The sequence below is a fragment of the Salmo salar genome, chromosome 25 (genome assembly GCF_965601325.2).
Source record: "Salmo salar chromosome 25, fSalSal1, whole genome shotgun sequence".
Classification (NCBI taxonomy): domain Eukaryota; kingdom Metazoa; phylum Chordata; class Actinopteri; order Salmoniformes; family Salmonidae; genus Salmo; species Salmo salar.
Genome location: NC_138315.1, coordinates 45,877,465 through 46,019,580, shown reverse-complemented (window position 1 = coordinate 46,019,580; position 142,116 = coordinate 45,877,465). Strand labels below are relative to the sequence as shown.

General features: G+C 50.3%; 1 pseudogene; it reads right to left on the bottom strand.

Annotated features, from left to right (window-relative positions):
• Positions 1–78,057: 78,057 nt before the first annotated feature.
• Positions 78,058–141,086, bottom strand: LOC106586799 (conserved oligomeric Golgi complex subunit 3-like; annotated as a pseudogene).
• Between the last annotated feature and the right edge of the window lie 1,030 nt (positions 141,087–142,116).

Below are 142,116 nucleotides of genomic sequence, written 5' to 3'. Positions count from 1 at the left end.
GATCAGGTCAGGGCTGGAGTAACACTACTGTCAGGTCAGGTCAGGGCTGGAGTAACACTACTGTCTGGTCAGGTCAGGGCTGCAGTGGCACTACTGTCTGGTCAGGTCAGGGCTGGAGTAACACTGCTGTCTGGTCAGGTCAGAGCTGGAGTAACACTGCTGTCTGGTCAGGTCAGGGCTGGAGGAAGACTACTGTCTAGTCAGGTCAGGGATGGAGTAACACTACTGTCTGGTCAGGTTAGGGCTGGAGTAACACTACTGTCTGGTCAGGTCAGGGCTGGAGTAACACTACTGTCTGGTCAGGTCAGGGCTGGAGTAACACTACTGTCTGGTCAGGTCAGGGCTGGAGTAACACTACTGTCTGGTCGGGTCAGGGCTGCAGTAACACTACTGTCTGGTCAGGTCAGGGCTGGAGTAACTCTACTGTCAGGTCAGGTCAGGGCTGGAGTAACACTACTGTCTGGTCAGGTCAGGGCTGGAGTAACACTACTGTCTGGTCAGGTCAGGGCTGGAGTAACACTACTGTCTGCTCAGGTCAGGGCTGGAATAACACTACTGTCTGGTCAGGTCAAGGCTGGAGTAACACTACTGCTTTCAGGTCAGGTCAGGGCTGGAGTAACACTACTGTCTGGTCAGGTCAGGTCAGGTCAGGGCTGGAGTAACACTGCTGTCTGGTCAGGTCAGGGCTGGAGTAACACTACTGTCTGGTCAGGTCAGGTCAGGTCAGGGCTGGAGTAACACTGCTGTCTGGTCAGGTCAGGGCTGGAGTAACACTGCTGTCTGGTCAGGTCAGGGCTGGAGTAACACTACTGTCAGGTCAGGTCAGGGCTGGAGTAACACTGCTGTCTGGTCAGGTCAGGGCTGGAGTAGCACTGCTGTCAGGTCAGGTCAGGGCTGAAGTAACACTACTGTCAGGTCAGGTCAGGGCTGGAGTAACACTACTGTCTGGTCGGGTCAGGGCTGCAGTAACACTACTGTCTGGTCAGGTCAGGGCTGGAGTAACTCTACTGTCAGGTCAGGTCAGGGCTGGAGTAACACTACTGTCTGGTCAGGTCAGGGCTGGAGTAACACTACTGTCTGGTCAGGTCAGGGCTGGAGTAACACTACTGTCTGGTCAGGTCAGGGCTGGAGTAACACTGCTGTCTGGTCAGGTCAGGTCAGAGCTGGAGTAACACTACTGTCTGGTCAGGTCAGGGCTGGAGTAACACTGCTGTCTGGTCAGGTCAGGGCTGGAGTAACACTACTGTCAGGTCAGGTCAGGGCTGGAGTAACACTACCGTCTGGTCAGGTCAGGGCTGGAGTAACACTACTGATGTGGTCAGGTCAGGTCAGGTCAGGGATGGAGTAACACTACTGTCTGGTCAGGTCAGGGCTGGAGTAACACTGCTGTCAGGTCTGGTCAGGGCTGGAGTAACACTACTGTCAGGTCAGGTCAGGGCTGGAGTAACACTACTGTCTGATCAGGTCAGGGCTGGAGTAACACTACTGTCAGGTCAGGTCAGGGCTGGAGTAACACTACTGTCTGGTCAGGTCAGGGCTGCAGTGGCACTACTGTCTGGTCAGGTCAGGGCTGGAGTAACACTACTGTCTGGTCAGGTCAGAGCTGGAGTAACACTGCTGTCTGGTCAGGTCAGGGCTGGAGGAAGACTACTGTCTAGTCAGGTCAGGGATGGAGTAACACTACTGTCTGGTCAGGTCAGGGCTGGAGTAACACTACTGTCTGGTCTGGTCAGGTCAGGGCTGGAGTAACACTGCTGTCAGGTCAGGTCAGGTCAGGGCTGGAGTAACACTACTGTCTGGTCAGGTCAGGTCAGGGCTGGAGTAACACTAGTGTCAGGTCAAGTCAGGGCTGGAGTAACACTACTGTCTGGTCACGTCAGGTCAGGGCTGGAGTAACACTAGTGTCAGGTCAGGTCAGGGCTGGAGTAACACTACTGTCTGGTCAGGTCAGGGCTGGAGTAACACTACTGTCTGGTCAGGTCAGGGCTGGAGTAACACTACTGCTTTCAGGTCAGGTCAGGGCTGGAGTAACACTACTGTCTGGTCAGGTCAGGTCAGGTCAGCGCTGGAGTAACACTGCTGTCTGGTCAGGTCAGGGCTGGAGTAACACTACTGTCTGGTCAGGTCAGGTCAGGTCAGGGCTGGAGTAACACTGCTGTCTGGTCAGGTCAGGGCTGGAGTAACACTGCTGTCTGGTCAGGTCAGGGCTGGAGTAACACTACTGTCAGGTCAGGTCAGGGCTGAAGTAACACTGCTGTCTGGTCAGGTCAGGGCTGGAGTAGCACTGCTGTCAGGTCAGGTCAGGGCTGGAGTAACACTACTGTCAGGTCAGGTCAGGGCTGGAGTAACACTACTGTCTGGTCGGGTCAGGGCTGCAGTAACACTACTGTCTGGTCAGGTCAGGGCTGGAGTAACTCTACTGTCAGGTCAGGTCAGGGCTGGAGTAACACTACTGTCTGGTCAGGTCAGGGCTGGAGTAACACTACTGTCTGGTCAGGTCAGGGCTGGAGTAACACTACTGTCTGGTCAGGTCAGGGTTGGAGTAACACTGCTGTCTGGTCTGGTCAGGTCATTTCAGGGCTGGAGTAACACTACTGTCTGGTCAGGTCAGGGCTGGAGTAACACTGCTGTCTGGTCAGGTCAGGGCTGGAGTAACACTACTGTCAGGTCAGGTCAGGGCTGGAGTAACACTACCGTCTGGTCAGGTCAGGGCTGGAGTAACACTACTGTCTGTTCAGGTCAGGTCAGGGCTGGAGTAACACTGCTGTCTGGTCAGGTCAGGGCTGGAGTAACACTGCTGTCAGGTCAGGTCAGGGCTGGAGTAACACTACTGTCAGGTCAGGTCAGGGCTGGAGTAACACTACTGTCTGATCAGGTCAGGGCTGGAGTAACACTACTGTCAGGTCAGGTCAGGGCTGGAGTAAAACTACTGTCTGGTCAGGTCAGGGCTGCAGTGGCACTACTGTCTGGTCAGGTCAGGGCTGGAGTAACACTACTGTCTGGTCAGGTCAGAGCTGGAGTAACACTGCTGTCTGGTCAGGTCAGGGCTGGAGGAAGACTACTGTCTGGTCAAGTCAGGGATGGAGTAACACTACTGTCTGGTCAGGTTAGGGCTGGAGTAACACTACTGTCTGGTCAGGTCAGGGCTGGAGTAACACTACTGTCTGGTCAGGTCAGGGCTGGAGTAACACTACTGTCTGGTCAGGTCAGGGCTGGAGTAACACTACTGTCTGGTCTGGTCAGGTCAGCGCTGGAGTAACACTGCTGTCAGGTCAGGTCAGGTCAGGGCTGGAGTAACACTACTGTCTGGTCACCTCAGGGCTGGAGTAAAACTACTGTCTGGTCAGGTCAGGGCTGGAGTAACACTACTGTCTGGTCAGGTCAGGTCAGGGCTGGAGTAACACTACTGTCTGGTCAGGTCAGGTCAGGGCTGGAGTAACACTACTGTCTGGTCATGTCAGGTCAGGGCTGGAGTAACACTAGTGTCAGGCCAGGTCAGGGCTGGAGTAACACTACTGTCTGGTCAGGTCAGGGCTGGAGTAACACTACTGTCAGGTCAGGTCAGGGCTGGAGTAAAACTACTGTCTGGTCAGGTCAGGACTGGAGTAACACTACTGTCTGGTCACGTCAGGGCTGGAGTAACACTACTGTCAGGTCAGGTCAGGGCTGGAGTAATACTACTGTCTGATCAGGTCAGGGCTGGAGTAACACTACTGTCTGGCCAGGTCAGGTCAGGGCTGGAGTAACACTACTGTCTGGTCAGGTCAGGGCTGGAGTAACACTACTGTCTGGTCAGGTCAGGGCTGGAGTAACACTGCTGTCTGGTCTGGTCAGGTCAGGGCTGGAGTAACACTACTGTCTGGTCAGGTCAGGGCTGGAGTAACACTACTGTCTGGTCAGGTGTCAGGTCAGGGCTGGAGTAACACTACTGTCTTGTCAGGTCAGGCCTGGAGAAACACTACTGTCTGGTCAGGTGTCAGGTCAGGGCTGGAGTAACACTACTGTCTTGTCATGTCAGGTCAGGGCTGGAGTAACACTGCTGTCTGGTCAGGTCAGGTCAGGGCTGGAGTAACACTACTGTCTGGTCAGGTCAGGGCTGGAGTAACACTTCTGTCTGGTCAGGTCAGGTCAGGGCTGGAATAACACTGCTGTCTGGTCAGGTCGGGGCTGGAGTAACACTACTGTCTGGTCATGTCAGGTCAGGGCTGGAGTAACACAACTGTCTGCTCAGGTCAGGGCTGGAGTAACACTACTGTCTGGTCAGGTCAGGGCTGGAGTAACACTACTGCTTTCAGGTCAGGTCAGGGCTGGAGTAACACTACTGTCTGGTCATGTCAGGTCAGGGCTGGAGTAACACTGCTGTCTGGTCAGGTCAGGGCTGGAGTAACACTGCTGTCTGGTCAGGTCAGGGCTGGAGTAACACTACTGTCAGGTCAGGTCAGGGCTGGAGTAACACTACTGTCTAGTCAGGTCAGGGCTGGAGTAACACTACTCTCTGGTCAGGTCAGGTCAGGGCTGGAGTAACACTGCTGTCTGGTCAGGTCAGGGCTGGAGTAGCACTGCTGTCAGGTCAGGTCAGGGCTGGAGTAACACTACCGTCAGGTCAGGTCAGGTCAGGGCTGGAGTAACACTACTGTCTGGTCAGGTCAGGGCTGCAGTAACACTACTGTCTGGTCAGGTCAGGGCTGGAGTAACACTACTCTCTGGTCAGGTCAGGGCTGGAGTAACACTACTGTTTGGTCTGGTCAGGTCAGGGCTGGAATAACACTGCTGTCTAGTCAGTTCAGGGCTGGAGTAACACTACTGTCTGGTCAGGTCAGGGCTGGAGTAACACTACTGTCTGGTCAGGTCAGGTCAGGGCTGGAGTAACACTAATGTCTGGTCAGGTCAGGGCTGGAGTAACACCACTGTCTGGTCAGGTCAGGTCAGGGCTGGAGTAACACTACTGTCTGGTCAGGTCAGGGCTGGAGTAACACTACTGTCTGGTCAGGTCAGGTCAGGGCTGGAGTAAAACTACTGTCAGGTCAGGTCAGGGCTGGAGTAACACTACTGTCAGGTCAGGTCAGGGCTGGAGTAATACTACTGTCTGGTCAGGTCAGGTCAGGGCTGGAGTAAAACTACTGTCTGGTCAGGTCAGGTCAGGGCTGGAGTAACACTACTGTCTGGTCACGTCAGGTCAGGGCTGGAGTAACTCTACTGTCAGGTCAGGTCAGGGCTGGAGTAACACTACTGTCTGGTCAGGTCAGGGCTGGAGTAACACTACTGTCTGGTCAGGTCAGGGCTGGAGTAACACTACTGTCAGGTCAGGTCAGGGCTGGAGTAACACGACTGTCTGGTCAGGTCAGGGCAGGAGTAACACTATTGTCAGGTCAGGTCAGGGCTGGAGTAACACTACTGCCTGGTCAGGTCAGGGCTGGAGTAACACTACTGTCTGGTCAGGTCAGGGCTGGAGTAACACTACTGTCTGGTCAGGTCAGGTCAGGGCTGGAGTAACACTACTGGCTGGTCAGGTCAGGTCAGGGCTGGAGTAACACTACTGTCTGCTCAGGTCAGGGCTGGAGTAACACTACTGCTTTCAGGTCAGGTCAGGGCTGGAGTAACACTACTGTCTGGTCAGGTCAGGTCAGGGCTGGAGTAACACTACTGTCTGCTCAGGTCAGGGCTGGAGTAACACTACTGTCTGGTCAGGTCAGGTCAGGTCAGGGCTGGAGTAACACTGCTGTCTGGTCAGGTCAGGGCTGGAGTAACACTGCTGTCTGGTCAGGTCAGGGCTGGAGTAGCACTGCTGTCAGGTCAGGTCAGGGCTGGAGTAACACTACTGTCAGGTCAGGTCAGGGCTGGAGTAACACTACTCTCAGGTCAGGTCATGGCTGGAGTAACACTACTGTCTGGTCAGGTCAGGGCTGCAGTGGCACTACTGTCTGGTCAGGTCAGGGCTGGAGTAACACTACTGTCTGGTCAGGTCAGAGCTGGAGTAACACTGCTGTCTGGTCAGGTCAGGGCTGGAGTAAGACTACTGTCTGGTCAGGTCAGGGCTGGAGTAACACTGCTGTCTGGTCAGGTCAGGGCTGGAGTAACACTACTGTCAGGTCAGGTCAGGGCTGGAGTAACACTACTGTGTGGTCTGGTCAGGGCTGGAGTAACACTACTGTCTGGTCAGGTCAGGTCAGGTCAGGGCTGGAGTAACACTGCTGTCTGGTCAGGTCAGGGCTGGAGTAACACTGCTGTAAGGTCAGGTCAGGGCTGGAGTAACACTACTGTCTGATCAGGTCAGGGCTGGAGTAACACTACTGTCAGGTCAGGTCAGGGCTGGAGTAACACTGCTGTAAGGTCAGGTCAGGGCTGGAGTAACACTACTGTCTGATCAGGTCAGGGCTGGAGTAACACTACTGTCAGGTCAGGTCAGGGCTGGAGTAATACTACTGTCTGGTCAGGTCAGGGCTGGAGTAACACTACTGTCTTGCCAGGTCAGGTCAGGGCTGGAGTAACACTACTGTCTGGTCAGGTCAGGGCTGGAGTAACACTACTGTCTGGTCAGGTCAGGGCTGGAGTAACACTGCTGTCTGGTCTGGTCAGGTCAGGGCTGGAGTAACACTACTGTCTGGTCAGGTCAGGGCTGGAGTAACACTACTGTCTGGTCAGGTGTCAGGTCAGGGCTGGAGTAACACTACTGTCTGGTCAGGTCAGGCCTGGAGAAACACTACTGTCTGGTCAGGTGTCAGGTCAGGGCTGGAGTAACACTACTGTCTGGTCAGGTCAGGTCAGGGCTGGAGTAACACTGCTGTCTGGTCAGGTCAGGTCAGGGCTGGAGTAACACTACTGTCTGGTCAGGTCAGGGCTGGAGTAACACTTCTGTCTGGTCAGGTCAGGTCAGGGCTGGAGTAACACTGCTGTCTGGTCAGGTCGGGGCTGGAGTAACACTACTGTCTGGTCATGTCAGGTCAGGGCTGGAGTAACACAACTGTCTGCTCAGGTCAGGGCTGGAGTAACACTACTGTCTGGTCAGGGCTGGAGTAACACTACTGCTTTTAGGTCAGGTCAGGGCTGGAGTAACACTACTGTCTGGTCATGTCAGGTCAGGGCTGGAGTAACACTGCTGTCTGGTCAGGTCAGGGCTGGAGTAACACTGCTGTCTGGTCAGGTCAGGGCTGGAGTAACACTACTGTCAGGTCAGGTCAGGGCTGGAGTAACACTACTGTCTGGTCAGGTCAGGGCTGGAGTAACACTACTCTCTGGTCAGGTCAGGTCAGGGCTGGAGTAACACTGCTGTCTGGTCAGGTCAGGGCTGGAGTAACACTGCTGTCTGGTCAGGTCAGGGCTGGAGTAGCACTGCTGTCAGGTCAGGTCAGGGCTGGAGTAACACTACCGTCAGGTCAGGTCAGGTCAGGGCTGGAGTAACACTATTGTCTGGTCAGGTCAGGGCTGCAGTAACACTACTGTCTGGTCAGGTCAGGGCTGGAGTAACACTACTCTCTGGTCAGGTCAGGGCTGGAGTAACACTACTGTCTGGTCTGGTCAGGTCAGGGCTGGAATAACACTGCTGTCTAGTCAGTTCAGGGCTGGAGTAACACTACTGTCTGGTCAGGTCAGGGCTGGAGTAACACTACTGTCTGGTCAGGTCAGGTCAGGGCTGGAGTAACACTAATGTCTGGTCAGGTCAGGGCTGGAGTAACACCACTGTCTGGTCAGGTCAGGTCAGGGCTGGAGTAACACTACTGTCTGGTCAGGTCAGGGCTGGAGTAACACTACTGTCTGGTCAGGTCAGGTCAGGGCTGGAGTAAAACTACTGTCAGGTCAGGTCAGGGCTGGAGTAACACTACTGTCAGGTCAGGTCAGGGCTGGATTAATACTACTGTCTGGTCAGGTCAGGTCAGGGCTGGAGTAAAACTACTGTCTGGTCAGGTCAGGTCAGGGCTGGAGTAACACTACTGTCTGGTCACGTCAGGTCAGGGCTGGAGTAACTCTACTGTCAGGTCAGGTCAGGGCTGGAGTAACACTACTGTCTGGTCAGGTCAGGGCTGGAGTAACACTACTGTCTGGTCAGGTCAGGGCTGGAGTAACACTACTGTCAGGTCAGGTAAAGGCTGGAGTAACACGACTGTCTGGTCAGGTCAGGGCAGGAGTAACACTACTGTCAGGTCAGGTCAGGGCTGGAGTAACACTACTGCCTGGTCAGGTCAGGGCTGGAGTAACACTACTGTCTGGTAAGGTCAGGCCTAGAGTAACACTACTGTCTGGTCAGGTCAGGTCAGGGCTGGAGTAACACTACTGTCTGGTCAGGTCAGGTCAGGGTTGGAGTAACACTACTGTCTGCTCAGGTCAGGGCTGGAGTAACACTACTGCTTTCAGGTCAGGTCAGGGCTGGAGTAACACTACTGTCTGGTCAGGTCAGGTCAGGGCTGGAGTAACACTACTGTCTGCTCAGGTCAGGGCTGGAGTAACACTACTGTCTGGTCAGGTCAGGTCAGGTCAGGGCTGGAGTAACACTGCTGTCTGGTCAGGTCAGGGCTGGAGTAACACTGCTGTCTGGTCAGGTCAGGGCTGGAGTAGCACTGCTGTCAGGTCAGGTCAGGGCTGGAGTAACACTACTGTCTGGTCAGGTCAGGGCTGGAGTAACACTACTGTCTGGTCAGGTCAGGGCTGGAGAAACACTACTGTCTGGTCAGGTCAGGGCTGGAGTAACACTACTGTCTGGTCAGGTCAGGGATGGAGTAACACTGCTGTCTGGCCAGGTCAGGTCAGGGCTGGAGTAACACTACTGTCTGGTCAGGTCAGGTCAGGGCTGGAGTAACACTACTGTCTGGTCACGTCAGGTCAGGGCTGGAGTAACACTAGTGTCAGGTCAGGTCAGGGCTGGAGTAACACTACTGTCTGGTCAGGTCAGGGCTGGAGTAACACTACTGTCTGGTCAGGTGTCAGGTCAGGGCTGGAGTAACACTACTGTCTGGTCAGGTCAGGGCTGGAGTAACACTACTGTCAGGTCAGGTCAGGGCTGGAGTAACACTACTGTCTGGTCAGGTCAGGGCTAGAGTAACACTACTGTCTGGTCAGGTCAGGTCAGGGCTGGAGTAACACTACTGTCTGGTCAGGTCAGGTCAGGGCTGGAGTAACACTACTGTCTGCTCAGGTCAGGGCTGGAGTAACACTACTGCTTTCAGGTCAGGTCAGGGCTGGAGTAACACTACTGTCTGGTCAGGTCAGGTCAGGGCTGGAGTAACACTACTGTCTGCTCAGGTCAGGGCTGGAGTAACACTACTGTCTGGTCAGGTCAGGTCAGGTCAGGGCTGGAGTAACACTGCTGTCTGGTCAGGTCAGGGCTGGAGTAACACTGCTGTCTGGTCAGGTCAGGGCTGGAGTAGCACTGCTGTCAGGTCAGGTCAGGGCTGGAGTAACACTACTGTCTGGTCAGGTCAGGGCTGGAGTAACACTACTGTCTGGTCAGGTCAGGGCTGGAGAAACACTACTGTCTGGTCAGGTCAGGGCTGGAGTAACACTACTGTCTGGTCAGGTCAGGGCTGGAGTAACACTGCTGTCTGGCCAGGTCAGGTCAGGGCTGGAGTAACACTACTGTCTGGTCAGGTCAGGTCAGGGCTGGAGTAACACTACTGTCTGGTCACGTCAGGTCAGGGCTGGAGTAACACTAGTGTCAGGTCAGGTCAGGGCTGGAGTAACACTACTGTCTGGTCAGGTCAGGGCTGGAGTAACACTACTGTCTGGTCAGGTGTCAGGTCAGGGCTGGAGTAACACTACTGTCTGGTCAGGTCAGGGCTGGAGTAACACTACTGTCAGGTCAGGTCAGGGCTGGAGTAACACTACTGTCTGGTCAGGTCAGGGCTGGAGTAACACTACTGTCTGGTCACGTCAGGGCTGGAGTAACACTACTGTCAGGTCAGGTCAGGGCTGGAGTAATACTACTGTCTGGTCAGGTCAGGGCTGGAGTAACACTACTGTCTGGCCAGGTCAGGTCAGGGCTGGAGTAACACTACTGTCTAGTCAGGTCAGGGCTGGAGTAACACTACTGTCTGGTCAGGTCAGGGCTGGAGTAACACTGCTGTCTGGTCTGGTCAGGTCAGGGCTGGAGTAACACTACTGTCTGGTCAGGTCAGGGCTGGAGTAACACTACTGTCTGGTCAGGTGTCAGGTCAGGGCTGGAGTAACACTACTGTCTGGTCAGGTCAGGGCTGGAGTAACACTACTGTCTGGTCAGGTGTCAGGTCAGGGCTGGAGTAACACTACTGTCTGGTCATGTCAGGTCAGGGCTGGAGTAACACTGCTGTCTGGTCAGGTCAGGTCAGGGCTGGAGTAACACTACTGTCTGGTCAGGTCAGGGCTGGAGTAACACTTCTGTCTGGTCAGGTCAGGTCAGGGCTGGAGTAACACTGCTGTCTGGTCAGGTCAGGGCTGGAGTAACACTGCTGTCTGGTCAGGTCAGGTCAGGGCTGGAGTAATACTACTGTCTGGTCAGGTCAGGGCTGGAGTAACACTACTGTCTGGTCATGTCAGGTCAGGGCTGGAGTAACACTGCTGTCTGGTCAGGTCAGGGCTGGAGTAACACTGCAGTCTGGTCAGGTCAGGGCTGGAGTAACACTACTGTCAGGTCAGGTCAGGGCTGGAGTAACACTACCGTCTGGTCAGGTCAGGGCTGGAGTAACACTACTGTCTGGTCAGGTCAGGTCAGGTCAGGGCTGGAGTAACACTGCTGTCTGGTCAGGTCAGGGCTGGAGTAACACTGCTGTCAGGTCTGGTCAGGGCTGGAGTAACACTACTGTCAGGTCAGGTCAGGGCTGGAGTAACACTGCTGTCTGATCAGGTCAGGGCTGGAGTAACACTACTGTCAGGTCAGGTCAGGGCTGGAGTAACACTACTGTCTGGTCAGGTCAGGGCTGCAGTGGCACTACTGTCTGGTCAGGTCAGGGCTGGAGTAACACTACTGCTTTCAGGTCAGGTCAGGGCTGGAGTAATACTACTGTCTGGTCAGGTCAGGTCAGGGCTGGAGTAACACTGCTGTCTGGTCAGGTCAGGGCTGGAGTAACACTACTGTCTGGTCAGGTCAGGTCAGGTCAGGGCTGGAGTAACACTGCAGTCTGGTCAGGTCAGGGCTGGAGTAACACTGCTGTCTGGTCAGGTCAGGGCTGGAGTAGCACTGCTGTCAGGTCAGGTCAGGGCTGGAGTAACTCTACTGTCAGGTCAGGTCAGGGCTGGAGTAACACTGCTGTCTGGTCAGGTCAGGGCTGGAGTAACACTACTGTCTGGTCAGGTCAGGGCTGGAGTAACACTACTGTCTGGTCAGGTCAGGGCTGGAGTAACACTGCTGTCTGGTCAGGTCAGGTCAGGGCTGGAGTAACACTACTGTCTGGTCAGGTCAGGGCTGGAGTAACACTGCTGTCTGGTCAGGTCAGGGCTGGAGTAACACTACTGTCAGGTCAGGTCAGGGCTGGAGTAACACTACCGTCTGGTCAGGTCAGGGCTGGAGTAACACTACTGTCTGGTCAGGTCAGGTCAGGTCAGGGCTGGAGTAACACTGCTGTCTGGTCAGGTCAGGGCTGGAGTAACACTGCTGTCAGGTCTGGTCAGGGCTGGAGTAACACTACTGTCAGGTCAGGTCAGGGCTGGAGTAACACTACTGTCTGATCAGGTCAGGGCTGGAGTAACACTACTGTCAGGTCAGGTCAGGGCTGGAGTAACACTACTGTCTGGTCAGGTCAGGGCTGCAGTGGCACTACTGTCTGGTCAGGTCAGGGCTGGAGTAACACTACTGTCTGGTCAGGTCAGATCTGGAGTAACACTGCTGTCTGGTCAGGTCAGGGCTGGAGGAAGACTACTGTCTGGTCAGGTCAGGGATGGAGTAACACTACTGTCTGGTCAGGTTAGGGCTGGAGTAACACTGCTGTCTGGTCAGGTCAGGGCTGGAGTAACACTACTGTCTGGTCAGGTCAGGGTTGGAGTAACACTACTGTCTGGTCAGGTCAGGGCTGGAGTAACACTACTGTCTGGTCTGGTCAGGTCAGGGCTGGAGTAACACTACTGTCTAGTCAGGTCAGGGCTGGAGTAACACTACTGTCTGGTCAGGTCAGGGCTGGAGTAACACTGCTGTCTGGTCTGGTCAGGTCAGGGCTGGAGTAACACTACTGTCTGGTCAGGTCAGGGCTGGAGTAACACTTCTGTCTGGTCAGGTCAGGTCAGGGCTGGAGTAACACTGCTGTCTGGTCAGGTCAGGGCTGGAGTAACACTGTTGTCTGGTCAGGTCAGGTCAGGGCTGGAGTAATACTACTGTCAGGTCAGGGCTGGAGTAACACTACTGTCTGGTCAGGTCAGGGCTGGAGTAACACTGCTGTCTGGTCAGGTCAGGGCTGGAGTAACACTGCTGTCTGGTCAGGTCAGGTCAGGGCTGGAGTAACACTACTGTCTGGTCAGGTCAGGGCTGGAGTAACACTGCTGTCTGGTCAGGTCAGGGCTGGAGTAACACTACTGTCAGGTCAGGTCAGGGCTGGAGTAACACTACCGTCTGGTCAGGTCAGGGCTGGAGTAACACTACTGTCTGGTCAGGTCAGGTCAGGTCAGGGCTGGAGTAACACTGCTGTCTGGTCAGGTCAGGGCTGGAGTAACACTGCTGTCAGGTCTGGTCAGGGCTGGAGTAACACTACTGTCAGGTCAGGTCAGGGCTGGAGTAACACTACTGTCTGATCAGGTCAGGGCTGGAGTAACACTACTGTCAGGTCAGGTCAGGGCTGGAGTAACACTACTGTCTGGTCAGGTCAGGGCTGCAGTGGCACTACTGTCTGGTCAGGTCAGGGCTGGAGTAACACTACTGTCTGGTCAGGTCAGATCTGGAGTAACACTGCTGTCTGGTCAGGTCAGGGCTGGAGGAAGACTACTGTCTGGTCAGGTCAGGGATGGAGTAACACTGCTGTCTGGTCAGGTCAGGGCTGGAGTAACACTACTGTCTGGTCAGGTCAGGGTTGGAGTAACACTACTGTCTGGTCAGGTCAGGGCTGGAGTAACACTACTGTCTGGTCTGGTCAGGTCAGGGCTGGAGTAACACTACTGTCTAGTCAGGTCAGGGCTGGAGTAACACTACTGTCTGGTCAGGTCAGGGCTGGAGTAACACTGCTGTCTGGTCTGGTCAGGTCAGGGCTGGAGTAACACTACTGTCTGGTCAGGTCAGGGCTGGAGTAACACTTCTGTCTGGTCAGGTCAGGTCAGGGCTGGAGTAACACTGCTGTCTGGTCAGGTCAGGGCTGGAGTAACACTGTTGTCTGGTCAGGTCAGGTCAGGGCTGGAGTAATACTACTGTCAGGTCAGGGCTGGAGTAACACTACTGTCTGGTCAGGTCAGGGCTGGAGTAACACTGCTGTCTGGTCAGGTCAGGGCTGGAGTAACACTGCTGTCTGGTCAGGTCAGGGCTGGAGTAACACTACTGTCAGGTCAGGTCAGGGCTGGAGTAACACTACCGTCTGGTCAGGTCAGGGCTGGAGTAACACTACCGTCTGGTCAGGTCAGGTCAGGTCAGGGCTGGAGTAACACTGCTGTCTGGTCAGGTCAGGGCTGGAGTAACACTGCTGTCAGGTCAGGTCAGGGCTGGAGTAACACTACTGTCAGGTCAGGTCAGGGCTGGAGTAACACTACTGTCTGATCAGGTCAGGGCTGGAGTAACACTACTGTCAGGTCAGGTCAGGGCTGGAGTAACACTACTGTCTGGTCAGGTCAGAGCTGGAGTAACACTGCTGTCTGGTCAGGTCAGGGCTGGAGTAAGACTACTGTCTGGTCAGGTCAGGGCTGGAGTAACACTGCTGTCTGGTCAGGTCAGGGCTGGAGTAACACTACTGTCAGGTCAGGTCAGGGCTGGAGTAACACTACTGTCTGGTCTGGTCAGGGCTGGAGTAACACTACTGTCTGGTCTGGTCAGGGCTGGAGTAACACTACTGTCTGGTCAGGTCAGGTCAGGTCAGGGCTGGAGTAACACTGCTGTCTGGTCAGGTCAGGGCTGGAGTAACACTGCTGTAAGGTCAGGTCAGGGCTGGAGTAACACTACTGTCTGATCAGGTCAGGGCTGGAGTAACACTACTGTCAGGTCAGGTCAGGGCTGGAGTAACACTACTGTCTGGTCAGGTCAGGGCTGCAGTGGCACTACTGTCTGGTCAGGTCAGGGCTGGAGTAACACTAGTGTCAGGTCAGGTCAGGGCTGGAGTAACACTACTGTCTGGTCAGGTCAGGGCTGGAGTAACACTACTGTCAGGTCAGGTCAGGGCTGGAGTAACACTACTGTCTGGTCAGGTCAGGACTGGAGTAACACTACTGTCTGGTCACGTCAGGGCTGGAGTAACACTACTGTCAGGTCAGGTCAGGGCTGGAGTAATACTACTGTCTGGTCAGGTCAGGGCTGGAGTAACACTACTGTCTGGCCAGGTCAGGTCAGGGCTGGAGTAACACTACTGTCTGGTCAGGTCAGGGCTGGAGTAACACTACTGTCTGGTCAGGTCAGGGCTGGAGTAACACTGCTGTCTGGTCTGGTCAGGTCAGGGCTGGAGTAACACTACTGTCTGGTCAGGTCAGGGCTGGAGTAACACTACTGTCTGGTCAGGTGTCAGGTCAGGGCTGGAGTAACACTACTGTCTGGTCAGGTCAGGGCTGGAGAAACACTACTGTCTGGTCAGGTGTCAGGTCAGGGCTGGAGTAACACTACTGTCTGGTCATGTCAGGTCAGGGCTGGAGTAACACTACTGTCTGGTCAGGTCAGGGCTGGAGTAACACTTCTGTCTGGTCAGGTCAGGTCAGGGCTGGAGTAACACTGCTGTCTGGTCAGGTCAGGGCTGGAGTAACACTACTGTCTGGTCATGTCAGGTCAGGGCTGGAGTAACACAACTGTCTGCTCAGGTCAGGGCTGGAGTAACACTACTGTCTGGTCAGGTCAGGGCTGGAGTAACACTACTGCTTTCAGGTCAGGTCAGGGCTGGAGTAACACTACTGTCTGGTCATGTCAGGTCAGGGCTGGAGTAACACTGCTGTCTGGTCAGGTCAGGGCTGGAGTAACACTGCTGTCTGGTCAGGTCAGGGCTGGAGTAACACTACTGTCAGGTCAGGTCAGGGCTGGAGTAACACTACTGTCTGGTCAGGTCAGGGCTGGAGTAACACTACTCTCTGGTCAGGTCAGGTCAGGGCTGGAGTAACACTGCTGTCTGGTCAGGTCAGGGCTGGAGTAGCACTGCTGTCAGGTCAGGTCAGGGCTGGAGTAACACTACCGTCAGGTCAGGTCAGGGCTGGAGTAACACTACTGTCTGGTCAGGTCAGGGCTGCAGTAACACTACTGTCTGGTCAGGTCAGGGCTGGAGTAACACTACTCTCTGGTCAGGTCAGGGCTGGAGTAACACTACTGTCTGGTCTGGTCAGGTCAGGGCTGGAATAACACTGCTGTCTAGTCAGTTCAGGGCTGGAGTAACACTACTGTCTGGTCAGGTCAGGGCTGGAGTAACACTACTGTCTGGTCAGGTCAGGTCAGGGCTGGAGTAACACTACTGTCTGGTCAGGTCAGGGCTGGAGTAACACTACTGTCTGGTCAGGTCAGGTCAGGGCTGGAGTAACACTACTGTCTGGTCAGGTCAGGGCTGGAGTAACACTACTGTCTGGTCAGGTCAGGTTGGGGCTGGAGTAAAACTACTGTCAGGTCAGGTCAGGTCAGGGCTGGAGTAACACTACTGTCAGGTCAGGTCAGGGCTGGAGTAATACTACTGTCTGGTCAGGTCAGGTCAGGGCTGGAGTAAAACTACTGTCTGGTCAGGTCAGGTCAGGGCTGGAGTAACACTACTGTCTGGTCACGTCAGGTCAGGGCTGGAGTAACTCTACTGTCAGGTCAGGTCAGGGCTGGAGTAACACTACTGTCTGGTCAGGTCAGGGCTGGAGTAACACTACTGTCTGGTCAGGTCAGGGCTGGAGTAACACGACTGTCTGGTCAGGTCAGGGCAGGAGTAACACTACCGTCTGGCCAGGTCAGGTCAGGGCTGGAGTAACACTACTGCCTGGTCAGGTCAGGGCTGGAGTAACACTACTGTCTGGTCAGGTCAGGGCTGGAGTAACACTACTCTCTGGTCAGGTCAGGTCAGGGCTGGAGTAACACTGCTGTCTGGTCAGGTCAGGGCTGGAGTAACACTGCTGTCTGGTCAGGTCAGGGCTGGAGTAACACTACTGTCAGGTCAGGTCAGGGCTGGAGTAACACTACTGTCTGGTCAGGTCAGGGCTGGAGTAACACTACTCTCTGGTCAGGTCAGGTCAGGGCTGGAGTAACACTGCTGTCTGGTCAGGTCAGGGCTGGAGTAGCACTGCTGTCAGGTCAGGTCAGGGCTGGAGTAACACTACCGTCAGGTCAGGTCAGGGCTGGAGTAACACTACTGTCTGGTCAGGTCAGGGCTGCAGTAACACTACTGTCTGGTCAGGTCAGGGCTGGAGTAACACTACTCTCTGGTCAGGTCAGGGCTGGAGTAACACTACTGTCTGGTCTGGTCAGGTCAGGGCTGGAATAACACTGCTGTCTAGTCAGTTCAGGGCTGGAGTAACACTACTGTCTGGTCAGGTCAGGGCTGGAGTAACACTACTGTCTGGTCAGGTCAGGTCAGGGCTGGAGTAACACTACTGTCTGGTCAGGTCAGGGCTGGAGTAACACTACTGTCTGGTCAGGTCAGGTCAGGGCTGGAGTAACACTACTGTCTGGTCAGGTCAGGGCTGGAGTAACACTACTGTCTGGTCAGGTCAGGTTGGGGCTGGAGTAAAACTACTGTCAGGTCAGGTCAGGTCAGGGCTGGAGTAACACTACTGTCAGGTCAGGTCAGGGCTGGAGTAATACTACTGTCTGGTCAGGTCAGGTCAGGGCTGGAGTAAAACTACTGTCTGGTCAGGTCAGGTCAGGGCTGGAGTAACACTACTGTCTGGTCACGTCAGGTCAGGGCTGGAGTAACTCTACTGTCAGGTCAGGTCAGGGCTGGAGTAACACTACTGTCTGGTCAGGTCAGGGCTGGAGTAACACTACTGTCTGGTCAGGTCAGGGCTGGAGTAACACGACTGTCTGGTCAGGTCAGGGCAGGAGTAACACTACCGTCTGGCCAGGTCAGGTCAGGGCTGGAGTAACACTACTGCCTGGTCAGGTCAGGGCTGGAGTAACACTACTGTCTGGTCAGGTCAGGGCTGGAGAAACACTGCTGTCTGGTCTGGTCAGGTCAGGGCTGGAGTAACACTACTGTCTGGTCAGGTCAAGTCAGGGCTGGAGTAACACTACTGTCTGGTCAGGTCAGGTCAGGGCTGGAGTAACACTACTGTCTGCTCAGGTCAGGGCTGGAGTAACACTACTGCTTTCAGGTCAGGTCAGGGCTGGAGTAAAACTACTGTCTGGTCAGGTCAGGTCAGGTCAGGGCTGGAGTAACACTGCTGTCTGGTCAGGTCAGGGCTGGAGTAACACTACTGTCTGGTCAGGTCAGGTCAGGTCAGGGCTGGAGTAACACTGCTGTCTGGTCAGGTCAGGGCTGGAGTAACACTGCTGTCTGGTCAGGTCAGGGCTGGAGTAGCACTGCTGTCAGGTCAGGTCAGGGCTGGAGTAACTCTACTGTCAGGTCAGGTCAGGGCTGGAGTAACACTACTGTCTGGTCAGGTCAGGGCTGGAGTAACACTACTGTCTGGTCAGGTCAGGGCTGGAGTAACACTAATGTCTGGTCAGGTCAGGGCTGGAGTAACACTGCTGTCTGGTCAGGTCAGGTCAGGGCTGGAGTAACACTACTGTCTGGTCAGGTCAGGGCTGGAGTAACACTGCTGTCTGGTCAGGTCAGGGCTGGAGTAACACTACTGTCAGGTCAGGTCAGGGCTGGAGTAACACTACCGTCTGGTCAGGTCAGGGCTGGAGTAACACTACTGTCTGGTCAGGTCAGGTCAGGTCAGGGCTGGAGTAACACTACTGTCTGGTCTGGTTAGGGCTGGAGTAACACTACTGTCAGGTCAGGTCAGGGCTGGAGTAACACTACTGTCTGATCAGGTCAGGGCTGGAGTAACACTACTGTCAGGTCAGGTCAGGGCTGGAGTAACACTACTGTCTGGTCAGGTCAGGGTTGCAGTGGCACTACTGTCTGGTCAGGTCAGGGCTGGAGTAACACTACTGTCTGGTCAGGGCAGAGCTGGAGTAACACTACTGTCTGGTCAGGTCAGGACTGGAGGAAGACTACTGTCTGGTCAGGTCAGGGATGGAGTAACACTACTGTCTGGTCAGGTTAGGGCTGGAGTAACACTACTGTCTGGTCAGGTCAGGGAGGGAGTAACACTACTGTCTGGTCAGGTCATGGCTGGAGTAACACTACTGTCTGGTCAGGTCAGGGCTGGAGTAACACTACTGTCTGGTCTCGTCAGGTCAGGGCTGGAGTAACACTGCTGTGAGGTCAGGTCAGGTCAGGGCTGGAGTAACACTACTGTCTGGTCACCTCGGGGCTGGAGTAAAACTACTGTCTGGTCAGGTCAGGGCTGGAGTAACACTGCTGTCTGGCCAGGTCAGGTCAGGGCTGGAGTAACACTACTGTCTGGTCAGGTCAGGTCAGGGCTGGAGTAACACTACTGTCTGGTCAAGTCAGGTCAGGGCTGGAGTAACACTAGTGTCAGGTCAGGTCGGTGCTGGAGTAACACTACTGTCTGGTCAGGTCAGGGCTGGAGTAACACTACTGTCAGGTCAGGTCAGGGCTGGAGTAACACTACTGTCTGGTCAGGTGTCAGGTCAGGGCTGGAGTAACACTACTGTCTGGTCAGGTCAGGGCTGGAGTAACACTGCTGTCTGGTCTGGTCAGGTCAGGGCTGGAGTAACACTACTGTCTGGTCAGGTCAGGGCTGGAGTAACACTACTGTCTGGTCAGGTGTCAGGTCAGGGCTGGAGTAACACTACTGTCTGGTCAGGTCAGGGCTGGAGTAACACTACTGTCTGGTCAGGTGTCAGGTCAGGGTTGGAGTAACACTACTGTATGGTCAGGTCAGGGCTGGAGTAACACTGCTGTCTGGTCAGGTCAGGTCAGGGCTGGAGTAACACTACTGTCTGGTCAGGTCAGGGCTGGAGTAACACTTCTGTCTGGTCAGGTCAGGTCAGGGCTAGAGTAACACTGCTGTCTGGTCAGGGCTGGAGTAACACTGCTGTCTGGTCAGGTCAGGTCAGGGCTGGAGTAATACTACTGTCTGGTCAGGTCAGGGCTGGAGTAACACTACTGTCTGGTCAGGTCAGGGCTGGAGTAACACTGCTGTCTGGTCAGGTCAGGGCTGGAGTAACACTGCTGTCTGGTCAGGTCAGGGCTGGAGTAACACTACTGTCAGGTAAGGTCAGGGCTGGAGTAACACTACCGTCTGGTCAGGTCAGGGCTGGAGTAACACTACTGTCTGGTCAGGTCAGGTCAGGTCAGGGCTGGAGTAACACTGCTGTCTGGTCAGGTCAGGGCTGGAGTAACACTGCTGTCAGGTCAGGTCAGGGCTGGAGTAACACTACTGTCAGGTCAGGTCAGGGCTGGAGTAACACTACTGTCTGATCAGGTCAGGGCTGGAGTAACACTACTGTCTGGTCAGGTCAGGGCTGGAGTAACACTACTGTCTGGTCAGGTCAGGGCTGCAGTGGCACTACTGTCTGGTCAGGTCAGGGCTGGAGTAACACTACTGTCTGGTCAGGTCAGAGCTGGAGTAACACTGCTGTCTGGTCAGGTCAGGGCTGGAGTAAGACTACTGTCTGGTCAGGTCAGGGCTGGAGTAACACTGCTGTCTGGTCAGGTCAGGGCTGGAGTAACACTACTGTCAGGTCAGGTCAGGGCTGGAGTAACACTACTGTCTGGTCAGGTCAGGGCTGGAGTAACACTACTGTCTGGTCTGGTCAGGGCTGGAGTAACACTACTGTCTGGTCAGGTCAGGTCAGGTCAGGGCTGGAGTAACACTGCTGTCTGGTCAGGTCAGGGCTGGAGTAACACTGCTGTAAGGTCAGGTCAGGGCTGGAGTAACACTACTGTCTGATCAGGTCAGGGCTGGAGTAACACTACTGTCAGGTCAGGTCAGGGCTGGAGTAACACTACTGTCTGGTCTGGTCAGGTCAGGGCTGGAGTAACACTGCTGTCAGGTCAGGTCAGGTCAGGGCTGGAGTAACACTACTGTCTGGTCAGGTCAGGGCTGGAGTAAAACTACTGTCTGGTCAGGTCAGGGCTGGAGTAACACTGCTGTCTGGCCAGGTCAGGTCAGGGCTGGAGTAACACTACTGTCTGGTCAGGTCAGGTCAGGGCTGGAGTAACACTACTCTCTGGTCACGTCAGGTCAGTGCTGGAGTAACACTAGTGTCAGGTCAGGTCAGGGCTGGAGTAACACTACTGTCTGGTCAGGTCAGGGCTGGAGTAACACTTCTGTCTGGTCAGGTCAGGTCAGGGCTAGAGTAACACTGCTGTCTGGTCAGGGCTGGAGTAACACTGCTGTCTGGTCAGGTCAGGTCAGGGCTGGAGTAATACTACTGTCTGGTCAGGTCAGGGCTGGAGTAACACTACTGTCTGGTCAGGTCAGGGCTGGAGTAACACTGCTGTCTGGTCAGGTCAGGGCTGGAGTAACACTGCTGTCTGGTCAGGTCAGGGCTGGAGTAACACTACTGTCAGGTAAGGTCAGGGCTGGAGTAACACTACCGTCTGGTCAGGTCAGGGCTGGAGTAACACTACTGTCTGGTCAGGTCAGGTCAGGTCAGGGCTGGAGTAACACTGCTGTCTGGTCAGGTCAGGGCTGGAGTAACACTGCTGTCAGGTCAGGTCAGGGCTGGAGTAACACTACTGTCAGGTCAGGTCAGGGCTGGAGTAACACTACTGTCTGATCAGGTCAGGGCTGGAGTAACACTACTGTCTGGTCAGGTCAGGGCTGGAGTAACACTACTGTCTGGTCAGGTCAGGGCTGCAGTGGCACTACTGTCTGGTCAGGTCAGGGCTGGAGTAACACTACGGTCTGGTCAGGTCAGAGCTGGAGTAACACTGCTGTCTGGTCAGGTCAGGGCTGGAGTAAGACTACTGTCTGGTCAGGTCAGGGCTGGAGTAACACTGCTGTCTGGTCAGGTCAGGGCTGGAGTAACACTACTGTCAGGTCAGGTCAGGGCTGGAGTAACACTACTGTCTGGTCAGGTCAGGGCTGGAGTAACACTACTGTCTGGTCTGGTCAGGGCTGGAGTAACACTACTGTCTGGTCAGGTCAGGTCAGGTCAGGGCTGGAGTAACACTGCTGTCTGGTCAGGTCAGGGCTGGAGTAACACTGCTGTAAGGTCAGGTCAGGGCTGGAGTAACACTACTGTCTGATCAGGTCAGGGCTGGAGTAACACTACTGTCAGGTCAGGTCAGGGCTGGAGAAACACTACTGTCTGGTCTGGTCAGGTCAGGGCTGGAGTAACACTGCTGTCAGGTCAGGTCAGGTCAGGGCTGGAGTAACACTACTGTCTGGTCAGGTCAGGGCTGGAGTAAAACTACTGTCTGGTCAGGTCAGGGCTGGAGTAACACTGCTGTCTGGCCAGGTCAGGTCAGGGCTGGAGTAACACTACTGTCTGGTCAGGTCAGGTCAGGGCTGGAGTAACACTACTCTCTGGTCACGTCAGGTCAGTGCTGGAGTAACACTAGTGTCAGGTCAGGTCAGGGCTGGAGTAACACTACTGTCTGGTCAGGTAAGGGCTGGAGTAACACTGCTGTCAGGTCTGGTCAGGGCTGGAGTAACACTACTGTCAGGTCAGGTCAGGGCTGGAGTAACACTACTGTCTGATCAGGTCAGGGCTGGAGTAACACTACTGTCAGGTCAGGTCAGGGCTGGAGTAACACTACTGTCTGGTCAGGTCAGGGCTGCAGTGGCACTACTGTCTGGTCAGGTCAGGGCTGGAGTAACACTACTGCTTTCAGGTCAGGTCAGGGCTGGAGTAATACTACTGTCTGGTCAGGTCAGGTCAGGTCAGGGCTGGAGTAACACTGCTGTCTGGTAAGGTCAGGGCTGGAGTAACACTACTGTCTGGTCAGGTCAGGTCAGGGCTGGAGTAACACTGCTGTCTGGTCAGGTCAGGGCTGGAGTAACACTGCTGTCTGGTCAGGTCAGGGCTGGAGTAGCACTGCTGTCAGGTCAGGTCAGGGCTGGAGTAACTCTACTGTCAGGGTCAGGTCAGGGCTGGAGTAACACTACTGTCTGGTCAGGTCAGGGCTGGAGTAACACTACTGTCTGGTCAGGTCAGGGCTGGAGTAACACTGCTGTCTGGTCAGGTCAGGTCAGGGCTGGAGTAACACTACTGTCTGGTCAGGTCAGGGCTGGAGTAACACTGCTGTCTGGTCAGGTCAGGGCTGGAGTAACACTACTGTCAGGTCCGGTCAGGGCTGGAGTAACACTACCGTTTGGTCAGGTCAGGGCTGGAGTAAAACTACTGTCTGGTCAGGTCAGGTCAGGTCAGGGCTGGAGTAACACTGCTGTCTGGTCAGGTCAGGGCTGGAGTAACACTGCTGTCAGGTCTGGTCAGGGCTGGAGTAACACTACTGTCAGGTCAGGTCAGGGCTGGAGTAACACTACTGTCTGGTCAGGTCAGGGCTGGAGTAACACTACTGTCTGGTCAGGTCAGGTCAGGGCTGGAGTAACACTACTGTCTGGTCAGGTCAGGGCTGGAGTAACACTACTGTCTGGTCAGGTCAGGTCAGGGCTGGAGTAACACTACTGTCTGGTCAGGTCAGGGCTGGAGTAACACTACTGTCTGGTCAGGTCAGGGCTGGAGTAACACTACTGTCTGGTCAGGTCAGGGCTGGAGTAAAACTACTGTCAGGTCAGGTCAGGGCTGGAGTAACACTACTGTCAGGTCAGGGCTGGAGTAATACTACTGTCTGGTCAGGTCAGGTCAGGGCTGGAGTAAAACTACTGTCTGGTCAGGTCAGGTCAGGGCTGGAGTAACACTACTGTCTGGTCTCGTCAGGTCAGGGCTGGAGTAACTCTACTGTCAGGTCAGGTCAGGGCTGGAGTAACACTACTGTCTGGTCAGGTCAGGGCTGCAGTGGCACTACTGTCTGGTCAGGTCAGGGCTGGAGTAACACTACGGTCTGGTCAGGTCAGAGCTGGAGTAACACTGCTGTCTGGTCAGGTCAGGGCTGGAGTAAGACTACTGTCTGGTCAGGTCAGGGCTGGAGTAACACTGCTGTCTGGTCAGGTCAGGGCTGGAGTAACACTACTGTCAGGTCAGGTCAGGGCTGGAGTAACACTACTGTCTGGTCAGGTCAGGGCTGGAGTAACACTACTGTCTGGTCTGGTCAGGGCTGGAGTAACACTACTGTCTGGTCAGGTCAGGTCAGGTCAGGGCTGGAGTAACACTGCTGTCTGGTCAGGTCAGGGCTGGAGTAACACTGCTGTAAGGTCAGGTCAGGGCTGGAGTAACACTACTGTCTGATCAGGTCAGGGCTGGAGTAACACTACTGTCAGGTCAGGTCAGGGCTGGAGTAACACTACTGTCTGGTCTGGTCAGGTCAGGGCTGGAGTAACACTGCTGTCAGGTCAGGTCAGGTCAGGGCTGGAGTAACACTACTGTCTGGTCAGGTCAGGGCTGGAGTAAAACTACTGTCTGGTCAGGTCAGGGCTGGAGTAACACTGCTGTCTGGCCAGGTCAGGTCAGGGCTGGAGTAACACTGCTGTCTGGTCAGGTCAGGTCAGGGCTGGAGTAACACTACTGTCTGGTCACGTCAGGTCAGGGCTGGAGTAACACTACTGTCTGGTCAGGTCAGGGCTGGAGTAACACTACTGTCTGGTCAGGTCAGGGCTGGAGTAACACTGCTGTCAGGTCAGGTCAGGGCTGGAGTAACACTACTGTCAGGTCAGGTCAGGGCTGGAGTAACACTACTGTCTGGTCAGGTCAGGGCTGGAGTAACACTACTGTCTGGTCAGGTCAGGGCTGGAGTAACACTACTGTCTGGTCAGGTCAGGGCTGGAGTAACACTACTGTCAGGTCAGGTCAGGGCTGGAGTAACACTACTGTCTGGTCAGGTCAGGGCTGGAGTAACACTACTGTCTGGCCAGGTCAGGTCAGGGCTGGAGTAACACTGCTGTCTGGTCAGGTCAGGGCTGGAGTAACACTACTGTCTGGTCAGGTCAGGGCTGGAGTAACACTGCTGTCTGGTCAGGTCAGGGCTGGAGTAACACTGCTGTCTGGTCAGGTCAGGGCTGGAGTAACACTACTGTCAGGTCAGGTCAGGGCTGGAGTAACACTACTGTCTGGTCAGGTCAGGGCTGGAGTAACACTACTGTCTGGTCAGGTCAGGGCTGGAGTAACACTACTGTCTGGTCAGGTCAGGGCTGGAGTAACACTGCTGTCTGGTCAGGTCAGGTCAGGGCTGGAGTAACACTACTGTCTGGTCAGGTCAGGGCTGGAGTAACACTGCTGTCTGGTCAGGTCAGGGCTGGAGTAACACTACTGTCTGGTCAGGTCAGGTCAGGGCTGGAGTAATACTGCTTTCAGGTCAGGTCAGGGCTGGAGTAATACTGCTTTCAGGTCAGGTCAGGGCTGGAGTAACACTGCTGTCTGGTCAGGTCAGGGCTGGAGTAACACTGCTGTCAGGTCTGGTCAGGGCTGGAGTAACACTACTGTCTGGTCAGGTGGTCAGGTCAGGGCTGGAGTAACACTACTGTCTGGTCAGGTCAGGTCAGGGCTGGAGTAACACTACTGTCTGGTCAGGTCAGGGCTGGAGTAACACTACTGTCTGGTCAGGTCAGGTCAGGGCTGGAGTAACACTACTGTCTGGTCAGGTCAGGGCTGGAGTAACACTACTGTCTGGTCAGGTCAGGGCTGGAGTAACACTACTGTCTGGTCAGGTCTCAGGGCTGGAGTAACACTACTGTCAGGTCAGGTCAGGGCTGGAGTAACACTACTGTCGGTCAGGTCAGGGCTGGAGTAACACTACTGTCTGGTCAGGTCAGGGCTGGAGTAACACTACTGTCTGGTCAGGTCAGGTCAGGGCTGGAGTAACACTACTGTCTGGTCAGGTCAGGGCTGGAGTAACACTACTGTCAGGTCAGGTCAGGGCTGGAGTAACACTACTGTCAGGTCAGGTCAGGGCTGGAGTAACACTACTGTCTGGTCAGGTCAGGGCTGGAGTAACACTACTGTCAGGTCAGGTCAGGGCTGGAGTAACACTACTGTCTGGTCAGGTCAGGGCTGGAGTAACACTACTGTCTGGTCAGGTCAGGGCTGGAGTAACACTACTGTCTGGTCAGGTCAGGGCTGGAGTAACACTGCTGTCTGGTCAGGTCAGGGCTGGAGTAACACTACTGTCTGGTCAGGTCAGGGCTGGAGTAACACTACTGTCTGGTCAGGTCAGGGCTGGAGTAACACTACTGTCTGGTCAGGTCAGGTCAGGCTGGAGTAACACTACTGTCTGGTCAGGTCAGGGCTGGAGTAACACTACTGTCTGGTCATGGTCAGGGCTGGAGTAACACTACTGTCTGGTCAGGTCAGGTCAGGGCTGGAGTAACACTACTGTCTGGTCAGGTCAGGTCAGGCCTGGAGTAACACTACTGTCTGGTCAGGTCAGGTCAGGGCTGGAGTAACACTGCTGTCTGGTCAGGTCAGGGCTGGAGTAACACTGCTGTCAGGTCAGGTCAGGGCTGGAGTAACACTAGCTGTCTGGTCAGGTCAGGGCTGGAGTAACACTGCTGTCTGGTCAGGTCAGGGCTGGAGTAACACTACTGTCTGGTCAGGTGTCAGGTCAGGGCTGGAGTAACACTACTGTCTGGTCATGTCAGGTCAGGGCTGGAGTAACACTACTGTCTGGTCAGGTCAGGGCTGGAGTAACACTACTGTCTGGTCAGGTCAGGTCAGGGCTGGAGTAACACTACTGTCTGGTCAGGTCAGGGCTGGAGTAACACTACTGTCTGGTCAGGTCAGGGCTGGAGTAACACTACTGTCTGGTCAGGTCAGGTCAGGGCTGGAGTAACACTACTGTCTGGTCAGGTCAGGGCTGGAGTAACACTACTGTCAGGTCAGGTCAGGGCTGGAGTAACACTACTGTCTGGTCAGGTCAGGGCTGGAGTAACACTACTGTCTGGTCAGGTCAGGTCAGGGCTGGAGTAACACTACTGTCTGGTCAGGTCAGGGCTGGAGTAACACTACTGTCTGGTCAGGTCAGGGCTGGAGAAACACTACTGTCAGGTCAGGTCAGGTCAGGGCTGGAGTAACACTGCTGTCTGGCCAGGTCAGGGCTGGAGTAACACTACTGTCAGGTCAGGTCAGGGCTGGAGTAACACTGCTGTCTGGTCAGGTCAGGGCTGGAGTAACACTACTGTCTGGTCAGGTCAGGGCTGGAGTAACACTGCTGTCGGTCAGGTCAGGGCTGGAGTAACACTGCTGTCTGGTCAGGTCAGGGCTGGAGTAACACTACTGTCAGGTCAGGTCAGGGCTGGAGTAACACTACTGTCTGGTCAGGTCAGGGCTGGAGTAACACTACTGTCTGGTCAGGTCAGGTCAGGGCTGGAGTAACACTACTGTCTGGTCAGGTCAGGGCTGGAGTAACACTGCTGTCTGGTCAGGTCAGGTCAGGGCTGGAGTAACACTACTGTCTGGTCAGGTCAGGTCAGGGCTGGAGTAACACTACTGTCTGGTCAGGTCAGGGCTGGAGTAACTACTGCTTGTCAGGTCAGGTCAGGGCTGGAGTAACACTGCTGTCTGGTCAGGTCAGGGCTGGAGTAACACTACTGTCTGGTCTGGGCTGGAGTAACACTGCTGTCTGGTCAGGTCAGGTCAGGGCTGGAGTAACCTGCTGTCTGGTCAGGTCAGGTCAGGGCTGGAGTAACACTACTGTCTGGTCAGGTCAGGGCTGGAGTAACACTACTGTCTGGTCAGGTCAGGTCAGGGCTGGAGTAACACTACTGTCTGGTCAGGTCAGGTCAGGGCTGGAGTAACACTACTGTCTGGTCAGGTCAGGTCAGGGCTGGAGTAACACTACTGTCTGGTCAGGTCAGGTCAGGGCTGGAGTAACACTACTGTCTGGTCAGGTCAGGTCAGGGCTGGAGTAACACTGCTGTCTGGTCTGGTCAGGGCTGGAGTAACACTACTGTCAGGTCAGGTCAGGGCTGGAGTAACACTGCTGTCAGGTCAGGTCAGGGCTGGAGTAACACTACTGTCTGGTCAGGTCAGGTCAGGGCTGGAGTAACACTACTGTCTGGTCACGTCAGTGCTGGAGTAACACTACTGTCTGGTCAGGTCAGGGCTGGAGTAACACTACTGTCTGGTCAGGTCAGGTCAGGTCAGGGCTGGAGTAACACTACTGTCTGGTCAGGTCAGGGCTGGAGTAACACTACTGTCTGGTCACGTCAGGGCTGGAGTAACACTACTGTCAGGTCAGGTCAGGGCTGCAGTAACACTACTGTCTGGTCAGGTCAGGGCTGGAGTAACACTACTGTCTGGCCAGGTCAGGGCTGGAGTAACACTACTGTCTGGTCAGGTCAGGGCTGGAGTAACACTACTGTCTGGTCAGGTGTCAGGTCAGGGCTGGAGTAACACTACTGTCTGGTCAGGTCAGGTCAGGGCTGGAGTAACACTACTGTCTGGTCAGGTCAGGGCTGGAGTAACACTGCTGTCAGGTCAGGTCATGTCAGGGCTGGAGTAACACTACTGTCTGGTCAGGTCAGGTCTGGGCTGGAGTAACACTGCTGTCTGGTCAGGTCAGGGCTGGAGTAACACTACTGTCAGGTCAGGTCAGGTCAGGGCTGGAGTAACACTACCGTCTGGTCAGGTCAGGGCTGGAGTAACACTACTGTCTGGTCAGGTCAGGGCTGCAGTAACACTACTGTCTGGTCAGGTCAGGGCTGGAGTAACACTACTCTCTGGTCAGGTCAGGGCTGGAGTAACACTACTGTCTGGTCTGTTCAGGTCAGGGCTGGAATAACACTGCTGTCTAGTCAGTTCAGGGCTGGAGTAACACTACTGTCTGGTCAGGTCAGGGCTGGAGTAACACTACTGTCTGGTCAGATCAGGTCAGGGCTGGAGTAACACTACTGTCTGGTCAGGTCAGGGCTGGAGTAACACTACTGTCTGGTCAGGTCAGGTCAGGGCTGGAGTAACACTACTGTCTGGTCAGGTCAGGGCTGGAGTAACACTACTGTCTGGTCAGGTCAGGTTGGGGCTGGAGTAAAACTACTGTCAGGTCAGGTCAGGTCAGGGCTGGAGTAACACTACTGTCAGGTCAGGTCAGGGCTGGAGTAATACTACTGTCTGGTCAGGTCAGGTCAGGGCTGGAGTAAAACTACTGTCTGGTCAGGTCAGGTCAGGGCTGGAGTAACACTACTGTCTGGTCACGTCAGGTCAGGGCTGGAGTAACTCTACTGTCAGGTCAGGTCAGGGCTGGAGTAACACTACTGTCTGGTCAGGTCAGGGCTGGAGTAACACTACTGTCTGGTCAGGTCAGGGCTGGAGTAACACGACTGTCTGGTCAGGTCAGGGCAGGAGTAACACTACCGTCTGGCCAGGTCAGGTCAGGGCTGGAGTAACACTACTGCCTGGTCAGGTCAGGGCTGGAGTAACACTACTGTCTGGTCAGGTCAGGGCTGGAGAAACACTGCTGTCTGGTCTGGTCAGGTCAGGGCTGGAGTAACACTACTGTCTGGTCAGGTCAAGTCAGGGCTGGAGTAACACTACTGTCTGGTCAGGTCAGGTCAGGGCTGGAGTAACACTACTGTCTGCTCAGGTCAGGGCTGGAGTAACACTACTGCTTTCAGGTCAGGTCAGGGCTGGAGTAAAACTACTGTCTGGTCAGGTCAGGTCAGGTCAGGGCTGGAGTAACACTGCTGTCTGGTCAGGTCAGGGCTGGAGTAACACTACTGTCTGGTCAGGTCAGGTCAGGTCAGGGCTGGAGTAACACTGCTGTCTGGTCAGGTCAGGGCTGGAGTAACACTGCTGTCTGGTCAGGTCAGGGCTGGAGTAGCACTGCTGTCAGGTCAGGTCAGGGCTGGAGTAACTCTACTGTCAGGTCAGGTCAGGGCTGGAGTAACACTACTGTCTGGTCAGGTCAGGGCTGGAGTAACACTACTGTCTGGTCAGGTCAGGGCTGGAGTAACACTAATGTCTGGTCAGGTCAGGGCTGGAGTAACACTGCTGTCTGGTCAGGTCAGGTCAGGGCTGGAGTAACACTACTGTCTGGTCAGGTCAGGGCTGGAGTAACACTGCTGTCTGGTCAGGTCAGGGCTGGAGTAACACTACTGTCAGGTCAGGTCAGGGCTGGAGTAACACTACCGTCTGGTCAGGTCAGGGCTGGAGTAACACTACTGTCTGGTCAGGTCAGGTCAGGGCTGGAGTAACACTACTGTCTGGTCTGGTTAGGGCTGGAGTAACACTACTGTCAGGTCAGGTCAGGGCTGGAGTAACACTACTGTCTGATCAGGTCAGGGCTGGAGTAACACTACTGTCAGGTCAGGTCAGGGCTGGAGTAACACTACTGTCTGGTCAGGTCAGGGTTGCAGTGGCACTACTGTCTGGTCAGGTCAGGGCTGGAGTAACACTACTGTCTGGTCAGGTCAGAGCTGGAGTAACACTACTGTCTGGTCAGGTCAGGACTGGAGGAAGACTACTGTCTGGTCAGGTCAGGGATGGAGTAACACTACTGTCTGGTCAGGTTAGGGCTGGAGTAACACTACTGTCTGGTCAGGTCAGGGAGGGAGTAACACTACTGTCTGGTCAGGTCAGGGCTGGAGTAACACTACTGTCTGGTCAGGTCAGGGCTGGAGTAACACTACTGTCTGGTCTGGTCAGGTCAGGGCTGGAGTAACACTGCTGTCAGGTCAGGTCAGGTCAGGGCTGGAGTAACACTACTGTCTGGTCACCTCGGGGCTGGAGTAAAACTACTGTCTGGTCAGGTCAGGGCTGGAGTAACACTGCTGTCTGGCCAGGTCAGGTCAGGGCTGGAGTAACACTACTGTCTGGTCAGGTCAGGTCAGGGCTGGAGTAACACTACTGTCTGGTCACGTCAGGTCAGGGCTAGAGTAACACTAGTGTCAGGTCAGGTCGGTGCTGGAGTAACACTACTGTCTGGTCAGGTCAGGGCTGGAGTAACACTACTGTCAGGTCAGGTCAGGGCTGGAGTAACACTACTGTCTGGTCAGGTCAGGACTGGAGTAACACTACTGTCTGGTCACGTCAGGGCTGGAGTAACACTACTGTCAGGTCAGGTCAGGGCTGGAGTAATACTACTGTCTGGTCAGGTCAGGGCTGGAGTAACACTACTGTCTGGCCAGGTCAGGTCAGGGCTGGAGTAACACTACTGTCTAGTCAGGTCAGGGCTGGAGTAACACTACTGTCTGGTCAGGTCAGGGCTGGAGTAACACTGCTGTCTGGTCTGGTCAGGTCAGGGCTGGAGTAACACTACTGTCTGGTCAGGTCAGGGCTGGAGTAACACTACTGTCTGGTCAGGTGTCAGGTCAGGGCTGGAGTAACACTACTGTCTGGTCAGGTCAGGGCTGGAGTAACACTACTGTCTGGTCAGGTGTCAGGTCAGGGCTGGAGTAACACTACTGTATGGTCAGGTCAGGGCTGGAGTAACACTGCTGTCTGGTCAGGTCAGGTCAGGGCTGGAGTAACACTACTGTCTGGTCAGGTCAGGGCTGGAGTAACACTTCTGTCTGGTCAGGTCAGGTCAGGGCTAGAGTAACACTGCTGTCTGGTCAGGGCTGGAGTAACACTGCTGTCTGGTCAGGTCAGGTCAGGGCTGGAGTAATACTACTGTCTGGTCAGGTCAGGGCTGGAGTAACACTACTGTCTGGTCAGGTCAGGGCTGGAGTAACACTGCTGTCTGGTCAGGTCAGGGCTGGAGTAACACTGCTGTCTGGTCAGGTCAGGGCTGGAGTAACACTACTGTCAGGTCAGGTCAGGGCTGGAGTAACAATACCATCTGGTCAGGTCAGGGCTGGAGTAACACTACTGTCTGGTCAGGTCAGGTCAGGTCAGGGCTGGAGTAACACTGCTGTCTGGTCAGGTCAGGGCTGGAGTAACACTGCTGTCAGGTCAGGTCAGGGCTGGAGTAACACTACTGTCAGGTCAGGTCAGGGCTGGAGTAACACTACTGTCTGGTCAGGTCAGGGCTGGAGTAACACTGCTGTCTGGTCAGGTCAGGGCTGGAGTAACACTACTGTCAGGTCAGGTCAGGGCTGGAGTAACACTACCGTCTGGTCAGGTCAGGGCTGGAGTAACACTACTGTCTGGTCAGGTCAGGTCAGGTCAGGGCTGGAGTAACACTACTGTCTGGTCTGGTTAGGGCTGGAGTAACACTACTGTCAGGTCAGGTCAGGGCTGGAGTAACACTACTGTCTGATCAGGTCAGGGCTGTAGTAACACTACTGTCAGGTCAGGTCAGGGCTGGAGTAACACTACTGTCTGGTCAGGTCAGGGTTGCAGTGGCACTACTGTCTGGTCAGGTCAGGGCTGGAGTAACACTACTGTCTGGTCAGGTCAGAGCTGGAGTAACACTACTGTCTGGTCAGGTCAGGACTGGAGGAAGACTACTGTCTGGTCAGGTCAGGGATGGAGTAACACTACTGTCTGGTCAGGTTAGGGCTGGAGTAACACTACTGTCTGGTCAGGTCAGGGAGGGAGTAACACTACTGTCTGGTCAGGTCAGGGCTGGAGTAACACTACTGTCTGGTCAGGTCAGGGCTGGAGTAACACTACTGTCTGGTCTGGTCAGGTCAGGGCTGGAGTAACACTGCTGTCAGGTCAGGTCAGGTCAGGGCTGGAGTAACACTACTGTCTGGTCACCTCGGGGCTGGAGTAAAACTACTGTCTGGTCAGGTCAGGGCTGGAGTAACACTGCTGTCTGGCCAGGTCAGGTCAGGGCTGGAGTAACACTACTGTCTGGTCAGGTCAGGTCAGGGCTGGAGTAACACTACTGTCTGGTCACGTCAGGTCAGGGCTGGAGTAACAGTAGTGTCAGGTCAGGTCGGTGCTGGAGTAACACTACTGTCTGGTCAGGTCAGGGCTGGAGTAACACTACTGTCAGGTCAGGTCAGGGCTGGAGTAACACTACTGTCTGGTCAGGTCAGGACTGGAGTAACACTACTGTCTGGTCACGTCAGGGCTGGAGTAACACTACTGTCAGGTCAGGTCAGGGCTGGAGTAATACTACTGTCTGGTCAGGTCAGGGCTGGAGTAACACTACTGTCTGGCCAGGTCAGGTCAGGGCTGGAGTAACACTACTGTCTAGTCAGGTCAGGGCTGGAGTAACACTACTGTCTGGTCAGGTCAGGGCTGGAGTAACACTGCTGTCTGGTCTGGTCAGGTCAGGGCTGGAGTAACACTACTGTCTGGTCAGGTCAGGGCTGGAGTAACACTACTGTCTGGTCAGGTGTCAGGTCAGGGCTGGAGTAACACTACTGTCTGGTCAGGTCAGGGCTGGAGTAACACTACTGTCTGGTCAGGTCAGGGCTGGAGTAACACTTCTGTCTGGTCAGGTCAGGTCAGGGCTAGAGTAACACTGCTGTCTGGTCAGGGCTGGAGTAACACTGCTGTCTGGTCAGGTCAGGTCAGGGCTGGAGTAATACTACTGTCTGGTCAGGTCAGGGCTGGAGTAACACTACTGTCTGGTCAGGTCAGGGCTGGAGTAACACTGCTGTCTGGTCAGGTCAGGGCTGGAGTAACACTGCTGTCTGGTCAGGTCAGGGCTGGAGTAACACTACTGTCAGGTCAGGTCAGGGCTGGAGTAACACTACCGTCTGGTCAGGTCAGGGCTGGAGTAACACTACTGTCTGGTCAGGTCAGGTCAGGTCAGGGCTGGAGTAACACTGCTGTCTGGTCAGGTCAGGGCTGGAGTAACACTGCTGTCAGGTCAGGTCAGGGCTGGAGTAACACTACTGTCAGGTCAGGTCAGGTCAGGTCAGGGCTGGAGTAACACTACTGTCTGGTCAGGTCAGGGCTGGAGTAACACTGCTGTCTGGTCAGGTCAGGGCTGGAGTAACACTACTGTCTGGTCAGGTCAGGTCAGGTCAGGGCTGGAGTAACACTACTGTCTGGTCTGGTTAGGGCTGGAGTAACACTACTGTCAGGTCAGGTCAGGGCTGGAGTAACACTACTGTCTGATCAGGTCAGGGCTGGAGTAACACTACTGTCAGGTCAGGTCAGGGCTGGAGTAACACTACTGTCTGGTCAGGTCAGGGTTGCAGTGGCACTACTGTCTGGTCAGGTCAGGGCTGGAGAAACACTACTGTCTGGTCAGGTCAGGTCAGGTCAGGGCTGGAGTAACACTACTGTCTGATCAGGTCAGGGCTGGAGTAACACTACTGTCTGGTGAGGTCAGGGCTGGAGTAACACTACTGTCTGGTCAGGTCAGGGCTGCAGTGGCACTACTGTCTGGTCAGGTCAGGGCTGGAGTAACACTACTGTCTGGTCAGGTCAGAGCTGGAGTAACACTGCTGTCTGGTCAGGTCAGGGCTGGAGTAAGACTACTGTCTGGTCAGGTCAGGGCTGGAGTAACACTGCTGTCTGGTCAGGTCAGGGCTGGAGTAACACTACTGTCAGGTCAGGTCAGGGCTGGAGTAACACTACTATCTGGTCAGGTCAGGGCTGGAGTAACACTACTGTCTGGTCTGGTCAGGGCTGGAGTAACACTACTGTCTGGTCAGGTCAGGTCAGGTCAGGTCAGGGCTGGAGTAACACTGCTGTCTGGTCAGGTCAGGGCTGGAGCAACACTGCTGTAAGGTCAGGTCAGGGCTGGAGTAACACTACTGTCTGATCAGGTCAGGGCTGGAGTAACACTACTGTCAGGTCAGGTCAGGGCTGGAGTAACACTACTGTCTGATCAGGTCAGGGCTGGAGTAACACTACTGTCTGGTCAGGTCAGGGCTGCAGTGGCACTACTGTCTGGTCAGGTCAGGGCTGGAGTAACACTACTGTCTGGTCAGGGCAGAGCTGGAGTAACACTGCTGTCTGGTCAGGTCAGGGCTGGAGTAAGACTACTGTCTGGTCAGGTCAGGGCTGGAGTAACACTGCTGTCTGGTCAGGTCAGGGCTGGAGTAACACTGCTGTCTGGTCAGGTCAGGGCTGGAGTAACACTACTGTCAGGTCAGGTCAGGGCTGGAGTAACACTACCGTCTGGTCAGGTCAGGGCTGGAGTAACACTACTGTCTGGTCAGGTCAGGTCAGGTCAGGGCTGGAGTAACACTGCTGTCTGGTCAGGTCAGGGCTGGAGTAACACTGCTGTCAGGTCAGGTCAGGGCTGGAGTAACACTACTGTCAGGTCAGGTCAGGTCAGGTCAGGGCTGGTGTAACACTACTGTCTGGTCAGGTCAGGGCTGGAGTAACACTGCTGTCTGGTCAGGTCAGGGCTGGAGTAACACTACTGTCTGGTCAGGTCAGGTCAGGTCAGGGCTGGAGTAACACTACTGTCTGGTCTGGTTAGGGCTGGAGTAACACTACTGTCAGGTCAGGTCAGGGCTGGAGTAACACTACTGTCTGATCAGGTCAGGGCTGGAGTAACACTACTGTCAGGTCAGGTCAGGGCTGGAGTAACACTACTGTCTGGTCAGGTCAGGGTTGCAGTGGCACTACTGTCTGGTCAGGTCAGGGCTGGAGAAACACTACTGTCTGGTCAGGTCAGGTCAGGTCAGGGCTGGAGTAACACTACTGTCTGATCAGGTCAGGGCTGGAGTAACACTACTGTCTGGTGAGGTCAGGGCTGGAGTAACACTACTGTCTGGTCAGGTCAGGGCTGCAGTGGCACTACTGTCTGGTCAGGTCAGGGCTGGAGTAACACTACTGTCTGGTCAGGTCAGAGCTGGAGTAACACTGCTGTCTGGTCAGGTCAGGGCTGGAGTAAGACTACTGTCTGGTCAGGTCAGGGCTGGAGTAACACTGCTGTCTGGTCAGGTCAGGGCTGGAGTAACACTACTGTCAGGTCAGGTCAGGGCTGGAGTAACACTACTGTCTGGTCAGGTCAGGGCTGGAGTAACACTACTGTCTGGTCTGGTCAGGGCTGGAGTAACACTACTGTCTGGTCAGGTCAGGTCAGGTCAGGGCTGGAGTAACACTGCTGTCTGGTCAGGTCAGGGCTGGAGCAACACTGCTGTAAGGTCAGGTCAGGGCTGGAGTAACACTACTGTCTGATCAGGTCAGGGCTGGAGTAACACTACTGTCAGGTCAGGTCAGGGCTGGAGTAACACTACTGTCTGATCAGGTCAGGGCTGGAGTAACACTACTGTCTGGTCAGGTCAGGGCTGCAGTGGCACTACTGTCTGGTCAGGTCAGGGCTGGAGTAACACTACTGTCTGGTCAGGGCAGAGCTGGAGTAACACTGCTGTCTGGTCAGGTCAGGGCTGGAGTAAGACTACTGTCTGGTCATGTCAGGGATGGAGTAACACTACTGTCTGGTCAGGTTAGGGCTGGAGTAACACTACTGTCTGGTCAGGTCAGGGCTGGAGTAACACTACTGTCTGGTCAGGTCAGGGCTGGAGTAACACTACTGTCTGGTCAGGTCAGGGCTGGAGTAACACTACTGTCTGGTCTGGTCAGGTCAGGGCTGGAGTAACACTGCTGTCAGGTCAGGTCAGGTCAGGGCTGGAGTAACACTACTGTCTGGTCAAGTCAGGGCTGGACTAAAACTACTGTCTGGTCAGGTCAGGGCTGGAGTAACACTGCTGTCTGGCCAGGTCAGGTCAGGGCTGGAGTAACACTACTGTCTGGTCAGGTCAGGTCAGGGCTGGAGTAACACTACTGTCTGGTCACGTCAGGTCAGTGCTGGAGTAACACTAGTGTCAGGTCAGGTCAGGGCTGGAGTAACACTACTGTCTGGTCAGGTCAGGGCTGGAGTAACACTACTGTCAGGTCAGGTCAGGGCTGGAGTAACACTACTGTCTGATCAGGTCAGGGCTGGAGTAACACTACTGTCTGGTCACGTCAGGGCTGGAGTAACATTACTGTCAGGTCAGGTCAGGGCTGGAGTAATACTACTGTCTGGTCAGGAAAGGGCTGGAGTAACACTACTGTCTGGCCAGGTCAGGTCAGGGCTGGAGTAACACTACTGTCTGGTCAGGTCAGGGCTGGAGTAACACTACTGTCTGGTCAGGTCAGGGCAGGAGTAACACTGCTGTCTGGTCTGGTCAGGTCAGGGCTGGAGTAACACTACTGTCTGGTCAGGTGTCAGGTCAGGGCTGGAGTAACACTACTGTCTGGTCAGGTCAGGGCTGGAGTAACACTACTGTCTGGTCAGGTGTCAGGTCATGGCTGGAGTAACACTACTGTCTGGTCATGTCAGGTCAGGGCTGGAGTAACACTACTGTCTGGTCAGGTCAAGGCTGGAGTAACACTTCTGTCTGGTCAGGTCAGGTCAGGGCTGGAGTAACACTGCTGTCTGGTCAGGTCAGGTCAGGGCTGGAGTAACACTGCTGTCTGGTCAGGTCAGGTCAGGGCTGGAGTAATACTACTGTCTGGTCAGGTCAGGGCTGGAGTAACACTACTGTCTGGTCAGGTCAGGGCTGGAGTAACACTGCTGTCTGGTCAGGTCAGGGCTGGAGTAACACTGCTGTCTGGTCAGGTCAGGTCAGGGCTGGAGTAACACTACTGTCTGGTCAGGTCAGGGCTGGAGTAACACTGCTGTCTGGTCAGGTCAGGGCTGGAGTAACACTACTGTCTGGTCAGGTCAGGGCTGGAGTAACACTACTGTCTGGCAGGTCAGGGCTGGAGTAACACTACTGTCAGGTCAGGTCATGTCAGGGTTGGAGTAACACTGCTGTTTGGTCAGGTCAGGGCAGGAGTAACACTGCTGTAAGGTCAGGTCAGGGCTGGAGTAACACTACTGTCAGGTCAGGTCAGGGCTGGAGTAACACTACTGTCTGATCAGGTCAGGGCTGGAGTAACACTACTGTCAGGTCAGGTAAGGGCTGGAGTAACACTACTGTCTGGTCAGGTCAGGGCTGCAGTGGCACTACTGTCTGGTCAGGTCAGGGCTAGAGTAACACTACTGTCTGGTCAGGTCAGAGCTGGAGTAACACTGCTGTCTGGTCAGGTCAGGGCTGGAGTAAGACTACTGTCTGGTCAGGTCAGGGATGGAGTAACACTACTGTCTGGTCAGGTTAGGGCTGGAGTAACACTACTGTCTGGTCAGGTCAGGGCTGGAGTAACACTACTGTCTGGTCAGGTCAGGGCTGGAGTAACACTACTGTCTGGTCTGGTCAGGTCAGGGCTGGAGTAACACTGCTGTCAGGTCAGGTCAGGTCAGGGCTGGAGTAACACTACTGTCTGGTCAGGTCAGGGCTGGAGTAAAACTACTGTCTGGTCAGGTCAGGGCTGGAGTAACACTGCTGTCTGGCCAGGTTAGGTCAGGGCTGGAGTAACACTACTGTCTGGTCAGGTCAGGTCAGGGCTGGAGTAACACTACTGTCTGGTCACGTCAGGTCAGGGCTGGAGTAACACTAGTGTCAGGTCAGGTCAGGGCTGGAGTAACACTACTGTCTGGTCAGGTCAGGGCTGGAGTAACACTACTGTCAGGTCAGGTCAGGGCTGGAGTAACACTACTGTCTGGTCAGGTCAGGGCTGGAGTAACACTACTGTCTGGTCACGTCAGGGCTGGAGTAACACTATTGTCAGGTCAGGTCAGGGCTGGAGTAATACTACTGTCTGGTCAGGTCAGGGCTGGAGTAACTACTGTCTGGCCAGGTCAGGTCAGGGCTGGAGTAACACTACTGTCTGGTCAGGTCAGGGCTGGAGTAACACTACTGTCTGGTCAGGTCAGGGCTGGAGTAACACTGCTGTCTGGTCTGGTCAGGTCAGGGCTGGAGTAACACTACTGTCTGGTCAGGTCAGGGCTGGAGTAACACTACTGTCTGGTCAGGTGTCAGGTCAGGGCTGGAGTAACACTACTGTCTGGTCAGGTCAGGGCTGGAGTAACACTACTGTCTGGTCAGGTGTCAGGTCAGGGCTGGAGTAACACTACTGTCTGGTCATGTCAGGTCAGGGCTGGAGAAACACTACTGTCTGGTCAGGGCTGGAGTAACACTACTGTCTGGTCAGGTCAGGTCAGGGCTGGAGTAACACTACTGTCTGGTCAGGTCAGGGCTGGAGTAACACTGCTGTCTGGTCAGGTCAGGGCTGGAGTAACACTACTGTCTGGTCAGGTGAGGTCAGGGCTGGAGTAACACTACTGTCAGGTCAGGTCAGGGCTGGAGTAACACTACTGTCTGGTCAGGTCAGGTCAGGGCTGGAGTAACACTACTGTCAGGTCAGGTCAGGGCTGGAGTAACACTACTGTCTGGTCTGGTCAGGTCAGGGCTGGAGTAACACTGCTGTCAGGTCAGGTCAGGTCAGGGCTGGAGTAACACTACTGTCTGGTCAGGTCAGGGCTGGAGTAACACTACCGTCTGGTCAGGTCAGGGCTGGAGTAACACTACTGTCTGGTCAGGTCAGGTCAGGGCTGGAGTAACACTGCTGTCTGGTCAGGTCAGGGCTGGAGTAACACTGCTGTCAGGTCAGGTCAGGGCTGGAGTAACACTACTGTCAGGTCAGGGCTGGAGTAACACTACTGTCTGGTCAGGTCAGGGCTGGAGTAACACTGCTGTCTGGTCAGGTCAGGGCTGGAGTAACACTACTGTCTGGTCAGGTCAGGTCAGGTCAGGGCTGGAGTAACACTACTGTCTGGTCTGGTTAGGGCTGGAGTAACACTACTGTCAGGTCAGGTCAGGGCTGGAGTAACACTACTGTCTGATCAGGTCAGGGCTGGAGTAACACTACTGTCAGGTCAGGTCAGGGCTGGAGTAACACTACTGTCTGGTCAGGTCAGGGTTGCAGTGGCACTACTGTCTGGTCAGGTCAGGGCTGGAGAAACACTACTGTCTGGTCAGGTCAGGTCAGGTCAGGGCTGGAGTAACACTACTGTCTGATCAGGTCAGGGCTGGAGTAACACTACTGTCTGGTGAGGTCAGGGCTGGAGTAACACTACTGTCTGGTCAGGTCAGGGCTGCAGTGGCACTACTGTCTGGTCAGGTCAGGGCTGGAGTAACACTACTGTCTGGTCAGGTCAGAGCTGGAGTAACACTGCTGTCTGGTCAGGTCAGGGCTGGAGTAAGACTACTGTCTGGTCAGGTCAGGGCTGGAGTAACACTGCTGTCTGGTCAGGTCAGGGCTGGAGTAACACTACTGTCAGGTCAGGTCAGGGCTGGAGTAACACTACTGTCTGGTCAGGTCAGGGCTGGAGTAACACTACTGTCTGGTCTGGTCAGGGCTGGAGTAACACTACTGTCTGGTCAGGTCAGGTCAGGTCAGGGCTGGAGTAACACTGCTGTCTGGTCAGGTCAGGGCTGGAGCAACACTGCTGTAAGGTCAGGTCAGGGCTGGAGTAACACTACTGTCTGATCAGGTCAGGGCTGGAGTAACACTACTGTCAGGTCAGGTCAGGCTGGAGTAACACTACTGTCTGGTCAGGTCAGGGCTGCAGTGGCACTACTGTCTGGTCAGGTCAGGGCTGGAGTAACACTACTGTCTGGTCAGGGCAGAGCTGGAGTAACACTGCTGTCTGGTCAGGTCAGGGCTGGAGTAAGACTACTGTCTGGTCATGTCAGGGATGGAGTAACACTACTGTCTGGTCAGGTTAGGGCTGGAGTAACACTACTGTCTGGTCAGGTCAGGGCTGGAGTAACACTACTGTCTGGTCAGGTCAGGGCTGGAGTAACACTACTGTCTGGTCAGGTCAGGGCTGGAGTAACACTACTGTCTGGTCTGGTCAGGTCAGGGCTGGAGTAACACTGCTGTCAGGTCAGGTCAGGTCAGGGCTGGAGTAACACTACTGTCTGGTCAGGTCAGGGCTGGAGTAAAACTACTGTCTGGTCAGGTCAGGGCTGGAGTAACACTGCTGTCTGGCCAGGTCAGGTCAGGGCTGGAGTAACACTACTGTCTGGTCAGGTCAGGTCAGGGCTGGAGTAACACTACTGTCTGGTCACGTCAGGTCAGTGCTGGAGTAACACTAGTGTCAGGTCAGGGCTGGAGTAACACTACTGTCTGGTCAGGTCAGGGCTGGAGTAACACTACTGTCAGGTCAGGTCAGGGCTGGAGTAACACTACTGTCTGATCAGGTCAGGGCTGGAGTAACACTACTGTCTGGTCACGTCAGGGCTGGAGTAACATTACTGTCAGGTCAGGTCAGGGCTGGAGTAATACTACTGTCTGGTCAGGAAAGGGCTGGAGTAACACTACTGTCTGGCCAGGTCAGGTCAGGGCTGGAGTAACACTACTGTCTGGTCAGGTCAGGGCTGGAGTAACACTACTGTCTGGTCAGGTCAGGGCAGGAGTAACACTGCTGTCTGGTCTGGTCAGGTCAGGGCTGGAGTAACACTACTGTCTGGTCAGGTGTCAGGTCAGGGCTGGAGTAACACTACTGTCTGGTCAGGTCAGGGCTGGAGTAACACTACTGTCTGGTCAGGTGTCAGGTCATGGCTGGAGTAACACTACTGTCTGGTCATGTCAGGTCAGGGCTGGAGTAACACTACTGTCTGGTCAGGTCAAGGCTGGAGTAACACTTCTGTCTAGTCAGGTCAGGTCAGGGCTGGAGTAACACTGCTGTCTGGTCAGGTCAGGTCAGGGCTGGAATAACACTGCTGTCTGGTCAGGTCAGGTCAGGGCTGGAGTAATACTACTGTCTGGTCAGGTCAGGGCTGGAGTAACACTACTGTCTGGTCAGGTCAGGGCTGGAGTAACACTGCTGTCTGGTCAGGTCAGGGCTGGAGTAACACTGCTGTCTGGTCAGGTCAGGTCAGGGCTGGAGTAACACTACTGTCTGGTCAGGTCAGGGCTGGAGTAACACTGCTGTCTGGTCAGGTCAGGGCTGGAGTAACACTACTGTCTGGTCAGGTCAGGGCTGGAGTAACACTACTGTCTGGCAGGTCAGGGCTGGAGTAACACTACTGTCTGGTCAGGTCAGGTCATGTCAGGGTTGGAGTAACACTGCTGTTTGGTCAGGTCAGGGCAGGAGTAACACTGCTGTAAGGTCAGGTCAGGGCTGGAGTAACACTACTGTCAGGTCAGGTCAGGGCTGGAGTAACACTACTGTCTGATCAGGTCAGGGCTGGAGTAACACTACTGTCAGGTCAGGTAAGGGCTGGAGTAACACTACTGTCTGGTCAGGTCAGGGCTGCAGTGGCACTACTGTCTGGTCAGGTCAGGGCTGGAGTAACACTACTGTCTGGTCAGGTCAGAGCTGGAGTAACACTGCTGTCTGGTCAGGTCAGGGCTGGAGTAAGACTACTGTCTGGTCAGGTCAGGGATGGAGTAACACTACTGTCTGGTCAGGTTAGGGCTGGAGTAACACTACTGTCTGGTCAGGTCAGGGCTGGAGTAACACTACTGTCTGGTCTGGTCAGGTCAGGGCTGGAGTAACACTGCTGTCAGGTCAGGTCAGGTCAGGGCTGGAGTAACACTACTGTCTGGTCAGGTCAGGGCTGGAGTAAAACTACTGTCTGGTCAGGTCAGGGCTGGAGTAACACTGCTGTCTGGCCAGGTTAGGTCAGGGCTGGAGTAACACTACTGTCTGGTCAGGTCAGGTCAGGGCTGGAGTAACACTACTGTCTGGTCACGTCAGGTCAGGGCTGGAGTAACACTAGTGTCAGGTCAGGTCAGGGCTGGAGTAACACTACTGTCTGGTCAGGTCAGGGCTGGAGTAACACTACTGTCAGGTCAGGTCAGGGCTGGAGTAACACTACTGTCTGGTCAGGTCAGGGCTGGAGTAACACTACTGTCTGGTCACGTCAGGGCTGGAGTAACACTATTGTCAGGTCAGGTCAGGGCTGGAGTAATACTACTGTCTGGTCAGGTCAGGGCTGGAGTAACTACTGTCTGGCCAGGTCAGGTCAGGGCTGGAGTAACACTACTGTCTGGTCAGGTCAGGGCTGGAGTAACACTACTGTCTGGTCAGGTCAGGGCTGGAGTAACACTGCTGTCTGGTCTGGTCAGGTCAGGGCTGGAGTAACACTACTGTCTGGTCAGGTCAGGGCTGGAGTAACACTACTGTCTGGTCAGGTGTCAGGTCAGGGCTGGAGTAACACTACTGTCTGGTCAGGTCAGGGCTGGAGTAACACTACTGTCTGGTCAGGTGTCAGGTCAGGGCTGGAGTAACACTACTGTCTGGTCATGTCAGGTCAGGGCTGGAGAAACACTACTGTCTGGTCAGGGCTGGAGTAACACTACTGTCTGGTCAGGTCAGGTCAGGGCTGGAGTAACACTACTGTCTGGTCAGGTCAGGGCTGGAGTAACACTGCTGTCTGGTCAGGTCAGGGCTGGAGTAACACTACTGTCTGGTCAGGTGAGGTCAGGGCTGGAGTAACACTACTGTCAGGTCAGGTCAGGGCTGGAGTAACACTACTGTCTGGTCAGGTCAGGTCAGGGCTGGAGTAACACTACTGTCAGGTCAGGTCAGGGCTGGAGTAACACTACTGTCTGGTCTGGTCAGGTCAGGGCTGGAGTAACACTGCTGTCAGGTCAGGTCAGGTCAGGGCTGGAGTAACACTACTGTCTGGTCAGGTCAGGGCTGGAGTAACACTACCGTCTGGTCAGGTCAGGGCTGGAGTAACACTACTGTCTGGTCAGGTCAGGTCAGGTCAGGGCTGGAGTAACACTGCTGTCTGGTCAGGTCAGGGCTGGAGTAACACTGCTGTCAGGTCAGGTCAGGGCTGGAGTAACACTACTGTCAGGTCAGGGCTGGAGTAACACTACTGTCTGGTCAGGTCAGGGCTGGAGTAACACTGCTGTCTGGTCAGGTCAGGGCTGGAGTAACACTACTGTCTGGTCAGGTCAGGTCAGGTCAGGGCTGGAGTAACACTACTGTCTGGTCTGGTTAGGGCTGGAGTAACACTACTGTCAGGTCAGGTCAGGGCTGGAGTAACACTACTGTCTGATCAGGTCAGGGCTGGAGTAACACTACTGTCAGGTCAGGTCAGGGCTGGAGTAACACTACTGTCTGGTCAGGTCAGGGTTGCAGTGGCACTACTGTCTGGTCAGGTCAGGGCTGGAGAAACACTACTGTCTGGTCAGTTCAGGTCAGGTCAGGGCTGGAGTAACACTACTGTCTGATCAGGTCAGGGCTGGAGTAACACTACTGTCTGGTGAGGTCAGGGCTGGAGTAACACTACTGTCTGGTCAGGTCAGGGCTGCAGTGGCACTACTGTCTGGTCAGGTCAGGGCTGGAGTAACACTACTGTCTGGTCAGGTCAGAGCTGGAGTAATACTGCTGTCTGGTCAGGTCAGGGCTGGAGTAAGACTACTGTCTGGTCAGGTCAGGGCTGGAGTAACACTGCTGTCTGGTCAGGTCAGGGCTGGAGTAACACTACTGTCAGGTCAGGTCAGGGCTGGAGTAACACTACTGTCTGGTCAGGTCAGGGCTGGAGTAACACTACTGTCTGGTCTGGTCAGGGCTGGAGTAACACTACTGTCTGGTCAGGTCAGGTCAGGTCAGGGCTGGAGTAACACTGCTGTCTGGTCAGGTCAGGGCTGGAGCAACACTGCTGTAAGGTCAGGTCAGGGCTGGAGTAACACTACTGTCTGATCAGGTCAGGGCTGGAGTAACACTACTGTCAGGTCAGGTCAGGCTGGAGTAACACTACTGTCTGGTCAGGTCAGGGCTGCAGTGGCACTACTGTCTGGTCAGGTCAGGGCTGGAGTAACACTACTGTCTGGTCAGGGCAGAGCTGGAGTAACACTGCTGTCTGGTCAGGTCAGGGCTGGAGTAAGACTACTGTCTGGTCATGTCAGGGATGGAGTAACACTACTGTCTGGTCAGGTTAGGGCTGGAGTAACACTACTGTCTGGTCAGGTCAGGGCTGGAGTAACACTACTGTCTGGTCAGGTCAGGGCTGGAGTAACACTACTGTCTGGTCAGGTCAGGGCTGGAGTAACACTACTGTCTGGTCTGGTCAGGTCAGGGCTGGAGTAACACTGCTGTCAGGTCAGGTCAGGTCAGGGCTGGAGTAACACTACTGTCTGGTCAGGTCAGGGCTGGAGTAAAACTACTGTCTGGTCAGGTCAGGGCTGGAGTAACACTGCTGTCTGGCCAGGTCAGGTCAGGGCTGGAGTAACACTACTGTCTGGTCAGGTCAGGTCAGGGCTGGAGTAACACTACTGTCTGGTCACGTCAGGTCAGTGCTGGAGTAACACTAGTGTCAGGTCAGGTCAGGGCTGGAGTAACACTACTGTCTGGTCAGGTCAGGATTGGAGTAACACTACTGTCAGGTCAGGTCAGGGCTGGAGTAACACTACTGTCTGATCAGGTCAGGGCTGGAGTAACACTACTGTCTGGTCACGTCAGGGCTGGAGTAACATTACTGTCAGGTCAGGTCAGGGCTGGAGTAATACTACTGTCTGGTCAGGAAAGGGCTGGAGTAACACTACTGTCTGGCCAGGTCAGGTCAGGGCTGGAGTAACACTACTGTCTGGTCAGGTCAGGGCTGGAGTAACACTACTGTCTGGTCAGGTCAGGGCAGGAGTAACACTGCTGTCTGGTCTGGTCAGGTCAGGGCTGGAGTAACACTACTGTCTGGTCAGGTGTCAGGTCAGGGCTGGAGTAACACTACTGTCTGGTCAGGTCAGGGCTGGAGTAACACTACTGTCTGGTCAGGTGTCAGGTCATGGCTGGAGTAACACTACTGTCTGGTCAGGTCAGGGCTGGAGTAACACTACTGTCTGGTCAGGTCAGGGCTGGAGTAACACTACTGTCTGGTCTGGTCAGGTCAGGGCTGGAGTAACACTGCTGTCAGGTCAGGTCAGGTCAGGGCTGGAGTAACACTACTGTCTGGTCAGGTCAGGGCTGGAGTAAAACTACTGTCTGGTCAGGTCAGGGCTGGAGTAACACTGCTGTCTGGCCAGGTCAGGTCAGGGCTGGAGTAACACTACTGTCTGGTCAGGTCAGGTCAGGGCTGGAGTAACACTACTGTCTGGTCACGTCAGGTCAGTGCTGGAGTAACACTAGTGTCAGGTCAGGTCAGGGCTGGAGTAACACTACTGTCTGGTCAGGTCAGGATTGGAGTAACACTACTGTCAGGTCAGGTCAGGGCTGGAGTAACACTACTGTCTGATCAGGTCAGGGCTGGAGTAACACTACTGTCTGGTCACGTCAGGGCTGGAGTAACATTACTGTCAGGTCAGGTCAGGGCTGGAGTAATACTACTGTCTGGTCAGGAAAGGGCTGGAGTAACACTACTGTCTGGCCAGGTCAGGTCAGGGCTGGAGTAACACTACTGTCTGGTCAGGTCAGGGCTGGAGTAACACTACTGTCTGGTCAGGTCAGGGCAGGAGTAACACTGCTGTCTGGTCTGGTCAGGTCAGGGCTGGAGTAACACTACTGTCTGGTCAGGTGTCAGGTCAGGGCTGGAGTAACACTACTGTCTGGTCAGGTCAGGGCTGGAGTAACACTACTGTCTGGTCAGGTGTCAGGTCATGGCTGGAGTAACACTACTGTCTGGTCATGTCAGGTCAGGGCTGGAGTAACACTACTGTCTGGTCAGGTCAAGGCTGGAGTAACACTTCTGTCTGGTCAGGTCAGGTCAGGGCTGGAGTAACACTGCTGTCTGGTCAGGTCAGGTCAGGGCTGGAGTAACACTGCTGTCTGGTCAGGTCAGGTCAGGGCTGGAGTAATACTACTGTCTGGTCAGGTCAGGGCTGGAGTAACACTACTGTCTGGTCAGGTCAGGGCTGGAGTAACACTGCTGTCTGGTCAGGTCAGGGCTGGAGTAACACTGCTGTCTGGTCAGGTCAGGTCAGGGCTGGAGTAACACTACTGTCTGGTCAGGTCAGGGCTGGAGTAACACTGCTGTCTGGTCAGGTCAGGGCTGGAGTAACACTACTGTCTGGTCAGGTCAGGGCTGGAGTAACACTACTGTCTGGCAGGTCAGGGCTGGAGTAACACTACTGTCTGGTCAGGTCAGGTCATGTCAGGGTTGGAGTAACACTGCTGTTTGGTCAGGTCAGGGCAGGAGTAACACTGCTGTAAGGTCAGGTCAGGGCTGGAGTAACACTACTGTCAGGTCAGGTCAGGGCTGGAGTAACACTACTGTCTGATCAGGTCAGGGCTGGAGTAACACTACTGTCAGGTCAGGTAAGGGCTGGAGTAACACTACTGTCTGGTCAGGTCAGGGCTGCAGTGGCACTACTGTCTGGTCAGGTCAGGGCTGGAGTAACACTACTGTCTGGTCAGGTCAGAGCTGGAGTAACACTGCTGTCTGGTCAGGTCAGGGCTGGAGTAAGACTACTGTCTGGTCAGGTCAGGGATGGAGTAACACTACTGTCTGGTCAGGTTAGGGCTGGAGTAACACTACTGTCTGGTCAGGTCAGGGCTGGAGTAACACTACTGTCTGGTCAGGTCAGGGCTGGAGTAACACTACTGTCTGGTCTGGTCAGGTCAGGGCTGGAGTAACACTGCTGTCAGGTCAGGTCAGGTCAGGGCTGGAGTAACACTACTGTCTGGTCAGGTCAGGGCTGGAGTAAAACTACTGTCTGGTCAGGTCAGGGCTGGAGTAACACTGCTGTCTGGCCAGGTCAGGTCAGGGCTGGAGTAACACTACTGTCTGGTCAGGTCAGGTCAGGGCTGGAGTAACACTACTGTCTGGTCACGTCAGGTCAGGGCTGGAGTAACACTAGTGTCAGGTCAGGTCAGGGCTGGAGTAACACTACTGTCTGGTCAGGTCAGGGCTGGAGTAACACTACTGTCAGGTCAGGTCAGGGCTGGAGTAACACTACTGTCTGGTCAGGTCAGGGCTGGAGTAACACTGCTGTCTGGTCAGGTCAGGGCTGGAGTAACACTACTGTCTGGTCAGGTGAGGTCAGGGCTGGAGTAACACTACTGTCAGGTCAGGTCAGGGCTGGAGTAACACTACTGTCTGGTCAGGTCAGGTCAGGGCTGGAGTAACACTACTGTCAGGTCAGGTCAGGGCTGGAGTAACACTACTGTCTGGTCAGGTCAGGTCAGGGCTGGAGTAACACTACTGTCTGGTCAGGTCAGGGCTGGAGTAACACTGCTGTCTGGTCAGGTCAGGGCTGGAGTAACACTACTGTCTGGTCAGGTCAGGGCTGGAGTAACACTACTGTCTGGCAGGTCAGGGCTGGAGTAACACTACTGTCAGGTCAGGTCATGTCAGGGTTGGAGTAACACTGCTGTTTGGTCAGGTCAGGGCAGGAGTAACACTGCTGTAAGGTCAGGTCAGGGCTGGAGTAACACTACTGTCAGGTCAGGTCAGGGCTGGAGTAACACTACTGTCTGATCAGGTCAGGGCTGGAGTAACACTACTGTCAGGTCAGGTAAGGGCTGGAGTAACACTACTGTCTGGTCAGGTCAGGGCTGCAGTGGCACTACTGTCTGGTCAGGTCAGGGCTGGAGTAACACTACTGTCTGGTCAGGTCAGAGCTGGAGTAACACTGCTGTCTGGTCAGGTCAGGGCTGGAGTAAGACTACTGTCTGGTCAGGTCAGGGATGGAGTAACACTACTGTCTGGTCAGGTTAGGGCTGGAGTAACACTACTGTCTGGTCAGGTCAGGGCTGGAGTAACACTACTGTCTGGTCAGGTCAGGGCTGGAGTAACACTACTGTCTGGTCTGGTCAGGTCAGGGCTGGAGTAACACTGCTGTCAGGTCAGGTCAGGTCAGGGCTGGAGTAACACTACTGTCTGGTCAGGTCAGGGCTGGAGTAAAACTACTGTCTGGTCAGGTCAGGGCTGGAGTAACACTGCTGTCTGGCCAGGTTAGGTCAGGGCTGGAGTAACACTACTGTCTGGTCAGGTCAGGTCAGGGCTGGAGTAACACTACTGTCTGGTCACGTCAGGTCAGGGCTGGAGTAACACTAGTGTCAGGTCAGGTCAGGGCTGGAGTAACACTACTGTCTGGTCAGGTCAGGGCTGGAGTAACACTACTGTCAGGTCAGGTCAGGGCTGGAGTAACACTACTGTCTGGTCAGGTCAGGGCTGGAGTAACACTACTGTCTGGTCACGTCAGGGCTGGAGTAACACTATTGTCAGGTCAGGTCAGGGCTGGAGTAATACTACTGTCTGGTCAGGTCAGGGCTGGAGTAACTACTGTCTGGCCAGGTCAGGTCAGGGCTGGAGTAACACTACTGTCTGGTCAGGTCAGGGCTGGAGTAACACTACTGTCTGGTCAGGTCAGGGCTGGAGTAACACTGCTGTCTGGTCTGGTCAGGTCAGGGCTGGAGTAACACTACTGTCTGGTCAGGTCAGGGCTGGAGTAACACTACTGTCTGGTCAGGTGTCAGGTCAGGGCTGGAGTAACACTACTGTCTGGTCAGGTCAGGGCTGGAGTAACACTACTGTCTGGTCAGGTGTCAGGTCAGGGCTGGAGTAACACTACTGTCTGGTCATGTCAGGTCAGGGCTGGAGAAACACTACTGTCTGGTCAGGGCTGGAGTAACACTACTGTCTGGTCAGGTCAGGTCAGGGCTGGAGTAACACTACTGTCTGGTCAGGTCAGGGCTGGAGTAACACTGCTGTCTGGTCAGGTCAGGGCTGGAGTAACACTACTGTCTGGTCAGGTGAGGTCAGGGCTGGAGTAACACTACTGTCAGGTCAGGTCAGGGCTGGAGTAACACTACTGTCTGGTCAGGTCAGGTCAGGGCTGGAGTAACACTACTGTCAGGTCAGGTCAGGGCTGGAGTAACACTACTGTCTGGTCTGGTCAGGTCAGGGCTGGAGTAACACTGCTGTCAGGTCAGGTCAGGTCAGGGCTGGAGTAACACTACTGTCTGGTCAGGTCAGGGCTGGAGTAACACTACCGTCTGGTCAGGTCAGGGCTGGAGTAACACTACTGTCTGGTCAGGTTAGGTCAGGGCTGGAGTAACACTGCTGTCTGGTCAGGTCAGGGCTGGAGTAACACTGCTGTCAGGTCAGGTCAGGGCTGGAGTAACACTACTGTCAGGTCAGGGCTGGAGTAACACTACTGTCTGGTCAGGTCAGGGCTGGAGTAACACTGCTGTCTGGTCAGGTCAGGGCTGGAGTAACACTACTGTCTGGTCAGGTCAGGTCAGGTCAGGGCTGGAGTAACACTACTGTCTGGTCTGGTTAGGGCTGGAGTAACACTACTGTCAGGTCAGGTCAGGGCTGGAGTAACACTACTGTCTGATCAGGTCAGGGCTGGAGTAACACTACTGTCAGGTCAGGTCAGGGCTGGAGTAACACTACTGTCTGGTCAGGTCAGGGTTGCAGTGGCACTACTGTCTGGTCAGGTCAGGGCTGGAGAAACACTACTGTCTGGTCAGGTCAGGTCAGGTCAGGGCTGGAGTAACACTACTGTCTGATCAGGTCAGGGCTGGAGTAACACTACTGTCTGGTGAGGTCAGGGCTGGAGTAACACTACTGTCTGGTCAGGTCAGGGCTGCAGTGGCACTACTGTCTGGTCAGGTCAGGGCTGGAGTAACACTACTGTCTGGTCAGGTCAGAGCTGGAGTAACACTGCTGTCTGGTCAGGTCAGGGCTGGAGTAAGACTACTGTCTGGTCAGGTCAGGGCTGGAGTAACACTGCTGTCTGGTCAGGTCAGGGCTGGAGTAACACTACTGTCAGGTCAGGTCAGGGCTGGAGTAACACTACTGTCTGGTCAGGTCAGGGCTGGAGTAACACTACTGTCTGGTCTGGTCAGGGCTGGAGTAACACTACTGTCTGGTCAGGTCAGGTCAGGTCAGGGCTGGAGTAACACTGCTGTCTGGTCAGGTCAGGGCTGGAGCAACACTGCTGTAAGGTCAGGTCAGGGCTGGAGTAACACTACTGTCTGATCAGGTCAGGGCTGGAGTAACACTACTGTCAGGTCAGGTCAGGCTGGAGTAACACTACTGTCTGGTCAGGTCAGGGCTGCAGTGGCACTACTGTCTGGTCAGGTCAGGGCTGGAGTAACACTACTGTCTGGTCAGGGCAGAGCTGGAGTAACACTGCTGTCTGGTCAGGTCAGGGCTGGAGTAAGACTACTGTCTGGTCATGTCAGGGATGGAGTAACACTACTGTCTGGTCAGGTTAGGGCTGGAGTAACACTACTGTCTGGTCAGGTCAGGGCTGGAGTAACACTACTGTCTGGTCAGGTCAGGGCTGGAGTAACACTACTGTCTGGTCAGGTCAGGGCTGGAGTAACACTACTGTCTGGTCTGGTCAGGTCAGGGCTGGAGTAACACTGCTGTCAGGTCAGGTCAGGTCAGGGCTGGAGTAACACTACTGTCTGGTCAGGTCAGGGCTGGAGTAAAACTACTGTCTGGTCAGGTCAGGGCTGGAGTAACACTGCTGTCTGGCCAGGTCAGGTCAGGGCTGGAGTAACACTACTGTCTGGTCAGGTCAGGTCAGGGCTGGAGTAACACTACTGTCTGGTCACGTCAGGTCAGTGCTGGAGTAACACTAGTGTCAGGTCAGGTCAGGGCTGGAGTAACACTACTGTCTGGTCAGGTCAGGGCTGGAGTAACACTACTGTCAGGTCAGGTCAGGGCTGGAGTAACACTACTGTCTGATCAGGTCAGGGCTGGAGTAACACTACTGTCTGGTCACGTCAGGGCTGGAGTAACATTACTGTCAGGTCAGGTCAGGGCTGGAGTAATACTACTGTCTGGTCAGGAAAGGGCTGGAGTAACACTACTGTCTGGCCAGGTCAGGTCAGGGCTGGAGTAACACTACTGTCTGGTCAGGTCAGGGCTGGAGTAACACTACTGTCTGGTCAGGTCAGGGCAGGAGTAACACTGCTGTCTGGTCTGGTCAGGTCAGGGCTGGAGTAACACTACTGTCTGGTCAGGTGTCAGGTCAGGGCTGGAGTAACACTACTGTCTGGTCAGGTCAGGGCTGGAGTAACACTACTGTCTGGTCAGGTGTCAGGTCATGGCTGGAGTAACACTACTGTCTGGTCATGTCAGGTCAGGGCTGGAGTAACACTACTGTCTGGTCAGGTCAAGGCTGGAGTAACACTTCTGTCTAGTCAGGTCAGGTCAGGGCTGGAGTAACACTGCTGTCTGGTCAGGTCAGGTCAGGGCTGGAATAACACTGCTGTCTGGTCAGGTCAGGTCAGGGCTGGAGTAATACTACTGTCTGGTCAGGTCAGGGCTGGAGTAACACTACTGTCTGGTCAGGTCAGGGCTGGAGTAACACTGCTGTCTGGTCAGGTCAGGGCTGGAGTAACACTGCTGTCTGGTCAGGTCAGGTCAGGGCTGGAGTAACACTACTGTCTGGTCAGGTCAGGGCTGGAGTAACACTGCTGTCTGGTCAGGTCAGGGCTGGAGTAACACTACTGTCTGGTCAGGTCAGGGCTGGAGTAACACTACTGTCTGGCAGGTCAGGGCTGGAGTAACACTACTGTCTGGTCAGGTCAGGTCATGTCAGGGTTGGAGTAACACTGCTGTTTGGTCAGGTCAGGGCAGGAGTAACACTGCTGTAAGGTCAGGTCAGGGCTGGAGTAACACTACTGTCAGGTCAGGTCAGGGCTGGAGTAACACTACTGTCTGATCAGGTCAGGGCTGGAGTAACACTACTGTCAGGTCAGGTAAGGGCTGGAGTAACACTACTGTCTGGTCAGGTCAGGGCTGCAGTGGCACTACTGTCTGGTCAGGTCAGGGCTGGAGTAACACTACTGTCTGGTCAGGTCAGAGCTGGAGTAACACTGCTGTCTGGTCAGGTCAGGGCTGGAGTAAGACTACTGTCTGGTCAGGTCAGGGATGGAGTAACACTACTGTCTGGTCAGGTTAGGGCTGGAGTAACACTACTGTCTGGTCAGGTCAGGGCTGGAGTAACACTACTGTCTGGTCTGGTCAGGTCAGGGCTGGAGTAACACTGCTGTCAGGTCAGGTCAGGTCAGGGCTGGAGTAACACTACTGTCTGGTCAGGTCAGGGCTGGAGTAAAACTACTGTCTGGTCAGGTCAGGGCTGGAGTAACACTGCTGTCTGGCCAGGTTAGGTCAGGGCTGGAGTAACACTACTGTCTGGTCAGGTCAGGTCAGGGCTGGAGTAACACTACTGTCTGGTCACGTCAGGTCAGGGCTGGAGTAACACTAGTGTCAGGTCAGGTCAGGGCTGGAGTAACACTACTGTCTGGTCAGGTCAGGGCTGGAGTAACACTACTGTCAGGTCAGGTCAGGGCTGGAGTAACACTACTGTCTGGTCAGGTCAGGGCTGGAGTAACACTACTGTCTGGTCACGTCAGGGCTGGAGTAACACTATTGTCAGGTCAGGTCAGGGCTGGAGTAATACTACTGTCTGGTCAGGTCAGGGCTGGAGTAACTACTGTCTGGCCAGGTCAGGTCAGGGCTGGAGTAACACTACTGTCTGGTCAGGTCAGGGCTGGAGTAACACTACTGTCTGGTCAGGTCAGGGCTGGAGTAACACTGCTGTCTGGTCTGGTCAGGTCAGGGCTGGAGTAACACTACTGTCTGGTCAGGTCAGGGCTGGAGTAACACTACTGTCTGGTCAGGTGTCAGGTCAGGGCTGGAGTAACACTACTGTCTGGTCAGGTCAGGGCTGGAGTAACACTACTGTCTGGTCAGGTGTCAGGTCAGGGCTGGAGTAACACTACTGTCTGGTCATGTCAGGTCAGGGCTGGAGAAACACTACTGTCTGGTCAGGGCTGGAGTAACACTACTGTCTGGTCAGGTCAGGTCAGGGCTGGAGTAACACTACTGTCTGGTCAGGTCAGGGCTGGAGTAACACTGCTGTCTGGTCAGGTCAGGGCTGGAGTAACACTACTGTCTGGTCAGGTGAGGTCAGGGCTGGAGTAACACTACTGTCAGGTCAGGTCAGGGCTGGAGTAACACTACTGTCTGGTCAGGTCAGGTCAGGGCTGGAGTAACACTACTGTCAGGTCAGGTCAGGGCTGGAGTAACACTACTGTCTGGTCTGGTCAGGTCAGGGCTGGAGTAACACTGCTGTCAGGTCAGGTCAGGTCAGGGCTGGAGTAACACTACTGTCTGGTCAGGTCAGGGCTGGAGTAACACTACCGTCTGGTCAGGTCAGGGCTGGAGTAACACTACTGTCTGGTCAGGTCAGGTCAGGTCAGGGCTGGAGTAACACTGCTGTCTGGTCAGGTCAGGGCTGGAGTAACACTGCTGTCAGGTCAGGTCAGGGCTGGAGTAACACTACTGTCAGGTCAGGGCTGGAGTAACACTACTGTCTGGTCAGGTCAGGGCTGGAGTAACACTGCTGTCTGGTCAGGTCAGGGCTGGAGTAACACTACTGTCTGGTCAGGTCAGGTCAGGTCAGGGCTGGAGTAACACTACTGTCTGGTCTGGTTAGGGCTGGAGTAACACTACTGTCAGGTCAGGTCAGGGCTGGAGTAACACTACTGTCTGATCAGGTCAGGGCTGGAGTAACACTACTGTCAGGTCAGGTCAGGGCTGGAGTAACACTACTGTCTGGTCAGGTCAGGGTTGCAGTGGCACTACTGTCTGGTCAGGTCAGGGCTGGAGAAACACTACTGTCTGGTCAGGTCAGGTCAGGTCAGGGCTGGAGTAACACTACTGTCTGATCAGGTCAGGGCTGGAGTAACACTACTGTCTGGTGAGGTCAGGGCTGGAGTAACACTACTGTCTGGTCAGGTCAGGGCTGCAGTGGCACTACTGTCTGGTCAGGTCAGGGCTGGAGTAACACTACTGTCTGGTCAGGTCAGAGCTGGAGTAACACTGCTGTCTGGTCAGGTCAGGGCTGGAGTAAGACTACTGTCTGGTCAGGTCAGGGCTGGAGTAACACTGCTGTCTGGTCAGGTCAGGGCTGGAGTAACACTACTGTCAGGTCAGGTCAGGGCTGGAGTAACACTACTGTCTGGTCAGGTCAGGGCTGGAGTAACACTACTGTCTGGTCTGGTCAGGGCTGGAGTAACACTACTGTCTGGTCAGGTCAGGTCAGGTCAGGGCTGGAGTAACACTGCTGTCTGGTCAGGTCAGGGCTGGAGCAACACTGCTGTAAGGTCAGGTCAGGGCTGGAGTAACACTACTGTCTGATCAGGTCAGGGCTGGAGTAACACTACTGTCAGGTCAGGTCAGGCTGGAGTAACACTACTGTCTGGTCAGGTCAGGGCTGCAGTGGCACTACTGTCTGGTCAGGTCAGGGCTGGAGTAACACTACTGTCTGGTCAGGGCAGAGCTGGAGTAACACTGCTGTCTGGTCAGGTCAGGGCTGGAGTAAGACTACTGTCTGGTCATGTCAGGGATGGAGTAACACTACTGTCTGGTCAGGTTAGGGCTGGAGTAACACTACTGTCTGGTCAGGTCAGGGCTGGAGTAACACTACTGTCTGGTCAGGTCAGGGCTGGAGTAACACTACTGTCTGGTCAGGTCAGGGCTGGAGTAACACTACTGTCTGGTCTGGTCAGGTCAGGGCTGGAGTAACACTGCTGTCAGGTCAGGTCAGGTCAGGGCTGGAGTAACACTACTGTCTGGTCAGGTCAGGGCTGGAGTAAAACTACTGTCTGGTCAGGTCAGGGCTGGAGTAACACTGCTGTCTGGCCAGGTCAGGTCAGGGCTGGAGTAACACTACTGTCTGGTCAGGTCAGGTCAGGGCTGGAGTAACACTACTGTCTGGTCACGTCAGGTCAGTGCTGGAGTAACACTAGTGTCAGGTCAGGTCAGGGCTGGAGTAACACTACTGTCTGGTCAGGTCAGGATTGGAGTAACACTACTGTCAGGTCAGGTCAGGGCTGGAGTAACACTACTGTCTGATCAGGTCAGGGCTGGAGTAACACTACTGTCTGGTCACGTCAGGGCTGGAGTAACATTACTGTCAGGTCAGGTCAGGGCTGGAGTAATACTACTGTCTGGTCAGGAAAGGGCTGGAGTAACACTACTGTCTGGCCAGGTCAGGTCAGGGCTGGAGTAACACTACTGTCTGGTCAGGTCAGGGCTGGAGTAACACTACTGTCTGGTCAGGTCAGGGCAGGAGTAACACTGCTGTCTGGTCTGGTCAGGTCAGGGCTGGAGTAACACTACTGTCTGGTCAGGTGTCAGGTCAGGGCTGGAGTAACACTACTGTCTGGTCAGGTCAGGGCTGGAGTAACACTACTGTCTGGTCAGGTGTCAGGTCATGGCTGGAGTAACACTACTGTCTGGTCATGTCAGGTCAGGGCTGGAGTAACACTACTGTCTGGTCAGGTCAAGGCTGGAGTAACACTTCTGTCTGGTCAGGTCAGGTCAGGGCTGGAGTAACACTGCTGTCTGGTCAGGTCAGGTCAGGGCTGGAGTAACACTGCTGTCTGGTCAGGTCAGGTCAGGGCTGGAGTAATACTACTGTCTGGTCAGGTCAGGGCTGGAGTAACACTACTGTCTGGTCAGGTCAGGGCTGGAGTAACACTGCTGTCTGGTCAGGTCAGGGCTGGAGTAACACTGCTGTCTGGTCAGGTCAGGTCAGGGCTGGAGTAACACTACTGTCTGGTCAGGTCAGGGCTGGAGTAACACTGCTGTCTGGTCAGGTCAGGGCTGGAGTAACACTGCTGTCTGGTCAGGTCAGGTCAGGGCTGGAGTAACACTACTGTCTGGTCAGGTCAGGGCTGGAGTAACACTGCTGTCTGGTCAGGTCAGGGCTGGAGTAACACTACTGTCTGGTCAGGTCAGGGCTGGAGTAACACTACTGTCTGGCAGGTCAGGGCTGGAGTAACACTACTGTCTGGTCAGGTCAGGTCATGTCAGGGTTGGAGTAACACTGCTGTTTGGTCAGGTCAGGGCAGGAGTAACACTGCTGTAAGGTCAGGTCAGGGCTGGAGTAACACTACTGTCAGGTCAGGTCAGGGCTGGAGTAACACTACTGTCTGATCAGGTCAGGGCTGGAGTAACACTACTGTCAGGTCAGGTAAGGGCTGGAGTAACACTACTGTCTGGTCAGGTCAGGGCTGCAGTGGCACTACTGTCTGGTCAGGTCAGGGCTGGAGTAACACTACTGTCTGGTCAGGTCAGAGCTGGAGTAACACTGCTGTCTGGTCAGGTCAGGGCTGGAGTAAGACTACTGTCTGGTCAGGTCAGGGATGGAGTAACACTACTGTCTGGTCAGGTTAGGGCTGGAGTAACACTACTGTCTGGTCAGGTCAGGGCTGGAGTAACACTACTGTCTGGTCAGGTCAGGGCTGGAGTAACACTACTGTCTGGTCTGGTCAGGTCAGGGCTGGAGTAACACTGCTGTCAGGTCAGGTCAGGTCAGGGCTGGAGTAACACTACTGTCTGGTCAGGTCAGGGCTGGAGTAAAACTACTGTCTGGTCAGGTCAGGGCTGGAGTAACACTGCTGTCTGGCCAGGTCAGGTCAGGGCTGGAGTAACACTACTGTCTGGTCAGGTCAGGTCAGGGCTGGAGTAACACTACTGTCTGGTCACGTCAGGTCAGGGCTGGAGTAACACTAGTGTCAGGTCAGGTCAGGGCTGGAGTAACACTACTGTCTGGTCAGGTCAGGGCTGGAGTAACACTACTGTCAGGTCAGGTCAGGGCTGGAGTAACACTACTGTCTGGTCAGGTCAGGGCTGGAGTAACACTGCTGTCTGGTCAGGTCAGGGCTGGAGTAACACTACTGTCTGGTCAGGTGAGGTCAGGGCTGGAGTAACACTACTGTCAGGTCAGGTCAGGGCTGGAGTAACACTACTGTCTGGTCAGGTCAGGTCAGGGCTGGAGTAACACTACTGTCAGGTCAGGTCAGGGCTGGAGTAACACTACTGTCTGGTCTGGTCAGGTCAGGGCTGGAGTAACACTGCTGTCAGGTCAGGTCAGGTCAGGGCTGGAGTAACACTACTGTCTGGTCAGGTCAGGGCTGGAGTAAAACTACTGTCTGGTCAGGTCAGGGCTGGAGTAACACTGCTGTCTGGCCAGGTCAGGTCAGGGCTGGAGTAACACTACTGTCTGGTCAGGTCAGGTCAGGGCTGGAGTAACACTACTGTCTGCTCACGTCAGGTCAGGGCTGGAGTAACACTAGTGTCAGGTCAGGTCAGGGCTGGAGTAACACTACTGTCTGGTCAGGTCAGGGCTGGAGTAACACTACTGTCAGGTCAGGTCAGGGCTGGAGTAACACTACTGTCTGGTCAGGTCAGGGCTGGAGTAACACTACTGTCTGGTCACGTCAGGGCTGGAGTAACACTACTGTCAGGTCAGGTCAGGGCTGGAGTAATACTACTGTCTGGTCAGGTCAGGGCTGGAGTAACACTACTGTCTGGCCAGGTCAGGTCAGGGCTGGAGTAACACTACTGTCTGGTCAGGTCAGTGCTGGAGTAACACTACTGTCTGGTCAGGTCAGGGCTGGAGTAACACTGCTGTCTGGACTGGTCAGGTCAGGGCTGGAGTAACACTACTGTCTGGGCAGGTGTCAGGTCAGGGCTGGAGTAACACTACTGTCTGGTCATGTCAGGTCAGGGCTGGAGAAACACTACTGTCTGGTCAGGGCTGGAGTAACACTACTGTCTGGTCAGGTCAGGTCAGGGCTGGAGTAACACTACTGTCTGGTCAGGTCAGGGCTGGAGTAACACTACTGTCAGGTCAGGTCAGGGCTGGAGTAACACTACTGTCTGGTCAGGTCAGGTCAGGGCTGGAGTAACACTACTGTCAGGTCAGGTCATGGCTGGAGTAACACTACTGTCTGGTCTGGTCAGGTCAGGGCTGGAGTAACACTGCTGTCCGGTCAGGTCAGGTCAGGGCTGGAGTAACACTACTGTCTGGTCAGGTCAGGGCTGGAGTAAAACTACTGTCTGGTCAGGTCAGGGCTGGAGTAACACTGCTGTCTGGACAGGTCAGGTCAGGGCTGGAGTAACACTACTGTCTGGTCAGGTCAGGTCAGGGCTGGAGTAACACTACTGTCTGGTCACGTCAGGTCAGGGCTGGAGTAACACTAGTGTCAGGTCAGGTCAGGGCTGGAGTAACACTACTGTCTGGTCAGGTCAGGGCTGGAGTAACACTGCTGTCTGGCCAGGTCAGGTCAGGGCTGGAGTAACACTACTGTCTGGTCAGGTCAGGTCAGGGCTGGAGTAACACTACTGTCTGGTCACGTCAGGTCAGGGCTGGAGTAACACTAGTGTCAGGTCAGGTCAGGGCTGGAGTAACACTACTGTCTGGTCAGGTCAGGGCTGGAGTAACACTACTGTCTGGCCAGGTCAGGTCAGGGCTGGAGTAACACTACTGTCTGGTCAGGTCAGGGCTGGAGTAACACTACTGTCAGGTCAGGTCAGGGCTGGAGTAACACTACTGTCTGGTCAGGTCAGGGCTGGAGTAACACTACTGTCTGGTCACGTCAGGGCTGGAGTAACACTACTGTCAGGTCAGGTCAGGGCTGGAGTAATACTACTGTCTGGTCAGGTCAGGGCTGGAGTAACACTACTGTCTGGCCAGGTCAGGTCAGGGCTGGAGTAACACTACTGTCTGGTCAGGTCAGGGCTGGAGTAACACTGCTGTCTAGTCTGGTCAGGTCAGGGCTGGAGTAACACTACTGTCTGGTCAGGTCAGGGCTGGAGTAACACTACTGTCTGGTCAGGTGTCAGGTCAGGGCTGGAGTAACACTACTGTCTGGTCAGGTGTCAGGTCAGGGCTGGAGTAACACTACTGTCTGGTCATGTCAGGTCAGGGCTGGAGAAACACTACTGTCTGGTCAGGTCAGGGCTGGAGTAACACTACTGTCTGGTCAGGTCAGGTCAGGGCTGGAGTAACACTACTGTCTGGTCAGGTCAGGGCTGGAGTAACACTGCTGTCTGGTCAGGTCAGGGCTGGAGTAACACTACTGTCTGGTCAGGTCAGGTCAGGGCTGGAGTAACACTACTGTCAGGTCAGGTCAGGGCTGGAGTAACACTACTGTCTGGTCAGGTCAGGGCTGGAGTAACACTGCTGTCTGGTCAGGTCAGGTCAGGGCTGGAGTAACACTACTGTCTGGTCAGGTCAGGGCTGGAGTAACACTGCTGTCAGGTCAGGTCAGGGCTGGAGTAACACTGCTGTCTGGTCAGGTCAGGGCTGGAGTAACACTACTGTCAGGTCAGGTCAGGGCTAGAGTAACACTACTGTCTGGTCAGGTCAGGACTGGAGTAACACTGCTGTCAGGTCAGGGTTGGAGTAACACTGCTGTCTTGTCAGGGCTGGAGTAACACTACTGTCAGGTCAGGTCAGAGCTGGAGTAACACTACTGTCTGGTCAGGTCAGGGCTGGAGTAACACTGCTGTCTGGTCAGGTCAGGGCTGGAGTAACACTACTGTCAGGTCAGGTCAGGGCTAGAGAAACACTGCTGTCTGGTCAGGTCAGGGCTGGAGTAACACTGCTGTCAGGTCAGGGCTGGAGTAACACTGCTGTCTTGTCTGGTCAGGTCAGGGCTGGAGTAACACTACTGTCTGGTCAGGTCAGAGCTGGAGTAACACTACTGTCTGGTCAGGTCAGAGCTGGAGTAACACTACTGTCTGGTCAGGTCAGGGCTGGAGTAACACTACTGTCTGGTCAGGTCAGGTCAGGGCTGGAGTACCACTACTGTCTGGTCAGGTCAGGGCTGGAGTACCACTACTGTCTGGTCAGGTCAGGGCTGGTGTAACACTACTGTCTGGTCAGGTCAGGTCAGGGCTGGAGTAACACTACTGTCAGGTCAGGTCAGGGCTGGAGTAACACTGCTGTCTGGTCAGGTCAGGGCTGGAGTAACACTACTGTCAGGTCAGGTCAGGGCTAGAGTAACACTGCTGTCAGGTCAGGTCAGGGCTGGAGTAATACTACTGTCTGGTCAGGTCAGGGCTGGAGTAACACTACTGTCTGGCCAGGTCAGGTCAGGGCTGGAGTAACACTACTGTCTGGTCAGGTCAGGGCTGGAGTAACACTACTGTCTGGTCAGGTCAGGGCTGGAGTAACACTGCTGTCTGGTCTGGTCAGGTCAGGGCTGGAGTAACACTACTGTCTGGTCAGGTCAGGGCTGGAGTAACACTACTGTCTGGTCAGGTGTCAGGTCAGGGCTGGAGTAACACTACTGTCTGGTCAGGTGTCAGGTCAGGGCTGGAGTAACACTACTGTCTGGTCATGTCAGGTCAGGGCTGGAGAAACACTACTGTCTGGTCAGGTCAGGGCTGGAGTAACACTACTGTCTGGTCAGGTCAGGTCAGGGCTGGAGTAACACTACTGTCTGGTCAGGTCAGGGCTGGAGTAACACTGCTGTCTGGTCAGGTCAGGGCTGGAGTAACACTACTGTCTGGTCAGGTCAGGTCAGGGCTGGAGTAACACTACTGTCAGGTCAGGTCAGGGCTGGAGTAACACTACTGTCTGTTCAGGTCAGGGCTGGAGTAACACTGCTGTCTGGTCAGGTCAGGTCAGGGCTGGAGTAACACTACTGTCTGGTCAGGTCAGGGCTGGAGTAACACTGCTGTCAGGTCAGGTCAGGGCTGGAGTAACACTGCTGTCTGGTCAGGTCAGGGCTGGAGTAACACTACTGTCAGGTCAGGTCAGGGCTAGAGTAACACTACTGTCTGGTCAGGTCAGGACTGGAGTAACACTGCTGTCAGGTCAGGGTTGGAGTAACACTGCTGTCTTGTCAGGGCTGGAGTAACACTACTGTCAGGTCAGGTCAGAGCTGGAGTAACACTACTGTCTGGTCAGCTCAGGGCTGGAGTAACACTGCTGTCTGGTCAGGTCAGGGCTGGAGTAACACTACTGTCAGGTCAGGTCAGGGCTAGAGAAACACTGCTGTCTGGTCAGGTCAGGGCTGGAGTAACACTGCTGTCAGGTCAGGGCTGGAGTAACACTGCTGTCTTGTCTGGTCAGGTCAGGGCTGGAGTAACACTACTGTCTGGCCAGGTCAGGTCAGGGCTGGAGTAACACTACTGTCTGGTCAGGTCAGTGCTGGAGTAACACTACTGTCTGGTCAGGTCAGGGCTGGAGTAACACTGCTGTCTGGACTGGTCAGGTCAGGGCTGGAGTAACACTACTGTCTGGGCAGGTGTCAGGTCAGGGCTGGAGTAACACTACTGTCTGGTCATGTCAGGTCAGGGCTGGAGAAACACTACTGTCTGGTCAGGGCTGGAGTAACACTACTGTCTGGTCAGGTCAGGTCAGGGCTGGAGTAACACTACTGTCTGGTCAGGTCAGGGCTGGAGTAACACTACTGTCAGGTCAGGTCAGGGCTGGAGTAACACTACTGTCTGGTCAGGTCAGGTCAGGGCTGGAGTAACACTACTGTCAGGTCAGGTCATGGCTGGAGTAACACTACTGTCTGGTCTGGTCAGGTCAGGGCTGGAGTAACACTGCTGTCCGGTCAGGTCAGGTCAGGGCTGGAGTAACACTACTGTCTGGTCAGGTCAGGGCTGGAGTAAAACTACTGTCTGGTCAGGTCAGGGCTGGAGTAACACTGCTGTCTGGCCAGGTCAGGTCAGGGCTGGAGTAACACTACTGTCTGGTCAGGTCAGGTCAGGGCTGGAGTAACACTACTGTCTGGTCACGTCAGGTCAGGGCTGGAGTAACACTAGTGTCAGGTCAGGTCAGGGCTGGAGTAACACTACTGTCTGGTCAGGTCAGGGCTGGAGTAACACTGCTGTCTGGCCAGGTCAGGTCAGGGCTGGAGTAACACTACTGTCTGGTCAGGTCAGGTCAGGGCTGGAGTAACACTACTGTCTGGTCACGTCAGGTCAGGGCTGGAGTAACACTAGTGTCAGGTCAGGTCAGGGCTGGAGTAACACTACTGTCTGGTCAGGTCAGGGCTGGAGTAACACTACTGTCTGGCCAGGTCAGGTCAGGGCTGGAGTAACACTACTGTCTGGTCAGGTCAGGGCTGGAGTAACACTACTGTCAGGTCAGGTCAGGGCTGGAGTAACACTACTGTCTGGTCAGGTCAGGGCTGGAGTAACACTACTGTCTGGTCACGTCAGGGCTGGAGTAACACTACTGTCAGGTCAGGTCAGGGCTGGAGTAATACTACTGTCTGGTCAGGTCAGGGCTGGAGTAACACTACTGTCTGGCCAGGTCAGGTCAGGGCTGGAGTAACACTACTGTCTGGTCAGGTCAGGGCTGGAGTAACACTGCTGTCTAGTCTGGTCAGGTCAGGGCTGGAGTAACACTACTGTCTGGTCAGGTCAGGGCTGGAGTAACACTACTGTCTGGTCAGGTGTCAGGTCAGGGCTGGAGTAACACTACTGTCTGGTCAGGTGTCAGGTCAGGGCTGGAGTAACACTACTGTCTGGTCATGTCAGGTCAGGGCTGGAGAAACACTACTGTCTGGTCAGGTCAGGGCTGGAGTAACACTACTGTCTGGTCAGGTCAGGTCAGGGCTGGAGTAACACTACTGTCTGGTCAGGTCAGGGCTGGAGTAACACTGCTGTCTGGTCAGGTCAGGGCTGGAGTAACACTACTGTCTGGTCAGGTCAGGTCAGGGCTGGAGTAACACTACTGTCAGGTCAGGTCAGGGCTGGAGTAACACTACTGTCTGGTCAGGTCAGGGCTGGAGTAACACTGCTGCCTGGTCAGGTCAGGTCAGGGCTGGAGTAACACTACTGTCTGGTCAGGTCAGGGCTGGAGTAACACTGCTGTCAGGTCAGGTCAGGGCTGGAGTAACACTGCTGTCTGGTCAGGTCAGGGCTGGAGTAACACTACTGTCAGGTCAGGTCAGGGCTAGAGTAACACTACTGTCTGGTCAGGTCAGGACTGGAGTAACACTGCTGTCAGGTCAGGGTTGGAGTAACACTGCTGTCTTGTCAGGGCTGGAGTAACACTACTGTCAGGTCAGGTCAGAGCTGGAGTAACACTACTGTCTGGTCAGGTCAGGGCTGGAGTAACACTGCTGTCTGGTCAGGTCAGGGCTGGAGTAACACTACTGTCAGGTCAGGTCAGGGCTAGAGAAACACTGCTGTCTGGTCAGGTCAGGGCTGGAGTAACACTGCTGTCAGGTCAGGGCTGGAGTAACACTGCTGTCTTGTCTGGTCAGGTCAGGGCTGGAGTAACACTACTGTCTGGTCAGGTCAGAGCTGGAGTAACACTACTGTCTGGTCAGGTCAGAGCTGGAGTAACACTACTGTCTGGTCAGGTCAGGGCTGGAGTAACACTACTGTCTGGTCAGGTCAGGTCAGGGCTGGAGTACCACTACTGTCTGGTCAGGTCAGGGCTGGAGTACCACTACTGTCTGGTCAGGTCAGGGCTGGTGTAACACTACTGTCTGGTCAGGTCAGGTCAGGGCTGGAGTAACACTACTGTCAGGTCAGGTCAGGGCTGGAGTAACACTGCTGTCTGGTCAGGTCAGGGCTGGAGTAACACTACTGTCAGGTCAGGTCAGGGCTAGAGTAACACTGCTGTCAGGTCAGGTCAGGGCTGGAGTAATACTACTGTCTGGTCAGGTCAGGGCTGGAGTAACACTACTGTCTGGCCAGGTCAGGTCAGGGCTGGAGTAACACTACTGTCTGGTCAGGTCAGGGCTGGAGTAACACTACTGTCTGGTCAGGTCAGGGCTGGAGTAACACTGCTGTCTGGTCTGGTCAGGTCAGGGCTGGAGTAACACTACTGTCTGGTCAGGTCAGGGCTGGAGTAACACTACTGTCTGGTCAGGTGTCAGGTCAGGGCTGGAGTAACACTACTGTCTGGTCAGGTGTCAGGTCAGGGCTGGAGTAACACTACTGTCTGGTCATGTCAGGTCAGGGCTGGAGAAACACTACTGTCTGGTCAGGTCAGGGCTGGAGTAACACTACTGTCTGGTCAGGTCAGGTCAGGGCTGGAGTAACACTACTGTCTGGTCAGGTCAGGGCTGGAGTAACACTGCTGTCTGGTCAGGTCAGGGCTGGAGTAACACTACTGTCTGGTCAGGTCAGGTCAGGGCTGGAGTAACACTACTGTCAGGTCAGGTCAGGGCTGGAGTAACACTACTGTCTGTTCAGGTCAGGGCTGGAGTAACACTGCTGTCTGGTCAGGTCAGGTCAGGGCTGGAGTAACACTACTGTCTGGTCAGGTCAGGGCTGGAGTAACACTGCTGTCAGGTCAGGTCAGGGCTGGAGTAACACTGCTGTCTGGTCAGGTCAGGGCTGGAGTAACACTACTGTCAGGTCAGGTCAGGGCTAGAGTAACACTACTGTCTGGTCAGGTCAGGACTGGAGTAACACTGCTGTCAGGTCAGGGTTGGAGTAACACTGCTGTCTTGTCAGGGCTGGAGTAACACTACTGTCAGGTCAGGTCAGAGCTGGAGTAACACTACTGTCTGGTCAGCTCAGGGCTGGAGTAACACTGCTGTCTGGTCAGGTCAGGGCTGGAGTAACACTACTGTCAGGTCAGGTCAGGGCTAGAGAAACACTGCTGTCTGGTCAGGTCAGGGCTGGAGTAACACTGCTGTCAGGTCAGGGCTGGAGTAACACTGCTGTCTTGTCTGGTCAGGTCAGGGCTGGAGTAACACTACTGTCTGGTCAGGTCAGAGCTGGAGTAACACTACTGTCTGGTCAGGTCAGAGCTGGAGTAACACTACTGTCTGGTCAGGTCAGGGCTGGAGTAACACTACTGTCTGGTCAGGTCAGGTCAGGGCTGGAGTACCACTACTGTCTGGTCAGGTCAGGGCTGGAGTACCACTACTGTCTGGTCAGGTCAGGGCTGGTGTAACACTAATGTCTGGTCAGGTCAGGTCAGGGCTGGAGTAACACTACTGTCAGGTCAGGTCAGGGCTGGAGTAACACTGCTGTCTGGTCAGGTCAGGGCTGGAGTAACACTACTGTCAGGTCAGGTCAGGGCTAGAGTAACACTGCTGTCAGGTCAGGTCAGGGCTGGAGTAACACTACTGTCAGGTCAGGTCAGGGCTGGAGTAACACTGCTGTCTGGTCAGGTCAGGGCTGGAGTAACACTACTGTCAGGTCAGGTCAGGGCTAGAGTAACACTGCTGTCTGGTCAGGTCAGGGCTGGAGTAACACTACTGTCTGGTCAGGTCAGGGCTGGAGTAACACTGCTGTCAGGTCAGGGCTGGAGTAACACTGCTGTCTTGTCTGGTCAGGTCAGGGCTGGAGTAACACTACTGTCAGGTCAGGTCAGAGCTGGAGTAACACTACTGTCTGGTCAGGTCAGGTCAGGTTTGGAGTAACACTACTGTCTGGTCAGGTCAGGGCTGGAGTAACACTGCTGTCTGGTCAGGTCAGGTCAGGGCTGGAGTAACACTACTGTCTGGTCAGGTCAGGTCAGGGCTGGAGTAACACTACTGTCTCGTCAGGTCAGGTCAGGGCTGGAGTAACACTACTGTCTCGTCAGGTCAGGTCAGGGCTGGAGTAATACTGCTTTCAGGTCAGGTCAGGGCTGGAGTAATACTGCTTTCAGGTCAGGTCAGGGCTGGAGTAACACTACTGTCTGGTCTGGGCTGGAGTAACACTGCTGTCTGGTCAGGTCAGGTCAGGGCTGGAGTAACACTACTGTCTGGTCAGGTCAGGTCAGGGCTGGAGTAACACTACTGTCTGGTCACGTCAGGTCAGGGCTGGAGTAACACTAGTGTCAGGTCAGGTCAGGGCTGGAGTAACACTACTGTCAGGTCAGGTCAGGGCTGGAGTAACACTACTGTCTGGTCAGGTCAGGTCAGGGCTGGAGTAACACTACTGTCAGGTCAGGTCATGGCTGGAGTAACACTACTGTCTGGTCTGGTCAGGTCAGGGCTGGAGTAACACTGCTGTCCGGTCAGGTCAGGTCAGGGCTGGAGTAACACTACTGTCTGGTCAGGTCAGGGCTGGAGTAAAACTACTGTCTGGTCAGGTCATGGCTGGAGTAACACTGCTGTCTGGCCAGGTCAGGTCAGGGCTGGAGTAACACTACTGTCTGGTCAGGTCAGGTCAGGGCTGGAGTAACACTACTGTCTGGTCACGTCAGGTCAGGGCTGGAGTAACACTAGTGTCAGGTCAGGTCAGGGCTGGAGTAACACTACTGTCTGGTCAGGTCAGGGCTGGAGTAACACTGCTGTCTGGCCAGGTCAGGTCAGGGCTGGAGTAACACTACTGTCTGGTCAGGTCAGGTCAGGGCTGGAGTAACACTACTGTCTGGTCACGTCAGGTCAGGGCTGGAGTAACACTAGTGTCAGGTCAGGTCAGGGCTGGAGTAACACTACTGTCTGGTCAGGTCAGGGCTGGAGTAACACTACTGTCAGGTCAGGTCAGGGCTGGAGTAACACTACTGTCTGGTCAGGTCAGGGCTGGAGTAACACTACTGTCTGGTCACGTCAGGGCTGGAGTAACACTACTGTCAGGTCAGGTCAGGGCTGGAGTAATACTACTGTCTGGTCAGGTCAGGGCTGGAGTAACACTACTGTCTGGCCAGGTCAGGTCAGGGCTGGAGTAACACTACTGTCTGGTCAGGTCAGGGCTGGAGTAACACTACTGTCTGGTCAGGTCAGGGCTGGAGTAACACTGCTGTCTGGTCTGGTCAGGTCAGGGCTGGAGTAACACTACTGTCTGGTCAGGTCAGGGCTGGAGTAACACTACTGTCTGGTCAGGTGTCAGGTCAGGGCTGGAGTAACACTACTGTCTGGTCAGGTCAGGGCTGGAGTAACACTACTGTCTGGTCAGGTGTCAGGTCAGGGCTGGAGTAACACTACTGTCTGGTCATGTCAGGTCAGGGCTGGAGAAACACTACTGTCTGGTCAGGTCAGGGCTGGAGTAACACTACTGTCTGGTCAGGTCAGGTCAGGGCTGGAGTAACACTACTGTCTGGTCAGGTCAGGGCTGGAGTAACACTGCTGTCTGGTCAGGTCAGGGCTGGAGTAACACTACTGTCTGGTCAGGTCAGGTCAGGGCTGGAGTAACACTACTGTCAGGTCAGGTCAGGGCTGGAGTAACACTACTGTCTGGTCAGGTCAGGGCTGGAGTAACACTGCTGTCTGGTCAGGTCAGGTCAGGGCTGGAGTAACACTACTGTCTGGTCAGGTCAGGGCTGGAGTAACACTGCTGTCAGGTCAGGTCAGGGCTGGAGTAACACTGCTGTCTGGTCAGGTCAGGGCTGGAGTAACACTACTGTCAGGTCAGGTCAGGGCTAGAGTAACACTACTGTCTGGTCAGGTCAGGACTGGAGTAACACTGCTGTCAGGTCAGGGTTGGAGTAACACTGCTGTCTTGTCAGGGCTGGAGTAACACTACTGTCAGGTCAGGTCAGAGCTGGAGTAACACTACTGTCTGGTCAGGTCAGGGCTGGAGTAACACTGCTGTCTGGTCAGGTCAGGGCTGGAGTAACACTGCTGTCAGGTCAGGGCTGGAGTAACACTGCTGTCTTGTCTGGTCAGGTCAGGGCTGGAGTAACACTACTGTCTGGTCAGGTCAGAGCTGGAGTAACACTACTGTCTGGTCAGGTCAGAGCTGGAGTAACAAAACTGTCTGGTCAGGTCAGGGCTGGAGTAACACTACTGTCTGGTCAGGTCAGGTCAGGGCTGGAGTACCACTACTGTCTGGTCAGGTCAGGGCTGGAGTACCACTACTGTCTGGTCAGGTCAGGGCTGGTGTAACACTACTGTCTGGTCAGGTCAGGTCAGGGCTGGAGTAACACTACTGTCAGGTCAGGTCAGGGCTGGAGTAACACTGCTGTCTGGTCAGGTCAGGGCTGGAGTAACACTACTGTCAGGTCAGGTCAGGGCTAGAGTAACACTGCTGTCAGGTCAGGTCAGGGCTGGAGTAACACTACTGTCAGGTCAGGTCAGGGCTGGAGTAACACTGCTGTCTGGTCAGGTCAGGGCTGGAGTAACACTACTGTCAGGTCAGGTCAGGGCTAGAGTAACACTGCTGTCTGGTCAGGTCAGGGCTGGAGTAACACTACTGTCTGGTCAGGTCAGGGCTGGAGTAACACTGCTGTCAGGTCAGGGCTGGAGTAACACTGCTGTCTTGTCTGGTCAGGTCAGGGCTGGAGTAACACTACTGTCAGGTCAGGTCAGAGCTGGAGTAACACTACTGTCTGGTCAGGTCAGGTCAGGTTTGGAGTAACACTACTGTCTGGTCAGGTCAGGGCTGGAGTAACACTGCTGTCTGGTCAGATCAGGTCAGGGCTGGAGTAACACTACTGTCTGGTCAGGTCAGGTCAGGGCTGGAGTAACACTACTGTCTCGTCAGGTCAGGTCAGGGCTGGAGTAACACTACTGTCTCGTCAGGTCAGGTCAGGGCTGGAGTAATACTGCTTTCAGGTCAGGTCAGGGCTGGAGTAATACTGCTTTCAGGTCAGGTCAGGGCTGGAGTAACACTACTGTCTGGTCTGGGCTGGAGTAACACTGCTGTCTGGTCAGGTCAGGTCAGGGCTGGAGTAACTGCTGTCTGGTCAGGTCAGGTCAGGTCAGGGCTGGAGTAACACTACTGTCTGGTCAGGTCAGGGCTGGAGTAACACTACTGTCTGGTCAGGTCAGGGATGGAGTAACACTGCTGTTTGGTCACGTCAGGGCTGGAGTAACACTACTGTCAGGTCAGGTCAGGGCTGGAGTAATACTACTGTGTGGTCAGGTCAGGGCTGGAGTAACACTACTGTCTGGCCAGGTCAGGTCAGGGCTGGAGTAACACTACTGTCTGGTCAGGTCAGGGCTGGAGTAACACTACTGTCTGGTCAGGTCAGGGCTGGAGTAACACTGCTGTCTGGTCTGGTCAGGTCAGGGCTGGAGTAACACTACTGTCTGGTCAGGTCAGGGCTGGAGTAACACTACTGTCTGGTCAGGTGTCAGGTCAGGGCTGGAGTAACACTACTGTCTGGTCAGGTCAGGGCTGGAGTAACACTACTGTCTGGTCAGGTGTCAGGTCAGGGCTGGAGTAACACTACTGTCTGGTCATGTCAGGGCTGGAGTAACACTACTGTCTGGTCAGGTCAGGGCTGGAGTAACACTACTGTCTGGTCAGGTCAGGTCAGGGCTGGAGTAACACTACTGTCAGGTCAGGTCAGGGCTGGAGTAACACTACTGTCTGGTCAGGTCAGGGCTGGAGTAACACTGCTGTCTGGTCAGGTCAGGTCAGGGCTGGAGTAACACTACTGTCTGGTCAGGTCAGGTCAGGGCTGGAGTAATACTGCTTTCAGGTCAGGTCAGGGCTGGAGTAATACTGCTTTCAGGTCAGGTCAGGGCTGGAGTAACACTACTGTCTGGTCTGGGCTGGAGTGACACTGCTGTCTGGTCAGGTCAGGTCAGGGCTGGAGTAACTGCTGTCTGGTCAGGTCAGGGCTGGAGTAACACTGCTGTCTGGTCAGGTCAGGGCTGGAGTAACACTACTGTCTGGTCAGGTCAGGGCTGGAGTAACACTGCTGTCTGGTCAGGTCAGGGCTGGAGTAACACTACTGTCAGGTCAGGTCAGGGCTAGAGTAACACTGCTGTCAGGTCAGGTCAGGGCTGGAGTAACACTACTGTCAGGTCAGGTCAGGGCTGGAGTAACACTGCTGTCTGGTCAGGTCAGGGCTGGAGTAACACTACTGTCAGGTCAGGTCAGGGCTAGAGTAACACTGCTGTCTGGTCAGGTCAGGGCTGGAGTAACACTACTGTCTGGTCAGGTCAGGGCTGGAGTAACACTGCTGTCAGGTCAGGGCTGGAGTAACACTGCTGTCTTGTCTGGTCAGGTCAGGGCTGGAGTAACACTACTGTCAGGTCAGGTCAGAGCTGGAGTAACACTACTGTCTGGTCAGGTCAGGTCAGGTTTGGAGTAACACTACTGTCTGGTCAGGTCAGGGCTGGAGTAACACTGCTGTCTGGTCAGATCAGGTCAGGGCTGGAGTAACACTACTGTCTGGTCAGGTCAGGTCAGGGCTGGAGTAACACTACTGTCTCGTCAGGTCAGGTCAGGGCTGGAGTAACACTACTGTCTCGTCAGGTCAGGTCAGGGCTGGAGTAATACTGCTTTCAGGTCAGGTCAGGGCTGGAGTAATACTGCTTTCAGGTCAGGTCAGGGCTGGAGTAACACTACTGTCTGGTCTGGGCTGGAGTAACACTGCTGTCTGGTCAGGTCAGGTCAGGGCTGGAGTAACTGCTGTCTGGTCAGGTCAGGTCAGGTCAGGGCTGGAGTAACACTACTGTCTGGTCAGGTCAGGGCTGGAGTAACACTACTGTCTGGTCAGGTCAGGGATGGAGTAACACTGCTGTTTGGTCACGTCAGGGCTGGAGTAACACTACTGTCAGGTCAGGTCAGGGCTGGAGTAATACTACTGTGTGGTCAGGTCAGGGCTGGAGTAACACTACTGTCTGGCCAGGTCAGGTCAGGGCTGGAGTAACACTACTGTCTGGTCAGGTCAGGGCTGGAGTAACACTACTGTCTGGTCAGGTCAGGGCTGGAGTAACACTGCTGTCTGGTCTGGTCAGGTCAGGGCTGGAGTAACACTACTGTCTGGTCAGGTCAGGGCTGGAGTAACACTACTGTCTGGTCAGGTGTCAGGTCAGGGCTGGAGTAACACTACTGTCTGGTCAGGTCAGGGCTGGAGTAACACTACTGTCTGGTCAGGTGTCAGGTCAGGGCTGGAGTAACACTACTGTCTGGTCATGTCAGGGCTGGAGTAACACTACTGTCTGGTCAGGTCAGGGCTGGAGTAACACTACTGTCTGGTCAGGTCAGGTCAGGGCTGGAGTAACACTACTGTCAGGTCAGGTCAGGGCTGGAGTAACACTACTGTCTGGTCAGGTCAGGGCTGGAGTAACACTGCTGTCTGGTCAGGTCAGGTCAGGGCTGGAGTAACACTACTGTCTGGTCAGGTCAGGTCAGGGCTGGAGTAATACTGCTTTCAGGTCAGGTCAGGGCTGGAGTAATACTGCTTTCAGGTCAGGTCAGGGCTGGAGTAACACTACTGTCTGGTCTGGGCTGGAGTGACACTGCTGTCTGGTCAGGTCAGGTCAGGGCTGGAGTAACTGCTGTCTGGTCAGGTCAGGGCTGGAGTAACACTGCTGTCTGGTCAGGTCAGGGCTGGAGTAACACTACTGTCTGGTCAGGTCAGGGCTGGAGTAACACTACTGTCTGGTCAGGTCAGGGCTGGAGTAACACTACTGTCTGGTCAGGTCAGGGCTGGAGTAACACTGCTGTCTGGTCAGGTCAGGTCAGGGCTGGAGTAACACTACTGTCTGGTCAGGTCAGGTCAGGTTTGGAGTAACACTACTGTCTGGTCAGGTCAGGGCTGGAGTAACACTGCTGTCTGGTCAGATCAGGTCAGGGCTGGAGTAACACTACTGTCTGGTCAGGTCAGGTCAGGGCTGGAGTAACACTACTGTCTCGTCAGGTCAGGTCAGGGCTGGAGTAACACTACTGTCTCGTCAGGTCAGGTCAGGGCTGGAGTAATACTGCTTTCAGGTCAGGTCAGGGCTGGAGTAATACTGCTTTCAGGTCAGGTCAGGGCTGGAGTAACACTACTGTCTGGTCTGGGCTGGAGTAACACTGCTGTCTGGTCAGGTCAGGTCAGGGCTGGAGTAACTGCTGTCTGGTCAGGTCAGGTCAGGTCAGGGCTGGAGTAACACTACTGTCTGGTCAGGTCAGGGCTGGAGTAACACTACTGTCTGGTCAGGTCAGGGATGGAGTAACACTGCTGTTTGGTCACGTCAGGGCTGGAGTAACACTACTGTCAGGTCAGGTCAGGGCTGGAGTAATACTACTGTGTGGTCAGGTCAGGGCTGGAGTAACACTACTGTCTGGCCAGGTCAGGTCAGGGCTGGAGTAACACTACTGTCTGGTCAGGTCAGGGCTGGAGTAACACTACTGTCTGGTCAGGTCAGGGCTGGAGTAACACTGCTGTCTGGTCTGGTCAGGTCAGGGCTGGAGTAACACTACTGTCTGGTCAGGTCAGGGCTGGAGTAACACTACTGTCTGGTCAGGTGTCAGGTCAGGGCTGGAGTAACACTACTGTCTGGTCAGGTCAGGGCTGGAGTAACACTACTGTCTGGTCAGGTGTCAGGTCAGGGCTGGAGTAACACTACTGTCTGGTCATGTCAGGGCTGGAGTAACACTACTGTCTGGTCAGGTCAGGGCTGGAGTAACACTACTGTCTGGTCAGGTCAGGTCAGGGCTGGAGTAACACTACTGTCAGGTCAGGTCAGGGCTGGAGTAACACTACTGTCTGGTCAGGTCAGGGCTGGAGTAACACTGCTGTCTGGTCAGGTCAGGTCAGGGCTGGAGTAACACTACTGTCTGGTCAGGTCAGGTCAGGGCTGGAGTAATACTGCTTTCAGGTCAGGTCAGGGCTGGAGTAATACTGCTTTCAGGTCAGGTCAGGGCTGGAGTAACACTACTGTCTGGTCTGGGCTGGAGTGACACTGCTGTCTGGTCAGGTCAGGTCAGGGCTGGAGTAACTGCTGTCTGGTCAGGTCAGGGCTGGAGTAACACTGCTGTCTGGTCAGGTCAGGGCTGGAGTAACACTACTGTCTGGTCAGGTCAGGGCTGGAGTAACACTACTGTCTGGTCAGGTCAGGGCTGGAGTAACACTACTGTCAGGTCAGGTCAGGGCTAGAGTAACACTGCTGTCTGGTCAGGTCAGGGCTGGAGTAACACTACTGTCTGGTCAGGTCAGGGCTGGAGTAACACTGCTGTCAGGTCAGGGCTGGAGTAACACTGCTGTCTTGTCAGGTCAGGGCTGGAGTAACACTGTCTGGTCAGGTCAGGGCTGGAGTAACACTGCTGTCTTGTCAGGTCAGGGCTGGAGTAACACTACTGTCAGGTCAGGTCAGAGCTGGAGTAAAACTACTGTCTGGTCAGGTCAGGGCTGGAGTAACACTACTGTCTGGTCAGGTCAGGTCAGGTTTGGAGTAACACTACTGTCTGGTCAGGGCTGGAGTAACACTGCTGTCTGGTCAGGTCAGGTCAGGGCTGGAGTAACACTACTGTCTGGTCAGGTCAGGTCAGGGCTGGAGTAACACCACTGTCTGGTCAGGTCAGGTCAGGCCTGGAGTAACACTACTGTCTGGTCAGGTCAGGTCAGGGCTGGAGTAATACTGCTTTCAGGTCAGGTCAGGGCTGGAGTAATACTGCTTTCAGGTCAGGTCAGGGCTGGAGTAACACTGCTGTCTGGTCTGGGCTGGAGTAACACTGCTGTCTGGTCAGGTCAGGGCTGGAGTAACACTACTGTCTGGTCAGGTGTCAGGTCAGGGCTGGAGTAACACTACTGTCTGGTCGTGTCAGGTCAGGGCTGTAGTAACACTACTGTCTGGTCAGGTCAGGGCTGGAATAACACTACTGTCTGGTCAGGTCAGGTCAGGGCTGGAGTAACACTACTGTCTGGTCAGGTCAGGGCTGGAGTAACACTACTGTCTGGTCAGGTCAGGGCTGGAGTAACACTACTGTCTGGTCAGGTCAGGTCAGGGCTGGAGTAACACTACTGTCAGGTCAGGTCAGGGCTGGAGTAACACTACTGTCAGGTCAGGTCAGGGCTGGAGTAACACTACTGTCTGGTCAGGTCAGGGCTGGAGTAACACTGCTGTCTGGTCAGGTCAGGTCAGGGCTGGAATAACACTACTGTCTGGTCAGGTTAGGGCTGGAGTAACACTACTGTCTGGTCAGGTCAGGGCTGGAGAAACACTACTGTCAGGTCAGGTCAGGTCAGGGCTGGAGTAACACTGCTGTCTGGCCAGGTCAGGGCTGGAGTAACACTACTGTCAGGTCAGGTCAGGGCTAGAGTAACACTGCTGTCTGGTCAGGTCAGGGCTGGAGTAACACTACTGTCTGGTCAGGTCAGGGCTGGAGTAACACTGCTGTCAGGTCAGGGCTGGAGTAACACTGCTGTCTTGTCAGGTCAGGGCTGGAGTAACACTACTGTCAGGTCAGGTCAGAGCTGGAGTAAAACTACTGTCTGGTCAGGTCAGGGCTGGAGTAACACTACTGTCTGGTCAGGTCAGGTCAGGTTTGGAGTAACACTACTGTCTGGTCAGGTCAGGGCTGGAGTAACACTGCTGTCTGGTCAGGTCAGGTCAGGGCTGGAGTAACACTACTGTCTGGTCAGGTCAGGTCAGGGCTGGAGTAACACCACTGTCTGGTCAGGTCAGGTCAGGCCTGGAGTAACACTACTGTCTGGTCAGGTCAGGTCAGGGCTGGAGTAATACTGCTTTCAGGTCAGGTCAGGGCTGGAGTAATACTGCTTTCAGGTCAGGTCAGGGCTGGAGTAACACTGCTGTCTGGTCTGGGCTGGAGTAACACTGCTGTCTGGTCAGGTCAGGGCTGGAGTAACACTACTGTCTGGTCAGGTGTCAGGTCAGGGCTGGAGTAACACTACTGTCTGGTCGTGTCAGGTCAGGGCTGTAGTAACACTACTGTCTGGTCAGGTCAGGGCTGGAATAACACTACTGTCTGGTCAGGTCAGGTCAGGGCTGGAGTAACACTACTGTCTGGTCAGGTCAGGGCTGGAGTAACACTACTGTCTGGTCAGGTCAGGGCTGGAGTAACACTACTGTCTGGTCAGGTCAGGTCAGGGCTGGAGTAACACTACTGTCAGGTCAGGTCAGGGCTGGAGTAACACTACTGTCAGGTCAGGTCAGGGCTGGAGTAACACTACTGTCTGGTCAGGTCAGGGCTTTAGTAACACTGCTGTCTGGTCAGGTCAGGTCAGGGCTGGAATAACACTACTGTCTGGTCAGGTTAGGGCTGGAGTAACACTACTGTCTGGTCAGGTCAGGGCTGGAGTAACACTACTGTCTGGTCAGGTCAGGTCAGGGCTGGAGTAACACTACTGTCTGGTCAGGTCAGGGCTGGAGTAACACTACTGTCTGGTCAGGTCAGGGCTGGAGAAACACTACTGTCAGGTCAGGTCAGGTCAGGGCTGGAGTAACACTGCTGTCTGGCCAGGTCAGGGCTGGAGTAACACTACTGTCAGGTCAGGTCAGGGCTAGAGTAACACTGCTGTCTGGTCAGGTCAGGGCTGGAGTAACACTACTGTCTGGTCAGGTCAGGGCTGGAGTAACACTGCTGTCAGGGCTGGAGTAACACTGCTGTCTTGTCAGGTCAGGGCTGGAGTAACACTACTGTCAGGTCAGGTCAGAGCTGGAGTAAAACTACTGTCTGGTCAGGTCAGGGCTGGAGTAACACTGCTGTCTGGTCAGGTCAGGTCAGGGCTGGAATAACACTACTGTCTGGTCAGGTTAGGGCTGGAGTAACACTACTGTCTGGTCAGGTCAGGGCTGGAGAAACACTACTGTCAGGTCAGGTCAGGTCAGGGCTGGAGTAACACTGCTGTCTGGCCAGGTCAGGGCTGGAGTAACACTACTGTCAGGTCAGGTCAGGGCTAGAGTAACACTGCTGTCTGGTCAGGTCAGGGCTGGAGTAACACTACTGTCTGGTCAGGTCAGGGCTGGAGTAACACTGCTGTCAGGTCAGGGCTGGAGTAACACTGCTGTCTTGTCAGGTCAGGGCTGGAGTAACACTACTGTCAGGTCAGGTCAGAGCTGGAGTAAAACTACTGTCTGGTCAGGTCAGGGCTGGAGTAACACTACTGTCTGGTCAGGTCAGGTCAGGTTTGGAGTTTCACTACTGTCTGGTCAGGTCAGGGCTGGAGTAACACTGCTGTCTGGTCAGGTCAGGTCAGGGCTGGAGTAACACTACTGTCTGGTCAGGTCAGGTCAGGGCTGGAGTAACACTACTGTCTGGTCAGGTCAGGTCAGGGCTGGAGTAACACCACTGTCTGGTCAGGTCAGGTCAGGGCTGGAGTAACACTACTGTCTGGTCAGGTCAGGGCTGGAGTAATACTGCTTTCAGGTCAGGTCAGGGCTGGAGTAATACTGCTTTCAGGTCAGGTCAGGGCTGGAGTAACACTACTGTCTGGTCTGGGCTGGAGTAACACTGCTGTCTGGTCAGGTCAGGTCAGGGCTGGAGTAACTGCTGTCTGGTCAGGTCAGGTCAGGGCTGGAGTAACACTACTGTCTGGTCAGGTCAGGGCTGGAGTAACACTGCTGTCTGGTCAGGTCAGGGCTGGAGTAACACTGCTGTCTGGTCAGGTCAGGGCTGGAGTAACACTACTGTCTGGTCTGGTCAGGTTAGGGCTGGAGTAACACTACTGTCTGGTCAGGTCAGGGCTGGAGTAACACTACTGTCTGGTCAGGTCAGGTCAGGGCTGGAGTACCACTACTGTCTGGTCAGGTCAGGTCAGGGCTTGTGTAACACTACTGTCTGGTCAGGTCAGGTCAGGGCTGGAGTAACACTACTGTCTGGTCAGGTCAGGTCAGGGCTGGAGTAACACAACTGTCTGGTCTGGTCAGGGCACGAGTAACACTACTGTCAGGTCAGGTCAGGGCTGGAGTAACACTGCTGTCAGGTCAGGTCAGGGCTGGAGTAACACTACTGTCTGGTCAGGTCAGGTCAGGGCTGGAGTAACACTACTGTCTGGTCACGTCAGTGCTGGAGTAACACTACTGTCTGGTCAGGTCAGGGCTGGAGTAACACTACTGTCTGGTCAGGTCAGGTCAGGTCAGGGCTGGAGTAACACTACTGTCTGGTCAGGTCAGGGCTGGAGTAACACTACTGTCTGGTCACGTCAGGGCTGGAGTAACACTACTGTCAGGTCAGGTCAGGGCTGGAGTAACACTACTGTCTGGTCAGGTCAGGGCTGGAGTAACACTACTGTCTGGCCAGGTCAGGGCTGGAGTAACACTACTGTCTGGTCAGGTCAGGGCTGGAGTAACACTACTGTCTGGTCAGGTGTCAGGTCAGGGCTGGAGTAACACTACTGTCTGGTCAGGTCAGGTCAGGGCTGGAGTAACACTACTGTCTGGTCAGGTCAGGGCTGGAGTAACACTGCTGTCAGGTCAGGTCATGTCAGGGCTGGAGTAACACTACTGTCTGGTCAGGTCAGGTCTGGGCTGGAGTAACACTACTGTCTGGTCAGGTCAGGGCTGGAGTAACACTACTGTCAGGTCAGGTCAGGTCAGGGCTGGAGTAACACTGCTGTCTGGTCAGGTCAGGGCTGGAGTAACACTACTGTCAGGTCAGGTCAGGGCTGGAGTAACACTACTGTCTGGTCAGGTCAGGGCTGGAGTAACACTACTGTCTGGTCAGGTCAGGGCTGGAGTAACACTACTGTCTGGTCAGGTCAGGGCTGGAGTAACACTGCTGTCAGGTCAGGTCAGGGCTGGAGTAACACTACTGTCTGGTCAGGTCAGGGCTGGAGTACCACTACTGTCTGGTCAGGTCAGGTCAGGGCTTGTGTAACACTACTGTCTGGTCAGGTCAGGTCAGGGCTGGAGTAACACTACTGTCTGGTCAGGTCAGGTCAGGGCTGGAGTAACACAACTGTCTGGTCTGGTCAGGGCACGAGTAACACTACTGTCAGGTCAGGTCAGGGCTGGAGTAACACTGCTGTCAGGTCAGGTCAGGGCTGGAGTAACACTACTGTCTGGTCAGGTCAGGTCAGGGCTGGAGTAACACTACTGTCTGGTCACGTCAGTGCTGGAGTAACACTACTGTCTGGTCAGGTCAGGGCTGGAGTAACACTACTGTCTGGTCAGGTCAGGTCAGGTCAGGGCTGGAGTAACACTACTGTCTGGTCAGGTCAGGGCTGGAGTAACACTACTGTCTGGTCACGTCAGGGCTGGAGTAACACTACTGTCAGGTCAGGTCAGGGCTGGAGTAACACTACTGTCTGGTCAGGTCAGGGCTGGAGTAACACTACTGTCTGGCCAGGTCAGGGCTGGAGTAACACTACTGTCTGGTCAGGTCAGGGCTGGAGTAACACTACTGTCTGGTCAGGTGTCAGGTCAGGGCTGGAGTAACACTACTGTCTGGTCAGGTCAGGTCAGGGCTGGAGTAACACTACTGTCTGGTCAGGTCAGGGCTGGAGTAACACTGCTGTCAGGTCAGGTCATGTCAGGGCTGGAGTAACACTACTGTCTGGTCAGGTCAGGTCTGGGCTGGAGTAACACTACTGTCTGGTCAGGTCAGGGCTGGAGTAACACTACTGTCAGGTCAGGTCAGGTCAGGGCTGGAGTAACACTGCTGTCTGGTCAGGTCAGGGCTGGAGTAACACTACTGTCAGGTCAGGTCAGGGCTGGAGTAACACTACTGTCTGGTCAGGTCAGCGCTGGAGTAACACTACTGTCTGGTCAGGTCAGGGCTGGAGTAACACTACTGTCTGGTCAGGTCAGGGCTGGAGTAACACTGCTGTCAGGTCAGGTCAGGGCTGGAGTAACACTACTGTCTGGTCAGGTCAGGGCTGGAGTAACACTACTGTCTGGTCAGGTCAGGGCTGGAGTAACACTACTGTCTGGTCAGGTCAGGGCTGGGGTAACACTACTGTCTGGTCAGGTCAGGGCTGGAGTAACACTACTGTCTGGTCAGGTCAGACAGAGCTCGTCATCTTCTACTGACCAGCCCTTCAGGCCACTTACTCACAGACAACAGCAGGTTAATCTGGAGAGAGAGAGAACAGAAACACAGAGCTAACAACATCCAGCATGACTCAATGTCACTCCAGACGCCACTACACACAGTTAAAAATATATTGTGATCCCAATTGGATAACCTGAATAAAACAAAGTTTATTAAATACACTTGTAAAAAGACCTTGAGATCCAACAGCCACCTCCAGTGTGAGAGTGATGAACCTTGTAATACCATGCCCTTGGTTCTGATTTTGTAGTGTAGCCAGTACAAGACTTGCCTGTTCCATAGAAGGGCAAGCGATGATCTGAAGGTCCTCTCTGCTGTATTCCTCCTGAATCACAGTGTGCAGCCTCTGAAACACCTGCTGGATGTTGTTCTGTTGGAGAAAACAGCAGGTTAGTCAGACAGCTGCTGGAGAAAAAGTACACCCTCGCCGGTCCCCTTTGTATCCTAGTTGCCATGTCAACGGCGTTGTTGTGCACTTAGATTCACTTAGATTAGCACTTAGATTAGCACTTAGCCGTACACAAAGAGCCACAATAATTACTGAAGAATGATTTCTCTTTAACAAGCAGGATAGAGGCTGAAAATGGTAACTGTGCATTGCTCAGCCTCAGCACCTGCTGAAAACATCTATATGTTTTGTAGGTGTGTACCAAAACCCTCATGAGATCCCGAACAGGGTTAGCCTGGCTCCAGATCTGTTTGTGCTGTATTGTCATTTTTGTCAGGAAGGAAAGCGCAAACAGATTTGGGACCAGGCTAGTACAGGGTTGGAAAAAGGAGAATGAGAGTTTCAATTCCTCCAGCGTCTAACAGACACCCACCCGAATAGGCTTGAAGAGGATAAACTCTGTGTCTCCGTTGGCCAGGTACAAGGACATGCTTTGTAATGTACTTGGCAGCTTGCTCTTCATCACCCGGTAGGTTGACATCCCTATGTCGTTGATCTTGGCTAAAAGGGGAGGCACAGAAAGTCATTTTCCAGTTCCATGCCTTCCTTCCACCACATGATTTAGAGGTTCCACTGAAATATGATGGTACTGATTCTTACCTGGCTGTTGCCCAAGGTTGTTGAGAGAGGTTGTGGGTGGGACCTCCTTGGATCACCATGGTTTTCAGAGCAGACACCTGAAACAACACAAGTCCATCACCCTCACTCAAGGACAACATGAGTAATCTCACACCTGCCAACCTTGAAGAATTTTTGAGTACCACTTCAGTGCGGCTGTGGAACCCCAGGCCCCCCACACTGCTCAAATCATAGGGAAATGCACCTTTTGTTACCTAATAAGGATGCTGGCAGAAGGCTGCCTGGGTAGGAATGGTAGGCTATAGACTGTTAGGAGTATTTGGTAATTGGCTGCTCTTCATTAGCTAACTAGAAATATGTTTAAATGTACAATCAGGGCTCTCCTTAGGATTTTCTAAGAAGGTGATTCTGATGCAGGCCTAAGGTTGGGTAGGGGGGAAGTCTGGAGGGGGTCAGCCAACTTCCCCCTCAGAATTTAACTATTTGATTTTAAAAACCTATAACTGCTGTTTCCTGAAACCTACTGCAGAGTCTTAAATTATATCAAACAAAGTAGCCAACACAGAAGTCAGGTGTTTGATCGTTAATAAAATTAAGATTGTCTCAATGACACTTTTACATTTATCTAGGTGAAGTTTAGGGGGGGGTAATGATTATTGTAACTAATAGGTGTCTTTATGTGGATAGTCTAGTTAAAATGTAAACTGTCTTAGTTTTATAATAGTCTAGTTTACTGTAGGCTATTTGGAATATGAAACAACTGAACTAGGCCTATATGAGCTTGTATCAGATCACCATCCCTCATCACATCCATCAAGTTAGGTCTGACTACTAGGCTACCAATCATTCAACATGCCTTGTTTTCATTGGTGAACTGCCTTATGACAGCATTAGCAGCCTACTGTTAACATACAGTACAGCTACGGTGCCTTCAGAAAGTACATACATCCCTTGACTTTACTTTTTCCACATTTTGTTGCTTCACAAAGTGGAATTAAAATGTATTTAATTGTCATGTATGTCAACAAGCTACACAAAATACTTGAATGTCAAAGTGGAAGAAAACATTCAACAACAAAAAATGTATTAAAGGAAAATAAAACATATCTTTTGATTAAATAAGTATTCAACCACCTGAGTTAATAAATGTTAGAATTACAGATGTGAGTCTTTCTGGTTAAGTCTCTAAGAGCCATGCAAACCTGGATTGTACAATATTAGCCCATTATTCTTCTAAAAATTCTCAAAGCTCTGTCAAGTTGATCATTGCTAGACAGCCATTTTCAAGTCTTGCTATAGAGTTACAAGACAATTTAGGTTATTGCGTTTTAGGTTATTGTCCTGCTGAAAGGTGGATTTGTCTCCCAGTGTCTGTTAGAAAGCAGACTGAACCAGGTCTTCCTCTAGGATTTTGCCTTTGTTTAGCTCTATTCAATTTGTTGCAGTTTTACTTTAGTGCCTGCATGTTTTGGAATATTTTTATTATGTAAAGGCTTCCTTCTTTTTACTCAGTCATTTAGGTTATTATTGTGGAGTAACTAAACTCAGCAAAAAAAGAAAACGTCCCTTTTACAGGACCCTCTTTCAAATATAATTTGTAAAAATCCAAATAACTTCACAGATCTTCATTGTAAAGACTTTAAACACTGTTTCCCATGCTTGTTCAATGAAACAAACAATTAATGAACATGCACCTGTGGAACGGTCGTTAAGACACTAACATCTTACAGACGGTAGGCAATTAAGGTCACAGTTATGAAAACTTAGGACACTAAAGAGGCCTTTCCACTGACTCTGAAAAACACCAAAAGAAAGATGCCCAGGGTCCCTGCTCATATGTGTGAACGTGCCTTATGCATGCTGCAAGGAGGCATGAGGACTGCAGATGTGGCCAGGGCAATAAATTGCACTGTCCGTACTGTGAGACGCCTAACACAGAGCTACAGGGAGACAGGACGGACAGCTGATCGTCCTCGCAGTGGCAGACCACGTGTACCAACACCTGCACAGGATCGGTACATCCGAACATCACACCTGCAGGACAGGTACAGGATGGCAACAACAACTGCCTGAGTTACACCAGGAACGCACAATCCATCCATCAGTGCTCAGACTGTCCGCAATAGGCTGAGAGAGGCTGGACTGATGGCTTGTAGGCCTGTTGTAAGGCAGGCCTGTTGTAAGTCAGGTCCTCACCAGACATCACCAGCAACAACGTTGCCTATGGGCACAAACCCACCGCTGCTGGACCAGACAGGACTGGCAAAAAGTGCCCTTCACTGACGAGTCGCGGTTTTGTCTCACCATCGGTGAGTCAGATTCGTGGGTCGGATTCACGTTTTTCTTCTAAGGAATGAGCGTTACACCGAGGCCTGTACTCTGGAGCGGGATCGATTTGGAGGTGGAGGGTCCGTCATGGTCTGGGGCGGTGTGTCACAGCATCATCGGACTGACCTTGTTGTCATTGCAGGCAATCTCAAAGCTGTGTGTTACAGGGAAGATATCCTCCTCCCTCATGTGATACCCTTCCTGCAGGCTCATCCTGATATGACCCTCCAGCATGACAATACCGCCAGCCATACTGCTCGTTCTGTGCGTGATTTCCTGCAAGACAGGAATGTCAGTTTTCTGCCGTGGCCAGTGAAGAGCCCGGATCTCAATCCCATTGAGCACGTCTCTTGGATCGGAGGGTGAGGGCTAGGGCCATTCCCCCCAAAAAATGTCTGGGAACTTGCAGTTGCCTTGGTGGAAGAGTGGGGTAACATCTCACTGCAAGAACTGGCAAATCTGGTGCAGTCCATGAGGAGGAGATGCACTGCAGTACTTAATGCAGCTGGTGGCCACACCAGATACTGACTTTTGATTTTGAACCCACCTTTGTTCAGGGACACATTATTCCATTTCTGTTAGTCACATGTCTGTGGAACTTGTTCAGTTTGTCTCAGTTGTTGAATCTTATGTTCATACAAATATTTACACGTGAGAGGACATTTCTTTTTTTGCAGAGTTTACAATGTAGTTGATCTAACCTCAGGTTTCTCTATTCACAGCCATTTAAAAAGATGCACTATGCAGAAATCCATAACCCAATTTTTTTTTTTCAGCTGGTGTACAAAACTGAAAGTAAAAGACGCAAAAACTAAACTTAAGGCCGGGAAGCATAGAAATTGCGCACATAGAACAGATCTACTGCTTCTTAGACTTGCTTTCAACGGAATGGCAATCTACATTTCTATGTGGATTTGGTCTGGTCGCCCAAAATGTGACATATTGCAGCTTTAACTCTAAGTGTTTTAAAGTCACCACTGGCCTCATGCTGAAATCCCCAAGCAGTTTCCTTCCTCTCCGGCAACTGAGTTAAGAGGATGCCTGTATCTTTGTAGTGACTGGGTGTATTGATACACCATCCAAAGTGTACAGTGCATTAGGAAAGTATTCAGACCCCTTGACTATTGCCAAATTTTATTACGTTACAGCCTTATTCTAAAATTGATTAAATAAAAACAATCCTCAATCTACACACAATACCCCATAATGACAAAGTGAGAACAGGTTTAGAAATTTTAGCAAATGTATACATTTTTTAAAACAGAAATACCTTATTTACATAAATATTCAGACCAATTGCTATGAGACTCAAAATTGAGCGCAGGTGCATCCTGTTTCCATTGATCATCCTTGAGATGTTTCTACAACTTCATTGGAGTCCACCTGTGGTAAATTCAATTGATGACATGATTTGGAAAGGCACACACCAGTCTATATAAGGTCCCACAGTTGACGGTGCATGTCAGAGCAAAAACCAAGCCATGACATTGAAGGAATTGTCCATTGAGCTCAAAGACAGGATTGTGTCGAGGCACAGATCTGGGGAAGGGTACCAAAACATTTCTGCAGCATTGAAGGTCCCCAAGAACACAGTGGCCTCCATCATTCTTAAATGGAAGAAGTTTGGAACCACCAAGACTCTTCCTAGAGCTGACTGCCCGGCCAAACTGAGCAATCAGGGGAGAAGGGCCTTGGTCAGGGAGGTTATCAAAAACTTGATGGTCACTGACAGCACTCCAGAGTTCCTCTGGAGATGGGAGAGCCTTCCAGAAGGACAACCATCTCTGCAGCACTCCACCAATCAGGCCTGTATGGTAGAGTGGCCAGATGGAAGCCGCTCCTCAGTAAAAGGCATATGACAGCCCGCTTCGAGTTTGCCAAAAGGCACCTAAAGACTCTCAGACCATGAGAAACAAGATTATCTGGTCTGATGAAACCAAGATTGAACTCTTTAGCTTGAATGCCAAGCGTCACGTCTGGAGGAAACCTGGCACCATCCCTACGGTGAAGCATGGTGGTGGCAGCATCATGCTGTGGGGATGTTTTTCAGCGGCAGGGACTGGGAGACTAGTCAGGATCGAGGCAAGATGAATGGAGCAAAGTACAGAGAGATCCTTGATGAAAACCTGCTCCAGAGCGCTCAGGATCTCAGACTGGGGCGAAGGTTCACCTTCCAACAGGACAACGACCCTAAGTACACATCTAAGACAACGCAGGAGTGGTTTCGGGACAAGTCTCTGAATGTCCTTGAGTGGCCCAGCCAGAGTCCGGACTTGAACCCAATCGAACATCTCTGGAGAGACCTGAAACAAATACCTGACAGAGCTTGAGAGAATCTGCAGAGAAGAATAGGAGACACTCCCCAAATACAAGTGCCAAGCTTGTAGCGTCATACCCAAGAAGACTTGATGCTGTAAAGCTTCACCAAAGTACTGAGTAAAGGGTCTGAATACTTATGTAAATGTGATATCTTTTTATAAATTAGCAAAACATTCTAAAAACCTGTTTTTGCTTTGTCATTATGGGGTATTGTGTGTAGATTGATGAGGGAAAATAACAATTTCATCTATTTTAGAATAAGGCTGTAACGTAACAAAATGTGGAAAAAGTCAAGGGGTCTGAATACTTTCCAAATGCACTGTAAATAATAATTTCACTATGCTCAAAGGGATATATATATATTTATTTAATCTACCAATAGTTGCCCTTCTTTGCGAGGCATTGGAAAACATCCCTGGTCTTTGTCATTGAATATGTGCTTGAAATTCACTGCTTGAATGAGGGACCTAACAGGCAATTGTATGTGTGGGGTAGTCATTCAACAATCATGTTCAACACTATTACACTATTATTTCAAACAGAGTTAGTCCATGCAAATGATCTGACTTGTTAAGCACATTTCAGCTTTTCATTTTTTATTAACTTCTAAAAACATAATTCCACTTTGACATTACGGGGTATTGTGTGTAGGCCAGTGACACAAAATCTAAATGTAATCAATTTTAAATTCAAGCTGTGTGAATACTTTATGAAGGCACTTTCTTTCAAGAGGACAGATCAAGAAGTGATTAATTAACATAGTCCTACTAATCTTTTAACAGTCTAAAGCATGAAACACACAGAGAATCTCACTGCTGATAGACTGGTACTCATCACAGCGTGAGGCCGTTCCTTCTCTTGCTAGAACAAAAAGTGGTACCTGCTGCGTACCAACCCGGTAGCGACGAACCTACCGATTCTACTTGTAGAATCGCAATGCTCATCATTGGCCAACAACTTGACTTTGAGCCAATCAGAGAGTACGAACCCTCCCGTGTGAGAGGCAAAAAAATTAAATAAATGAGGGCATTTTCTCCGTACATCCGCAGATGAGCCAGTCACACTTCATATGCAATGGTAGCTAGCTAAGTGCACAAATGCAATGCACACAACACCAAATACTTCCTGCAAGCTAGCTAACCAGTGACCCTTCCCCTATACCCAAAATAATCATTAAAACAAAAGTGGATAGCAGAGAACATCTACCGTTTACACTCACTTCTTGGACAGAACAGAGCCTGAGATATACAGTTTTAGAAACTGTTCTTCATCCTGTAAGCAATATATGGCAACACAGGATTTTTTATAGAGCACATGGCTGCGGGCCAGAAGGTTGTGGGTTCGCAGACCCCTGTGGACAAGAGTAGGGGTGGAAAGATCTTTATAGTAAAAGCATGAATCTATCATCATATTTGCAGGTCTGAAAAAAATGTGCCTTTTATAAAAATGTCATGCAATTCTTTGTAATTTTTCACATTAGTAGAATCTTTTTTAATAATACCACACAAATTCCAGGCTAAGAATGGACAGAGAGATAGGCCTATGTTGTCATCTTATCTCCAATGCCAAATCAGTGCATCTTGTTTGCAAATAATTTATTAGGAATCGGAGCATGGTACTTTCAAAAGTTAGGTCTACCTTCCCTCCCCAGACACAGAAGGCCTACTGACACAGACAAATGTAAGCTTTAACTGCTGGCTACTCTTCCGTGGCTTAACCCAACGAGAGAAGGTCACAAGGTTTCCTAAAAGCTGTTTGGCTTTAAACATCTTCTATTGTACAGAAAGTGAATAATTTATACCAATTGACAGTGACAGAATTAGATTTCCACGCAAAGGACATTTTTTTGGTCTACCTTGGCTATAGAAGGTTGTAGCTCAGCCTCTTAATGTCAAAGAAACTAAAACAATGATATTCCCATAATGCATCAGTCACGTCTTTCCCAGGTATTTTACAGCTTGTTTCTAGCATAAAGCATCACAGACCGAAACACTATTATAGATCACTTTATATAATCGTATCCGTAAGCTAACAAATCAAATGTATTTATAAAGCCCTATTTGCATCAGCAGTTGTCACAAAGTGCAATACAGAAAACTATCCTAAAACCTCAAACAGCAAGCAATGCAGATGTCGAAGCATGGTGGCTAGGAAAAACTCCCTAGAAAGGCAGGAACCTAGGAAGAAACCTAGAGAGGAAGCAGGCTCTGAGGGGTGGCCAGTCCTCTTCTGGCTGTGCTGGGTGGAGATTATAAGAGAACACGGCCATTAAGGCCAGATTGTTCTTCAAGATGTTCAAACGTTCACAGATGACCAACAGGGGGAAATAATAATCACAGTGGATATAGCTGGTTTGTAGCATAAAGCATCACCGATCAAAGTGCTGTTATAAATTACTTGATATCATTCAAATCGGTTTTATTTTCTTCAAAATCTTACGCTAACAAAAGGGTAGACCTGCGCTCTTTGACATTTTCTTTAATAAAAGGTAGGCCTAAGGCATACTCTCTCATACTCCCTCAATTGGAGTCCTGGTTTTAACATAACAGCCCCTCACTGACACGGAGGAAGGCTATTTAAAGAGTGCATGGTGGGAGGAGGAATCTATGGATATATCAGTCTATAGCCTAATTTCATCAGTCAAACAGAAATTGGCTCCAACACAAAGCCCCTTTTGTGTTAGTAAAGTCTAATTAAAACGAAGACGGTTCAAATGAATGTCTACTCGAATTTGCCCACTTTCAGCACCAGGAACTGTCCATTTCTGATTGATTGTGCCCCGGCTGCTGCTTCAAGTAAATTACTAGACTCTGCCTTATTGTGAGGTCAATAACTCTGATAAATACATCATGGGAAAGAAACATATTGTTTGTATTAAAATCAAATCATAGCAAGCTATCAAAGTTGACCTCCAGTCCTCCTTCTCATCTTTGCGCCCCTCCTTCTCAAACTGAACAGAACATAGGCTATAGGCTAGTCCGCACAGAAGACATAGAATTTTGGGGAATAGACCTAATGGATTTTTTCTTTGACTCCTGAACTGCCAACGTACAGTAGGCCTACACAGCACAGCCATTGGTTAGGCAGCACACAACGTGTTTGATCAGCAAGAGCAGAGCAGGCGGGGATCAGGGTTGGAATATCTTTTATTGACACTAGGCAGCGTAGCCTAGTGGTTAGAGAGTTGGACTTGTAAGTGAAAGGTTACAAGTTTGAATCCCCGAGCTGACAAGGCAGTTAACCCACTGTTCCTAGGCTGTTATTGAAAATAAGAATTTGTTCTTAACTGACTTGCCTGGTTAAATAAAGGTAAAAAAACACCATCCATCTTAGAAATGTGACTTTGCTCTGTGCTTCTCCAATCACGCGCTTCATAGCCTATAAATCATTTGATTGAGACCACACTAAATAGCCAAAAGGCGCACTTGATATTTCGTGCCCATCAGAGATGAGGGCGGCATCGATATACACTGAGTGTACAATTATTATTTGTAAAAAAAAGTAACCTTCATTTAACTAGGCAGGTCAGGTAACAACAAATTCTTATTTACAATGACGGCCTACCCCGGCCACACCTGGACGAAGCTGGGCCAATTGTGCGCCGCCCTATGGGACTCCCAATCACGGCCGGATGTGATACAGCCTGGATTCGAACCAGGGAGACGCCTCTCGCACTGAGCTGCACTGCCTTAGACCGCTGCGCCACTCGGGAGCACAACTGCTCTTTCCATGACATAGACTGACCAGGTGAATCCAGGTGAAAGCTTATTAATGATCCCTTATTAATGTCACTTGTTAAATCCACTTCAAATCAGTGTAGATGAAGGGGAGGAGACATGTTAAAAGAAGGATTTTTAAGCCGTGAGACAATTGAGACATGTATTGTATATGTGTGCCATGCAGAGGGTGAACAGACAAAACAAAGAATTGAAGTGCCTTTGAACGGGGTATGGTACTGTAGTAGGTGCCAGGGGCACCGGTTTGTGTCGAAAACTGCAACACTGTTGGGTTTCAAGCTTAACAGTTTTGTGTGTGTATCAAGAATGGTCCACCACCTAAAGGACATCCAGCCAACTTGACACAACTGTGGGAAGCATTGGAATCAATATGGGCCAGCATCCCTGTGGAACGTTTTCGACACCTTGTAGAGTCCAACTGTCTGTAACAATTGTTTACAGACAGATTATTTCACTTATAATTCACTGTATCACAATTCCAGTGGGTCAGTTTACATACACTAAGTTGACTGTGCCTTTAAACAGCTTGGAAAAATCCAGAAAATGATGTCATGGCTTTAGAAGCTTCTGATAGGCTAATTGACATCATTTGAGTCAATTGGAGGTGTACCTGTGAATGTATTTCAAGGCCTACCTTCAAACTCAGTGCTCTTTGCTTGACATCATGGGAAAATCAAAAGAAATCAGAAAGACCTCAGAATTTTTTTTTGTAAGTCTGGTTCAACGCCTGAAGTTACCACATTCATCTGTACAAACAATAGCACGCAAGTATAAACACCATGGAACCACGCAGCCGTCATACCGCTCAGGAAGGAGACGCGTTCTGTCTCCTAGAGATGAACGTACCTTGGTGCGAAAAGTGCAAATCAATCCCAGAACAGCAAAGGACCTTGTGAAGATGCTGGAGGAAACAGGTACAAAAGTATTTATATCCACAGTAAAACGTGTCCTATATCGACATAACCTGAAAGGCCGCTCAGCAAGGAAGAAGCCACTGCTCCAAAACTGCCATAAAAAGCCAGACTACGGTTTGCACTGCACATGGGGACAAAGATTGTACTTTTTGGAGAAATGTCCTCTGGTCTGATGAAACAAAAATAGAACTGTTTGGCCATAATGACCATCGTTATGTTTGGAGGAAAAAGGGGGATGCTTGGCAAGCCGAAGAACACCATCCCAACCGTGAAGCACGGGGGTGGAAGCATCATGTTGTGCAGTCAGAGCCCCAGGCTACGTCTGCCTGTCCACTCCTCGGTCTGACTTACACGTTACCTTGGTGAGAAACTCCTCCAGATTCCCCACAGAGAGGTGAGTCTGTTGCTGGATGAACTGCTCACAGCTGAACTTCAAGTGGCGGTCTACTTCCTTCTTCCAGTCGATGTAGTGTTCTTTTATCTCAGGTGATGCCTAAGGTCCAACAGAGACAGAGAGACATAGGTTAGTTACTAGTAGAGGGCGTCCTATTAAATCGGCATGGCCGATTAATTGGGGCCGATTTCAAGTTTTCATAACACATCGGTAATTGCCATTTTTGGCCGACGATTATGGCCGATTACATTGCACTCCACAAGGAGACCGCATGGCAGGCTGACCACCTGTTACGCGAGTGCAGCAAGGAGCCAAGATAAGTTGCTAGCTAGCATTAAACTTATCTAGCAACTTATCTTATAAAAAACAATCAAACTACACATGGTTGATGATCTTACTAGTTTAACTAGCTTGTCCTGCATTGCAAATAATCAATGTGGTGCCTGTTAATTTATCATCGAATCACAGCCTACTTCACCAAACGGGTGATGATTTAACAAAAGCGCATTCGCAAAAAAAGCACTGTCGTTGCACCAATGTACCTAACCATAAACATCAATGCCTTTCTTAAAATCAATACACAAGTATATTTTTTAAACCGGCATATTTAGCCAGCAGACAATATTAACTAGGGAAATTGTGTCACTTCTCTTGCGTTCTGTGCAAACAGAGTCAGGGTATATGCAGCAGTTTGGGCCACCTGGCTCGTTGCGAACTATGTAAAGACCATTTCTTCCTAACAAAGACCGGAATTAATTTGCCAGAATTTTACATAATATGACATAACATTGAAGTTTGTGCAATGTAACAGCAATATTTAGACTTAGGGATGCCACCCGTTAGATAAAATACGGAACGGTTCCGTATTTCACTGAAAAAATAAACGTTTTGTTTTCGAAATTATAGTTTCCGGATTTGACCATATTAATGACCTAAGGCTTGTATTTCTGTGTGTTATTATATTATAATTAAGTCTATGATTTGATATTTGATAGAGCAGTCTGACTGAGCAGTGGTAGGCAACAGCAGGCTCGTAAGCATTCATTCAAACAGCACTTTCCTGCATTTGCCAGCAGATCTTAGCAATGCTTGAAGCACAGCGCTGTTCATGACTTCAAGCCTATCAACTCCCGAGATTAGGCTGGAAATACTATAGTGCCTATAAGAACATCCAATAGTTAAAGGTATATGAAATACAAATGGTATAGAGAGAAATAGTCCTAATAATTCCTATAATAACTACAACTGGGAATATAGAAGACTCATGTTAAAAGGAACCACCAGCTTTCATATGTTCTCATGTTCTGAGCAAGGAACTTAAACGTTAGCTTTTTTACATGGCACATAATGCACTTTTACTTTCTTCTCCAACACTGTGTTTATGCATTATTTAAACCAAACTGAACATGTTTCATTATTTATTTGAGACCAAATAGATTTTTATTTATGTATTATTATATGTTAAATTAAAAGTGTTCATTCAGTGTTGTTGTAATTGTCATTATTACATTATTATATATATATATATATATATATATATATATATATATATATATATATATATATATATATATATATATATATATAGAGAGAGAGAGTGAGAGAGAGAGAGAGAGAGAGAAAAATCAGCTGTTTAATCGGAATCAGCTTTTTTTGGCCCTCCAATAATCGGTATTGGCATTGAACAATCATAATGGTCAACCTCTAGTTCCTAGTACATGGTACTGTAGATTAGGTCCAGAGAGAGGTTAGTTAGTTACTAGTACATAGTACTGTAGATGAGGTCCAGAGAGAGGTTAGTTAGTTACTAGTACATAGTACTGTATATTAGGTCCAGAGAGAGGTTAGTTAGTTACTAGTACATAGTACTGTAGATGAGGTCCAGAGAGAGGTTAGTTAGTTACTAGTACATAGTACTGTAGATTAGGTCCAGAGAGAGGTTAGTTAGTTACTAGTACATAGTACTGTAGATGAGTCCAGAGAGAGATTAGTTAGTTACTAGTACATAGTACTGTAGATGAGGTCCAACAGAGCGAGGTTAGTTAGTTAATAGTACATAGTACTGTAGATTAGGTCCAGAGAGAGGTTAGTTAGTTACTAGTACATAGTACTGTAGATGAGGTCCAGAGAGAGGTTAGTTAGTTACTAGTACATAGTACTGTATATTAGGTCCAGAGAGAGGTTAGTTAGTTACTAGTACATAGTACTGTAGATGAGGTCCAGAGAGAGGTTAGTTAGTTACTAGTACATAGTACTGTAGATTAGGTCCAGAGAGAGGTTAGTTAGTTACTAGTACATAGTACTGTAGATGAGTCCAGAGAGAGATTAGTTAGTTACTAGTACATAGTACTGTAGATGAGGTCCAACAGAGCGAGGTTAGTTAATTAATAGTACATAGTACTGTAGATTAGGTCCAGAGAGAGGTTAGTTAGTTACTAGTACATAGTACTGTAGATGAGGTCCAGAGAGAGGTTAGTTAGTTAGTTACTAGTACTGTATATTAGGTCCAGAGAGAGGTTAGTTAGTTACTAGTACATAGCACTGTAGATTAGGTCCAGAGAGAGGTTAGTTAGATACTAGTACATAGTACTGTAGATTAGGTCCAGAGAGAGGTTAGTTAGTTACTAGTACATAGTACTCTAGATTAGGTCCAACAGAGAGAGGTTAGTTAGTTACTAGTACATAGTACTGTAGATGAGGTCCAACAGAGCGAGGTTAGTTAGTTACTAGTACATAGTACTGTAGATGAGGTCCAGAGAGAGGTTAGTTAGTTACTAGTACATAGTACTGTAGATGAGGTCCAGAGAGAGGTTAGTTAGTTACTAGTACATAGTACTGTAGACGAGGTCCAACAGAGAGAGGATAGTTAGTTACTAGTACATAGTACTGTAGATGAGGTTCAGAGAGAGGTTAGTTAGTTACTAGTACATAGTACTGTAGATGAGGTCCAGAGAGAGGTTAGTTAGTTACTAGTACATAGTACTGTAGATGAGGTCCAGAGAGAGGTTAGTTAGTTACTAGTACATAGTACTGTAGATGAGTCCAGAGAGAGATTAGTTAGTTACTAGTACATAGTACTGTAGATGAGGTCCAACAGAGCGAGGTTAGTTAGTTAATAGTACATAGTACTGTAGATTAGGTCCAGAGAGAGGTTAGTTAGTTAGTTACTAGTACTGTATATTAGGTCCAGAGAGAGGTTAGTTAGTTACTAGTACATAGCACTGTAGATTAGGTCCAGAGAGAGGTTAGTTAGATACTAGTACATAGTACTGTAGTTTAGGTCCAGAGAGAGGTTAGTTAGTTACTAGTACATAGTACTCTAGATTAGGTCCAACAGAGAGAGGTTAGTTAGTTACTAGTACTGTAGATGAGGTCCAACAGAGCGAGGTTAGTTAGTTACTAGTACATAGTACTGTAGATGAGGTCCAGAGAGAGGTTAGTTAGTTACTAGTACATAGTACTGTAGATGAGAACCAACAGTGAGAGGTTAGTTAGTTACTAGTACATAGTACTATAGATGAGGTCCAGAGAGAGGTTAGTTAGTTACTAGTACATAGTACTGTAGATGAGGTCCAGAGAGAGGTTAGTTAGTTACTAGTACATAGTACTGTAGATGAGGTCCAGAGAGAGGTTAGTTAGTTACTAGTACATAGTACTGTATATTAGGTCCAGAGAGAGGTTAGTTAGTTACTAGTACATAGTACTGTAGATGAGGTCCAGAGAGAGGTTAGTTAGTTACTAGTACATAGTACTGTAGATTAGGTCCAGAGAGAGGTTAGTTAGTTACTAGTACATAGTACTGTAGATGAGTCCAGAGAGAGATTAGTTAGTTACTAGTACATAGTACTGTAGATGAGGTCCAACAGAGCGAGGTTAGTTAGTTAATAGTACATAGTACTGTAGATTAGGTCCAGAGAGAGGTTAGTTAGTTACTAGTACATAGTACTGTAGATGAGGTCCAGAGAGAGGTTAGTTAGTTAGTTACTAGTACTGTATATTAGGTCCAGAGAGAGGTTAGTTAGTTACTAGTACATAGCACTGTAGATTAGGTCCAGAGAGAGGTTAGTTAGATACTAGTACATAGTACTGTAGATTAGGTCCAGAGAGAGGTTAGTTAGTTACTAGTACATAGTACTCTAGATTAGGTCCAACAGAGAGAGGTTAGTTAGTTACTAGTACATAGTACTGTAGATGAGGTCCAACAGAGCGAGGTTAGTTAGTTACTAGTACATAGTACTGTAGATGAGGTCCAGAGAGAGGTTAGTTAGTTACTAGTACATAGTACTGTAGATGAGAACCAACAGTGAGAGGTTAGTTAGTTACTAGTACATAGTACTGTAGATGAGGTCCAGAGAGAGGTTAGTTAGTTACTAGTACATAGTACTGTAGACGAGGTCCAACAGAGAGAGGATAGTTAGTTACTAGTACATAGTACTGTAGATGAGGTTCAGAGAGAGGTTAGTTAGTTACTAGTACATAGTACTGTAGATGAGGTCCAGAGAGAGGTTAGTTAGTTACTAGTACATAGTACTGTAGATTAGGTCCAGAGAGAGGTTAGTTAGTTACTAGTACATAGTACTAAAGATGAGGTCCAGAGAGAGGTTAGTTAGTTACTAGTACATAGTACTGTAGATGAGGTCCAGAGAGAGGTTAGTTAGTTACTAGTACATAGTACTGTAGATGAGGTCCAACAGAGAGAGGATAGTTAGTTACTAGTACATAGTACTGTAGATGAGGTCCAGAGAGAGGTTAGTTAGTTACTAGTACATAGTACTGTAGATGAGGTCCAGAGAGAGGTTAGTTAGTTACTAGTACATAGTACTGTAGATGAGGTCCAGAGAGAGGTTAGTTAGTTACTAGTACATAGTACTGTAGATGAGGTCCAGAGAGAGGTTAGTTAGTTACTAGTACATAGTACTGTAGATGAGGTCCAGAGAAAGGTTAGTTAGTTACTAGTACATAATACTGTAGATGAGGTCCAGAGAGAGGTTAGTTAGTTACTAGTACATAGTACTGTAGATGAGGTCCAGAGAGAGGTTAGTTAGTTACTAGTACATAGTACTGTAGATTAGGTCCAGAGAGAGGTTAGTTAGTTACTAGTACATAGTACTGTAGATTAGGTCCAGAGAGAGAGGTTAGTTAGTTACTAGTAACTGGAATTGTAGATGAGGGACCTCTCAAATGACATATAGGGCCATGAGGTTTTCCTGACATATTAACTCCTGGTCCTATATGTGTATGATGTATTTAAACTAAATCTAAAAAAAACTTTACCTCTAAGAGAAATTCTAGGATGGCATTGTGGCTGTTGAGTCTGAAGAAACTAGGTACAGATTTGGGGTTCATCATTTTGAAGGCAGCATCTGATTTAAAACAGGAAAAGAAAAGATGGATCTTGCTGAAGAAGGATTAGAGTGCTCTCTAGTGTTACAAATTAAATCCGACCTTGGAAGTACCAGAACAGGAGCAATTCTACCGACAGCTAGAGAAGGCTATACAGTAACTCAAGTTATAATGTTATAATAATAGCCATGTGCATTTGGACACAACAGTCATCCCCGACTAATTATGCTAATGTGATGACAGGTTTTAAGGAACCTCTTCTCTCCCTCCTCACCATCTCACCTCTGGTTCTCTTCAGGTCCAGAGAGATCTCCTTGATGGCAAAGTCTGTGTGGAATGGGGCCATCTGTTCCCTCATGATAAACAGGTGTTTTATCGGAAACAGCTGACCGTCTACTTGTGTCTGTACAAGATGAAACCATACCAGTAACTTTAAAATCAGAATATTTCAAATGTTAACCTTTTCCCCAAAAAGAAAACCAGTATTGACCCATTAAAGAAGAAAAAAGGTGAACAGGTGAAGGGCTACAGTTGTTTTGGAATGACACCCTTTACAGTCAGAAATGTACACCCAGTGGCCAGTTTATTAGGTATAACTATCTAGTACCGGGTCAGACCGCCCTTTGCCTCCAGAACAGTCTGAATTCTTTGGGGGTGTGGAAACATTGCTCAATTGGCATCAAGGGACCTAACATGTGCCAGGAAAACACTCCCTACACCATCACACCACCGCAGGCAGGATGGGGCCATGGACTCATACTGCTTACACCAAATCCTGACTCTGCCATCAACATGACGCAATTGGAACCGGTATTTCGACGGACCAGGCAATGTTTTTCCACTTCTCAGTTGTCCAGTGTTGGTGATCATGTGTTCAATGGAGCCGCTTCTTGTTTTTTGCTGAGATGTCGTTCTGCATGCCACTGTTGTACTGCTCTGTTATTTGTCTGTTTGTGGCCCGTCTGTTAGCTTGCACGATTCTTGCCATTCTCCTTCGATCTCTCTCATCAACGAGCAGTTTTTGCCCACAGGACTGCCACTGACCACATTTTTTTTTTGTTTGTCGCACCGTTCTCTGTAGGAGGCCTTTTCTGAGATACTGGAACTGGCGCGCCTGGCACCGACGATCATACCACGCTCAAAGTCGCTTAGGTCACTCGTTTTGCCCATTCAAACGTTCAATCGAACAGTAACTGAATGCCCGTCTGCCTGCTTTATATAGCAAGCCATGGCCACGTGACTCACTGTCTGTAGAACCATTTTTGGTGTACCTAATAAACTGGCCACTGAATGTATACCGTAACGCATTACGTGCATCGCATTGTCCTTGTGCCTAAAATACATCTGCACCAACCTTGTTCTTGAGGATGACATGAAGAGGCTTTGAGCAGGGACTGGATGCAGGCAGATAAGGCCTCTTGAGATAAGCCCTGGAAGACTGCTCTCTGGAGGGACAACAAATCCCATGCATCAACATGGTGGACAGCATCAACACAGGGACAACATGGTGGATGGCAGGTGTAGGGAAAGCAGGAGGACAGGTCAAATACTCTCATCATGCAATGGCCTAGGCTCCTGATTCATTCATATGCCTGTATCTTTTGTCTTATTCAGATGCCTATCATATTATTATCTCATATTTGGAAGAGTAAACATGCCAAATAAGCCATGTACTCAGATCTATACACCTGTAGAGCTTGGATAAGCAGACCAGCGTCCGTCTGACTGTAGGGTAACACATGCCATGCAGGTCAGCGGGAGAGACATACGGCTGAAAGCGGGATGAGTCTATACTACCTGTACGCAAGGACCAGAGAGAGAGAGAAAGTACAACAGTAAGACCATTCATAACTTATAAAGAGAAGAAATGCCTTTCCACTGTCATTTGTAAACAGTGGCTTGCGTTACCGTCTCTCCTGCCCTCTGGGTATTCAAGCTGCTACGTCAGAGAATGAGGACACCTGGGCCATTAGCTTTGTTTGCTCTTCCTTCAGGCTCTGGGCGATTCTCTGTAAGAGAGATTGATTAAACATGCGTCTTTGTTTTGTATTGAAGACCGTTGCAGGTAGAAGTTGCCCATAGGCACAGATCTAGGATCAGCACACCTTCCCCAAATCTTAACCATTGGGGGGGGGGGGGGGGGGTGAACAATAGAGGTGCAGTCGCAGATAGTCAACCATAAATTAACACGGTTTATTATAGGGAGGGGCATTTGTCATATGGTTTATTATAGGGAGGGGCATTTGTCATATGGTTTATTATAGGGAGGGGCATTTGTCATATGGTTTATTATAGGGAGGGGCATTTGTCATATGGTTTATTATAGGGAGGGGCATTTGTAATATGGTTTATTATAGGGAGGGGCATTTGTCATATGGTTTATTATAGGGAGGGGCATTTGTCATATGGTTTATTATAGGGAGGGGCATTTGTCATATGGTTTATTATAGGGAGGGGCATTTGTCATATGGTTTATTATAGGGAGGGGCATTTGTAATATGGTTTATTATAGGGAGGGGCATTTGTCATATGGTTTATTATAGGGAGGGGCATTTGTCATATGGTTTATTATAGGGAGGGGCATTTGTCATATGGTTTATTATAGGGAGGGGCATTTGTCATATGGTTTATTATAGGGAGGGGCATTTGTAATATGGTTTATTATAGGGAGGGGCATTTGTCATATGGTTTATTATAGGGAGGGGCATTTGTCATATGGTTTATTATAGGGAGGGGCATTTGTAATATGGTTTATTATAGGGAGGGGCATTTGTCATATGGTTTATTATAGGGAGGGGCATTTGTAATATGGTTTATTATAGGGAGGGGCATTTGTCATATGGTTTATTATAGGGAGGGGCATTTGTCATATGGTTATTATAGGGAGGGGCTTTTGTCATATGGTTTATTATAGGGAGGGGCATTTGTCATATGGTTTATTATAGGGAGGGGCATTTGTCATATGGTTTATTATAGGGAGGGGCATTTGTAATATGGTTTATTATAGGGAGGGGCATTTATCATATGGTTTATTATAGGGAGGGGCATTTGTCATATGGTTTATTATAGGGAGGGGCATTTGTAATATGGTTTATTATAGGGAGGGGCATTTATCATATGGTTTATTATAGGGAGGGGCATTTGTAATATGGTTTATTATAGGGAGGGGCATTTGTCATATGGTTTATTATAGGGAGGGGCATTTGTAATATGGTTTATTATAGGGAGGGGCTTTTGTCATATGGTTTATTATAGGGAGGGGCATTTGTCATATGGTTTATTATAGGGAGGGGCATTTGTCATATGGTTTATTATAGGGAGAGGCATTTGTCATATGGTTTATTATAGGGAGGGGCATTTGTAATATGGTTTATTATAGGGAGGGGCATTTGTCATATGGTTTATTATAGGGAGGGGCATTTGTCATATGGTTTATTATAGGGAGGGGCATTTGTCATATGGTTATTATAGCGATGGCATTTGACATTTTGACTGTTCGAGACCTCTAATGATACTTTTTTTTTGAGTGTGTGCGTATTTATCTATATGCCAAAAGATTGCAAAAGATGCTTAATTTATCATAACCATTACAGATAACAAATCCTAATTGCCATATACACTACCGTTCAAAAGTTTGGGGTTACTTAGAAATGTCCTTGTTTTTGAAAGAAAATCACATTTTTGTCCATTAAAATAACTGATTAATCAGAAATACAGTGTGGACATTGTTAAATGTTGTAAATGACTATTGTAGCTGGAAACAGCTGATTTTTTTATGTAATATCTACATAGGCGTACAGAGGCCCATTATCAGCAACCATCACTCCTGTGTTCCAGTGCCATTTTGTGTTAGCTAATCCAAGTTGATCATTTTAAAAGGCTAATTGATCATCAGAAAACCCTTTTGCAATTATGTTAGCACAGCTGAAAACTGTTGTGCAGAATAAAGAATCAATAAAAAAGTCCTTCTTTAGACTAGTTGAGTATCTGGAGCATCAGCATTTGTGGGTTCGATTACAGGCTCAAAATGTCCAGAAACAAATAACTTTCTTCTGAAACTCGTCAGTCTATTCTTGTTCTGAGAAATGAAGGCTATTCTATGCAAGAAATTGCCAAGAAACTGAAGATCTCATACAACGCTGTGTACTACTCCCTTCACAGAACAGTGCAAACTGACTCTAACTAGAACAGAAAGAGGAGTGGGAGGCCCCGGTGCACAACTGAGCAAGAGGACAAGTACATTAGTGTCTAGCCTCTCTAGGGTCGGCGGGACGAAATCGTCCCACCTACTCAACAGCCAGTTGAATCCCGTGGCGCGTTATTCAAATACCTTAGAAATGCTATTACTTCAATTTCTCAAACATATGACTATTTTACACCATTTTAAAGACAAGACTCGTTAATCTAACCACACTGTCCGATTTCAAAAAGGCTTTACAACGAAAGCAAAACATTAGATTATGTCAGCAGAGTACCCAGCCAGAAATAATCAGACACCCATTTTTCAAGCTAGCATATAATGTCACATAAACCCAAACCACAGCTAAATGCAGCACTAACCTTTGATGATCTTCATCAGATGACAACCCTAGGACATTATGTTATACAATACATGCATGTTTTGTTCAATCAAGTTCATATTTATATCAAAAACCAGCTTTTTACATTAGCATGTGACGTTCAGAACTAGCATACCCCCCGCAAATTTACTAAATTTACTAAATTACTCACGATAAACGTTCACAAAAAACATAACAATTATTTTAAGAATTATAGATACAGAACTCCTCTATGCACTCGCTATGTCCGATTTTAAAATAGCTTTCGGTGAAAGCACATTTTGCAATATTCTGAGTAGATAGCCCGGCATCACAGGGCTAGCTATTTAGACACCCACCAAGTTTAGCCCTGACCAAAGTCAGATTTACTATAAGAAAAATGTTATTACCTTTGCTGTTCTTCGTCAGAATGCACTCCCAGGACTTCTACTTCAATAACAAATGTTGGTTTGGTTCAAAATAATCCAGTTATGTTCAAATATCCTCTGTTTTGTTCGTGCGTTCAAGACACTATCCGAATGGTAAAGAAGGGTGACACGCACGACGCATTTCGTGACAAAAAAATTAAAAATATTCCATTACCGTACTTTGAAGCATGTCAACCGCTGTTTAAAATAAATGTTTATGCCATTTTTCTCGTAAAAAAGCGATAATATTCCGACCGGGAAAGCGTGTTTACGTACAAAGAGAGAGAAAATAAAAACATGGGATCCCCTCGTGCACGAGCTTCAGTCTGATAGTACTCTGACCGGCCACTATCCAAACGTGCTAATGTTTTTCAGCCAGAGGCTGGAATTACATCATTCAGCTTTTTCCCGGGTTCTGAGAGCCTATGGGAGCCGTAGGAAGTGTCACGTTACAGCAAAGATCCTCAGTTGTCAATAAACAGAGCCAAGAAGAACAAGAACTTGTCAGACAGGCCACTTCCTGTAAGGAATCTTCTCAGGTTTTTGCCTGCCATATGAGTTCTGTTATACTCACAGACATCATTCAAACAGTTTTAGAAACTTTAGGGTGTTTTCTATCCAAAGCCAATAATTATATGCATATTCTAGTTACTGGGCAGGAGTAGTAACCAGATTAAATCGGGTACGTTTTTATCCGGCCGTGCAAATACTGCCCCCTATCCCCAACAGGCTAGTTTAAGAAACAGACTCCTCACAAGTCCTGGCAGCTTCATTAAATATTACCCGCAAAACACCAGTCTCAACGTCAACAGTGAAGAGGCGACTCCGGGATGTATGTGTGTATGTATATATGTAATGTATATATGTACGCACACACACACACACACACACACACACACACACACACACACAGTACCAGTCAAAAGTTTGTACACCCACCTACTCTAGGGTTTTTCTTTAGCTGTCATCAAGGCAAATTTGTTTAACACTTTTTTGGTTACTACATGATTCCATGTGTGTTATTTCATAGTTTTGACGTCTTCACGATTATTCTACAATGTAGAAAATAGTAAAAATAAAGAAAAACCCTGGAATGAGTAGCTGTGTCCAAACTTTTAACTGGTACTATATGTATGCATGTATACACAGTATATAAATAATTTGTCAATAAAATAGCAAGTTCAATTTATGATTTATTTATTGAAACAGTAATATCAACTAGTTATATTATATGGTGGAACACAACCTTGAAAAAGTAACCTCAGCAGTGGTGATTGCTTGTGGAAGCCTATGGCTGTGCAATGAAATAGCCTCGTTTTTGGTCATTTAACAGACAAGACGCTCTTATTTCACAAGCCCTTATCACAGTCAAGGTACACTTTTTTTTTTAAGTAAACAAAACATGTATTATAAAAACAGAATAACAATAGAACAGAATATTTTTCCAATTGCCAGTGCGAAATGATAAAATATTTAATTAATTATTATCAAATTATGCGTATCTTGAAGACAAAATGTCACTTGCCCGTTCGGGCAGACACCAAATAGTTTTACAGTATTCAATTAATTTTTTAAATCTCTGGTTAAAGATCGAGCTTTGACGTCTGTTCGATTACTCATGCCCAGTTTATTACAAGTTGAACAGGGAGACGCCTCCAGCACAGAAAACATTTTTTTTATTTCACCTTTATTTAACCAGGTAGGCTAGTTGAGAACAAGTTCTCATTTACAATTGCGACCTGGCCAAGATAAAGCAAAGCAGTTCGACACATACAACAACACAGAGTTACACATGGAGTAAAACAAATATACAGTCAATAATACAGTAGAAAAATAAGTCTATATACAATGTGAGCAAATGAGGTGAGATAAGGGAGGTAAAGGCAAAAAAGGCCATGGTGGCAAAGTAAATACAATATAGCAAGTAAAACACTGGAATGGTAGATTTGTAGTAGAAGAAAGTGCAAAGTAGAAATAAATAATGGGGTGCAAAGGAGCAAAATAAATAAATAAATACAGCAGGGGAAGGGGTAGTTGTTTGGACTAAATTATAGATGGGCTATGTACAGGTGCAGTGATCTGAGAGCTGCTCTGACAGCTGGTGCTTAAAGCTAGTGAGGGAGATAAGTGTTTCCAGTTTCAGAGATTTTTGGAGTTCGTTCCAGTCATTGGCAGCAGAGAACTGGAAGGAGAGACGGCCAAAGGAGGAATTGGCTTTGGGGGTGACCAGAGAGATATACCTGCTGGAGCGTGTGCTACAGGTGGGTGCTGCTATGGTGACCAGTGAGCGGAGATAAGGGGGGACTTTACCTAGCAGGGTCTTGTAGATGACCTGGAGCCAGTGGGTTTGGCGACGATTATGAAGCGAAGGCCAGCCAACAAGAGCATACAGGTCGCAGTGGTGGGTAGTATATGGGGCTTTGGTGACAAAACGGATGGCACTGTGATAGACTGCATCCAGTTTGTTGAGTAGGGTATTGGAGGCTATTTTGTAAATGACATCGCCGAAGTCGAGGATCGGTAGGATGGTCAGTTTTACGAGGGTATGTTTGGCAGCATGAGTGAAGGATGCTTTGTTTTGCGAAATAGGAAGCCAATTCTATATTTAACTTTGGATTGGAGATGTTTGATGTGAGTCTGGAAGGAGAGTTTACAGTCTAACCAGACACCTAGGTATTTGTAGTTGTCCACATATTCTAAGTCAGAACCGTCCAGAGTAGTGATGCTGGACAGGTGGGCAGGTGCAGGCAGCGATTGGTTGAAGAGCATGCATTTAGTTTTACTTGTATTTAGGAGCAGTTGGAGGCCACGGAAGGAGAGTTGTATGGCATTGAAGCTCATCTGGAGGTTAGTTAACAGTGTCCAAAGAAGGTCCAGAGGTATACAGAATGGTGTCATCTGCGTAGAGGTGGATCAGAGACTCACCAGCAGCAAGAGCGACATCATTGATGTATATAGAGAAAAGAGTTGGCCCATAGAGATTGCCAGAGGTCCGGACAATATCTAACAGGCCTCTTGGAGACAGGCTCTTTCTATTCTACTCAGACAGCACCAAGTGTACTGTAAACAGCTGTACTGTAAAACTCCAGGCCAAGACCTTGTAGAAGTCAAAACAAAGGGCAGTGACTGTCAGCTGCTACAAAATCAGTGTTTCACAGAATCAATAATAAATCAGTGTCAATCACAATCACCAGAACACTGGAAATATTACAGAAAGGGAACACTGTGTTAATCACTCTTAACTGGGCTCCCGAGTGGCACAGCGGTCTAAGGAACTGCATCTCAGGGCTTGAGGCGTCACTACAGACACCGTGGTTCGATTCCAGGCTGTATCACAAACGGCCATGATTGGGAGTCCCATAGGGCGGCGCACAATTGGCCCAGTGTCGTCCGGGTTTGGCCGGTGTAGGCCGTCATTGTAAATAAGAATTGGTTCTTAACTGACTTGCCTAGTTAAGTTAAGGTAAAAAAAATATATAATGAATTAAATGTTAAATATTCCCATTACAAGGGGAAACAGACCTTAGATTAGTATATAGGGGCAACTACACTCCTACTGACTGAAGACAGCAGTCAGTCAAACCCACCTCCATCATCTCAGGATAGGCCAGGTCCCCGGGGCGTCAGTCTGGATGTAGATGTGCGTCCTGTAGATCAGCCTCTCCTGGACATCCTCCAGCATGTTTCACCACAGCCTCAAACACCCCCAGCTGACCAGCTACACACACACCATGATGTTATACACTTCTCCTCAGCCTGGTTACACACCCTCGCTTTTAGAAATAAACATCATGTCCTAGGAATGTTTTATCTGTTGACGTGTAGGCCTAATTACACTGCTCTCTGAAAATACCTTGTGGTAAATATGTAACATACTATAGCTTGATGGTAAGAGTAACCAGAGGTCCTTTGTATTGCGAGTGACAGTACCGTTTTTGTGGACGTGGTCTTGTAGCATCTCATTATTTAGGATGCCACAGAGTTCTGACAGGGTCTCCAGGTGGATACCGCGGATGATGAGCGGTCGCAGGAAGTCATACAGCGACAGACACAGCAGTTCACTGGAGGGAAGGGGGAGGGGTAAACTCCTTCACTTTCCCACCAGTGAGCAAAAGGCTCCGTAGTGAGTTCACTCACTGCAATTTAAAAGGTCACATTTGAGTTGTCCTCTGGGAAATGACAGTATGTTGAAAATCCATTTCTTCTACAAGAGAGAAACATTAGCAGGAATCTGATCAGTTTAGATACATGTTTTATCTCACTGTGTAGAATGTTACAGCTGCCAGTTCATTCAACAGTAAAGCCATCAGGTGTAAAAAGACAAGAAGGACAGAAAAGAAAAAAAATAAATTAAAGAAAAAGAAGGAGAATACTAACAAGGAAATATCCATTCACGTGAGCCTTTACGTCAAGACAAACATAAACTGTACAGAGCTCTGAGCTTCAGTGAGCATTAGCATTAAGGGATGGTGCTACAAAAAAAAAAAGGTCAAGGTGTGGGTTTGGAGACAGTACTTCCTCTAGTATAGGTGTGGGTATGGAGACAGTACTTCCTCTAGTATAGGTGTGGGTTTGGAGACAGTACATCCTCTTGTCTAGGTGTGGGCTTGGAGACAGTACTTCCTCTAGTATAGGTGTGGGTTTGGAGACAGTACTTCCTCTAGTCTAGGTGTGGGTTTGGAGACAGTACTTCCTCTAGTCTAGGTGTGGGTTTGGAGACAGTACATCCTCTAGTATAGGTGTGGGTTTGGAGACAGTACTTCCTCTAGTATAGGTGTGGGTTTGGAGACAGTATATCCTCTAGTCTAGGTGTGGGTTTGGAGACAGTACTTCCTCTAGTCTAGGTGTGGGTTTGGAGACAGTACATCCTCTAGTATAGGTGTGGGTATGGAGACAGTACTTCCTCTAGTATAGGTGTGGGTTTGGAGACAGTACTTCCTCTAGTCTAGGTGTGGGTTTGGAGACAGTACTTCCTCTAGTCTAGGTGTGGGTTTGGAGACAGTACTTCCTCTAGTATAGGTGTGGGTTTGGAGACAGTACATCCTCTAGTATAGGTGTGGGTATGGAGACAGTACTTCCTCTAGTATAGGTGTGGGTTTGGAGACAGTACTTCCTCTAGTCTAGGTGTGGGTTTGGAGACAGTACTTCCTCTAGTCTAGGTGTGGGTTTGGAGACAGTACTTCCTCTAGTCTAGGTGTGGGTTTGGAGACAGTACTTCCTCTAGTATAGGTGTGGGTTTGGAGAGAGTATATCCTCTAGTCTAGGTGTGGGTTTGGAGACAGTACTTCCTCTAGTCTAGGTGTGGGTTTGGAGACAGTACTTCCTCTAGTATAGGTGTGGGTTTGGAGACAGTACATCCTCTAGTATAGGTGTGGGTATGGAGACAGTACTTCCTCTAGTATAGGTGTGGGTTTGGAGACAGTACATCCTCTAGTCTAGGTGTGGGTTTGGAGACAGTACTTCCTCTAGTATAGGTGTGGGTTTGGAGACAGTACATCCTCTAGTATAGGTGTGAGTTTGGAGACAGTAATTCCTCTAGTCTAGGTGTGGGTTTGGAGACAGTACATCCTCTAGTATAGGTGTGGGTTTGGAGACAGTACTTCCTCTAGTCTAGGTGTGGGTTTGGAGACAGTACTTCCTCTAGTCTAGGTGTGGGTTTGGAGACAGTACTTCCTCTAGTATAGGTGTGGGTTTGGAGACAGTACATCCTCTAGTATAGGTGTGGGTATGGAGACAGTACTTCCTCTAGTATAGGTGTGGGTTTGGAGACAGTACTTCCTCTAGTCTAGGTGTGGGTTTGGAGACAGTACTTCCTCTAGTCTAGGTGTGGGTTTGGAGACAGTACTTCCTCTAGTCTAGGTGTGGGTTTGGAGACAGTACTTCCTCTAGTATAGGTGTGGGTTTGGAGAGAGTATATCCTCTAGTCTAGGTGTGGGTTTGGAGACAGTACTTCCTCTAGTCTAGGTGTGGGTTTGGAGACAGTACTTCCTCTAGTATAGGTGTGGGTTTGGAGACAGTACATCCTCTAGTATAGGTGTGGGTATGGAGACAGTACTTCCTCTAGTATAGGTGTGGGTTTGGAGACAGTACATCCTCTAGTCTAGGTGTGGGTTTGGAGACAGTACTTCCTCTAGTATAGGTGTGGGTTTGGAGACAGTACATCCTCTAGTATAGGTGTGAGTTTGGAGACAGTAATTCCTCTAGTCTAGGTGTGGGTTTGGAGACAGTACATCCTCTAGTATAGGTGTGGGTTTGGAGACAGTACTTCCTCTAGTATAGGTGTGGGTTTGGAGACAGTACTTCCTCTAGTCTAGGTGTGGGTTTGGAGACAGTACATCCTCTAGTCTAGGTGTAGGTTTGGAGACAGTACATCCTCTTGTCTAGGTGTGGGTTTGGAGACAGTAATTCCTCTAGTCTAGGTGTGGGTTTGGAGACAGTACATCCTCTAGTATAGGTGTGGGTTTGGAGACAGTACTTCCTCTAGTATAGGTGTGGGTTTGGAGACAGTACTTCCTATAGTATAGGTGTGGGTATGGAGACAGTACATCCTCTAGTCTAGGTGTGGGTTTGGAGACAGTACTTCCTCTAGTCTAGGTGTGGGTTTGGAGACAGTACTTCCTCTAGTCTAGGTGTGGGTTTGGAGACAGTACTTCCTCTTGTCTAGGTGTGGGCTTGGAGACAGTACTTCCTCTAGTCTAGGTGTGGGTTTGGAGACAGTACTTCCTCTAGTATAGGTGTGGGTTTGGAGACAGTATATCCTCTAGTCTAGGTGTGGGTTTGGAGACAGTACTTTCTCTAGTATAGGTGTGGGTTTGGAGACAGTACATCCTCTAGTATAGGTGTGGGTATGGAGACAGTACTTCCTCTAGTATAGGTGTGGGTTTGGAGACAGTACTTCCTCTAGTCTAGGTGTGGGTTTGGAGACAGTACTTCCTCTAGTCTAGGTGTGGGTTTGGAGACAGTACTTCCTCTAGTCTAGGTGTGGGTTTGGTGACAGTACTTCCTCTAGTATAGGTGTGGGTTTGGAGACAGTACTTCCTCTAGTATAGGTGTGGGTATGGAGACAGTACATCCTCTAGTCTAGGTGTGGGTTTGGAGACAGTACTTCCTCTAGTCTAGGTGTGTGTATGGAGACAGTACTTCCTCTAATCTAGGTGTGGGTTAGGAGACAGTACTTCCTCTAGTATAGGTGTGGGTTTGGAGACAGTATTTCCTCTAGTATAGGTGTGGGTTTGGAGACAGTACTTCCTCTAGTCTAGGTGTGGGTATGGAGACAGTACATCCTCTAGTATAGGTGTGGGTTTGGAGACAGTATATCCTCTAGTCTAGGTGTGGGTTTGGAGACAGTACTTCCTCTAGTCTAGGTGTGGGTTTGGAGACAGTACATCCTCTAGTATAGGTGTGGGTATGGAGACAGTACTTCCTCTAGTATAGGTGTGGGTTTGGAGACAGTACTTCCTCTAGTCTAGGTGTGGGTTTGGAGACAGTACTTCCTCTAGTCTAGGTGTGGGTTTGGAGACAGTACTTCCTCTAGTATAGGTGTGGGTTTGGAGACAGTACATCCTCTAGTATAGGTGTGGGTATGGAGACAGTACTTCCTCTAGTATAGGTGTGGGTTTGGAGACAGTACTTCCTCTAGTCTAGGTGTGGGTTTGGAGACAGTACTTCCTCTAGTCTAGGTGTGGGTTTGGAGACAGTACTTCCTCTAGTCTAGGTGTGGGTTTGGAGACAGTACTTCCTCTAGTATAGGTGTGGGTTTGGAGAGAGTATATCCTCTAGTCTAGGTGTGGGTTTGGAGACAGTACTTCCTCTAGTCTAGGTGTGGGTTTGGAGACAGTACTTCCTCTAGTATAGGTGTGGGTTTGGAGACAGTACATCCTCTAGTATAGGTGTGGGTATGGAGACAGTACTTCCTCTAGTATAGGTGTGGGTTTGGAGACAGTACATCCTCTAGTCTAGGTGTGGGTTTGGAGACAGTACTTCCTCTAGTATAGGTGTGGGTTTGGAGACAGTACATCCTCTAGTATAGGTGTGAGTTTGGAGACAGTAATTCCTCTAGTCTAGGTGTGGGTTTGGAGACAGTACATCCTCTAGTATAGGTGTGGGTTTGGAGACAGTACTTCCTCTAGTCTAGGTGTGGGTTTGGAGACAGTACTTCCTCTAGTCTAGGTGTGGGTTTGGAGACAGTACTTCCTCTAGTATAGGTGTGGGTTTGGAGACAGTACATCCTCTAGTATAGGTGTGGGTATGGAGACAGTACTTCCTCTAGTATAGGTGTGGGTTTGGAGACAGTACTTCCTCTAGTCTAGGTGTGGGTTTGGAGACAGTACTTCCTCTAGTCTAGGTGTGGGTTTGGAGACAGTACTTCCTCTAGTCTAGGTGTGGGTTTGGAGACAGTACTTCCTCTAGTATAGGTGTGGGTTTGGAGAGAGTATATCCTCTAGTCTAGGTGTGGGTTTGGAGACAGTACTTCCTCTAGTCTAGGTGTGGGTTTGGAGACAGTACTTCCTCTAGTATAGGTGTGGGTTTGGAGACAGTACATCCTCTAGTATAGGTGTGGGTATGGAGACAGTACTTCCTCTAGTATAGGTGTGGGTTTGGAGACAGTACATCCTCTAGTCTAGGTGTGGGTTTGGAGACAGTACTTCCTCTAGTATAGGTGTGGGTTTGGAGACAGTACATCCTCTAGTATAGGTGTGAGTTTGGAGACAGTAATTCCTCTAGTCTAGGTGTGGGTTTGGAGACAGTACATCCTCTAGTATAGGTGTGGGTTTGGAGACAGTACTTCCTCTAGTCTAGGTGTGGGTTTGGAGACAGTACATCCTCTAGTATAGGTGTGGGTATGGAGACAGTACTTCCTCTAGTATAGGTGTGGGTTTGGAGACAGTACATCCTCTAGTCTAGGTGTGGGTTTGGAGACAGTACTTCCTCTAGTATAGGTGTGGGTTTGGAGACAGTACATCCTCTAGTATAGGTGTGAGTTTGGAGACAGTAATTCCTCTAGTCTAGGTGTGGGTTTGGAGACAGTACATCCTCTAGTATAGGTGTGGGTTTGGAGACAGTACTTCCTCTAGTATAGGTGTGGGTTTGGAGACAGTACTTCCTCTAGTCTAGGTGTGGGTTTGGAGACAGTACTTCCTCTAGTCTAGGTGTGGGTTTGGAGACAGTACTTCCTCTAGTATAGGTGTGGGTTTGGAGACAGTACATCCTCTAGTCTAGGTGTGGGTTTGGAGACAGTACTTCCTCTAGTCTAGGTGTGGGTTTGGAGACAGTACTTCCTCTAGTATAGGTGTGGGTTTGGAGACAGTACATCCTCTAGTCTAGGTGTGGGTTTGGAGACAGTACATCCTCGAGTCTAGGTGTGGGTTTGGAGACAGTACTTCCTCTAGTATAGGTGTGGGTATGGAGACAGTACATACTCTAGTCTAGGTGTGGGTTTGGAGACAGTACTTCCTCTAGTCTAGGTGTGGGTTTGGAGACAGTACTTCCTCTAGTCTAGGTGTGGGTTTGGAGACAGTACTTCGTCTAGTCTAGGTGTGGGTTTGGAGACAGTACTTCCTCTAGTATAGGTGTGGGTTTGGAGACAGTACTTCCTCTAGTATAGGTGTGGGTTTGGAGACAGTACATCCTCTAGTCTAGGTGTGGGGTTGGAGACAGTACTTCCTCTAGTCTAGGTGTGGGTTTGGAGACAGTACATCCTCTAGTATAGGTGTGGGTATGGAGACAGTACATCCTCTAGTCTAGGTGTGGGGTTGGAGACAGTACTTCCTCTAGTATAGGTGTGGGTTTGGAGACAGTATATCCTCTAGTCTAGGTGTGGGTTTGGAGACAGTACTTCCTCTAGTCTAGGTGTGGGTTTGGAGACAGTACATCCTCTAGTATAGGTGTGGGTTTGGAGACAGTACTTCCTCTAGTCTAGGTGTGGGTTTGGAGACAGTACTTCCTCTAGTATAGGTGTGGGTTTGGAGACAGTACTTCCTCTAGTCTAGGTGTGGGTTTGGAGACAGTACTTCCTCTAGTCTAGGTGTGGGTTTGGAGACAGTACTTCCTCTAGTCTAGGTGTGGGTTTGGAGACAGTACATCCTCTAGTCTAGGTGTGGGTTTGGAGACAGTACTTCCTCTAGTATAGGTGTGGGTTTGGAGACAGTACATCCTCTAGTATAGGTGTGAGTTTGGAGACAGTAATTCCTCTAGTCTAGGTGTGGGTTTGGAGACAGTACATCCTCTAGTATAGGTGTGGGTTTGGAGACAGTACTTCCTCTAGTCTAGGTGTGGGTTTGGAGACAGTACTTCCTCTAGTCTAGGTGTGGGTTTGGAGACAGTACTTCCTCTAGTATAGGTGTGGGTTTGGAGACAGTACATCCTCTAGTATAGGTGTGGGTATGGAGACAGTACTTCCTCTAGTATAGGTGTGGGTTTGGAGACAGTACTTCCTCTAGTCTAGGTGTGGGTTTGGAGACAGTACTTCCTCTAGTCTAGGTGTGGGTTTGGAGACAGTACTTCCTCTAGTCTAGGTGTGGGTTTGGAGACAGTACTTCCTCTAGTATAGGTGTGGGTTTGGAGAGAGTATATCCTCTAGTCTAGGTGTGGGTTTGGAGACAGTACTTCCTCTAGTCTAGGTGTGGGTTTGGAGACAGTACTTCCTCTAGTATAGGTGTGGGTTTGGAGACAGTACATCCTCTAGTATAGGTGTGGGTATGGAGACAGTACTTCCTCTAGTATAGGTGTGGGTTTGGAGACAGTACATCCTCTAGTCTAGGTGTGGGTTTGGAGACAGTACTTCCTCTAGTATAGGTGTGGGTTTGGAGACAGTACATCCTCTAGTATAGGTGTGAGTTTGGAGACAGTAATTCCTCTAGTCTAGGTGTGGGTTTGGAGACAGTACATCCTCTAGTATAGGTGTGGGTTTGGAGACAGTACTTCCTCTAGTCTAGGTGTGGGTTTGGAGACAGTACATCCTCTAGTATAGGTGTGGGTATGGAGACAGTACTTCCTCTAGTATAGGTGTGGGTTTGGAGACAGTACATCCTCTAGTCTAGGTGTGGGTTTGGAGACAGTACTTCCTCTAGTATAGGTGTGGGTTTGGAGACAGTACATCCTCTAGTATAGGTGTGAGTTTGGAGACAGTAATTCCTCTAGTCTAGGTGTGGGTTTGGAGACAGTACATCCTCTAGTATAGGTGTGGGTTTGGAGACAGTACTTCCTCTAGTATAGGTGTGGGTTTGGAGACAGTACTTCCTCTAGTCTAGGTGTGGGTTTGGAGACAGTACTTCCTCTAGTCTAGGTGTGGGTTTGGAGACAGTACTTCCTCTAGTATAGGTGTGGGTTTGGAGACAGTACATCCTCTAGTCTAGGTGTGGGTTTGGAGACAGTACTTCCTCTAGTCTAGGTGTGGGTTTGGAGACAGTACTTCCTCTAGTATAGGTGTGGGTTTGGAGACAGTACATCCTCTAGTCTAGGTGTGGGTTTGGAGACAGTACATCCTCGAGTCTAGGTGTGGGTTTGGAGACAGTACTTCCTCTAGTATAGGTGTGGGTATGGAGACAGTACATACTCTAGTCTAGGTGTGGGTTTGGAGACAGTACTTCCTCTAGTCTAGGTGTGGGTTTGGAGACAGTACTTCCTCTAGTCTAGGTGTGGGTTTGGAGACAGTACTTCGTCTAGTCTAGGTGTGGGTTTGGAGACAGTACTTCCTCTAGTATAGGTGTGGGTTTGGAGACAGTACTTCCTCTAGTATAGGTGTGGGTTTGGAGACAGTACATCCTCTAGTCTAGGTGTGGGGTTGGAGACAGTACTTCCTCTAGTCTAGGTGTGGGTTTGGAGACAGTACATCCTCTAGTATAGGTGTGGGTATGGAGACAGTACATCCTCTAGTCTAGGTGTGGGGTTGGAGACAGTACTTCCTCTAGTATAGGTGTGGGTTTGGAGACAGTATATCCTCTAGTCTAGGTGTGGGTTTGGAGACAGTACTTCCTCTAGTCTAGGTGTGGGTTTGGAGACAGTACATCCTCTAGTATAGGTGTGGGTTTGGAGACAGTACTTCCTCTAGTCTAGGTGTGGGTTTGGAGACAGTACTTCCTCTAGTATAGGTGTGGGTTTGGAGACAGTACTTCCTCTAGTCTAGGTGTGGGTTTGGAGACAGTACTTCCTCTAGTCTAGGTGTGGGTTTGGAGACAGTACTTCCTCTAGTCTAGGTGTGGGTTTGGAGACAGTACTTCCTCTAGTCTAGGTGTGGGTTTGGAGACAGTACTTCCTCTAGTATAGGTGTGGGTTTGGAGACAGTACATCCTCTAGTATAGGTGTGAGTTTGGAGACAGTAATTCCTCTAGTCTAGGTGTGGGTTTGGAGACAGTACATCCTCTAGTATAGGTGTGGGTTTGGAGACAGTACTTCCTCTAGTATAGGTGTGGGTTTGGAGACAGTACTTCCTCTAGTCTAGGTGTGGGTTTGGAGACAGTACTTCCTCTAGTCTAGGTGTGGGTTTGGAGACAGTACTTCCTCTAGTATAGGTGTGGGTTTGGAGACAGTACATCCTCTAGTCTAGGTGTGGGTTTGGAGACAGTACTTCCTCTAGTCTAGGTGTGGGTTTGGAGACAGTACTTCCTCTAGTATAGGTGTGGGTTTGGAGACAGTACATCCTCTAGTCTAGGTGTGGGTTTGGAGACAGTACATCCTCGAGTCTAGGTGTGGGTTTGGAGACAGTACTTCCTCTAGTATAGGTGTGGGTATGGAGACAGTACATACTCTAGTCTAGGTGTGGGTTTGGAGACAGTACTTCCTCTAGTCTAGGTGTGGGTTTGGAGACAGTACTTCCTCTAGTCTAGGTGTGGGTTTGGAGACAGTACTTCCTCTAGTCTAGGTGTGGGTTTGGAGACAGTACATCCTCTAGTCTAGGTGTGGGGTTGGAGACAGTACTTCCTCTAGTCTAGGTGTGGGTTTGGAGACAGTACATCCTCTAGTATAGGTGTGGGTATGGAGACAGTACATCCTCTAGTCTAGGTGTGGGGTTGGAGACAGTACTTCCTCTAGTATAGGTGTGGGTTTGGAGACAGTATATCCTCTAGTCTAGGTGTGGGTTTGGAGACAGTACTTCCTCTAGTCTAGGTGTGGGTTTGGAGACAGTACATCCTCTAGTATAGGTGTGGGTTTGGAGACAGTACTTCCTCTAGTCTAGGTGTGGGTTTGGAGACAGTACTTCCTCTAGTATAGGTGTGGGTTTGGAGACAGTACTTCCTCTAGTCTAGGTGTGGGTTTGGAGACAGTACTTCCTCTAGTCTAGGTGTGGGTTTGGAGACAGTACTTCCTCTAGTATAGGTGTGGGTTTGGAGACAGTACTTCCTCTAGTATAGGTGTGGGTATGGAGACAGTACATCCTCTAGTCTAGGTGTGGGTTTGGAGACAGTACTTCCTCTAGTCTAGGTGTGTGTATGGAGACAGTACTTCCTCTAGTCTAGGTGTGGGTTAGGAGACAGTACTTCCTCTAGTATAGGTGTGGGTTTGGAGACAGTATTTCCTCTAGTATAGGTGTGGGTTTGGAGACAGTACTTCCTCTAGTCTAGGTGTGGGTATGGAGACAGTACATCCTCTAGTCTAGGTGTGGGTTTGGAGACAGTACTTCCTCTAGTATAGGTGTGGGTTTGGAGACAGTACATCCTCTAGTCTAGGTGTGGGTTTGGAGACAGTACTTCCTCTAGTCTAGGTGTGGGTTTGGAGACAGTACATCCTCTAGTATAGGTGTGGGTATGGAGACAGTACTTCCTCTAGTATAGGTGTGGGTTTGGAGACAGTACTTCCTCTAGTCTAGGTGTGGGTTTGGAGACAGTACTTCCTCTAGTCTAGGTGTGGGTTTGGAGACAGTACTTCCTCTAGTATAGGTGTGGGTTTGGAGACAGTACATCCTCTAGTATAGGTGTGGGTATGGAGACAGTACTTCCTCTAGTATAGGTGTGGGTTTGGAGACAGTACTTCCTCTAGTCTAGGTGTGGGTTTGGAGACAGTACTTCCTCTAGTCTAGGTGTGGGTTTGGAGCCAGTACTTCCTCTAGTCTAGGTGTGGGTTTGGAGACAGTACTTCCTCTAGTATAGGTGTGGGTTTGGAGAGAGTATATCCTCTAGTCTAGGTGTGGGTTTGGAGACAGTACTTCCTCTAGTCTAGGTGTGGGTTTGGAGACAGTACTTCCTCTAGTATAGGTGTGGGTTTGGAGACAGTACATCCTCTAGTATAGGTGTGGGTATGGAGACAGTACTTCCTCTAGTATAGGTGTGGGTTTGGAGACAGTACATCCTCTAGTCTAGGTGTGGGTTTGGAGACAGTACTTCCTCTAGTATAGGTGTGGGTTTGGAGACAGTACATCCTCTAGTATAGGTGTGAGTTTGGAGACAGTAATTCCTCTAGTCTCGGTGTGGGTTTGGAGACAGTACATCCTCTAGTATAGGTGTGGGTTTGGAGACAGTACTTCCTCTAGTATAGGTGTGGGTTTGGAGACAGTACTTCCTCTAGTCTAGGTGTGGGTTTGGAGACAGTACTTCCTCTAGTCTAGGTGTGGGTTTGGAGACAGTACTTCCTCTAGTATAGGTGTGGGTTTGGAGACAGTACATCCTCTAGTCTAGGTGTGGGTTTGGAGACAGTACTTCCTCTAGTCTAGGTGTGGGTTTGGAGACAGTACTTCCTCTAGTATAGGTGTGGGTTTGGAGACAGTACATCCTCTAGTCTAGGTGTGGGTTTGGAGACAGTACATCCTCGAGTCCAGGTGTGGGTTTGGAGACAGTACTTCCTCTAGTATAGGTGTGGGTATGGAGACAGTACATACTCTAGTCTAGGTGTGGGTTTGGAGACAGTACTTCCTCTAGTCTAGGTGTGGGTTTGGAGACAGTACTTCCTCTAGTCTAGGTGTGGGTTTGGAGACAGTACTTCCTCTAGTCTAGGTGTGGGTTTGGAGACAGTACTTCCTCTAGTATAGGTGTGGGTTTGGAGACAGTACTTCCTCTAGTATAGGTGTGGGTTTGGAGACAGTACATCCTCTAGTCTAGGTGTGGGGTTGGAGACAGTACTTCCTCTAGTCTAGGTGTGGGTTTGGAGACAGTACATCCTCTAGTATAGGTGTGGGTATGGAGACAGTACATCCTCTAGTCTAGGTGTGGGTTTGGAGACAGTACTTCCTCTAGTCTAGGTGTGGGTTTGGAGACAGTACATCCTCTAGTATAGGTGTGGGTTTGGAGACAGTACTTCCTCTAGTCTAGGTGTGGGTTTGGAGACAGTACTTCCTCTAGTATAGGTGTGGGTTTGGAGACAGTACTTCCTCTAGTCTAGGTGTGGGTTTGGAGACAGTACTTCCTCTAGTATAGGTGTGGGTTTGGAGACAGTACATCCTCTAGTCTAGGTGTGGGTTTGGAGACAGTACATCCTCGAGTCTAGGTGTGGGGTTGGAGACAGTACTTCCTCTAGTCTAGGTGTGGGTTTGGAGACAGTACATCCTCTAGTATAGGTGTGGGTATGGAGACTGTACATCCTCTAGTCTAGGTGTGGGGTTGGAGACAGTACTTCCTCTAGTATAGGTGTGGGTTTGGAGACAGTATATCCTCTAGTCTAGGTGTGGGTTTGGAGACAGTACTTCCTCTAGTCTAGGTGTGGGTTTGGAGACAGTACATCCTCTAGTATAGCTGTGGGTTTGGAGACAGTACTTCCTCTAGTCTAGGTGTGGGTTTGGAGACAGTACTTCCTCTAGTATAGGTGTGGGTTTGGAGACAGTACATCCTCTAGTATAGGTGTGGGTATGGAGAGGGTACTTCCTCTAGTATAGGTGTGGGTTTGGAGACAGTACTTCCTCTAGACTAGGTGTGGGTTTGGAGACAGTATTTCTTCTAGTCTAGGTGTGGGTTTGGAGACAGTACTTCCTCTAGTCTAGGTGTGGGTTTGGAGACAGTACTTCCTCTAGTCTAGGTGTGGGTTTGGAGACAGTACATCCTCTAGTATAGGTGTGGGTTTGGAGACAGTACTTCCTCTAGTCTAGGTGTGGGTTTGGAGACAGTACTTCCTCTAGTATAGGTGTGGGTTTGGAGACAGTACTTCCTCTAGTCTAGGTGTGGGTTTGGAGACAGTACTTCCTCTAGTCTAGGTGTGGGTTTGGAGACAGTACTTCCTCTAGTCTAGGTGTGGGTTTGGAGACAGTACTTCCTCTAGTCTAGGTGTGGGTTTGGAGACAGTACTTCCTCTAGTATAGGTGTGGGTTTGGAGACAGTACATCCTCTAGTATAGGTGTGAGTTTGGAGACAGTAATTCCTCTAGTCTAGGTGTGGGTTTGGAGACAGTACATCCTCTAGTATAGGTGTGGGTTTGGAGACAGTACTTCCTCTAGTATAGGTGTGGGTTTGGAGACAGTACTTCCTCTAGTCTAGGTGTGGGTTTGGAGACAGTACTTCCTCTAGTCTAGGTGTGGGTTTGGAGACAGTACTTCCTCTAGTATAGGTGTGGGTTTGGAGACAGTACATCCTCTAGTCTAGGTGTGGGTTTGGAGACAGTACTTCCTCTAGTCTAGGTGTGGGTTTGGAGACAGTACTTCCTCTAGTATAGGTGTGGGTTTGGAGACAGTACATCCTCTAGTCTAGGTGTGGGTTTGGAGACAGTACATCCTCGAGTCTAGGTGTGGGTTTGGAGACAGTACTTCCTCTAGTATAGGTGTGGGTATGGAGACAGTACATACTCTAGTCTAGGTGTGGGTTTGGAGACAGTACTTCCTCTAGTCTAGGTGTGGGTTTGGAGACAGTACTTCCTCTAGTCTAGGTGTGGGTTTGGAGACAGTACTTCCTCTAGTCTAGGTGTGGGTTTGGAGACAGTACATCCTCTAGTCTAGGTGTGGGGTTGGAGACAGTACTTCCTCTAGTCTAGGTGTGGGTTTGGAGACAGTACATCCTCTAGTATAGGTGTGGGTATGGAGACAGTACATCCTCTAGTCTAGGTGTGGGGTTGGAGACAGTACTTCCTCTAGTATAGGTGTGGGTTTGGAGACAGTATATCCTCTAGTCTAGGTGTGGGTTTGGAGACAGTACTTCCTCTAGTCTAGGTGTGGGTTTGGAGACAGTACATCCTCTAGTATAGGTGTGGGTTTGGAGACAGTACTTCCTCTAGTCTAGGTGTGGGTTTGGAGACAGTACTTCCTCTAGTATAGGTGTGGGTTTGGAGACAGTACTTCCTCTAGTCTAGGTGTGGGTTTGGAGACAGTACTTCCTCTAGTCTAGGTGTGGGTTTGGAGACAGTACTTCCTCTAGTATAGGTGTGGGTTTGGAGACAGTACTTCCTCTAGTATAGGTGTGGGTATGGAGACAGTACATCCTCTAGTCTAGGTGTGGGTTTGGAGACAGTACTTCCTCTAGTCTAGGTGTGTGTATGGAGACAGTACTTCCTCTAGTCTAGGTGTGGGTTAGGAGACAGTACTTCCTCTAGTATAGGTGTGGGTTTGGAGACAGTATTTCCTCTAGTATAGGTGTGGGTTTGGAGACAGTACTTCCTCTAGTCTAGGTGTGGGTATGGAGACAGTACATCCTCTAGTCTAGGTGTGGGTTTGGAGACAGTACTTCCTCTAGTATAGGTGTGGGTTTGGAGACAGTACATCCTCTAGTCTAGGTGTGGGTTTGGAGACAGTACTTCCTCTAGTCTAGGTGTGGGTTTGGAGACAGTACATCCTCTAGTATAGGTGTGGGTATGGAGACAGTACTTCCTCTAGTATAGGTGTGGGTTTGGAGACAGTACTTCCTCTAGTCTAGGTGTGGGTTTGGAGACAGTACTTCCTCTAGTCTAGGTGTGGGTTTGGAGACAGTACTTCCTCTAGTATAGGTGTGGGTTTGGAGACAGTACATCCTCTAGTATAGGTGTGGGTATGGAGACAGTACTTCCTCTAGTATAGGTGTGGGTTTGGAGACAGTACTTCCTCTAGTCTAGGTGTGGGTTTGGAGACAGTACTTCCTCTAGTCTAGGTGTGGGTTTGGAGCCAGTACTTCCTCTAGTCTAGGTGTGGGTTTGGAGACAGTACTTCCTCTAGTATAGGTGTGGGTTTGGAGAGAGTATATCCTCTAGTCTAGGTGTGGGTTTGGAGACAGTACTTCCTCTAGTCTAGGTGTGGGTTTGGAGACAGTACTTCCTCTAGTATAGGTGTGGGTTTGGAGACAGTACATCCTCTAGTATAGGTGTGGGTATGGAGACAGTACTTCCTCTAGTATAGGTGTGGGTTTGGAGACAGTACATCCTCTAGTCTAGGTGTGGGTTTGGAGACAGTACTTCCTCTAGTATAGGTGTGGGTTTGGAGACAGTACATCCTCTAGTATAGGTGTGAGTTTGGAGACAGTAATTCCTCTAGTCTCGGTGTGGGTTTGGAGACAGTACATCCTCTAGTATAGGTGTGGGTTTGGAGACAGTACTTCCTCTAGTATAGGTGTGGGTTTGGAGACAGTACTTCCTCTAGTCTAGGTGTGGGTTTGGAGACAGTACTTCCTCTAGTCTAGGTGTGGGTTTGGAGACAGTACTTCCTCTAGTATAGGTGTGGGTTTGGAGACAGTACATCCTCTAGTCTAGGTGTGGGTTTGGAGACAGTACTTCCTCTAGTCTAGGTGTGGGTTTGGAGACAGTACTTCCTCTAGTATAGGTGTGGGTTTGGAGACAGTACATCCTCTAGTCTAGGTGTGGGTTTGGAGACAGTACATCCTCGAGTCCAGGTGTGGGTTTGGAGACAGTACTTCCTCTAGTATAGGTGTGGGTATGGAGACAGTACATACTCTAGTCTAGGTGTGGGTTTGGAGACAGTACTTCCTCTAGTCTAGGTGTGGGTTTGGAGACAGTACTTCCTCTAGTCTAGGTGTGGGTTTGGAGACAGTACTTCCTCTAGTCTAGGTGTGGGTTTGGAGACAGTACTTCCTCTAGTATAGGTGTGGGTTTGGAGACAGTACTTCCTCTAGTATAGGTGTGGGTTTGGAGACAGTACATCCTCTAGTCTAGGTGTGGGGTTGGAGACAGTACTTCCTCTAGTCTAGGTGTGGGTTTGGAGACAGTACATCCTCTAGTATAGGTGTGGGTATGGAGACAGTACATCCTCTAGTCTAGGTGTGGGTTTGGAGACAGTACTTCCTCTAGTCTAGGTGTGGGTTTGGAGACAGTACATCCTCTAGTATAGGTGTGGGTTTGGAGACAGTACTTCCTCTAGTCTAGGTGTGGGTTTGGAGACAGTACTTCCTCTAGTATAGGTGTGGGTTTGGAGACAGTACTTCCTCTAGTCTAGGTGTGGGTTTGGAGACAGTACTTCCTCTAGTATAGGTGTGGGTTTGGAGACAGTACATCCTCTAGTCTAGGTGTGGGTTTGGAGACAGTACATCCTCGAGTCTAGGTGTGGGGTTGGAGACAGTACTTCCTCTAGTCTAGGTGTGGGTTTGGAGACAGTACATCCTCTAGTATAGGTGTGGGTATGGAGACTGTACATCCTCTAGTCTAGGTGTGGGGTTGGAGACAGTACTTCCTCTAGTATAGGTGTGGGTTTGGAGACAGTATATCCTCTAGTCTAGGTGTGGGTTTGGAGACAGTACTTCCTCTAGTCTAGGTGTGGGTTTGGAGACAGTACATCCTCTAGTATAGCTGTGGGTTTGGAGACAGTACTTCCTCTAGTCTAGGTGTGGGTTTGGAGACAGTACTTCCTCTAGTATAGGTGTGGGTTTGGAGACAGTACATCCTCTAGTATAGGTGTGGGTATGGAGAGGGTACTTCCTCTAGTATAGGTGTGGGTTTGGAGACAGTACTTCCTCTAGTCTAGGTGTGGGTTTGGAGACAGTATTTCTTCTAGTCTAGGTGTGGGTTTGGAGACAGTACTTCCTCTAGTCTAGGTGTGGGTTTGGAGACAGTACTTCCTCTAGTCTAGGTGTGGGTTTGGAGACAGTACATCCTCTAGTATAGGTGTGGGTTTGGAGACAGTACTTCCTCTAGTCTAGGTGTGGGTTTGGAGACAGTACTTCCTCTAGTATAGGTGTGGGTTTGGAGACAGTACTTCCTCTAGTCTAGGTGTGGGTTTGGAGACAGTACTTCCTCTAGTCTAGGTGTGGGTTTGGAGACAGTACTTCCTCTAGTCTAGGTGTGGGTTTGGAGACAGTACTTCCTCTAGTCTAGGTGTGGGTTTGGAGACAGTACTTCCTCTAGTATAGGTGTGGGTTTGGAGACAGTACATCCTCTAGTATAGGTGTGAGTTTGGAGACAGTAATTCCTCTAGTCTAGGTGTGGGTTTGGAGACAGTACATCCTCTAGTATAGGTGTGGGTTTGGAGACAGTACTTCCTCTAGTATAGGTGTGGGTTTGGAGACAGTACTTCCTCTAGTCTAGGTGTGGGTTTGGAGACAGTACTTCCTCTAGTCTAGGTGTGGGTTTGGAGACAGTACTTCCTCTAGTATAGGTGTGGGTTTGGAGACAGTACATCCTCTAGTCTAGGTGTGGGTTTGGAGACAGTACTTCCTCTAGTCTAGGTGTGGGTTTGGAGACAGTACTTCCTCTAGTATAGGTGTGGGTTTGGAGACAGTACATCCTCTAGTCTAGGTGTGGGTTTGGAGACAGTACATCCTCGAGTCTAGGTGTGGGTTTGGAGACAGTACTTCCTCTAGTATAGGTGTGGGTATGGAGACAGTACATACTCTAGTCTAGGTGTGGGTTTGGAGACAGTACTTCCTCTAGTCTAGGTGTGGGTTTGGAGACAGTACTTCCTCTAGTCTAGGTGTGGGTTTGGAGACAGTACTTCCTCTAGTCTAGGTGTGGGTTTGGAGACAGTACATCCTCTAGTCTAGGTGTGGGGTTGGAGACAGTACTTCCTCTAGTCTAGGTGTGGGTTTGGAGACAGTACATCCTCTAGTATAGGTGTGGGTATGGAGACAGTACATCCTCTAGTCTAGGTGTGGGGTTGGAGACAGTACTTCCTCTAGTATAGGTGTGGGTTTGGAGACAGTATATCCTCTAGTCTAGGTGTGGGTTTGGAGACAGTACTTCCTCTAGTCTAGGTGTGGGTTTGGAGACAGTACATCCTCTAGTATAGGTGTGGGTTTGGAGACAGTACTTCCTCTAGTCTAGGTGTGGGTTTGGAGACAGTACTTCCTCTAGTATAGGTGTGGGTTTGGAGACAGTACTTCCTCTAGTCTAGGTGTGGGTTTGGAGACAGTACTTCCTCTAGTCTAGGTGTGGGTTTGGAGACAGTACTTCCTCTAGTATAGGTGTGGGTTTGGAGACAGTACTTCCTCTAGTATAGGTGTGGGTATGGAGACAGTACATCCTCTAGTCTAGGTGTGGGTTTGGAGACAGTACTTCCTCTAGTCTAGGTGTGTGTATGGAGACAGTACTTCCTCTAGTCTAGGTGTGGGTTAGGAGACAGTACTTCCTCTAGTATAGGTGTGGGTTTGGAGACAGTATTTCCTCTAGTATAGGTGTGGGTTTGGAGACAGTACTTCCTCTAGTCTAGGTGTGGGTATGGAGACAGTACATCCTCTAGTCTAGGTGTGGGTTTGGAGACAGTACTTCCTCTAGTATAGGTGTGGGTTTGGAGACAGTACATCCTCTAGTCTAGGTGTGGGTTTGGAGACAGTACTTCCTCTAGTCTAGGTGTGGGTTTGGAGACAGTACATCCTCTAGTATAGGTGTGGGTATGGAGACAGTACTTCCTCTAGTATAGGTGTGGGTTTGGAGACAGTACTTCCTCTAGTCTAGGTGTGGGTTTGGAGACAGTACTTCCTCTAGTCTAGGTGTGGGTTTGGAGACAGTACTTCCTCTAGTATAGGTGTGGGTTTGGAGACAGTACATCCTCTAGTATAGGTGTGGGTATGGAGACAGTACTTCCTCTAGTATAGGTGTGGGTTTGGAGACAGTACTTCCTCTAGTCTAGGTGTGGGTTTGGAGACAGTACTTCCTCTAGTCTAGGTGTGGGTTTGGAGCCAGTACTTCCTCTAGTCTAGGTGTGGGTTTGGAGACAGTACTTCCTCTAGTATAGGTGTGGGTTTGGAGAGAGTATATCCTCTAGTCTAGGTGTGGGTTTGGAGACAGTACTTCCTCTAGTCTAGGTGTGGGTTTGGAGACAGTACTTCCTCTAGTATAGGTGTGGGTTTGGAGACAGTACATCCTCTAGTATAGGTGTGGGTATGGAGACAGTACTTCCTCTAGTATAGGTGTGGGTTTGGAGACAGTACATCCTCTAGTCTAGGTGTGGGTTTGGAGACAGTACTTCCTCTAGTATAGGTGTGGGTTTGGAGACAGTACATCCTCTAGTATAGGTGTGAGTTTGGAGACAGTAATTCCTCTAGTCTCGGTGTGGGTTTGGAGACAGTACATCCTCTAGTATAGGTGTGGGTTTGGAGACAGTACTTCCTCTAGTATAGGTGTGGGTTTGGAGACAGTACTTCCTCTAGTCTAGGTGTGGGTTTGGAGACAGTACTTCCTCTAGTCTAGGTGTGGGTTTGGAGACAGTACTTCCTCTAGTATAGGTGTGGGTTTGGAGACAGTACATCCTCTAGTCTAGGTGTGGGTTTGGAGACAGTACTTCCTCTAGTCTAGGTGTGGGTTTGGAGACAGTACTTCCTCTAGTATAGGTGTGGGTTTGGAGACAGTACATCCTCTAGTCTAGGTGTGGGTTTGGAGACAGTACATCCTCGAGTCCAGGTGTGGGTTTGGAGACAGTACTTCCTCTAGTATAGGTGTGGGTATGGAGACAGTACATACTCTAGTCTAGGTGTGGGTTTGGAGACAGTACTTCCTCTAGTCTAGGTGTGGGTTTGGAGACAGTACTTCCTCTAGTCTAGGTGTGGGTTTGGAGACAGTACTTCCTCTAGTCTAGGTGTGGGTTTGGAGACAGTACTTCCTCTAGTATAGGTGTGGGTTTGGAGACAGTACTTCCTCTAGTATAGGTGTGGGTTTGGAGACAGTACATCCTCTAGTCTAGGTGTGGGGTTGGAGACAGTACTTCCTCTAGTCTAGGTGTGGGTTTGGAGACAGTACATCCTCTAGTATAGGTGTGGGTATGGAGACAGTACATCCTCTAGTCTAGGTGTGGGTTTGGAGACAGTACTTCCTCTAGTCTAGGTGTGGGTTTGGAGACAGTACATCCTCTAGTATAGGTGTGGGTTTGGAGACAGTACTTCCTCTAGTCTAGGTGTGGGTTTGGAGACAGTACTTCCTCTAGTATAGGTGTGGGTTTGGAGACAGTACTTCCTCTAGTATAGGTGTGGGTTTGGAGACAGTACTTCCTCTAGTATAGGTGTGGGTTTGGAGACAGTACATCCTCTAGTCTAGGTGTGGGTTTGGAGACAGTACATCCTCGAGTCTAGGTGTGGGGTTGGAGACAGTACTTCCTCTAGTCTAGGTGTGGGTTTGGAGACAGTACATCCTCTAGTATAGGTGTGGGTATGGAGACTGTACATCCTCTAGTCTAGGTGTGGGGTTGGAGACAGTACTTCCTCTAGTATAGGTGTGGGTTTGGAGACAGTATATCCTCTAGTCTAGGTGTGGGTTTGGAGACAGTACTTCCTCTAGTCTAGGTGTGGGTTTGGAGACAGTACATCCTCTAGTATAGCTGTGGGTTTGGAGACAGTACTTCCTCTAGTCTAGGTGTGGGTTTGGAGACAGTACTTCCTCTAGTATAGGTGTGGGTTTGGAGACAGTACATCCTCTAGTATAGGTGTGGGTATGGAGAGGGTACTTCCTCTAGTATAGGTGTGGGTTTGGAGACAGTACTTCCTCTAGTCTAGGTGTGGGTTTGGAGACAGTATTTCTTCTAGTCTAGGTGTGGGTTTGGAGACAGTACTTCCTCTAGTCTAGGTGTGGGTTTGGAGACAGTACTTCCTCTAGTATAGGTGTGGGTTTGGAGACAGTACATCCTCTAGTATAGGTGTGGGTATGGAGACAGTACTTCCTCTAGTATAGGTGTGGGTTTGGAGACAGTACTTCCTCTAGTCTAGGTGTGGGTTTGGAGACAGTACTTCCTCTAGTATAGGTGTGGGTTTGGAGACAGTACTTCGTCTAGTATAGGTGTGGGTTTGGAGACAGTATATCCTCTAGTCTAGGTGTGGGTTTGGAGACAGTACTTCCTCTAGTCTAGGTGTGGGTTTGGAGACAGTACTTCCTCTAGTATAGGTGTGGGTTTGGAGACAGTACATCCTCTAGTATAGGTGTGGGTATGGAGACAGTACTTCCTATAGTATAGGTGTGGGTTTGGAGACAGTACTTCCTCTAGTTTAGGTGTGGGTTTGGAGACAGTACATCCTCTAGTCTAGGTGTGGGTTTGGAGACAGTAATTCCTCTAGTCTAGGTGTGGGTTTGGAGACAGTACATCCTCTAGTATAGGTGTGGGTTTGGAGACAGTACTTCCTCTAGTATAGGTGTGGGTTTGGAGACAGTACTTCCTCTAGTCTACGTGTGGGTTTGGAGACAGTACTTCCTCTAACCTAGGTGTGGGTTTGGAGACAGTACTGCCTCTAGTCTAGGTGTGGGTTTGGAGACAGTACTTCCTCTAGTCTAGGTGTGGGTTTGGAGACAGTACTTCCTCTAGTATAGGTGTGGGTTTGGAGACAGTACATCCTCTAGTCTAGGTGTGGGTTTGGAGACAGTACATCCTCTAGTATAGGTGTGGGTTTGGAGACAGTACATCCTCTAGTCTAGGTGTGGGTTTGGAGACGGTACATCCTCTAGTATAGGTGTGGGTTTGGAGACAGTACATCCTCTAGTCTAGGTGTGGGTTTGGAGACAGTACTTCCTCTAGTATAGGTGTGGGTTTGGAGACAGTACTTCCTCTAGTCTAGGTGTGGGTTAGGAGACAGTACTTCCTCTAGTATAGGTGTGGGTTTGGAGACAGTACTTCCTCTAGTATAGGTGTGGGTTTGGAGACAGTACTTCCTCTAGTCTAGGTGTGGGTTTGGAGACAGTACTTCTTCTAGTCTAGGTGTGGGTTTGGAGAGAGTACTTCCTCTAGTCTAGGTGTGGGTTTGGAGACAGTACTTCCTCTAGTATAGGTGTGGGTTTGGAGACAGTACATCCTCTAGTATAGGTGTGGGTATGGAGACAGTACTTCCTCTAGTATAGGTGTGGGTTTGGAGACAGTACTTCCTCTAGTCTAGGTGTGGGTTTGGAGACAGTACTTCCTCTAGTATAGGTGTGGGTTTGGAGACAGTACTTCCTCTAGTATAGGCGTGGGTTTGGAGACAGTATATCCTGTAGTCTAGGTGTGGGTTTGGAGACAGTACTTCCTCTAGTCTAGGTGTGGGTTTGGAGACAGTACTTCCTCTAGTATAGGTGTGGGTTTGGAGACAGTACATCCTATAGTATAGGTGTGGGTATGGAGACAGTACTTCCTCTAGTATAGGTGTGGGTTTGGAGACAGTACTTCCTCTAGTCTAGGTGTGGGTTTGGAGACAGTAATCCTCTAGTCTAGGTGTGGGTTTGGAGACAGTAATTCCTCTAGTCTAGGTGTGGGTTTGGAGACAGTACATCCTCTAGTATAGGTGTGGGTTTGGAGACAGTACTTCCTCTAGTATAGGTGTGGGTTTGGAGACAGTACTTCCTCTAGTCTAGGTGTGGGTTTGGAGACAGTACTTCCTCTAGCCTAGGTGTGGGTTTGGAGACAGTACTTCCTCTAGTCTAGGTGTGGGTTTGGAGACAGTACTTCCTCTAGTCTAGGTGTGGGTTTGGAGACAGTACTTCCTCTAGTATAGGTGTGGGTTTGGAGACAGTACATCCTCTAGTCTAGGTGTGGGTTTGGAGACAGTACATCCTCTAGTCTAGGTGTGGGTTTGGAGACAGTACATCCTCTAGTATAGGTGTGGGTTTGGAGACAGTACATCCTCTAGTCTAGGTGTGGGTTTGGAGACAGTACTTCCTCTAGTATAGGTGTGGGTTTGGAGACAGTACTTCCTCTAGTCTAGGTGTGGGTTTGGAGACAGTACTTCCTCTAGTATGGGTGTGGGTATGGAGACAGTACTTCTTCTAGTATAGGTGTGGGTATGGAGACAGTACTTCCTCTAGTATAGGTGTGGGTATGGAGACAGTACTTCCTCTAGTATAGGTGTGGGTTTGGAGACAGTACATCCTCTAGTCTAGGTGTGGGTTTGGAGACAGTAATTCCTCTAGTCTAGGTGTGGGTTTGGAGACAGTACATCCTCTAGTATAGGTGTGGGTTTGGAGACAGTACTTCCTCTAGTATAGGTGTGGGTTTGGAGACAGTACTTCCTCTTGTCTAGTTGTGGGTTTGGAGACAGTACTTCCTCTAGTCTAGGTGTGGGTTTGGAGACAGTACTTCCTCTAGTCTAGGTGTGGGTTTGGAGACATTACTTCCTCTAGTATAGGTGTGGGTTTGGAGACAGTACTTCCTCTAGTCTAGGTGTGGGTTTGGAGACAGTACTTCCTCTAGTCTAGGTGTGGGTTTGGAGACAGTACTTCCTCTAGTATAGGTGTGGGTTTGGAGACAGTACATCCTCTAGTATAGGTGTGGGTATGGAGACTGTACATCCTCTAGTCTAGGTGTGGGTTTGGAGACAGTACTTCCTCTAGTATAGGTGTGGGTTTGGAGACAGTATATCCTCTAGTCTAGGTGTGGGTTTGGAGACAGTACTTCCTCTAGTCTAGGTGTGGGTTTGGAGACAGTACATCCTCTAGTATAGCTGTGGGTTTGGAGACAGTACTTCCTCTAGTCTAGGTGTGGGTTTGGAGACAGTACTTCCTCTAGTATAGGTGTGGGTTTGGAGACAGTACATCCTCTAGTATAGGTGTGGGTATGGAGAGGGTACTTCCTCTAGTATAGGTGTGGGTTTGGAGACAGTACTTCCTCTAGTCTAGGTGTGGGTTTGGAGACAGTATTTCTTCTAGTCTAGGTGTGGGTTTGGAGACAGTACTTCCTCTAGTCTAGGTGTGGGTTTGGAGACAGTACTTCCTCTAGTATAGGTGTGGGTTTGGAGACAGTACATCCTCTAGTATAGGTGTGGGTATGGAGACAGTACTTCCTCTAGTATAGGTGTGGGTTTGGAGACAGTACTTCCTCTAGTCTAGGTGTGGGTTTGGAGACAGTACTTCCTCTAGTATAGGTGTGGGTTTGGAGACAGTACTTCGTCTAGTATAGGTGTGGGTTTGGAGACAGTATATCCTCTAGTCTAGGTGTGGGTTTGGAGACAGTACTTCCTCTAGTCTAGGTGTGGGTTTGGAGACAGTACTTCCTCTAGTATAGGTGTGGGTTTGGAGACAGTACATCCTCTAGTATAGGTGTGGGTATGGAGACAGTACTTCCTATAGTATAGGTGTGGGTTTGGAGACAGTACTTCCTCTAGTTTAGGTGTGGGTTTGGAGACAGTACATCCTCTAGTCTAGGTGTGGGTTTGGAGACAGTAATTCCTCTAGTCTAGGTGTGGGTTTGGAGACAGTACATCCTCTAGTATAGGTGTGGGTTTGGAGACAGTACTTCCTCTAGTATAGGTGTGGGTTTGGAGACAGTACTTCCTCTAGTCTACGTGTGGGTTTGGAGACAGTACTTCCTCTAACCTAGGTGTGGGTTTGGAGACAGTACTGCCTCTAGTCTAGGTGTGGGTTTGGAGACAGTACTTCCTCTAGTCTAGGTGTGGGTTTGGAGACAGTACTTCCTCTAGTATAGGTGTGGGTTTGGAGACAGTACATCCTCTAGTCTAGGTGTGGGTTTGGAGACAGTACATCCTCTAGTATAGGTGTGGGTTTGGAGACAGTACATCCTCTAGTCTAGGTGTGGGTTTGGAGACAGTACATCCTCTAGTATAGGTGTGGGTTTGGAGACAGTACATCCTCTAGTCTAGGTGTGGGTTTGGAGACAGTACTTCCTCTAGTATAGGTGTGGGTTTGGAGACAGTACTTCCTCTAGTCTAGGTGTGGGTTAGGAGACAGTACTTCCTCTAGTATAGGTGTGGGTTTGGAGACAGTACTTCCTCTAGTATAGGTGTGGGTTTGGAGACAGTACTTCCTCTAGTCTAGGTGTGGGTTTGGAGACAGTACTTCTTCTAGTCTAGGTGTGGGTTTGGAGAGAGTACTTCCTCTAGTCTAGGTGTGGGTTTGGAGACAGTACTTCCTCTAGTATAGGTGTGGGTTTGGAGACAGTACATCCTCTAGTATAGGTGTGGGTATGGAGACAGTACTTCCTCTAGTATAGGTGTGGGTTTGGAGACAGTACTTCCTCTAGTCTAGGTGTGGGTTTGGAGACAGTACTTCCTCTAGTATAGGTGTGGGTTTGGAGACAGTACTTCCTCTAGTATAGGCGTGGGTTTGGAGACAGTATATCCTGTAGTCTAGGTGTGGGTTTGGAGACAGTACTTCCTCTAGTCTAGGTGTGGGTTTGGAGACAGTACTTCCTCTAGTATAGGTGTGGGTTTGGAGACAGTACATCCTATAGTATAGGTGTGGGTATGGAGACAGTACTTCCTCTAGTATAGGTGTGGGTTTGGAGACAGTACTTCCTCTAGTCTAGGTGTAGGTTTGGAGACAGTAATCCTCTAGTCTAGGTGTGGGTTTGGAGACAGTAATTCCTCTAGTCTAGGTGTGGGTTTGGAGACAGTACATCCTCTAGTATAGGTGTGGGTTTGGAGACAGTACTTCCTCTAGTATAGGTGTGGGTTTGGAGACAGTACTTCCTCTAGTCTAGGTGTGGGTTTGGAGACAGTACTTCCTCTAGCCTAGGTGTGGGTTTGGAGACAGTACTTCCTCTAGTCTAGGTGTGGGTTTGGAGACAGTACTTCCTCTAGTCTAGGTGTGGGTTTGGAGACAGTACTTCCTCTAGTATAGGTGTGGGTTTGGAGACAGTACATCCTCTAGTCTAGGTGTGGGTTTGGAGACAGTACATCCTCTAGTCTAGGTGTGGGTTTGGAGACAGTACATCCTCTAGTATAGGTGTGGGTTTGGAGACAGTACATCCTCTAGTCTAGGTGTGGGTTTGGAGACAGTACTTCCTCTAGTATAGGTGTGGGTTTGGAGACAGTACTTCCTCTAGTCTAGGTGTGGGTTTGGAGACAGTACTTCCTCTAGTATGGGTGTGGGTATGGAGACAGTACTTCTTCTAGTATAGGTGTGGGTATGGAGACAGTACTTCCTCTAGTATAGGTGTGGGTATGGAGACAGTACTTCCTCTAGTATAGGTGTGGGTTTGGAGACAGTACATCCTCTAGTCTAGGTGTGGGTTTGGAGACAGTAATTCCTCTAGTCTAGGTGTGGGTTTGGAGACAGTACATCCTCTAGTATAGGTGTGGGTTTGGAGACAGTACTTCCTCTAGTATAGGTGTGGGTTTGGAGACAGTACTTCCTCTTGTCTAGTTGTGGGTTTGGAGACAGTACTTCCTCTAGTCTAGGTGTGGGTTTGGAGACAGTACTTCCTCTAGTCTAGGTGTGGGTTTGGAGACAGTACTTCCTCTAGTATAGGTGTGGGTTTGGAGACAGTACTTCCTCTAGTCTAGGTGTGGGTTTGGAGACAGTACTTCCTCTAGTCTAGGTGTGGGTTTGGAGACAGTACTTCCTCTAGTATAGGTGTGGGTTTGGAGACAGTACATCCTCTAGTATAGGTGTGGGTATGGAGACAGTACTTCCTCTAGTATAGGTGTGGGTTTGGAGACAGTACTTCCTCTAGTCTAGGTGTGGGTTTGGAGACAGTACTTCTTCTAGTCTAGGTGTGGGTTTGGAGAGAGTACTTCCTCTAGTCTAGGTGTGGGTTTGGAGACAGTACTTCCTCTAGTATAGGTGTGGGTTTGGAGACAGTACATCCTCTAGTATAGGTGTGGGTATGGAGACAGTACTTCCTCTAGTATAGGTGTGGGTTTGGAGACAGTACTTCCTCTAGTCTAGGTGTGGGTTTGGAGACAGTACTTCCTCTAGTATAGGTGTGGGTTTGGAGACAGTACTTCCTCTAGTATAGGTGTGGGTTTGGAGACAGTATATCCTGTAGTCTAGGTGTGGGTTTGGAGACAGTACTTCCTCTAATCTAGGTGTGGGTTTGGAGACAGTACTTCCTCTAGTATAGGTGTGGGTTTGGAGACAGTACATCCTCTAGTATAGGTGTGGGTAAGGAGACAGTACTTCCTCTAGTATAGGTGTGGGTTTGGAGACAGTACTTCCTCTAGTCTAGGTGTGGGTTTGGAGACAGTAATCCTCTAGTCTAGGTGTGGGTTTGGAGACAGTAATTCCTCTAGTCTAGGTGTGGGTTTGGAGACAGTACATCCTCTAGTCTAGGTGTGGGGTTGGAGACAGTACTTCCTCTAGTATAGGTGTGGGTTTGGAGACAGTATATCCTCTAGTCTAGGTGTGGGTTTGGAGACAGTACTTCCTCTAGTCTAGGTGTGGGTTTGGAGACAGTACATCCTCTAGTATAGGTGTGGGTTTGGAGACAGTACTTCCTCTAGTCTAGGTGTGGGTTTGGAGACAGTACTTCCTCTAGTATAGGTGTGGGTTTGGAGACAGTACTTCCTCTAGTCTAGGTGTGGGTTTGGAGACAGTACTTCCTCTAGTATAGGTGTGGGTTTGGAGACAGTACATCCTCTAGTCTAGGTGTGGGTTTGGAGACAGTACATCCTCGAGTCTAGGTGTGGGGTTGGAGACAGTACTTCCTCTAGTCTAGGTGTGGGTTTGGAGACAGTACATCCTCTAGTATAGGTGTGGGTATGGAGACTGTACATCCTCTAGTCTAGGTGTGGGGTTGGAGACAGTACTTCCTCTAGTATAGGTGTGGGTTTGGAGACAGTATATCCTCTAGTCTAGGTGTGGGTTTGGAGACAGTACTTCCTCTAGTCTAGGTGTGGGTTTGGAGACAGTACATCCTCTAGTATAGCTGTGGGTTTGGAGACAGTACTTCCTCTAGTCTAGGTGTGGGTTTGGAGACAGTACTTCCTCTAGTATAGGTGTGGGTTTGGAGACAGTACATCCTCTAGTATAGGTGTGGGTATGGAGAGGGTACTTCCTCTAGTATAGGTGTGGGTTTGGAGACAGTACTTCCTCTAATCTAGGTGTGGGTTTGGAGACAGTATTTCTTCTAGTCTAGGTGTGGGTTTGGAGACAGTACTTCCTCTAGTCTAGGTGTGGGTTTGGAGACAGTACTTCCTCTAGTATAGGTGTGGGTTTGGAGACAGTACATCCTCTAGTATAGGTGTGGGTATGGAGACAGTACTTCCTCTAGTATAGGTGTGGGTTTGGAGACAGTACTTCCTCTAGTCTAGGTGTGGGTTTGGAGACAGTACTTCCTCTAGTATAGGTGTGGGTTTGGAGACAGTACTTCGTCTAGTATAGGTGTGGGTTTGGAGACAGTATATCCTCTAGTCTAGGTGTGGGTTTGGAGACAGTACTTCCTCTAGTCTAGGTGTGGGTTTGGAGACAGTACTTCCTCTAGTATAGATGTGGGTTTGGAGACAGTACATCCTCTAGTATAGGTGTGGGTATGGAGACAGTACTTCCTATAGTATAGGTGTGGGTTTGGAGACAGTACTTCCTCTAGTTTAGGTGTGGGTTTGGAGACAGTACATCCTCTAGTCTAGGTGTGGGTTTGGAGACAGTAATTCCTCTAGTCTAGGTGTGGGTTTGGAGACAGTACATCCTCTAGTATAGGTGTGGGTTTGGAGACAGTACTTCCTCTAGTATAGGTGTGGGTTTGGAGACAGTACTTCCTCTAGTCTACGTGTGGGTTTGGAGACAGTACTTCCTCTAACCTAGGTGTGGGTTTGGAGACAGTACTGCCTCTAGTCTAGGTGTGGGTTTGGAGACAGTACTTCCTCTAGTCTAGGTGTGGGTTTGGAGACAGTACTTCCTCTAGTATAGGTGTGGGTTTGGAGACAGTACATCCTCTAGTCTAGGTGTGGGTTTGGAGACAGTACATCCTCTAGTATAGGTGTGGGTTTGGAGACAGTACATCCTCTAGTCTAGGTGTGGGTTTGGAGACAGTACATCCTCTAGTATAGGTGTGGGTTTGGAGACAGTACATCCTCTAGTCTAGGTGTGGGTTTGGAGACAGTACTTCCTCTAGTATAGGTGTGGGTTTGGAGACAGTACTTCCTCTAGTCTAGGTGTGGGTTAGGAGACAGTACTTCCTCTAGTATAGGTGTGGGTTTGGAGACAGTACTTCCTCTAGTATAGGTGTGGGTTTGGAGACAGTACTTCCTCTAGTCTAGGTGTGGGTTTGGAGACAGTACTTCTTCTAGTCTAGGTGTGGGTTTGGAGAGAGTACTTCCTCTAGTCTAGGTGTGGGTTTGGAGACAGTACTTCCTCTAGTATAGGTGTGGGTTTGGAGACAGTACATCCTCTAGTATAGGTGTGGGTATGGAGACAGTACTTCCTCTAGTATAGGTGTGGGTTTGGAGACAGTACTTCCTCTAGTCTAGGTGTGGGTTTGGAGACAGTACTTCCTCTAGTATAGGTGTGGGTTTGGAGACAGTACTTCCTCTAGTATAGGCGTGGGTTTGGAGACAGTATATCCTGTAGTCTAGGTGTGGGTTTGGAGACAGTACTTCCTCTAGTCTAGGTGTGGGTTTGGAGACAGTACTTCCTCTAGTATAGGTGTGGGTTTGGAGACAGTACATCCTATAGTATAGGTGTGGGTATGGAGACAGTACTTCCTCTAGTATAGGTGTGGGTTTGGAGACAGTACTTCCTCTAGTCTAGGTGTGGGTTTGGAGACAGTAATCCTCTAGTCTAGGTGTGGGTTTGGAGACAGTAATTCCTCTAGTCTAGGTGTGGGTTTGGAGACAGTACATCCTCTAGTATAGGTGTGGGTTTGGAGACAGTACTTCCTCTAGTATAGGTGTGGGTTTGGAGACAGTACTTCCTCTAGTCTAGGTGTGGGTTTGGAGACAGTACTTCCTCTAGCCTAGGTGTGGGTTTGGAGACAGTACTTCCTCTAGTCTAGGTGTGGGTTTGGAGACAGTACTTCCTCTAGTCTAGGTGTGGGTTTGGAGACAGTACTTCCTCTAGTATAGGTGTGGGTTTGGAGACAGTACATCCTCTAGTCTAGGTGTGGGTTTGGAGACAGTACATCCTCTAGTCTAGGTGTGGGTTTGGAGACAGTACATCCTCTAGTATAGGTGTGGGTTTGGAGACAGTACATCCTCTAGTCTAGGTGTGGGTTTGGAGACAGTACTTCCTCTAGTATAGGTGTGGGTTTGGAGACAGTACTTCCTCTAGTCTAGGTGTGGGTTTGGAGACAGTACTTCCTCTAGTATGGGTGTGGGTATGGAGACAGTACTTCTTCTAGTATAGGTGTGGGTATGGAGACAGTACTTCCTCTAGTATAGGTGTGGGTATGGAGACAGTACTTCCTCTAGTATAGGTGTGGGTATGGAGACAGTACTTCCTCTAGTATAGGTGTGGGTTTGGAGACAGTACATCCTCTAGTCTAGGTGTGGGTTTGGAGACAGTAATTCCTCTAGTCTAGGTGTGGGTTTGGAGACAGTACATCCTCTAGTATAGGTGTGGGTTTGGAGACAGTACTTCCTCTAGTATAGGTGTGGGTTTGGAGACAGTACTTCCTCTTGTCTAGTTGTGGGTTTGGAGACAGTACTTCCTCTAGTCTAGGTGTGGGTTTGGAGACAGTACTTCCTCTAGTCTAGGTGTGGGTTTGGAGACATTACTTCCTCTAGTATAGGTGTGGGTTTGGAGACAGTACTTCCTCTAGTCTAGGTGTGGGTTTGGAGACAGTACTTCCTCTAGTCTAGGTGTGGGTTTGGAGACAGTACTTCCTCTAGTATAGGTGTGGGTTTGGAGACAGTACATCCTCTAGTATAGGTGTGGGTATGGAGACTGTACATCCTCTAGTCTAGGTGTGGGGTTGGAGACAGTACTTCCTCTAGTATAGGTGTGGGTTTGGAGACAGTATATCCTCTAGTCTAGGTGTGGGTTTGGAGACAGTACTTCCTCTAGTCTAGGTGTGGGTTTGGAGACAGTACATCCTCTAGTATAGCTGTGGGTTTGGAGACAGTACTTCCTCTAGTCTAGGTGTGGGTTTGGAGACAGTACTTCCTCTAGTATAGGTGTGGGTTTGGAGACAGTACATCCTCTAGTATAGGTGTGGGTATGGAGAGGGTACTTCCTCTAGTATAGGTGTGGGTTTGGAGACAGTACTTCCTCTAGTCTAGGTGTGGGTTTGGAGACAGTATTTCTTCTAGTCTAGGTGTGGGTTTGGAGACAGTACTTCCTCTAGTCTAGGTGTGGGTTTGGAGACAGTACTTCCTCTAGTATAGGTGTGGGTTTGGAGACAGTACATCCTCTAGTATAGGTGTGGGTATGGAGACAGTACTTCCTCTAGTATAGGTGTGGGTTTGGAGACAGTACTTCCTCTAGTCTAGGTGTGGGTTTGGAGACAGTACTTCCTCTAGTATAGGTGTGGGTTTGGAGACAGTACTTCGTCTAGTATAGGTGTGGGTTTGGAGACAGTATATCCTCTAGTCTAGGTGTGGGTTTGGAGACAGTACTTCCTCTAGTCTAGGTGTGGGTTTGGAGACAGTACTTCCTCTAGTATAAGTGTGGGTTTGGAGACAGTACATCCTCTAGTATAGGTGTGGGTATGGAGACAGTACTTCCTATAGTATAGGTGTGGGTTTGGAGACAGTACTTCCTCTAGTTTAGGTGTGGGTTTGGAGACAGTACATCCTCTAGTCTAGGTGTGGGTTTGGAGACAGTAATTCCTCTAGTCTAGGTGTGGGTTTGGAGACAGTACATCCTCTAGTATAGGTGTGGGTTTGGAGACAGTACTTCCTCTAGTATAGGTGTGGGTTTGGAGACAGTACTTCCTCTAGTCTACGTGTGGGTTTGGAGACAGTACTTCCTCTAACCTAGGTGTGGGTTTGGAGACAGTACTGCCTCTAGTCTAGGTGTGGGTTTGGAGACAGTACTTCCTCTAGTCTAGGTGTGGGTTTGGAGACAGTACTTCCTCTAGTATAGGTGTGGGTTTGGAGACAGTACATCCTCTAGTCTAGGTGTGGGTTTGGAGACAGTACATCCTCTAGTATAGGTGTGGGTTTGGAGACAGTACATCCTCTAGTCTAGGTGTGGGTTTGGAGACAGTACATCCTCTAGTATAGGTGTGGGTTTGGAGACAGTACATCCTCTAGTCTAGGTGTGGGTTTGGAGACAGTACTTCCTCTAGTATAGGTGTGGGTTTGGAGACAGTACTTCCTCTAGTCTAGGTGTGGGTTAGGAGACAGTACTTCCTCTAGTATAGGTGTGGGTTTGGAGACAGTACTTCCTCTAGTATAGGTGTGGGTTTGGAGACAGTACTTCCTCTAGTCTAGGTGTGGGTTTGGAGACAGTACTTCTTCTAGTCTAGGTGTGGGTTTGGAGAGAGTACTTCCTCTAGTCTAGGTGTGGGTTTGGAGACAGTACTTCCTCTAGTATAGGTGTGGGTTTGGAGACAGTACATCCTCTAGTATAGGTGTGGGTATGGAGACAGTACTTCCTCTAGTATAGGTGTGGGTTTGGAGACAGTACTTCCTCTAGTCTAGGTGTGGGTTTGGAGACAGTACTTCCTCTAGTATAGGTGTGGGTTTGGAGACAGTACTTCCTCTAGTATAGGCGTGGGTTTGGAGACAGTATATCCTGTAGTCTAGGTGTGGGTTTGGAGACAGTACTTCCTCTAGTCTAGGTGTGGGTTTGGAGACAGTACTTCCTCTAGTATAGGTGTGGGTTTGGAGACAGTACATCCTATAGTATAGGTGTGGGTATGGAGACAGTACTTCCTCTAGTATAGGTGTGGGTTTGGAGACAGTACTTCCTCTAGTCTAGGTGTAGGTTTGGAGACAGTAATCCTCTAGTCTAGGTGTGGGTTTGGAGACAGTAATTCCTCTAGTCTAGGTGTGGGTTTGGAGACAGTACATCCTCTAGTATAGGTGTGGGTTTGGAGACAGTACTTCCTCTAGTATAGGTGTGGGTTTGGAGACAGTACTTCCTCTAGTCTAGGTGTGGGTTTGGAGACAGTACTTCCTCTAGCCTAGGTGTGGGTTTGGAGACAGTACTTCCTCTAGTCTAGGTGTGGGTTTGGAGACAGTACTTCCTCTAGTCTAGGTGTGGGTTTGGAGACAGTACTTCCTCTAGTATAGGTGTGGGTTTGGAGACAGTACATCCTCTAGTCTAGGTGTGGGTTTGGAGACAGTACATCCTCTAGTATGGGTGTGGGTATGGAGACAGTACTTCTTCTAGTATAGGTGTGGGTATGGAGACAGTACTTCCTCTAGTATAGGTGTGGGTATGGAGACAGTACTTCCTCTAGTATAGGTGTGGGTTTGGAGACAGTACATCCTCTAGTCTAGGTGTGGGTTTGGAGACAGTAATTCCTCTAGTCTAGGTGTGGGTTTGGAGACAGTACATCCTCTAGTATAGGTGTGGGTTTGGAGACAGTACTTCCTCTAGTATAGGTGTGGGTTTGGAGACAGTACTTCCTCTTGTCTAGTTGTGGGTTTGGAGACAGTACTTCCTCTAGTCTAGGTGTGGGTTTGGAGACAGTACTTCCTCTAGTCTAGGTGTGGGTTTGGAGACAGTACTTCCTCTAGTATAGGTGTGGGTTTGGAGACAGTACTTCCTCTAGTATAGGTGTGGGTTTGGAGACAGTACATCCTCTAGTATAGGTGTGGGTATGGAGACAGTACTTCCTCTAGTATAGGTGTGGGTTTGGAGACAGTACATCCTCTAGTATAGGTGTGGGTATGGAGACAGTACTTCCTCTAGTATAGGTGTGGGTTTGGAGACAGTACTTCCTCTAGTCTAGGTGTGGGTTTGGAGACAGTATATCCTGTAGTCTAGGTGTGGGTTTGGAGACAGTACTTCCTCTAATCTAGGTGTGGGTTTGGAGACAGTACTTCCTCTAGTATAGGTGTGGGTTTGGAGACAGTACATCCTCTAGTATAGGTGTGGGTAAGGAGACAGTACTTCCTCTAGTATAGGTGTGGGTTTGGAGACAGTACTTCCTCTAGTCTAGGTGTGGGTTTGGAGACAGTAATCCTCTAGTCTAGGTGTGGGTTTGGAGACAGTAATTCCTCTAGTCTAGGTGTGGGTTTGGAGACAGTACATCCTGTAGTATACGTGTGGGTTTGGAGACAGTACTTCCTCTAGTATAGGTGTGGGTTTGGAGACAGTACTTCCTCTAGTCTAGGTGTGGGTTTGGAGACAGTACTTCCTCTAGCCTAGGTGTGGGTTTGGAGACAGTACTTCCTCTAGTCTAGGTGTGGGTTTGGAGACAGTACTTCCTCTAGTCTAGGTGTGGGTTTGGAGACAGTACATCCTCTAGTATAGGTGTGGGTTTGGAGACAGTACATCCTCTAGTCTAGGTGTGGGTTTGGAGACAGTACTTCCTCTAGTATAGGTGTGGGTTTGGAGACAGTACTTCCTCTAGTCTAGGTGTGGGTTTGGAGACAGTACTTCCTCTAGTATGGGTGTGGGTATGGAGACAGTACTTCTTCTAGTATAGGTGTGGGTATGGAGACAGTACTTCCTCTAGTATAGGTGTGGGTATGGAGACAGTACTTCCTCTAGTATAGGTGTGGGTTTGGAGACAGTACATCCTCTAGTATAGGTGTGGGTTTGGAGACAGTACTTCCTCTAGTCTAGGTGTGGGTTTGGAGACAGTACTTCCTCTAGTATGGGTGTGGGTATGGAGACAGTACTTCTTCTAGTATAGGTGTGGGTATGGAGACAGTACTTCCTCTAGTATAGGTGTGGGTATGGAGACAGTACTTCCTCTAGTATAGGTGTGGGTTTGGAGACAGTACATCCTCTAGTATAGGTGTGGGTTTGGAGACAGTAATTCCTCTAGTCTAGGTGTGGGTTTGGAGACAGTACATCCTCTTGTATAGGTGTGGGTTTGGAGACAGTACTTCCTCTAGTATAGGTGTGGGTTTGGAGACAGTACTTCCTCTAGTCTAGGTGTGGGTTTGGAGACAGTACTTCCTCTAGTCTAGGTGTGGGTTTGGAGACAGTACTTCCTCTAGTCTAGGTGTGGGTTTGGAGACAGTACTTCCTCTAGTATAGGTGTGGGTTTGGAGACAGTACTTCCTCTAGTCTAGGTGTGGGTTTGGAGACAGTACTTCCTCTAGTCTAGGTGTGGGTTTGGAGACAGTACTTCCTCTAGTATAGGTGTGGGTTTGGAGACAGTACATCCTCTAGTATAGGTGTGGGTTTGGAGACAGTACATCCTGTAGTATAGGTGTGGTTTTGGAGACAGTACTTCCTCTAGTATAGGTGTGGGTTTGGAGACAGTACTTCCTCTAGTCTAGGTGTGGGTTTGGAGACAGTACTTCTTCTAGTATAGGTGTGGGTTTGGAGAGAGTACTTCCTCTAGTCTAGGTGTGGGTTTGGAGACAGTACTTCCTCTAGTATAGGTGTGGGTTTGGAGACAGTACATCCTCTAGTATAGGTGTGGGTATGGAGACAGTAATTCCTCTAGTATAGGTGTGGGTTTGGAGACAGTACTTCCTCTAGTCTAGGTGTGGGTTTGGAGACAGTACTTCCTCTAGTATAGGTGTGGGTTTGGAGACAGTACTTCCTCTAGTATAGGTGTGGGTTTGGAGACAGTATATCCTGTAGTCTAGGTGTGGGTTTGGAGACAGTACTTCCTCTAATCTAGGTGTGGGTTTGGAGACAGTACTTCCTCTAGTATAGGTGTGGGTTTGGAGACAGTACATCCTCTAGTATAGGTGTGGGTATGGAGACAGTACTTCCTCTAGTATAGGTGTGGGTTTGGAGACAGTACTTCCTCTAGTCTAGGTGTGGGTTTGGAGACAGTAATCCTTTAGTCTAGGTGTGGGTTTGGAGACAGTAATTCCTCTAGTCTAGGTGTGGGTTTGGAGACAGTACATCCTCTAGTATAGGTGTGGGTTTGGAGACAGTACTTCCTCTAGTATAGGTGTGGGTTTGGAGACAGTACTTCCTCTAGTCTAGGTGTGGGTTTGGAGACAGTACTTCCTCTAGCCTAGGTGTGGGTTTGGAGACAGTACTTCCTCTAGTCTAGGTGTGGGTTTGGAGACAGTACTTCCTCTAGTCTAGGTGTGGGTTTGGAGACAGTACTTCCTCTAGTATAGGTGTGGGTTTGGAGACAGTACATCCTCTAGTCTAGGTGTGGGTTTGGAGACAGTACATCCTCTAGTCTAGGTGTGGGTTTGGAGACAGTACATCCTCTAGTATAGGTGTGGGTTTGGAGACAGTACATCCTCTAGTCTAGGTGTGGGTTTGGAGACAGTACTTCCTCTAGTATAGGTGTGGGTTTGGAGACAGTACTTCCTCTAGTCTAGGTGTGGGTTTGGAGACAGTACTTCCTCTAGTATGGGTGTGGGTATGGAGACAGTACTTCTTCTAGTATAGGTGTGGGTATGGAGACAGTACTTCCTCTAGTATAGGTGTGGGTATGGAGACAGTACTTCCTCTAGTATAGGTGTGGGTTTGGAGAAGAAGTCAGTTGTAGAGCTGGTGCTCATCCTGACAGACGTGAAACATGAAGGCACAGCCACTACGCACCTGGGAAGAGAACACAGGACAAACAGACAGACAACATCAGCGCTGGCAAAACATGTTGAAGGCTTCTCAGATAATATAATTTCAGTAATGTGTTTTGTACAGTATCTATGCAATTGTATCTGACAAATAAAATAAAACCAATCACAAGTGAATGGATCTTAGTAAAATACTGTGATCTTAGCAGGATCACAGCGGTCCTTGTTGTTTAAAACGGTGTAGACCTTACAGTGAAATGATTACTTATGAGCCCTTAACCAACAATGCAGTTAAGAAAAAAAATAAAAAAATAAATAAGACTACAATAAAAAATAAGAGCAACAATAAAATAACAACGAGACTATATACAGGGGGTACCGGTACCGAGTCAATGTGCGGGGGTACAGGTTAGTTGAGGTAATATGTACATGTAGGTAGGGGTTAAGTGACTATGCATAGATGACAGACATTGAGTAGCAGCAGCATAAATGCAAATAGCCATTTAATTAGCTGTTCAGCAGTCTTATGGCTTGGGGGAAAAAGCTGTTCAGAAGCCTTTTGGACCTAGACTTGACACTCTGGTACCGCTTGCCGTGCTGTAGCAGAGAGAACAGTCTATGACTAGGGTGGCTGGAGTCTTTGACAATTTTTAGGGCCTTCCTCTGACACCGCCTGGTTGAGGTCCTAGATGGCAGGAAGCTTGTAGCGCCTTGCGGTTGGAGGCTGAGCAGTTGCCATACCAGGCGGTGATGCAACCAGTCAGGATGCTCTCAATGGTGTAGCTGTATAACTTTTTGAGGACCTGAAGACCCGTGACACATCTTTTCAGTCTCCTGAGGGGGAATAGGTTTTGTCATGCCCTCTTCACGACTGTCTTGGTGTGCTTGGACCATGTTAGTTTGTTGGTGATGTGGACACCAAGGAACTTGAAACTCTCAACCAGCTCCACTGCAGCCCCGTCGTTGAGAATGGGGGGGGGGTGCTTGGTCCTCCTTTTCCTGTAGTCCACAATCATCTCCTTGGTCATGTTGAGGGAGAGGTTGCTGTCCAGGCACCACACGGCCAGGTCTCTGACTTCCTCCGTGTAGGCTGTCTCGTTGTTGTTGGTGATCAGGCCTACCACTGTTGTGTCATCGGCAAACTTAATGATGGTGTTGGAGTCGTGCCTGGCCATGCAGTCATGAGTGAACAGGGAGTACAGATGGGGACTGAGCACGCATCCCTGAGGGCCCCCTGTCTTGTGGATCAGTGTGGCGGATGTGCTGTTACCTACCCTTACCACCTGGGGGTGGCCCATCAGGAAGTCCAGGATCCAGTTGCAGAGGGCAGTGTTTAGTCCCAGGGTCCTCAGCTTAGTGATGAGCTTTGAGGACACTATGGTGTTGGAACACTGAGCTGTAGTCAGTGAGTAGCATTCTCACATAGGGGTTCCTTTTGTCCAGGCGTGAAAGGGCAGTGTGGAGTGCAATAGAGATTGTATCATCTGTGGATCTGTTGGGGCGCTATGCGAATTGGAGTGGGTTTAGGGTTTCTGGGATAATGGTGTTGTGAGCCATGATCAGCCTTTCAAAGCACTTCATGGCTACAGACGTGAGTGCTACGGGTCGGTCGGTAGTCATTTAGGCAGGTTACCCTAGTGTTCTTGGGCACAGGGCCTATGGTGGTCTGCTTGAAAGATGTTGGTAATACAAACTCAGACAGGGGGAGGTTGAAAATGCCAGTGAAGACACTTGCCAGTTGGTCAGTGCAATCTTGGAGTACATGTCCTGGTAATCCATCTGGCCCAGCGGCCTTGTGAATGTTGACCTGTTTAAAGGTCTTACTCACATCAGCTACAGAGAGTGTGATCACACAATCGTCCGGAACAGCTGGTGCTCTCATGCATGTTTCAGTGTTACTTGCCTCGAAGCAAGCATAGAAGTAATTTAGCTCATCTGGTAGGCTTGTCTCACTGGGCAGCTCGCAGCTGTGCTTCCCTTTGTGGTCTGTAATAGTTTGCAAGCCCTGCCACATCCAGATTAGCCACTCATCGCCGGATCCTTACAAGGCACCCCGATCTCCTTCCGCACGGTTGGTTAAGAGCCCATAAAAAGGCAGCCATCCCCTCCGGCGCCATTATTATTTACTATCATTTCCTCATTCCTACACATGTTCTGTTACAGTATCTATGTGTAGAACCTACACATGTTCTGTCATCTATGTGAACAGCGGTTACTCACCTTGAACTGGACAAAGATTTTTTTTCTTTAACGAGTCGGACGCAAAGGATTTACTCCAGATACCCGACCAGGCCCAAATCTCAGATATTCGCGTGAAGAGAAGACACAGATACAGGGGACGCTGGTCCGGGTGCCTTGTGAGAATTTGTCGGCGAGTGGGTAACCCGCCTCTACCATCCGTCCTATTGGCCAATGTGCAATCATTGGAGAATAAACTGGATGAACTCCTGTCAAGACTATCCTACCAACGGGACATTAAACTGTGATATCTTATGTTTCTCCGTGTCCTGACTGAACGACGACATGGATAACAAGGGGTGGCGGTCTGTGTCTATTTGTTAATAACAGCTGGTGCGTGAAATCAAATATTAAGCAAGTCTCGAGGTTTTGTTCGCCTGAGGTAGAGTATCTCATGATAAGCTGTAGACCACACTATTTACCAAAAGAGTTTATCTATATTTTTCGTAGCTGTCTATTTACCACCACAAACCGATGCTGGCACTAAGACCGTACTCAACAAGCTGTATAAGGCCATAAGCAAACAAGAAAATACTCATCCAGAGGCGACGCTCCTAGTGGGCGGGGACGTTAATGCAGGGAAATTTAAATCTGTTTTACCTAATTTCTACCAGCATGTTACATGTGCAACAAGAGGAGAAAAAAAAGAAACGCTTACAAAGCTCTCCCTCGCCCTCTATTTGGCAAATCTGACCATAATGCTCTCCTCCTGCTTACAAGCAAAAACTAAAGCAGGAAGTACCAGTGACTCGCTCAATATGGAAGTGGTCAGATGACGCAGCTGCTAAGCTACAGGACTTTTCCGCTAGCACAGACTGGAATATGTTCTAGGACTCATCCAATGTCATTGAGGAGTATACCACATCAGTCACCGGCTTCATCAATACGTGCATTGATGACATTGTGGTAGGCCTGGTCACAGACAACGATGAGACAGTCTATAGGGAGGAGGTCAGGAACCTGGAAGTGTGGTGCCAAGACAACAACTTCTCCCTCAATGTGATCAAGACAAAGGAAATGATTGTGGACTACAGGAAAAGGTGGGCAGAGCGCACCCCCATTCTCATCGACAGGGCTGTAGTGGAGCAGGTTGAGAGCTTCAAGTTCCTTGGTGTCCACATCCCCAGCAAACTATCATGGTCCAAATACACCAAGACAGTCGTGAAGAGGTCACGACAACGCCTATTCCCCCTCAGGAGACTGAAAATATTTGGCATGTGTCCTCAAATCCTCAAATGGTTCTACAGCTGCACCATCGAGAGCATCCTGACTGGTTCCATCACTGCTAGGTATGGCAACTGCTCGGCCTCCGACCGC